The following is a 138,473-nucleotide window of genomic DNA, read 5'->3' as shown; positions in this document are numbered from 1 at the left end:
AATTAGGACAAGGTGTTTAGTAATAATTTTTTTCTGGTCCTGGCCAAAAAAAATTATTTTTAAGCATCTAATACTTTCTTATTATATCATTAACAGGTTATAGAATGTTTAGGATATAGAGGATGATAGATTAGATAGACAGATAGATAGATAGATGATTGAAGATGGATAGATAGGTAGATAATACATATGTAGTCAGATAACGTGTTACAAACTCAGATAGATTGAGCCTGACATGCCCGCATAACAGCATCTAGTGCAAAATACTCTGGATTTAATAATAATTAGCTAAACTTCTTGGAACTTGCTTAGGAAGCTTAAACCATTCTTTAAATGAATAGTGTTTATCAGTCCCATACACTTACTGTTTAGGTTCTAATGATGTTTTTGCTGCTACTTCCATATGAAAATAAAGTTGTACTTTGCTGGATAGGAGAATAACCCATCCCCTTGCCATGTTCAGGTTAAAAATAACTTTATTCAAACCTACAAATTCAATTAGAAAAGATGCATTGTACACTCTTCCTTCCCAACTGAACTCTAGTGATTATTCTAAACAGTGTCCAACTGTTCTGCTTCTAAGTAGTCATCAGCTGATCTTTGTGACTTTATTCAGATTCTGTATTTCCTGTTTAAAATTATTCATTAAGGAATCATTCAATGATGAATGAATATCACTGAAAGATTTTTGCTAGTACCAAGGTTACATCTCTGAAAATATGTACCAAAACTCAAGGAGCTATTGACATAGACAGACAGTTTGGAAGGTGATTTCAAGATAATACTGTAACATAATACAGGTAAACACAAAGCATATCGGGAGTGCATGTGAGGCTCCATTCCTGACGAGAACAAATCTTAAGAAGGAGAGGGAGTTTCTCAACCATGTAGAAATTGATCATCTTTCTATGGTAGCTCTGAACTGTTCCACATTATCAGACCTCTTCTACATCCCTTCTCAGAAAGGTGGTTCCAAGTTCTAAGTCTGTACATACAAAATGACTTGCCACTGGTCTGTATCAATCCATTCCCACATGGCTATAAAAGAAAATGATAGAAAAAATAAGTAAAATTTAAACATAGATTTTAATAAACTGAAAAAATGTTGATATGAAAATTTGGAGAGATTGTTAGGGTTAAAGAGCAAAAGCAGAAAAGAAAGTGAGCCACATGGATATCAGGGAAGTGCATTCCAGCAGAGGAAACAGCAGGTACATGACCCATGGAAGATGAATGGCAAGAAGAAGGAAGGGAGGGAGGAAGGAAGGAAGGAAAGAAGGAAAGAAGGAGGGAGGGAGAAAAGGAAAGAGGATGTTGAATTTTGTCAATGTCTTTTTCTTCGTCCATTGATATGATAGTGGTTTTTGTCCTATATTCTGTTAAGTATTATGTTTATTGATTTGCATATGTTGTACCATCCTTGCATCCCTAGATGAAACCTACTTGGTCATAGTGTATGATCTTTTTAATGTGGTGTTTGATTCTGTTATCAAGTTTTGGATCTTGCTTTTTGATCCAATCAGACAATCTGTGTCTTTTGATTGGAGAGGTAAGTTTGTTTAAATTTAGGCTTATGTTTAAGAGGTGTTTACTGATTCCTGTGTTTCTATTTCTTTTTTTTCCAGATTGAGTCTCGTGTTGATCTTTACTTTTGACTTTGTTCGATTTGGGGTTTTGCGAGTTTACTGAGTTGATCATGCCTACTACTTTCTAGCTTTCATGGGTTCATTGGTTCCCATTTTGTGTTTTATTCATTCCTGACCTTGTGCTTGTCATTGTCTTTTGTCCTCTTCCATGTGAATTTTTTCCTTTGTAATGCAGATGTGGTGGACATGAACTGCTTTAACTTATCCTTACCTTGGCAGACCCTTAATTCTTCATCTAGATAAAGGACAGCTTTGCCTGGTATAGAAGTCTTGGTTTTCGTTATTCTGCTTCTGAGCTTGAATTATATTGCTCAATTCTTTCCTGCCTTTTAGGGTTTGTGCTGAGAGCTCAGAGGTAATTCTTACATATTTAAATTTGTATGTAAGCTGGCATTTTTTTTCTTGCAGATGTCAGTATCCTATCTTTGTTCTCCAGTTTGTGCATTTTAATTATGATATGACATGGGGTTGTTCTTTTCTAGTCATGTCTATTTGGAGTTCTAAAAGCTTCCTGTACATGGGTGTCTATATCATTACATAGAGTTGGGAAATTATCTGTTATGATTTTATTGAATAGGCTTCCTGTGCCTTTAGTTTGTATTTCAGCTCCTTCTACTACCTTGTGAATTCTTATGTTTGATCTTTTGATCCTGTCCCAGAGTTTTGATATGTTATAATAATTCTTACTTTTTTCTTTGTGTTTGTATGCAAATATCTTTTCAATCTTGTCTTTTACCTCTCATATTCTTTCTTCTATTCAGTCTTGCCTGCTGATATTAGCCACTGTGGATTTATGTGATTTACTGGGGTTTTCATTTGAAATATTTCTTCTTGGTTATTTTTCATAATTTCCATTTCTTTGCTGAATTTCTCTTTCCTGTTGTTGACTTTCTTGTCTAGAACTTGGATTGATTTCCTAACTTTATTTATTTGTTTATTTGCATGCTATTTGTGGTCACTGATCATTTTTAACAGTAGGCTTCTGATATCTCTCTCAAACATTTCAGCCAATTCATTATCTTTGGGTTTAGGTGTTGAGTTGTGTGGGATTTTTGCTTTCATTTTTCATATTTAAATTTCTATGCTGATTTCTGTGTTTGTTGGTCAATGTTTCTCTAACTTCCTTATGTAAGTGGAGACCTACTGCAATAAGAAGATTAACAATTCAGCAATAAATCATATACTTGAATGAGTAAGAAACAATTGGAACCCTTATCTATCACCCCACTAAGTTTGTAAGATTCTGATTCCTAGGGGAATGATCTGAAAGCTTAACACTGATTGCAAGGTAAAAGGATTGGAAATTGACTATTATGGGAGTTCGAGGTAAGGAAGGGAAAGGGGACTGAGAAGACAGAAAGAAATATAGGGAGGTGTAGGAAACAATAGTATGAGAGAACACTATATATTTGTAACAGAGAAATAGAGAATGGTTTCAGTGTGTAAGGAAAAAAGAGAAAAAAAGATTTCCACAATTAGAAACCAGATTTTTAAAAACAATGAAAAAGAGAGGAAGAAGGAAAAAGATAAATAGGCAAAACCAAATTGGATGAAGAAGAGGAAAAAGAAAGAGAAATGGACAAATGAAAATAAATTGAGTGAAGGGTAAAAAACAAACAAACAAAACTTGTATTTCTTGCTGGAGAGAAGTGTTGCCATATTCCTTGTGTTTTATCCATGTTAATCCTTGCCCTGGCTGATACGGAAACTGTTTCAGGAGGGCATAATTGCACAGGGTATGGGTGGGGCTCTCAGGGGAGGGCAACTGGACTGGGGCAAGGTGGTTGACAGTCTGAAGGGCAATGCTCTTAATGAGCTTTGCCTTCTGAATTGTTTTGGGTCTTCCTGGCCTCCATAGATGGGGAGGTAAGACAGCCTGTTGAACTTTAGAGAGATCTGAGTAGGTGGGTCAACTTGTTCTGAGTAGGGTGCATGTGACTTGAAAGGGTAAGGCCAGCAACCACTCAACCTTTTTGCTACTTTTCAGATTGTCCCAGTCAAAGGGAGAGATTGTCCCTCTCCCTTTCTACATCTTCCTCTGGTGGCAGTCTCCCATGCAGACACGGTGGTTCTGAGACCTGGAACTTCCAAGCTGTTACCTTTCAAATTCCCAGAGTTGCCCAGTTTTAAAGCTCACTGCTTGTCACTGTTTGTAGGCAAGCAGCTGGTCTAACTTGTCAGTCAATGGGGTCTCAGTGCTTTGGGGTTTTTTTGTTGTTGTTTTAATTGTCCTAATTCAGTGGAGCTGAGCTGCTGTAGCAGGATTGGACTGGCCTGCAGACTCCTGAGTGTTTTGCTGTTTTCCTTGCTCCTTCCAGGATTCCCCAGATTTCCCTGTCCCTGTCAGATTTCCCATCCACTTCCTCTTTACATTTGCCTCTGTCAGCAGATTGCAAGAGGACACTGTAGCTGAGAGTCCCTGAACTTTCAGGGTTATGATTTTTTAAATCCCCTGAATTGTTCAGTTTCAAAACTTACCTGCCCTCAAGGAGCTTCAGACTTCTGAGCTCTCTGCCAGTGAAGGCTAGGTGCTTTGTTTTAGAAAATTTGTGCAGGCAGTTAGGTGGGGTTGCCAATTTTCTGCCCCACCTCGCTTTAATTTACTAGCTTTCAGCAAGTCAAAGTCTCTTCCTTTCCATGATCATCTTGTGGACATCCCTTCTTATACACTGTGGTCAGGTATCTCAAGACACTTGAGTAGTGATGGCTTCTTGGAAAGCTATTTTTTTAAAAAGTCCAATGCACATCTCCTATTTGCAGAAGTCTGAAATTTTATAAAGGATGGGTAATGTTTCTAGCTGTTTGGATACATTTGCTTGACATATATTTCTAGAGTTCTCTATTCCTAAAGTTTTGCACTCCATTGCTTCTAGGTATTGGGACTGAAAGGAGATGACAAATTTGAATGAGTAGCCCAGAGTATTTTCCACCAAGTAACATAAGTAACTAAGTTCCTTGATCTGATTCAATTCACAAAGGAATGCAAAAATGAAGAAAAATCTCAGTTACTTTCTTTACCAATGTTTTGGCATCAGCATGTCTAGTTAAATACCTTCATTCTGCTCACCCAGCAATCCTTACACTGGAGGTAAATTCAAAAATTTCATTTGGATTACTTCAAAGAGCTGTGTGGGTCTTGGAGAATTTCATGGGGTATGATGCCTACCCCAAGAAATTCGACAAATAATGCATTGGAAAATAATTTTGTCATAAATGTTGTGAATTCCAGAACAGAATCAATTATCTTTAAGTTCCCCAACCATCTCCCATTTGCACAAATGTCCCATTAGATGGAAGATCAGTACAAGCAAAAGATCAAAGGATAGTGAGCTAAGGTAAGTCCATTTGTTCCAATGTATAATACATCTAATAATTATTTGGCATTCTTTTATAGCCATTTGTCATTGTCAGGTTGTGGGTCATTTGCTTGATCATTGAAAATATCGGAGATAAAGGCAGAATTATTTTCAACTTCATATTTAGCAGTTTTGTCAGCCCTATTTTTTTCTAGAGATATTGTGTGAGGTCCCTTGGTGTATGCTGCACAAGGAAGAACAGAAATTTCAGCAAGAAGAAGAACATATAGTAGGTTAGCAAATACGTATTTGTTGACAATAGGCATATTGTAGAGAATTAAGAATCTGTAAGACTTCTGGGCTAGAACAAGATGGCTTATCAGAGACATCAACCACATTCTTATAGCTCTACACATCTGGTGGAATAGCCTATTACACACGTAGGCTATAAGGAATAGGCTGTGGCTCCTACAATACAATCAAAATATGGTATAAAAGATAAGAAATGGAATGGTTTCATGAATAAGATGATCAACATGAATGAAGTTTATAGAACTGGAAGCTGCTCCAGGTGATCAGTCCTCAGTGACTAGTAAGTGAAAGTGAAACAGTAGGGGCTCACTTCTCTCTGGGGCTCTGATAGGGCAATTAAGCATGGTTAGAGCACTGAAAAAAACTGTTAGAGCACTGTTACTGATAAGCCTTTGTTGTAAGCACCATTCTGAAAACTTTTTTTCCTTTGAATGTTGGGGTAATTTAATCCCCTAAGTGGCATCTGCTAGACCCTTCTCTGAGCTCCAGCTGCCTTTCGCAAAGGACTGCCAGTCAGACAACAAGACTGCCTTCATGCCAACACCGAAAGCCCAGCTCCCCCTCCAGAAGGCAATGCTCCAGCAAGTAGCTTACACTAGACTTTTGCCACCACAACAGCCTTCTCTACCCAGTCCAGAGGGGGATCACTTTGGCCCAATAGAAGATGTGTGATTGGTGTAAACAGTCCTTCATTTGCATAAAGGACTGCCATTACTGGAGTAAACACAATCCTTCATTTGCATGAGAGGCCAGCCATGATTGGTGAAGACAAACTTCACAGTCCCCCTTCTGGTTATATAAGCAGGCTACTTAACTCACCTTATGAGCAGCTAGAAGACACCCTTCTGTGCTGATCCCCTGTATTAAAACATCAGGTCCCAATAAAGGCTTTCTCTCAAATGATCTTGCCTACCTTTTCTGAGCTGGTAATGTGAAGAAAAAGAAGCAGCAGGGGCAAGAGAAGCAGCAGCACTGGCAACAGTCAGGGAGAAAGCAGCAGGGCAACAGTGAGACCGGCAAGTGATTCCCTTGGCAGTGGGAGCAAAGCTGCCCCAGGCAAGAGCAGCCTCAGTTTGGTCAAACTGACAGGAGCAACTAGGAAAAGCAATGGCCACCAGCAGAGAATATTGGCAGGCAACAGAGAAAGTGAAAATGACAGCGGCCACTCAGGATCACCAACCTGGAGAGACTCCTCCAGCAACAGTTCCCTATCTCAGGGCCTCAACCTGAAAACCCGGGTCCCAGACCTCTATGATACTGCCCACACTGTCAGGAGACTTGGGCCAAAACCCCTAGGCATTTCTGCTGACCCAGCTGTCAAAAGCCCAGGGAGACTGCCTCTGCCCACTGTGATAAACTCTTGCCTCCAAATGCCTGCCAAGGGCTGAGAATAATTGGTGGAGCTTCTCCAGTTATGTCTGCCTGGATAGAGCAGAAGGACCGTAACCAACTGGTTTGTAACATAAGGATACCATGGTACACTATCATAGACTATAAAAACTGTACTTTCATACTAGAGTAAATTTATTTGATTTTTTCTTTAACAAATTAACCTTAGATTGCAACTTTTTCACATGTAAAATTGTAAAAAACGTTTTAAACTTTTTGACTCTTGAAATAACAGTTTAAAACACAAAGTCATTAGATGGTCATATAAAAATACCTTTTCTTCATAACTTTATAAGCTTTTGACAATTTTTAATTTTTAGATTTCTTGTCTTTTTATACTTTTTCCTGAAAACTAAGAGAAGTAAACTTAGCATACAAAAGTTCAGGTTCATTAATATCATGGCCTTCCACCTCCACATCTTGTCTCAGTGTATGATCATTAGAGACAAGAAGTCCCTCCTATGATGCAATGCTTTCTTCTGGGATATCTTCTGAAGGACCTGACTGAGGCTATTTTATGTTTACCTGTTTTTGTTTTTAATAAGTAGAGAGAGTATTCTTGAAAATAATGACAAAATTATAGTACAGTCAATACTTCAAACAATAACATAGGCACTTATTATCAATGCATATTATGTATAATACATAATAGATGTGCTATTTTTATAGAACTGGATGCACTTAGGTTTGTTTACACTAATAAAGTTATATCTACTCTATGATGTCACAATGGCCATGACATCATTAGATAATGGGAATTTTTCAGCTCCATTATAATACTATGGAACCACTGTCATATATGTGGTCCCAGCATTAAGGGTCAGTCTTGTTCAACAGGAAACTCCCTCAGAGGGCAATTTATTGCAGGTGCATTTGTGGGAGGCTTTACTTCAGTCAGTTGACATGAGGTTTCTTTCCATAGCTGCTGATTATTCAGGTATTTTCAGTTTATCATGACCCTTTTACTATTCTGGAATGCTGTTGGGCCCTTTAATATCAAATATACTTGATAGATTACATTTTTTATAAAGAATCTGGACCTACATTTTGAAAAGAAGTTTTTATTAATGGGTAAACATTTAGTAAGGCTTAAATTACATTTATTATATGCTAAGAAATTTCGGATCAACTAACATTTTTCTCTGGGTCCATGTCCACATAAATATTGTACTTATAAAAAACTGTTCTAATGCCTATATGATACTTTGTCCTAAAAAGTCAGTGTACACTACAGATTCATATGATAGCAATTCCATAATTTATGAATTCAAGTCTCTTCAGGTTAAAAACCTATTCCTATATGGTGGCAACTTTAAGAGCCATGTCACAAGATTTTGAACACAAATCAGGCCAGGCATTTGCTTCAACTCCCATCCTCAAAATGTATACACACAAGTAAAATAAAATTATAATAAATATCCTATTCAAAAAATAAAAATATAAAAAGCTCCATAAGGGGGTATATCTCCAAAGGGAATGTAAAGATTATGTTGGAGATACTGCACTCCCGTATTTATAAACAATAGCAAAGATATGGAGTCTACCAAGGTATTCATCAGTGATGACTGGATAAAGAAAACGTGGTAGGTATATACAATGGAATGTTATTTAGCCATAAAAAAGAATAAAATCTTATTATTTGTACCAAACATAGCTGGAACTGGAAGTTATTATGTTAAGTGAAATAAGCCAGACACAGAAAGACAAATATACATATCCTTGCTCATTTAGGGAAACTACAGTCGATCTCATAGAATAATAGAGTCACAGAGACTGGAAGGGAGGATAGAGATGGAAAGAGACTGAATAAAGGGCACCAAAACACAGTCAGACAGGAGGAATTAGCTCTGGTTTTCTATAGCACTGTAGGGTAACTTGATTATAATACACTGTGATATGCTTCATAGTAACAAGAATTCCCCAGCATAAAAAGGATGAATGTTTGAGGAGATAGAAGTACTTATTACTCTGATTTGATCACTATGCACTGTATACATTCATCATATTATCTTACTGTACCCTATAAAGATTTACAAATATTTTGTTTCAACAGAAAATAGATTTTTCATGTGTACTGGGCTTTGAACTCAGGGCTTGGCACCTACTATGCAGGTGTTCTTCTATTTGAACCACACCTCCAGTCCTTTAGGCTTTAGGTTTTGTTTTCTTGCATTTTGCCTAGGCTTGGCCTCAGACCTCTATCCTCTTACCTAAGGTCTTCCACATAGCTAGAATGATAGGTGCACACCACAATGCCCAGTGTATTGGTTGAGGTGGGGGCTCTGGAGTCTCACTAACTTTTTGCCAGGCTACTCTCAAAATGCCATCTTCCCAATTTCTGCCTCCTTAATACAAGTGCAAATGACCACACCTGGCTAAAAATGGATTTTTTAAAGAAAGTAAGAAATTCAAAGTATCAGCCTGTCAATGGCACATGAAAAATGGAAGGGAGGCATTTATATGTCATTACATTGGTGAAAATCTCAGGTCTGTATTTCTGTTGGACTGATACCGCCTCCCCCGTCTACCCATAGACTATCCAGCCTGGATACCAATTTCTTCTCCCTCTCATATCCGACCAAAATAGAACATGGACAATCATTCTGATCCATTGTACCTCAGGAGTAATTGGTAACCATATAAGAGAATTTGGGCAGGATACCATAATATACTTTTGTGAAGAACACTGGAGATAAATTCTCTAGACTGCTCCAAGAATTAAAGTGTTAAGCAATAGAAGCAAAACTACTTCCTTTATTTACTGCTAGAGATGCTCATTATTAGATTAAATGAATAGATGAATAAATGAATAGAGGAATAAATGTATGAGTGATGGAATATGGGAATCTTGAAGAGATTAATAATCACAAAACTAATATCTATTCAGACTATTACATGGTACACATTAGTCCTGAGAATAACCAAAACAAACATCTTTGTCCAGCAAAAGAAAACTGGAATATATATCGAGTGGACCTTGTTCCTGGGTCATTAATATGAAACCACACTAAGGTATAAAAACAAACAGTACTTTTGAATGGACATTTTCTTGATGCATATAATGATTACATATCATTAGAATTGTCTTCCTCCTAGGTATGAATCTGACAGTAACAAGGTGTGTGAGAATAGCACTATATACAAATAACGTTGCCTTAACTTAGTACAAAATTCAAATTTATTGAACTTAAATAAGTTAAATGGAGGTTTTCCTACAACATTCTGGGCAAGAGAACCATTTTCTTATAAAAATGCTTTTTTATTCTTTGAGAAAGTTATCGGTTTCATATTTTAGGAAGTTTCAGTGGTCTTTTCTCCATACAATATGCACTATTTAGAAAGCATAAACAGCACATTTTAAAAGAATTAATATTGTGTGTATGTTATTTAAGAAGGCAAGTATGGACCAGTCACAGAAAACAAAAAATGAACAGAATTTAAGTGAATTTTTAAATTTAAGAAACTGCATCTTTCAAAGATAAATGACAATGAAGTGGCACCTCCTTAACTATGTTTTAATAATGCACTTTTGTTTCTGCTTGATTAAATTTTTATTCTCTTACTAAAGAAATCTGAAATTAAGGCCTGTCTTTATTAAAACTGGAAAGATACAATGTAAGTCAGTGTAACTGCCAAGAAAGCCTGGGCAGCAGTATGACAAGAGGCTTTACATCATACAGTTGTTGAACTCAGCATGTATACTCAGTTTTGAAGTTCATAAACCAGATGATATCTGCTCTCCTATTACAGATAGGCTCACATCTAATAACCTCATTTAAAAACCAATCCCCTTCTCACCATGATCCACACTATCACAATCATTTCAATAAAAAGGCACACATTTCTTAGTCTTCCTTGTCATCTTCTTTTGACCCAAAGTGACAGACTTGGTATTCAATCCAAGTTGGGCCAACAGTACTTAATCCTGCTGGAAAATATAAAAAAAGGAAAGAGAATGAGTGGCTATATTCAGAACATGCAGATTCAGGAGCTCTCTTAGCTATATTTTTCATCTTGTGGATAAGCAAAACAGATGAAGTCCTTTTCAGAATAGATTACTGCAGATAAGCAGAGAAAGCAGAAACAAAAGAAAGTAATAAGACATTTGAGACCCTGCTTCAAGAATCTGCTTAAGATTCAGCAGTTTTACAATAAGTTATTTTTTGCTTAGGTTTTGATTTAGATTTTAATACATTCCTCAAATTGAAATTTTTAATAAAGATCGTAGGATTTACCTGGTAATAATCTCTGTGGTAAGCACTGAGTTCTGTCACATCTGCTATGTTACTTAGGATAGTTGCTTCTCATTCCTTGCCTCCTGTTTATCAGAAGGATAATGCTAGTTTACCTTTTTGCCAGCTTTATCAGAGGCAGCTCATTTTCCAGTAATCTCATCCTGACTAGATATTTAAATTCTTTAATATTTGCTGCTCACTAATCTAATAAATTAAGTATGTTCTCTAGTTAGGTATAAACTTTTTTATACTTTATTATAAATTTATTTTATAAGAAAATCATTAAATATATCTTCCCTAATTTATTGATCTCTCCTGGTTCATGTAAATTAAGTTTTGTCTATTTTTTTCTATTTGGAGCTCATAATTCCTTTTTTTAAATTCATTTATTCACATGTGCATACATTGTTTATTGTTTGGGTCATTTCTCACCCCTGCTCCCTGCTCCCACTATCTCTCCCCCTTTCCCCTTCGCTTCTAGGCAGAACATATTCTGTGCTTTTCTCCAGTTCCTTTAAAGAGTAGAAATAAGCAATAATAAGAAAGACATAGCATTTTTGCTAGTTGAGATAAGGACAACTATACAGAGAGATTCCTAGCATTGCTTCCATGTACAAATATGTTGCAACCCAGGTTGATTCATCTCTAACTGATCTTTACACTGGTTCCTGATCCCCTTCTCATGTTGACCTCTGTTGCTTTAAGGTTTCTGTATTAGTTCCTTGGGAGTGGGGACATGAAACGCTTTCATGTTTTGAGTTTTCTACCTATTCTTATATCTCCCATATGTGCTCTCCCCTTGTCATGTGATCCAAGTCCAATCACATTGCTGCATTTGTCCTAGATCTATAGTCCGCATATGAGGGAGAACATATGATTTTTTGTCTTGTGAGCCTGGCTGACCTCAATCAGAATGATGTTCTCCAGTTCTATCCATTTACCTGAAAATGATAAAATTTCATTCTTCTTCATGGCTGAGTAAAATTCCATTGTGTACAAGTACCACATTTTCTTGATCCATTCATCAATAGTGGGGCATCTTGGTTGTTTCCATAACTTGGCTATTGTGAATATCACTGCAATAAACATGAGTATGCAGGTGCCTCTGGAGTAACCTGTGTTGCATTCCTTTGGGTATATCTCCAAGAGTGGGATTACTGGATCATATGGCAGATCTATATTTAGATTTTTAAGAAGCTCCAATTTTTTTTCCAGAATGGTTGCACCAGCTTGCATTCCCACCAGCAGTGTATGAGGGTTCCTTTTTCCCCACATCCTCGCCAACACATGTTGTTAGTGGTGTTTTTGATGATTGTTATTCTAACTGGGGTGAGGTGGAATCTTAGTGTGGTTTTGATTTGCATTTCCTTTATGGCCAGAGATAGGAAGCACTTTTTCATGTGTTTTTTGGCCATTTGAATTTCTTCTTTAGAGAAAATTCTGTTTAGTTCAGTTGCCCATTTCTTAATTTGTTCATTGATTTTAGGAGAGTTTAGTTTCTTAAGTTCCCTGCATATTCTGGTTATCAGTCCTTTGTCTGATGTATAGCTAGCAAATATTTTCTCCCACTCTGTGGGTGTTCTCTTCAGTTTAGAGACCATTTCTTTTGTTGTGCAGAAGCTTTTTAATTTTATGAAGTCCCATTTGTACATTCTTTTTCTTAGTTGCTGGGCTGCTGGGGTTCTATTGAGAAAGTCCTTGCCTATACCTATTAGTTCCAGAGTTTTCCTGCTCCTTCCTTTAGTAACTTCAGAGTGTCTGGTCTGATATTAAGGTTCTTGATCCATTTTGAGTTGATACTAGTACAGGATGATAGACATGGATCTAGTTTCAGTTTCTTGCAGATGGATAACCACTTTTCCTGGCAACATATGTTAAAGAGGCTATTTTCCATTGTATATTTTTGGCCCCTTTGTCAAAAATGAGGTGGGTATAGTTGTGTAGATTCATATCTGGGTCCTCTGTTCTGTTCCACTGGTCTTCATGTCTGTTTTTGTGCCAGTACCATGCTGTCATAATTCCTTTAATTATTTTAAGTGAAATTTATATCAAATAATATTTATAGTTGCATTTATAATTGTTGCAAATGAACTTGCTCCATTTATCATTTGCTTGATGTTTTGCATAAATATCTGTGAACTAGAGAATTTACAGTTTGTACTGCTCAACATTTCTCCATTTTGATGCCTGCATTGTGTGAAATTCTTGGAATTTCTTTTCATTGTTAAATTATGTGACTGTTTTTAGTTTGTAATCATTTAGATCTACCTAGAATTAATGATATTCTGTGGTATAAATTTAGGATCTATCCTGACTTATTCCCCAAATGGTTAGTTAAAACGACTCATATCATAAATTCTTGCTTGTTTGTTTCTCTACTTTTTATTCTGTTCCATTGAACTATCTGACTTTACAATACTACATTGTTTTAATTATTCTGGCTTCACAATATAAGATACTATTTCTATAGGCATCTTCATAAAACATCTTCATTAACTAATAAAATCTTATTGTAACTAAAATGTGATTTTCTACTTGTTTTACTTTATTGACATAAACTATTTAAAATTCAAGTTCCACTTACCAATAATTTTTAAAAATTAGCCTGTCAAAATAATGACTTTGAATAGTCAATTTTGCTTTTGCCTCTCTTTTTAATGTAAGCTAAAATATCTACAAAATTGTTTGAGGTACTGGTAATTTAAGTTTTTAAATTTTAAATTTTAATTTTTAAAATTGCATAAAAAGTCTGTTGTCTTGTGACATTGTAATTTACATGTTTACCAATCAAACTACTTTTAAGTACATTTTATTCTGGATAAGATGAATAAGTCAAAATCAGTACCTTTGAAAATTCATTAACATACATTATAAAAAGTAAATAGTAAAGGAATGTAAAAAAATTGATATTTTTTTCTTCACTCTTTCTTATTTTTATTTAAAAACACATTATTCCTATTTTTAGCAGTATTAACACAGTATTCGAAAAGGAACTAAACATCTCATAGTCTTAAATATCTATATTTTGGAGAAGTGTTTCACCATGAAAACAATGTCATTAGTGTGTCCCTGTGATGTCCAGAAACCATGACCATGCTACTCAGGAATTCATATGATATGAACTCTGGTTCAAGGGTAGAAATACAAAGAGTTACTAGAGAGTCAAGGTGGTATAGCTATTGCATGTGGATGAACAAATTGCTATTGTGTCTTTGCGATTACCTGAGGGAAGATAACTTGAAAACAGTATTAACTAGCTCATAGGTCTATAGTTCAAAAGCATGGTGCTAGCTATCTGCTCAGCTCTGGAAGATGGCATCACAATGACAGGTGTGAGAGAGTGGTAAGCAGTGCATATGAAGAGTGATTCAGGGAGTTTCCAGGCTCACTTATTCTCTTGGGAGCTAATCCAGTCCTAAAAGACCTAACCTACTCCTAAAAGACAGCATTAATCTATTCATGAGGGTCAGAGCCCCTTGAACTCCTGTTAGGTCCCACCTCTTAATGGCTCTATCACCCAACACCGTCACAAAAGGGACCAACCTTTCAGTCCATGAACCATTTGTCCAACCGTATCCAAACCATAGCATATCTCCTCCCCTTGCCTCTGAATTCGCTCTTTGAGTGCTTTGGCAAATAGTATATGGCCAAAATGATATTATGTTAGTCTTTGGTCTCAGGTCTTAAGTGACTATTGTTAGAATTTTCTGTATCTTATAATATTTACCTTTAGAATCTTGAATCTCCATGCAAGAATTCCAATTCTTTTGCTGTAGTGACCATTAGGAGAGATCATTAGACTACACAGAGAGGGAGAAGAGCCCAGCTGAAAATAGCCTTCCAACAATCCCTGCCAAATACATGAGTGAATCAGTTTTGAACTTCATTAATCAGCCCATCAGCTGAATATCATAACATGACCTCAATCAATACCATAGGGTTGAATCATGAGAGATGATGGAATATTTTGTTTCTAGCCACTAATCATTGGAACACACTGCAATAGAAAACTGAAATCACATTTTAATGTAAAACGATCCACACTCCAGCTGCTAGGATATGGAAAAAGACAACATTATCATTTTACTATGGAAAAGCAGAAGCACTTCTCTTTCCCTTGGACTTCCTGAAGATGAGTTGGCTTCAACACAGATCTTCTCTGTTCCTCACATCGTAAAATCATACGAGCACTTTTCCTACAGGCATAATAAGCTTTTTAAACTTTGGAGTCCAAGAATTAGAAGTCATTTGGACCATAAACTCAACAGCATCCTCCTCCCAGATTTTATAATACCTGTTATGTTTGACCTCTGTCTACCACTTTATTTCTCATATGGCTAGAACTCAGAGGTGAGGAAGGAGTGAGTACTTCTTCATCTCCTTCTATACCTCATTAATGCATTATATTTCTGCCAAGCCCAACTTTCAAAATTTTCACACAATCAGATTGGTTTTGTTTGGTTTTATGTCAGTGAGATGGAAAAGAAAAGGAGCCAATTTATTTGTCATGTTCCATTAACTAGCTCAAACAACTTTCAATGTGCTCCTTCAACAATTTAATTTCTGCAGATTCCAACCTGCCTTTAATCTTTTTGAAACAGATCTGTTCACTGAAAGGTTTACATCTACATGGGCACCTGCTTCTCTTTTTAGTTAGAGAGTGAATAAAATAACAGTGCTTTAATTTCTAGAGTTTATCTGTAAAATTTTTACCTCATTCAATTTTAAATATAAAAAATTCCCTTTTGATCATATGCCATATTCATAAACATATGTTTAAAACCTGGTATAAAACAGTCAGAGGAAATAATTTACATTAAAGCTGCTCTAAGAATTTGCATATTCTGCCTTTATTTGGCTTATGATTTCTTCTCTGAATTGGCCATCTTTGTAGCTATGTTCTTCTGTCACACCAATAATCTAGATGCCTTCAACCCTCCTTTATCTGTCACACCAATAATCTAGATGCCTTCAACCCTCCTTTACTCTTCACAGGTCAAGTAAGATTCTAAAACCATTATTTATCTCACTAAACAGTGAAATGCCCTTCATTTCTTTGTATTTTATCCAAGCAGCCATATTAGTCTTTTCACATCTTCCTTCTAAATGTTCCCTATTTTTTCACAGTAACTATCACACAGATTTAGCCTGGCTTTCTCTAGCTTTCTAATTCTAAAGATGTCAGTTGTATTAGGTTCTCCAGTATTTTCTAAAACTATTAAAGTAGAATCTAGGTTGGTCCAAAGGTCCTTTCATACTGTTATATCAGAGTTCTAAATCCCTCAGTAGACCAGGTTATCTGGGGTTTTAACTCAAAGGGATAGCTCTAGGTATAAGATTTCCCTTCCTCTGAACCTTCCTGCTGTGCTTTTAGAAATCAGTCATTCAACAATAAAATCCCTTATATCTTAAGTCTATTCCTTTACCTTCCTATTCTAACTGAAACTAGATTGTCTCCTGAGAATCTGATTCCTTTGTAGCCCTGTCAAGTGATGGTAGTTTTCTCCTGTCAAGTGATGTAACCCATCAGCCTGAAAGGAGGATAGTTGACTCTGCTCAATGATAGAACTTCCTTTCTTTCTGTCATTGTAATGTATCATGTGCCATGTCTTCTGTTGCATCATTTACAGTATTCTCTTTCTTGCATTTAATCCTTGACACACTGCCAGTCTCTTTAACACTGTTCTTTCCAAAATTCTCAGTGATTTCAGTGTATAACTGAAATCCCTAAATCCTTATCCCTTAGCTCCCCCAACTCTCTTTAATAAGGAGCCAACCTCTTGCCTCTTCTCATACCCTCATTTCCATGATCATATTGCAGACCTGCACCCTGACCAATGAGTACAAGTCTTCAAATGTTGATTTCAAGAATCCCAGTCTTCACACATGAACTCCTGTTTTTCCGTTGACAGTGTGGACAAAAACAAATTAGAGATTTTTAGAGCTGATATGGTCATGTTTTAAAATTTGAACTAATGCAGGTTAAAGAAACAATTACATAATACTGCTTCATAACTTTATTGTCAGGCATTTAAGCATTTTTACTATTGTAGATAACACTGTAGATACAAATTCCCAATTGCACGAATTATTGAATAATATGTTTTTCAATGAGTTAATGAATTCAAAAGGATGAGCTCTCAGAAAATTGAAAGTTGTTACCTTTGATCAAAGGAGTTATGGTGAGGATTGTGCAATATGAAATGTTATTTTTTTCTTCCATACTTTGGTAATGTTATAATTTTAAAATAAGGAACTAACATTTGTGACTTGGCTATGTAACTAAAAGCTTTTAATTTTAAAAGTAGCAAATAACATTTACCAGTGACTCACTTAAAGAAAATAAATTGTCAATAAATATGTGGGACAAAATTTTTGAAGCTGACATGAATATTCTTTTATTCCCTTAATTACGTGACTTTTATATTTTTAGGAGTTTTCTTTTTATTCTAATTTTAAAAACCTGAAAGTATATTCAAGATGTTAATTTTCAGAATACTTAAGGTGTGAATTTCTCATCGGTTTTATCTGAAATATTCTTCACTGTTCCTCTAAGTTTTTGCTTATGGAATATTAAATCACCCTTTCTTATCTATCTCCCTTTTATCACATCTTACTTTCATCCTAACCTGCCATTCCCTTCTGTTCTGCCCAAATTTAATGAATGTTGAAACAACTTTTGTCCTAAGGACAATTATAAACATGCTCATCATTATATTTCTTAAGCCTGGAATCTGAACGTCTCTGAAACTTCATGATGTTTTCTCTTCTGTTGTTTTATCAGACATTTCAATATTCTCTCTATTAAAAGTGTACTCATTCTTAAATAAGGAGAACTGCCCCAGACTCATAGCCCGTTTCATGGAATGAGGAATGCTTTATATCTATTGCATGTCAACTTGGGTGCAAGTCTATTGTTTTTGTGAATCTGAATGCTATGTCAGGAGCCCTTGTTAAGTTCATATGCTTTTTCATTGCCTAAAAGTCTTTCTTCTCTTTGTATCCTACAGAAATGAGATGTGCTCTTTCTACATTTACCACCTAAATTTTTCACATTCTGAGAAGATTAATGCACATGGGTCTATATAACCCTCATTGTGTACCATAAGGGAAGATCTTCCTGCCCCTCCCATTTCTAGTACTATACTTGTAGCTATCACCTCTTACAGAAAATAGTAAGCTACCACCACAATTTTCTTCCAAGAGGGCTCTGGCTCTATGTCACTTGTATGTTGGGAATTTGAATGCTAGAACCAAATTCCCACCAAATATGTCTCCAGTTGGCACTATTGGGATGTAAGGGAAGTGGTGGGAAGTTTAAAAGCTATGACATAGTGAGAAGTCTTCAGCTATTGAGGACTTCCATCAAAAGGGGAAGTAAAACCCTTTCCTCTTCCTCTTTTTTTTACTTCTCAACCATGAGTGAGCAGCTTTTCTCTGCCACATTCTTCTGCCATCATGTGCTGCCTCACCACAGATATGAAAGCAATGGAACCAACAGATCACATACAAAAACTCTACAATTGTGAGCCAAAATAAACATTTTGTCTTTATAAGTTGATTAATACAGGTATTTGTTACAGTAATGGAAAGCTGGCTAATTCATGTGATCTCTAATTCAATGTAGAAAAAGTTGAGATGAAGTATATATGTTCACAGGACAAAGTTGCATCTATAAAATAAAGGAATGACTGTCAAATTTTCTATTTAATAAAGATTTTTAAGCTGTGAGACAGAAAGAAATAACAAAGGACTGGGAGAGGATGACTTATTGTTTTCCACAGTTAAGCCCATTGGCTTCTCACTTCCATCAGCCTGGAAGTCTATAAACACTTCCCTAGATTTGGTTGTATTTATTACCATGGCTGTTCCAAGTTTATATTCCGCTATCTCTACCAGGGATTATCTGAGAAGGCAAGTGGGGCAAATTAACTTCAGACATTTTCATAAAAGAACAAGAAGTCTTTAAACACTATTTATTCATGAATATGTAAAGAAGAAAATCAAAGAAAGCAAATGGAGGAAAATATTATATAAAAAGATAGATTTTATTTTCAAATCATTCCCCCCCAAAATTTGGACCACTGATATTTTCTATCATTTATGTTGTTTACTCAGAAAAAACAACTAATTACATGCCAGGGCACAGTTGATTAAAACAGAAAGAATGAATCTCTTGTGAACGTCACATTAGTTAGTGCTAGTGATTTCTGTTACTGGGAGCTTTGTATCCCAAAGGAAGTTCATCTGTTTTGTCACTGTAGTTTCTGAGAAAGGTCTAATACATTTGAATCAATTATACTGAGTATTGATTCTTCTTAGTACTCATCAGAAGGTATTATTGGGTTTTGTTTGGTTGATTGCTTGGCTTTTGTGAGACAGAGTCTCTATATGTGTCCAGGCTAAGACTTGAATTTGCATTGTAGTCCAGGCTGGCTTTGAACTCGTGATCCTCCCACCTCTGCCTCTTAAGTGCTGGCATTTCAGGTATGTTACTACCATGACCAGCTGGACATTATTGTTTGTTAATACTGATACATAAATCAAGTGTGCGATAATAAATAACTTGATTATGAGAGCATAGCATTTAATTGAATTTTAATTTTACTTACAATATTATCAGAAAGTAACATATACTATTTGTTCTAAATTCCCTATATAACAGATCCCTTGACATTTCTTTGATAAATGAACTTCTGAAATCTATATCTAATCCACATTTAATAAAGAATCATGGACCAATAAGCTTATATTTGAGATACACAGAAAATGATTTGTTTTACATATTAAGGATAAAGCTAATAAGATTGTAAATGATTAGTAAATATTATTTTCCATGTGAACCATAATATAATTACAACATGCCACATTTATTTCAACAGTACTACTTGCAATCATGAGAGGCCAATATTTTGTTAGTATAAACACTTAAAAGCTGCTCCCCAAGAATGAGAAAACACTCCATACAAAGGCACAGTTTAATAGTTTTCAATATTAACACAGGCTATGTTACAGTTATGCTCAATTTTTCATATCTCAGTGCCTTTGTTTACCCATTGAGTCAGATAACTTATGTAATTCTCCAGTTCAAAGTACCTGTGCAAGATGAATTTTAACGTTGTCCATCCTATAAAAAATGTGGTTACAGAGAAATACACTTCATTTACTCAAATTGTTTGCCCATGATCTAACTAGCATATTTAGATAGTAAGGGACAAATTACTGTAATGTGATATAGCAGGGACAGTGGCTAAAATTCTTAGCAAACCCTAAACAACTATGTAGTGAGTAGGTAGGAACGTGACAAGATGATTCAAGTGTTTACAGACCATGTTGATTTATCCTGCTCTCCTCTCCATACAAAGCCAATATTAATGTCTTGACTCATCATCCTCTTTGCTACCATGCCTAACAGACAAAATATTTTTCCATATCTCTGAGAATTGTAATGTTGTAATTCTGCAGCTTTTTGAGAAAACAAATGGCAGCAATTAATATAGAATCATTACTCAGAATCATTAATCACTCTTAGCAAATATCAAAGGAAAACTAAGAACATCATTCTAATCCCAAACACCATAAAGGAAAACTAAACACTTCTTTCAAAGAACAGCACTTCTCATCTTGAGTTCAAACCTAGGTGCTTCTTTTGGGATTTTGTAAATAAGCTTAACAACAGAGTTTGACCACTAGTCTCAGTAATTCTTGTGTAGAAGATTTGTTTTGTGGGAATTGTCAACTCTAGTAGAGAATAATTTCCTGTTAATTATGCATTAATCAAAAACAGACTTCACTCTAGCAACCTTAATTCAAGAAGCTATAGACATTGAGCTTCTAGGAATTCACACAGCATCAAAGCTGTATAGGACGGATCTATAACTCCCCTTGACCCTTTGCTCTTCCCTCACTTTGTTCTTTGTCAAAACACCTCACCTATTGTCTCTGTGAATCATACCCATTTCACATTTCATTCCTGAGTTTGCTGTGAATAGTGGTTCCTAGAATCATTATGCCCTAACAGCACATATGTCATGTTGTTGCTTATTTTAGAGAATAGAAAAGGAAAAGCCAGTTTTATGTGCTTCAAAAAATCAGAAGTACTTCCAACATTCTGCCTCTGGCAAGGAACCCCTTCTGAGATGCTTCATAGGGACGACATTGGATAGCATTTGGTTTTTCTTAAGTGTGTTTTAATCATATACTTGTGTATGTAGAGATATTTGGTTGAAATTTGATCATTGGGAATAAAAAAGACTATTTTGGCTCACAGAATTTACAAATGGGAAATAAAATCAGTTGTCAGTACTATTAAACATTAAACGAAAGCAAACAAAACAAAAAACTCAGTATGGTTTCTTTAAACTTTGTAATTTTAATTATTTCTTGTTGCTCAAAACATGATGAACTACTATGAGACTTCACAGTCGGCTAATCTGTTGGAAGATACTTTTATTTGATATTGTCCATTCATAATTTCTTTTAAGAAAGAAATATATTTTTGCAAAATATGTGGAAAAATATTTAGCATTTTCCTCAAGGATTTAAATAAAATTATCTAACATTGTCCTTAAAACTACTTTAGTCTATTGCTAGTGAATTGCTTTAAAGAGTTTTTATTATGTAGGGAAGTCTTTGTTTAGGAAAATTTCTTGAGAACCACTAGAGGGCAATGGTTAGCAGAAAAAAAAATCAGGAAAATTAAAATGCATTATAACTTAATAGAAATAGGACTGGGTGCCAGAGAACAAAGAAAAATGGAAAGGGAATTGAGAGAGAAGACAACTGATCATCCTGGTGCAAAACTGGGTCCTTTGCTGCCAAAGAGCACCACATGAAGGAGTTTAATAATTCAAATATTTATTTTGTAGCAATATCAACCTAAGTCATCTGTCCAGAATAAGGATAAAGTCAGCTGTGTCAGCAAAGTCTTCTGTGTGTGATGTGTGTGTGTGTGTGTGTGTGTGTGTGTGTGTGTGTGTGTGTGTATGTGGAAAATAAGGAAATAATTGGGCTCAATGTTTGTGCTCCACATAAAGTTTGGAACAGTGCTGATATACTATTTGTACTAATTCAAGGGGAGCAAAGTTTGAAAGTAAAATGGCTGTGGCAATGGCTATTTTAAGTATTCCCAGACATCTTGGGGAAGCCCTCAAACTTTTCATAAGACATAGATTTATGGTTTGAGCCAAGCTTACAATCTGAAGTGGAAAGGGGATAAAGGAAATGATGGAGGGCATAAATTCAACTATGATATTGTAGGAGCTTCTGTAAATGTCCCAGTGTATCCCTAGTACAACAATAATTTTTTTAATGGAAGTAAAAAACCAATACGAAGTGGCAGGAAGAGTTTAGTTATCATAGAAGATTTTTAGAATACACACACATACTTCTGTTATCAAGAAAAAAATTAACTCAGGATTTTTAAGGGGTTACTAGTTCACAGTAGTAGATAAAACAGACTTAGCAATCAAGTAGACTCCTTTTTGTCTAGAAATACATACACCCTAACACTGTAAGTTTCCAGACACAATAAAAGTGATTGAAGAGCATTACCTTCAAAGAGTTTATTATGGCAATATGTTTTATCAAATCTGGAAGGAAATGTTTATCTATGCATCCCATTTCATTTCCCAGAGAAATTTAGCAATCACTGCCTACTCGTAAAACAGTAAATTCCTTGTATGATAGCCCCAGCTCCCAAGTTTGTTTCAATGTCCTCTTTCTACCCTGCTTTTTCATCCTCTCGGCCTGAGTGGAGGGGAAACTCCCTCTAGATAGACATTTTCCTGTTTGTTCTTGCTTTTTGGACACAGTGATTCTTTCTGTTGTCTTTTTTGTAGGAAAATGTTTAGGCTCCTGAAACTTTGCATAGAGAAGATCCCGTCATTCATAACAGATTTCAGAATTGACACTGTTGTTAAGATTCTTGTGGCTGTAGAGGGTAGAGGCCTAGTGAAGACCAATACCTGCACTGAGCCCTTCTTGGGGTAGAATCTCTTCTTTGGTGGTTTACTGGCATTGGAAGCTCCAACTGCACAGAAATAGGTTCAATTTCTAGTTTAATGGGAACAAATGACTGAGTCTCTTGTAGACATAGTCTTCCCTTGGGAACAAAGATCACTAAACTAGAAGAACTCCAAATTCTATAGAACATGAGGTCTCTGACAAAAACTACTCAACTCTGCCATTGAAAGCACTCATAGACAATAGTAAAGGAGGGAGTGTGGCTGTGTTATTATAGAAAAATTTATCTAAAAATGGCCTGTGGTTTGTGTTTTATCCACCCCTGATAAGCATGATATATATAAATATATATGCACATATATATGATATATATGCTTATGTGTATATATGATTTATAACTTTACAATTTTCATGACTTGTTTTATGATCTGGTACAAATTTAGCTTGTTGATTGCTCAGAGTTCTTTTTATTGTGTGATGGTAAATAGGTAGAGATATGCATATATATATACATATAGATAGATAGAAATAGTATGATTAGATAATTATGTTGTGCAGTTTGCCCAAATTCTTTTTTGAACTGTGTATCTGCTTATTCTTTCAATTATGTATAAGGATGAATAAAATCCTTCACTGTACTTGTGGATATATCTGTTTCTCTTTGTATCCTTGGTAGTATTTTGCCTTAAAGTGTTTTGATGCTATGACATTCATTACCTACATCAAATATACATCAAACTACAGAACTGAATCTTTTATTATTTTTAAGTTCTCTGTTTATCATTTGTAATAATGTTTGCTTTAAATTAATCATTTCTTGATATTAAGAAAGCTCCACCAGCTTTCATTTGTGTTTTGGTTGGTTTATAATATATAGTATAGAAATTGCTATTTTATTTCTTTCAGCATTTCATTAGTTTATTTACTATAAATATCATGTAATTGGAGATTTTGAAAATCCAGTGTGAAATGTAAACTATCTATAATGTTTATATTTCATGTTACTTTTGATGTATTTGGATTAAATGTGCCATCTTTTTTTGTGCTTTTACTTCTTTTATTTTGTGTCTGTTTCTTTCTCCTTTCTTGCCTTTTTCTAGATTGCCCTGAAAAATTTTGACATCTATTTTCCCACCTTTCCTCATTTGGAAGTTATAAACCATTTCTATTTTCTTAGTATTTACCTTAGAAATTACAACATATACATATAACTAATCAAAGTCCAAAGTTAATTTAAACTTTTATTTGCTTCTTGGATAATACAAGCAAACTTTAAACATTATTTTGTCTCCTGAATTATATGTTATCACATATAAATTAGATCTTTTTCTACATAACAAAGCATATTTATTATTGTTAAATATGGTCAGTGTTTGCATAATTACCTCTTTATTAACCACCTCTTACCTCTTCATTTTTACTTGAATTTGAAAATTCAAATTCACATGTTGAATCAATAACTAAGAGAATGTAATAAACAGGATAATAAAACTAAAACAAGCATTTTTATCATTTCTCAACTTTGATTTGAGAGAAACTTTAGGAATTTGAAGAAAGTTCTTCTAGTTTAGTGATCTTGGTACCCAAAGGAAGACTGTGTCTACCAGGGGCTCAGTCATTTGTTTCCATTGAACTAGAAATTGAACACATTTCTGTGCAGTTGGAGCTTCCAATGCCAGTAAACTGCCAGACAAAAAGGGAGGCGAGTGCTCTCGGACAATTCTGACTCTCTAGAGATTTCTCCTGCACAGAGGTTTACCTCCTAAAAAGTAGATCTGGGATAGAGGAGATTCCCAAAGTATCTCTTAGGTATTTCCAAGTTCAGAGAATGGCGTTTACTTAAAATTCCATTAGATGGTGCCCAAGTAACATGCGAAGTTGACAAGGATTCATTCAAGCTGGAGGAACCTGAAAGCTTGTCTCCTTGGAAATTTTCTCTGTTTCTAATTGTTAGTTGTAGATGGACAGCCCTCTGTCTATGAAATGAAACTGAATATTATTGCTTGTTTTACTTTTGGTGTTAAAAGACTAAAGTTCAAACTAATATAGCTTTTATAGACCTCTATTGATACATTTTTTATGAAATCATAAAACCTTTGAAATTAGGTCCGAAAGTGTGAACATAAGTACAATAATTTATAATCATATGTCATAATTTTAATTCAGAATTAATATTTGAAAATCTGTCTTTATTGTACTCTATTTTTATTAAGCATAATGTTTTGTCTTAAGATTAGACTTTAAACCTAGACGACTAGTGTACAGTATTTTAACAGGATCCTAAGGAATTTAAGTGCAAAATATACTAGTTAATATTTATGGAGCACTTATTATATGTGACATGGTATTGTAAGCTATTAGCAAATTAACACAGCTATGGAAACATTGAGCCAACTAAAGCAATGGTTGTTAGCACAGAAAAAGATTCAGAGAGAAATGCATGTTCTCAGTGTGAATACCTGGTCTTTCAAAGGAAGAGAGGCTTCTGTGAACTTGGAATACTTTTCTGAATTTTCCATACTTTAGATGAATAGTCATTTATTTATTCATCGGTATTTATGAGTGCCTAATATGAGGTAGGCACTTTGCAAGGTGGTAGGGGAATAAGGAAGAAAAATCCTGACCACCTAAAACTTAACAGTCTTGTGTACAGATAATGTGTACATAAATAAGGAAATATTTTGATGTCCTATGGTAATAAGTGCTATCAAGGAAAATGAGGGGAAGATGGGTGGGAATGTGGTGAAAATGGGAATATTGCTATTATATATGATGATCAGGGAAGGAAAGACATTCCCATTACTGTCCTAGATTCTATGGCTGGTTCTATGAAATAAGCAGAGACAAATTAACAAATTTATTAATATTTGATGTTATGTGCTTGGGAGAAAGGAAGGGAGAATGTAGCAACTTAGAGGAGACCAAGTGACGTAGGAAAGATGAGTGGGCCCTTAGAAAAATAGGTAATTGGAAATATGATAAGTTTGTGACTACTACTTGAATCCTTTCTTATTTTGCAATGAATCAATTTTTTGTGGTTGATGGAATTCCTAAAGAGGGGACTATGAAAATGAGTTCTTTATGGAGGTTCTGTTTTTAATCATGTAAAAGGAGTGAAGGAAAATACTTGGATATTTGCTGTTTTTTAAGAGCTTTCAGCTAAAAATAATCAATATACCAAACTGTATTTGGGGGTGGCTTATCCTGAATTCCTTAAGATTCTTTAAGCAAATAGCTGAGAGACAAGAGAAGCAAGAAATATCATTATCTGATAGTATTCAAGGAAATCCTGGCGTCAAAACTTGCAGAGCAGGTGTCAATAATTTGGAAGAATACTGGGCCACTTCTGGTTTACCTTATTAGGCTCTTCAGAGCACAGAGGGTGATTTTATGAGGACAGAGATAACTTCAATAAAGACAACTTCTAATTAAATAAATTCATAAAGTTGGCCTGAGTGTAGAGAAGTTTTAGAAATTGATTGATTTTGCTTATAATTATTTATTAGGCACAACAGTGATATAATAAAACTTCTGTTTATAGTCTAACAGGTGCCTTAAGTAAGTAAAAAATAACATATTTCATAGATAAGAAAAAGACTGCTTCATAGTTTAATTTGTGGCACTCTTTTTACTGATCCATGAACTATCCATAGAGCATATAATCATTGACCTTTTAGGTCCAATGAGTGGAATCCTGTCAATGATAAAGTTTTACAAAAGAGTCTTTTCAATTAAAAAGACATTTCTAAATAAGGTTAATACATTTTAAGTTCCTAGAATTATATACCATAAAATATGTGTATTTTATACCTTTGAGCACAGATCACAACAGGTCAAAACACAATTTCTATTTCCCTCTCTGCCCCCTCCTTGGCCAGTATTCTCACATAGAATCACAATCGCTCTTACAGTACTAAGCAAAAGGTGGTGACTATTACACAATAATGTAGTTACCACATTTCCATTAACTCTAACCAAGTTGAATTTATGGGATAAAGTTAAGCAATGGGAGGAAGAGTTTTATTAATTTATTGCTTAAATGGGACATTAACAAACAGAAATCAGAAAAGGCTTTAGATTCTTCAAGGACTAGCAAAGTGATCACCCAACTTTAATTATTCAAATATTATTCAGAGGGGGGAGAAATGACCCAAACATTGTATGTACAAATGAATAAAAACAACAACAACAAAAAAACAAATATTATTCAATATGTTAAAGTGTTCTTTTTATAATAGCTAAAATGACCTAATTAAGTTCACAATGTTTTGATTTCAAACATTTAAATATACTTATGTTCATATTTAGAAACAATAGTTATATTCATAGATACTTAAGCAAATCACATAAATCTATTATCTCCAAATTTTATCATAGAAAATCATTTTAATGTCAAAATGTGCACATGTAATCTTTTTCTATATTGTTCATTTATCACAGCATTACTTATAAAAATTATTCTCTTCACCAATATTTAGCAATATTTACTTTTCTTTTGCTAATTTAAATTTTATTAATTGTATATAATATGGGTTTCATTATGATATTCTCAACATGCAAACTGTGTACTTTGATCATATTCAACTTCAAATCATGCTGTCTTTACCTCCCACAGTTTCTTCCTCTCCTCAATAGGTCTCCTTCTAATTTTAACATCTTTTTTTAAAAAATCTAGATTCTGAGTATGATAGAAAACAAGTGGCATTTGTCTTTCTGAGTCCAGTTTATTTTGCCTAACATGATGAGCTCAAGTTCCATGTATTTTTCCTGCAAATGACAGGATTTTTTTCTCCCTTACAGCTGAGTATTACTCCATTGTATAAATATGCCACGTTTTCTTTATCCATTCATCTGTTGTTGATCTTCTTCCGGAACTTGTCTATTGTGAATACTGCTACCGTAAACACGGTATGCAGGTATTTCTCTTGTATGTGGAATTTGAATCATTTGGGTGTTTACCCAGTAGTGTTATAGCAGGATCATATGGTAGTTGTATTTTCACTATTTTGTGGAACTTTAATACTAGTTTCTATAATGGGTGGACTAATTTGCATTTCAACTAACAGTGTATAAATTTTCCTTTTACCTATATCCTTTGTGTTTATTCTCCTGATGATAGCCATTCTGACGGAGATGACATGGAATATCAATGTAGTTTTGATTTGCATTTCCTTTATTACTAAGGGTGCTGGCATTTTTTCATGTATTTATTGGTTATTTTAATTCTTCCTTTGAGAAAAGCTTTTTCAATTAACTCATTTATTGATTGGATTATTTGCTCTTTTGTGTTTTATTTTTGAATTACTTATATATTCTGGAAATTAATCCCTTGTCAGATAAATAGGTGAAAAGACTTTTCTCCTGTTCTGTATGTTGTCAATTCACTCTGGTAATTGTTTCCTTTGTTGTGCAAAAGCTTTTTTAACTTGATGTAATCCCAATTGTCAATTCTTGACAATCCTGAGCTATTGGAATCCTATTCAGAAAGTCATTGTCTATGCCTAGTTCTTGAAATGCTTTCCTGATGCTTTCCTGTAGGAGTTTCATAGTTTCGAGTTTTACATTAAGGTCTTTAAAATATTTTGAATTTTTTTTGTACTGATGAAGGTTAGAGATCTAGTTTCAGTCTTATATATGTGAATATCCAGTCTTCCTAGCATCATTTGTTGTATAGGCTATCTTTGCTCCAACATATGTTTTTGGCACATTTTTTGAGAGAGTAAGTAATAGAGAGGGTTAATATGAGCAAAGTATGATATATACGTGTGTGAAATACCAAGGTAAAACTCCCTTGAACAATCAATATATATTTTTAAAAAATGAAGGACAAGAAGGTAAAACAGGACCTGTCTGGGGGAAGGTATATAAGTTTAGTTACTCATGCTTGCTTTTGACTTCCACTTACTTGGTATATCAGTTTTCATTATTTCACATTCAGTCTCTGTGCGTCTTTTCAGTGAAATGTATTTCTTGAAGGCAGGAAAATATTTTGATCTTGGTTCTTGCTTATTTGTCTTTAATCTAATCAGTCAGTCTATGTCTTTTAATTGGAGAGTTAAGGGCATTTGCATTTAGGGTTATTGTTGAAACATTTTTTTGCTGATTCCCCTCATTTTATTGGTTCTTTCTTATTGAGTCATGTACTATACATTCTTTTCTTTCTTCCTTGTTCATCTTAGGAGTTTTCTGGCTTACTGAATTGAAAATGTTTGGTTCCTTCCAAATTTTCATGTGTTCATCTATTCCTTATATGAAATTTGTTCTTTCCTGAGGTCTCATGTTTGTGACTGTCTTTTCCTAATCTGTGTGTAGGAATCCTGTATCTTCTGCAAATGCTGGCTTAGTGGTCATGAATTGCTTTAATTTTGCTTACCTTAGAAGGTCTTTATTTCTCAATTTATTTTAAAAGATAGCTTTTAGTTCTCTTTTCTAGTAGTCTGCATTTTTGTCTTTCAGGTTTTCTGCTGAGAGGTTTGATACAATTTTTATGAGTTTGCCTTAGTAATTATATCGTGTGTTTCTCTTGTACCTTACCACATTCCTTTTTGTTCTGTAGTCTTGGCATTTAACTATAATGTGACATGGGGAGGTTTAATTATGGTCATTTCTGTTTATCATTCTAAGTACCTCCTAAACTTGCATGCCCATATCTTTCATTAGATTGGGAAAATTTGGGGCTACAATTTTATTGAATAGGTTTTCCATGCCTTTAGTTTATATCTCATGTCTTTCTTCTACCCCCTGGAATATTAGGTTTGGTCTCCTGATCATGTCCCAGAGTTCTTCAAAGTTGTGGTCATGACCGTTTATTGTGGTCTGAATATAACATTTCCTTTATCTTGGTTTTTGCCTAATATTCTTTCTTCTTCTTGGTCTAGTTAATGGATGATGCTTTACACTATGTTTTCACTTGATTTATGATGGTTTTTATTTCTAACTTTTTAGTAACTTAATGTCTTTGCTGTATTTCCATCCATGTTGCCGATTTTCTTATCCAGGTCTTAAATTGACTTCCTTACAACATCAATCTGTTTATTTGAATCCTCTTTGAACATTCATCTATTTATGTGAATCATCTTTTGAAGTTACCTATCACTTTTAATATTAGACTTTTGAATTTTTCTTCTGGTATTTCAACCATTTCAGTATCTTTGTATTTAGTTATTGAGGCATTATGAGATTTTAGAAGACTCACATTGCCTTGCCTTTTCATATTCTTTGTGTTTCTTCTATGTTGCAATGTATGTATCTGTTGGCTTTGATATCTCTACCAGGTTTTTTATGGGTGTCTTCTTACTGAGCAGCCTTCTCTTGGAGTTATGATCCATACTACCACTCAGAGGAGAGAAAGCTAACAATTATAACTAAAACAATAACTTAAAAACAGACCAGATACTTAAATGTACTAAATAACTATTGGAAATATCAACTTTACTCTCAATAAGACTAGAAAATGAAGGAAAGAGGAACTAAGTAATACAAAGAATGGGAAATGAGGAAAGGAAAAAAGAGAGAAGAAGCAAGATAGGAAAGAGAGGAAAAGTATATTAGATAGGAGTATTAGAAATAATAGTGAGGGAGAACACCATTAAATAAGTACAGAGTAGGATATAGCAGTCAAGAAGTACCAAAAGGTTTGATCAAAAATATTAGAAATCATTATAGACAGAAAGGACATGCGGATTTATGAGCCATGACTCAATAAATATTCATTGACATAGGATAAATGTGGACTTTACCTCATGTATGTTATATATTTTTTGAAGCCAATTAATGATTCACAAGGTGGTGGAGAATAGGTGGAAAAATAAAGAATATAGTCCTGCTGCAGAATTAGCAATATTTAATCAAGGACAAGTTATACATGGTCAATTGACTCGTATCATAGAAAGAACAAAAAACAAACATAAAGAGAAGTGTCTAGGCTTTGGCCTATATTGTCGCTGTGCCTAAAATGATAGGATTTGCCTCCTTGTAGCTGGCCATAGTGTATTCATCAATCATACCATAACCTGTTCAGTGGACATTCCTTAACTACCATGGAAGGTGGCACCTGTCCTGGTAGATTATTATTCTCTAATACTGCATCCTGATCATTTCTTTTAGAGAGTCATACATTCTGTATTGTTTTACTTTACCTTATTTCTTATTCTCCTATGTGTACTTTTTCCTTCTTGAGTTCTCAAGTAATTGAGTAGGAATATTTCTGGCACCTACCAGAAGGCCTGACACACAAAAGGTTATCAACTAATACTTGTTGAACACATTAGTTAAAGAGCAACATACAGAAACTAGGGGCATGACTCAAGGGGTAGAAAGAACTTGCCTAACAAGCTCAAGGCCCTAAATGCAAATTTCAATACTGTCAGAAAAAGAGCAGCATCCAGAAAATTGCAGTGGAGATTTGAATAAATTCTTTAAAAATTTCTTTTTACTAAATCATGTGCATACAATTGGAGATCACAACAAAATGATCTCAAATAAATTGTGTTATACTTTGTTAACATAAAAATTAGCGTATTTGCAAACAAATAGTTATTTGAGACACAAATAAAGAATTTGGAATTGATATCATGTGAAAACAAGCACAGACTTCTGGATTCAAGGATATCTGATGTTTTGTCCTGGTTTTTCTTTTAGCTGTAATGATAGAAGTGGCACTGAACTCTTTCCTTGAGAACCCTATGATCTTTTCTACCATTGCTTTGCTTTCAATTCTCCCAGGGCCAATTTTTTACTTCTGTCACAGAGTCTAAAGCATCGTCTCTTATATTTGTTTCTCGTAATGGAAGTAACAAGTGACTTCCTCTTGTGTTATGTGTTCTTTTTTTTTTTTGGGTGGGGGAATTTATTTTTGTTTTGTTGAAATAAACTTAAACTCTTGGTTTACCAACATTCCAGTTAGATAAATGAGTCAAAATAAAGACTTCTGTTCCCTGTTTTAGAATCCAGTCCTCTTGATATTGTCCTCAATGACCTCATTTGTCTCTTTTTCTTTTTTTTTTTCATTTATTCATATGTGCATACAATGTTTGGGTCATTTCTCCCCCCTTCCCCCCACCCCCTGTGTTATGTGTTCTAACTGCATTTTTCTCTCAGCTCCTGTTATAAGGATAAGGCATAAAAGGCTTTGTGATTTTCCAAAGGCAGCCAGATCCAGAGGTCTGAACTTCATAGAGAGAAGCCTGTGCATACTTTATAGAAATAACCCAGGACGTTTTAACTTTAAAAGCATTTGATTCTCTCTGTTGAAATCAACACCTGCCCTTTTGATCAGTGTGCAGGTTCTAAAGAGATTCAGCTACAGTGAAAACAAGTTGTTACCTGTGTTCAATAGAGAGTAAAATTGTAAGCCCCAAATTATAGACCTACAAGTGGTCTTCCAACAAGACTGTTTTTATGCCCAGAAAGTGAAGGGGTTTTTTTGTTTTGTTTTGTTTGGGTGGTACTGGGGTGTTTTTTGAGCTCAGAGCTTCATGTTTGCTAGGCAGGCGATCTACCACTTAAGCCACACCTCCAGCCCTTTTGCTCTGGTTATTTTGGAGATAGGGTCTCACTTTTCACACCTGGGATCCTGATCCATGATCTGATCCTCCTACTTACACAGGCATGCACCACCATCCCTAGTTATTTCTCTTGAGATGGGGTCTTGTAAATGTTTTTGCCAGGGCTAATTTCAGCCTTCTAAGTAGCTAGAGTTGTAGGTGTGATCCATTGTGCCTGGCTCCATGTTGATTTTTAACAGGTGGCATTCTGTTGGCAGGGACCACAGAGCATTGCTCACAGGGCATATTTGGAATTACTGTCTGGTTACTGGTTTCTTAAATATAACTTGGAAAGGTTTATCTTCCTTGAGCTATTCAGTACTTTAATCCTCTGGTTTCCAGTTCCCCAAACTGTTCCCAGCTTCCCCCTTTTCTCCACTCAAACTAATTGCCTTCAGTGACACCCTTACAAGCAATCTTTTTTGTTTGCTTAGGGTTTTGTGTGTGTGTGTGTGTGTGTGTGTGTGTGTGTGTGTGTGTGTTGTGTGTGTGTGTGGCAGGGTCTCACTATGTACCCCAGGCTGGCCTTGAACCTGCCATTCTCTTCCCTCAGCCTCCCTAGTGCTGAAATTGCAGATGTACACCACCATGCCTAGCTACTCTTTATTCTTGTGTCTTTTTTTGACATGTTGAATAAACCCAATCATTCCTTTTGTTCCTCTATTCCCAGGTTTGTAAACAGATTAGGGAAGACAACCTCATACTTTAGCTCACTGGCTATGCTACATATTTATGGTTTCCAGCCTCCACTGGACCTTAACCTTTAGACTTTTTCAGATATGACTGCCAGTGTGAATGAGTGAATGAGTGCAGTATTTACTGAGTACCTATAGCATGACAGGTTCTGGGCCGAGCATTTTATGTTCAATATCTAAGTTAGTACTTGTAATGCCTCCTGAGATAGAAATAAGGCTGAGGAAACTGAGGCCAAGAAATAAGAAGTATAGCAACTTGTATGAATTCACAGAGCTAGCAGAAATACCAGCTGAGCCTCAACCTCTGATCTCTCCCACGCCCAAAGACTCACTTTCAACCAAGTCTTCAATCAGCTCCTCCCTCTATACAAATAAAACACTGCAAAGTGTAGGGCATGCAGAGGCTGGCAAAGGACTCTTAAAGCATATATTGAAAAGTAGGTATTTATTTAAATTATGTCCACCTAACAGAGAAACTGTATTTAACAAAATCATTTCTGACTTTTGAAGCTAATACATATTTGCCTTAGAACATTTTGAAAAATACATAAATGTAAAGAAAATAAAAATCATTCATAATTTCACTGCTCAACTACTAGGGAAGTAGGGATTGGGAGGACTGGGGTTTGAGGTCAGCAGGCAAAAAGTTAGTGAGGCCTCATCTCAACCAACAATCTTGGTATGATGCATATTTGTAACCCCAGCTACATGGGAGGCATAGTTAAGAGAATTAGTGGCTGGCCCAGTATCATGAGGCTGGTCCTGGGCTAAAACTAGAGACCTTTTCTGAAAAAATAACTAAAGCAAAAGGGGCTCAGGACATGGCTTAAGTAGTAGAGAGGTTGCCTAGCAAACTCAAAACCCTAAGTTCAAAAGCCAATACTTTCCCACAAAAATAAAAAGAAGGATAATATCTTTCAAAGCACTAACAGTAGAGCTAGCCTACATGTTGCTCACAAGGCAGATTGGAGGGGATAATCATAATGAAATCTTTATGCAGTATTTACTCATGTCCTTGTTGCTTTAGTTACCTTACTTATTACATGAGTAAGTCATATGATCTTCACAGTAGCCTTAGAAGACAGCAATGTTATTAATTCTGTTTTATAATTGAGAAAGTGAGCTCCAAGTCGTTATCTGCTGGTGAAGAATGGAGTCAGAACTTAAGCCCACAGTCTTTCTTAGCTTATCTTAATCACTCTGTAGGAGTTCTTGTCCAATGCAGTATTCACATAGAAACAAGCACAATGAAACACTCAGGAAACATGGGTGAGACTGTAGAGCTTCATGTTGGTATCTTACAAATATAGTTGAATTCAAAAACATAGGCAGAAATCCTTATACACTGTTGGTGAGAATGCAAATTAGTACAACCACTAATGGAAGGCAATTTGGAGATTCCTCAAAATGCTAAAGATAGACCTGTCATATGATACAGTGATACTGATCCAGTGATACTGCTCTTTGACATATACCCAAAGGAACATAAGACAGGATACAATAGAGATACCTGTATACTGATGTTCATTGCAGCGCTATTCACAATAACCAAGCTTTGGAAACAAGCCAGATGGCCTACAACTGACAAATGGATCAAGAAAATGTGGCATATAAACAATGGAGTTTTACTTAGCCATAAGGAATAATGACATGTGATTTGAAGACAAATGGATATAATTGGAAAGCATCATGTTAAGTGAAGTAAGCCAGGCTCAGAAAGACAAAGGACACATGTTTTCTCTCACGCATGAAAGATAGATTCAAAAGATAAACATATACACAAAAACAAGCATGATCTTATACAAACTCAGATGTAGAACATGTTTGTAATAGTGGAACTACTCTATGGAACTTGGGGAAAGAGGGAAATGAAAAGAGGATTATAGAGCATCAGTGATATCATAAATCATAAGAGCTGTGAAGGTAGAGGATATAAGGATACATATTGAAAGCGTTGGAAAATGGGGGGTGGGAGGTAAAAGGGTAATTGAGAGTAATGGAAGGGGTTAGATGGACCAAAATGAAGTGTATCCACAGTGGGCATACATTGAGAAATCCCTTTGAACCTCAATTTAACTATTAATAATGAAAGGACTGTGAAATAGATACAGTGTGTGGGGGGGGATCCTAGTGGGAGGGAGAGGGTGAATGAAGGAGATTAAGGTGAGGGTATGGTTGATGGACTTCATATACTTACATGAAATAGAACAAAGAAACCTGTTGAAATTTCTTTAAGTGGGGCAGGGAGGGAGTTGAGGGGGAGAGACGATGAGGGTGATCCAACCAATGTACAATATGGGTGTAATCAGAAATGTCATTATGTATCCCCTACCCCTGTATAATGAATATATTGCAATAAAAGAAACAAAAATAGGGGGAAGGAGTTTTATATGACTGAAATAAGGAGATGATTGAAGTCTGATTCCATGAATCACATAGTTTATTGCAAAAGAGATTTTCCCCAGTTAGTTTCACAGAGCTTAACCGGGGAAGTGACAAAGAGAAGGAACTTCACAGGGAATAAATTTAATAGATGAGGTACACTAAGCACAGAGTGATTGTTTGAGTTCCAATATTATCAGTCTAGTTGCTCCACTGAGATGGAAGCAGGCCTCCGTGGAAAGTAAGACCCAATTTAAGTTGCAGGCATATCTTTATGTAAGCAATTCTCACATGCAGCAGAGGTCTTTGATGATATGAGATGATACACAGGCATCTGAAAGTCCCTGTCAGTGTTGGCCAGTCAGGCTTCAGAGGTTTGTGAAAGGTGTGCTGGGTGTGGCCCTGCCATGGCCTGAGCTCTCAGTCCTTAGAGAAAATGCTGACAGTGCAGCCTTGGCACAGACATTTGGAGAAGCAGCTGACAGAATGCAGCCTGCCATGGCCCAAGCTCTCAGGTTGTCTGTCAGGCTCTTGAGTCTGTATATATTTTGAAGTCCAGTAGTTGAGGTAATTCACAAAGAGAGCTGATGAACATGATGCCCTATTCCTGAACAGAGAAGGGATACACTCCTGAGTTCTTAGCATAGCAAAGCTATATCATATGACTAGGTAGAAAACTGTGTAAATATCTGGAATCATTTCAAACCTACGTGACAGGAGAGAATCATATCACAATGATGCTATAGCAAAGTATCATTTGCATAAATTGTACAAACACATAAAGTATCACTAGATTTCTTTTCAAGGAGAGACTGTCAATAAATGTACAGGAATTGGATTGTAAAGTTATTAATTAGTTGACTTACACTGAGATAAAATGGATTAGACAATAAAAAGGTGGGAAAAAATAAACAAAATAAAAATTAAAATGCCTTTCACAAAATGATAATTATGGGATCCCATGGACTGAATAGTATTATTAACTCAAATTTGTGTATCAGAATCAGTGAGAACAATGAAAATAGCATAGACTCAATGTCCTGCCCTCTATGAAAACACAACCTACAATCATCTTAGAGAATGAATTCTGGGGCTGAGTGTGGAAGTGCATGCCTACCACCCCAGACACCCAGGAGATGGAGATAGGAAGGTCATGACCATCACTTTTCCAAATTTCTACTTAATTAACTTTGGAATCTGTGCCACCCCCCCACTCATCAAGGAGCACATACTTCTGCAGAACTGAGTAGCTAAAGGAATCTTTCTGCTTCCCTTTGCAGGAAGAAGCCTTTCCTGAGGGGACTGGTTCCCAGAGGAGGAAGACAAATATTGTTTTTGGAAATTGAACTATTTTTAGGTTTTCTTTTTTGTTACACAAGTTCAACATTTCTTCTTTCCTTGTAATTGTATTTGAAAAAGCAAGGGCCACCTCTACAAGAAGATCTTGTCTTTCTCAAGTGGATTTCAAACAGTGCATAGTTTGACAGTACAGACCAAGAGAGGGATGCTCAGGGTTAGCCTGCTCAGCGAGAATGAGATGTTCCCACATAGGATGTGGGTTTCTGAAAAGTTTTGGAAAGAAATCGAACAAAGGTTCTCAGCCCTGAACTGCGTTCTTGATTCCTCACAAGCATATTTATTTCAAGTTAAATCTACAGCTTAATCTTTGCATAAGGCCAGACAAACATGGTCTGAAGAAAAAAACAGCATCTTATGTTGGATTCCATTGGGTATCATTAATTCTCACGTACAAGTTGTCAGTTCTCACAGGCATCCTCTCTGGACTCCTTTCTCCAGGAAATGGATGTTCTCTTAATGTCTTAGTATTCACTAAAAATCAAAAACCATCCCTTAATCATCACATTCCTTTTTATATATCCTGTGTCACCTTTATTTTCTTGCTAATTCTGGTTACTATGAAGTTGTCATTTATTATCTTGTTTTATAATTATATGAAGATTATCTTTATTTAATGCTATGGTTTTCTAATACTCAGGGTAGTATATATTTCATAAATATTTAGCATTAAGACCATTGCAATAAATTTGCTTCCTCAAAATTCTACTGATACTTGTCTTTAACAATTGTCTGTGGCAGACATTATAGCATTCTGTTTGAAAACATATACATGGCATCCCAGGGAAGAGTGAACTTTGTTCCTGTGTCTTAAAAGGACCAGGGATTTTCTAACAGAACAACCTAGGACATGGAAAAATTGAGAACTATGGAGTTCGGTGCAAACTCCTGCCTGGCAAGGCGAGGATTCTACATCTGCTTTAGTTAACAGTACTACAGAACTAGTATAAAAGGGCTATTTTGAACCAGTGTCTTGTACAGAAATGACAAATGAAACAAATGATATTTTTGTTAGTCAAATGGCTCCTAACACAACCGAAAGGTGCTTTTCTCTGGCTGCTGCCTTAGCCCAGATTCCTGGCCACGTCCCTCTCCTTCCCCACCTCCCTGGCGTTTTTCTCTCCCCACCTCTCCCTCCCAGGGCACCACGGGCTCCACCCTCGCCCCGCCCCGGCCAGCGGACCAGGAAGGGCCAAGCTGAGGGCCGCTAGCTACAGCTGCCTCCGGCCCCCACCTTTCCGAGGGTCCCCTGCAGAGAGGCGGCAGCCACAGCCGCTGTCCCCGGGCCGCCCGGCGCCGCTCACGCCATGCCCCCCGGCCTGCCCAGGAGGGGCGCCAGCAGCCACTACGACCCGGTCCCGGGGGTGCCTGAGCCACAGGTAACGCTGACCATCCCGGGGAGAGGAGGGACGGGGAAGGGGGACGACAAGGAGAGCCCCTCCTGGGAGCCTGGATTGGGCGATGTCACACGGGCCACACAGAAACGGACACGAACAATCACCAAACCCTGCAATCACGGCCAGTGTCCGATGGCGGCGGGAGGGAGAAAGAGGCATCTTTGAAGCCAGAAGCAACTCCCCCATAAATAGAAGCAAGCATTTGAGAGAATGGATGCACTTGTCTTTGCTCAAGGGATAGAAGTTGGGGTGGGGTCCTACAGCCAGTGGGATCCCAAGAGGATTAGGGATCAATATTGTGTTAACTCAGATGCGCATTGGGACGCTGAGGTCAGGAACAATGAAGAAACTGCAGAGCTTTGCTCTGCTCCATAGTGACGGATTCTTTTTTTTTTTTTTTCACAATAGTAGTCATGTGCTAAAAAAGAACCCTTCTGTGGTTGTGAGTTAGGAGCCATTCCTCTAATAAAAATAGCATTTGTTTCACTTATCATCACTAGGCAGGACATGGATATACAAATAGCCTTTTACAGAAGTAGTTCTGTAGTCCTAACAAAGAAACAAAAGGAAACAAAGGGAAGAGAATGGAAAGAAAAGAATATAAAAGGAAAAGAAGAGATTTCAGTTTGGGGGGACCTTGGTCTAATCCTGGCCTTTGTTAGTAACTCCAAGTGCCAAATAAATATGGCAGCTATTCTAACAGCATATAAAATGAAAATGATTTTAAAAGCAACCTAAATTAAATGTGAAGTACTTTTTTAAAGTTTGTGAGACAGAGGGGTTTAGAATAGGTGCCTTTAAAGTGTGAAGAAGCTCTGTCAGGACAATACATCTTTTTTACTGTGCAGTAGCCATGACAGGCTCAGTCAGTCAAGCTGCTTTAATGTATGTCATTAGCAGAACCTTAAAGGTAACCAAAGACAGTATATTGCATATTTGGATAATGGGAAATTGTAAAACTCAAACAATTTCCTCACTGAAAATTCCAGTGGACTCTCCCTCCAGGATTAGAATAATGTTTATTTCCTTGACTGTTACCCAATTTTGATAGTGTTTATAGATCAAAAATTCACTTGGACAAGATTCAAATATTTATTTTCCATGTATTCTCTATTTGTTATTTCTATGATGCTAAATTTTAAAAACCTGATGGCTTCAAAGTATATTGAAAACCTTGTATGATTATATTTCATGGTTGAGACTTTATTTTTGTTAGAATAGATCTCAGGTTACATATCTACCCAACCTATAAGAACATGTCTTTCTGACTGGGTTTCTAGGGCTGGCATGATGACCTATGTATAAAATGATGTTAAATATTTTTATTGGTAGTGATTAGCATCTATCCATTCATTTATTCATCCAAAGCATATTATTATGATATATCTCTGTATCTCAGATAAAACAGGAAATACAGCAATGAATTCAATATAGATTCTAAACTTCAGAGACACAAAGTGTAACAGGAAAGAAGCACCTGTCAGGAAATGATGAAATAGTTGGGTAAGGTGAAGGTACATTCAGTAAGTTCAGATCTCAGTGAGCACACAGATCCCCCAAGATCAGTAAGTATGCTGAGATCTGTTTGGTAGCACAGAACCATTGTCTGAGCTTTGGAGGCTATAGTGGGAGGAGAATAATATCCAAAACAGTAAATAGATGGTGAATAGAATTAAGACACAGAGCTAGGAGAGGTGAGCCAGAAGAAAGTGGGAAGAGAAAAGGCCTCTCTTAAGTAGTAGAAAATAGCGAGTGACAGGGAGAGAGGGTTGAGGACGTGGAGTAATGACTGGAAGATTGAGTGAACTAACTTAATTAGATCTAGTCTCTTATACTCCTTAGACTTTGAACAGATTTCTTAAAGTTTGTGCCGTAGTTTCCTGGTCCGCAAAGTAGGGAGGACAAAAATGATTCTACTTAATGTTATATTTAATGAGATAAGGTATTTCGTATGGGATCTGGAATAGAGTAAGTGATTAAAAGCATCAGCTGTTTGGATTTCTGTGTTTTTCTTTCCCTATGCCATATGTCTACTTTCTTGCAACTTTCTCCACTCTTTCCAGAATTCTCTACAACACCTTCAAAAGAAATTGTGGTGATCAGATATTAAAGTAATCAGTTACAAAAGCCATGTCTCCGTGGAGCCACATCTGGAGTTTGAACCCAAGGAAGATTAAAACCAACATATTTCATTAAGTCCTAGAATCCTGACAGTCTCAGTACTTTGTGTTAGGCAGCTTTCTGTGACTATAACAAATACTTGAGAGAAATCAACTTAAAGGAGGAAAGTTTTATTTTGGCTACAGTTTTGTAGTTTTAAACTATAAATAATTAGCCCTGTTGCTTTGAGTCTGTGGTGACACAGTGAATCATGGAAGGAGGATGTGAAGGAGAAACATATTTACTTCATGACTAGCTGTTAAGAAAGAAAGAAGGAGAAGCTGGGGTCTGATTATCACCTTCAGCAGTATAGAAAATACTTTGGTAAGGTGAGTCATTAGAGTATCCCATAAGATGTCCCATTAAGCCCTAATTACTAAAGGTTTCCACTACCTCACAATAGCACCAAGCTGGGGACTAAGTTTGTTACATTGGTGGTAGAAGCATATTCAAGAACCAAGCTATAGCATACTTCTTGCTCCTCTACCAAGTTCCATTCAAGTGAAAATTACCCTTAAGTCAACAATTTTTTAATAAGTTAAGTCATGCTTGTGGGATACCTACTACAAACACCATAGTAGGTAAGTACAATAAACAAAAAAATGACTTTGAAGATAAAAGCCCGTAGCCAGCTTAGGGAGACAAAGGAAATGTGGCACTCATTTCTTCAATTAGATCTTCAGATTGATGTGCTGTCAGAGAGAGAAGAGATAGATTAGAAGGAATGAGAAGTATTTAATGGACAAGATAAAAGATGCTCTGCAAATTGTCATATTCTACTTTTTCTGTATAGAAGTTGCTATGCAGTAATATATAAAGAATAAACTCAATGACCCTAATATAAAGTCATTAATTAGTTTTTAAACTGAGAAGTTATTTATACATTCTTGGTGTTTGATAAGGATTCATTACCTTCACCAGATATTTTACTTGTTGGCTATTCCTTCTGGGAGGTAAAATACACTTAGACTTTATTGTCATAAATTCAATATAAGATGTCTAATGAACATCTAATGGGGATATATTTACAAGAGGAGTCAAAGGGCTACCTAGAAGATACTTCTACCTGGAAGACTGTCAGGAAATGTTAAATCATATGCTGAGTACTTAGTCCACTAAAGAAACCATCTGTGGTACCTTCACAAGACTCAGATGCTTAAAACATTAGCAAGTTTATTTAGCTGGTGATTTTCTGGGACAGTGAGGTTGGGTCATGGTTTGCATCAATGTGGTTAATATCTGCTGTGCTTTGTTTGCAACTGTAATCAGCTGGCAAGTTGTCCAGTTACTGGATGATTTAGGACCACCTTGCTTATATACCTAAAAGTTTCCAAGCTACTGCACAGGTGGCCAACTGTGAGTGCTGAGTTTCTCCTACACATGGTTTCTCATCATCCAGCAGGCTAGCTTGGGCTTGGTCACCTGGTGCACTCATGGTCCCAAGCAGAGCAAAAGTAGGAGTGGTAAGATTTTGGAGACTTAGAACTAGAGCACTTTAAATGTTACTCCATTGGCTTTTCATGCCCAAGACATGACCCAATGCCTGAAAAATTCAAGGAAAGGGAAACAGTTTCTACTTCTTGATGAAAAAGGCTACAAAGAGCCATTTTGCAATCTGCCACAGTAGTGTCATGTTTTGGATAGAAATAATATGCTTTCATAGATGACAAATGATAATACTGGCAACTCCTTATTAAGCTAGAATGTATGTCATACAATATGTACTCTAGGTTAACTAGAAAATTTTCAGAACATTTCCCAATAATTTGTGCACTGTTTTCCAAATAATATGTTTGTTGATGATGATGACAATATCAAACCAAGTTCAGATAGTTGAGTGACTGACTGCCCCCAATGCTGTAATAAACATTTTATATTCATCATTGTATTTTTTACTTGCAAAACTTCGAGACGCTTATCACTTTGATAAATTATATATAAGTGAAATGATTTATAATTTGCTTTAATAGAAAAGATTTAAAGTTGAATATCATGCTTTCTCTTCTACATTCAGAAAACTGTGCTGCATAGGATTGGACTTTTGTTTCACTCATTTCTTCTTGCTTCAGAATTTTAAAAATATGGTAAATACTTTATAAATTGAAGTATGAAGTCAGAACTGGGTTAGAGAGGAACAATGCAACAGTTGTTACATGTGGGACAATTTCTTAGATTCAAAAACAACATGGTGATTGATCAGTTTTATTTCTTAAAATACAGATTGATGCTAACTCTAAGAATGTAAAATGATATTGTTACTTTCTAAATATCTATTCTTTTAGTTGAAATTACCAAATGACTAGGAAGAATTTTATAGAAATATTATAGCCCTTCAAAATAATATATAATTGTGATAATTATATAACTATACTGGTAATTTCAAACCTATGTGATTAAACACTATATAGAAGTTGAGCAAATACCTCTTATAGTCTTTTTCCACTCTTCAGAAAAATGACAAAACTATCTTTAACAATTAAAATTATATATATGTATGTATGTATAAGGTAAATTATGTAGTGTAATTTATGATTATTGTATATATATATATATATATGTATATATATACCATGTATATAATACCTATTGTGTACATGTATGTATATACATGTTCATATACACACATACATATGATATATATACATATATATGGAGAGAGAGGGAAACAGGTATCTTAGAAATGATCTTCCTTTCCACCATGATTTATTGCTAAGTAAATGGTCATAATGTTGGGAGAAATCTTACAATACTTCTAATTCAAACATCTAATGATATCTTTACTTAAATCTTTTCCTTAAGTATATGGAATAAATATATCTTTAACTTGAACATAAATTACATTTTCATCTACTGACAAAGATACAGGTGAAGCATCCCTAATACAAAAATCTGAAATCAGAAGTCTATGAAATTCAAAATATTTGTGCAGAAAATTGACCCCACAAGTGGAAAACTTTGCACTTGATCTTATGTAATGTGTTACACTCAAAATGCAGACATGCAAGTGATATGGTATAAAATTATGCGTATGACCACTAACAACATGTGTTGGCAAGGATGTGGGGAAAAAGGAACCCTAATCCACTGCTGGTGGGAATGCAAACTGGTGCAACCACTCTGGAAAAACTTTTGGAGACTCCTTAAAGATCTAAACATAGACCTGCCATATGATCCACCAATCCCACTCCTGGGGATATACCCAAAGGAATGCAACACAGGTTACTCCAGAGGCATCTGCACACCCATGTTTATTGCAGCATTATTCACAATAGAAAAGTTATGGAAACAACCAAGATGCCCCACTACTGATGAATAGATCAAGAAAATGTGGTACTTGTGCACAATGGAATTTTACTCAGCCATGAAGAAGAATGAAATTTTATCATTTGCAGGTAAATGGATAGAACTGGAGAGCATCATTTTGAGTGAGGTCAGCCAGGCTCAGAAGACCAAAAATCATATGTTCTCCCTCATATGCGGACTGTAGATCTAGGACTAATGCAGCAATGTGGTTGGACTTGGATCACATGACAAGGGGAGAGCACATATGGGAGATATAAGAATAGGTAGAAAACTCAAAACATGAAAGCGTTTCATGTCCCCACTCCAGAGGAACTAATACAGAAACCTTAAAACGACAGAAGTTATCATGAGCAGGGGATCAGGAACCAAAACTCCCTGTATAGCTATCCTTATCTCAACTTGGTCTTTCCTGTTGTTGCATGTACTCTCTCTTCAACAAAATTAGAGATAAGGGCAAAATAATTTCTTCCTGGTAGTGAGGGGGTGGGGGGGGAAAGGGAGGGAGAGGGGGAAAGGGAGGGGACGGGGGAAGGGGGGGAGAAATGACCCAAACATTGTATGCACAGATGAATAAAAGAAAATTTAAAAAAAGATCCGTTAGCATTGAATCAGCATGGGTCGTAACACATGGGTACATGAAAGCAATAGTAGGAATCTCTCTGTATAGCTATCCTTAACTCAACTAGCAAAAATGCTTTGTCTTTCTTATTATGCTTATGTCATTTCTTCAACAAAGTTAGTGATAAGGGCAGAATAGGACATGCCTGGAACTGAGGAGGAGAGGGGGGAAGGGGGGGAGAAATGACCCAATCAATGTATGCACATGTGAATAAATGAAAAAAAATTTTAATTATGTGTATGAAGTACATATGAAACATAAATAGATTTCATGTTTAAACATGGGTCCCATCCCCAAGATACTTCATTATGACTGTGTAAATATATAAAGTCCAAAAAATCTGAAGAAACACAAATCCTCTGCTCCCAGGCATTTCAAATAAGGATATCCAACCTGTATTTCAAATGTAAATTTAAAGGCATTATTAATTGCATTCATTACTTGTTATGTTTTTCTTTTTAGAAATGCAGCCCAGAGAAAAGTGCTTCATTCTTCAGTAAAGTGACATATTCCTGGTTTAACAGGTAGGAATCAGTAATTTTTTATAGCATACTGCGCTGAAAAAGAGTCCAAGGGAAATGGCACCTGTTATTCCTTTAATCAAATATGAGTGATTTTAGAAAGTGACATTGTAAAGATACTTCTCATATCACTTGTTACTCAGAAATCACAGATAATAACATAATAAGTCATCCCATAGATAATAATAATAATACTTCCAGTATGACCATCTGGTGATAGGATTTATAGTCCATTAGCACTTGGAAAGGATGAGAAAAGGAACTTCTCCTTTATATTAAATATGTACCACTCATTTTATGCATGCTATCTCATGTAATCTCTCACAAATACCTAAAAGGCAGGCGTTTATAGTTGAAAAAATCTGATGCTCAAGAAGAAGAAGAACTTAGGAGCAAATATGTATCACAGGCCAGTTTCTTTTGAGTCCATGTTTAATACATTTTTTGGAGGGGGTATGTATCGTGCTCTTCACTAGAATGCTGTCATTCATATCATTTATACTTACATATGATACTATTAAAACTCATACACATAAATGCACAGAGAAATCTCCTTTTAAGACATATATTCTACTCATGGAATCATTCATCTGCAATGTCTGAGGGTTCAGAAATCCTTTAGGAGACACCAGTGTAATCTCTAACTTAACACAGGAACTAAATCATATTAAATGAGAAGAACTGACTTTTTCTTAATTTATAAATTGAGAAACTTGCTTTATAACAGAAAATTCTTGATAATTAAGTTTGTCTTCTTAGGTTTATGACCCTTGTTCTATAATCAGTAGAAACAAAATTGCTCCATTTGTTCTACATATATGTCCTTGATATTAAATAAATCCTTTATTTATTTAAACTAATGACTTAGTTTCTGCCTTATAAGAATTCCTAGTAAGGTTGAAAAGATTAAACCCCAGAATGGTAGCACACCCTTGCAATCCAAGCACTGATTAGGCTGAGGCAGGACCATTAGTCCTAGGTCAGCTGGTGCTGCATTTTTATTTTCTCAAAGAAAATGAAAAGAATTAGGAAGATTAAAAAGTAGACCATCAATTATCAAAAAAGACAAAGGGCAATGTAAACATGATTGAAAAACACAAATTTTTAGGATTATCTTCTAACCAAGTTTGCATAACTAGAGAATATTTCACAAGTACTAATGGCTTAACTTAAGATTTAAAGATGTGTAGGAGTGAATCAAGTGGAAGTTCAAGTTGAGCAAATGCCATGTACAAACCACAGAAATGAGAAAGCACTGACCTTGCTTACTGAAAGACAGTGTAGGACTGGCTAGAGATTAACTTGGAGGAAGAGAAAATAAAGATTTCTTTAAGAAGTTCTGAAGGCACAAAAGGGCACTGAATAATTATGATTTATAATTATAAACAGAAGAGCGATTTGATCATACCTGCATTCCAGATTATCACTTTCGCAACTGTGTAGACATGGTAAATAGGAGATGGAAATGGATATCAGAAGAATTATTCCAGTCTCTTTCAAAGCCTAAGGATTTATGGCTCATGAGAACTGTGATGACAAAGGTACTGAAGAGGAAGGTACTATTTAGAAGAGCTATTTAGGAAAGCAATGACTCAATGAAGAAATTGAGGAGCTGGAAAAAAATGTAGGTTGCATGTCAGTTTCTAGTTCAGATAGCTGTGAGGTTCAGGCCTGGTGAAAAATTATAGGTTCTGTTAGGGAAAGTTTCAATCTGAGATGCCTGTAAAGCACCACAGGAATAGGTATTTGACTATGTGGTTCTCAGGCATGGGGATAAACTCTTGCCCTACAGGTAAAGTTTTTGAGTATGGATTTGAGAGTCATTGATTATAGGTCAGTAGTTGACCTAAGTGTGAATGGGATTGTCCAGAAAGCAAGGCCATTGAGTAAGAGGAACAAATGGAACAATAGGAATGCTCAGTGTTTAAATGACAGAGGCAAGGATAGTCTGTAAAGGAAACAAAATAAAGGTGTTCAAAATGAAAGACAAATATCCAAGGAAAGAGTGACTGACAACTAAGGAGAGTGAAACTATCAACAAACAAGGCAACTAAGGACTCAGAGTATAGTTCAGTGATAAGGCACATACTTGGAAGGAAGGAAGGAAGAAAGGAAGGCAAGGAGAGAGAGAAAAAAGTAGAAAGAGGAAGGGAGGGAGGGAAGGAGGGAAAGAGGAAGGGAAGAAAGGGAAGAACAAACAAACAAAAAACCCTGAGAGAAATAAAGTAATCAACAGAGTTAAATATTGAAAAAGAGATAAAATAAAATAAGTACTGTATATTCATTGTTAAATACTTAAAACTATTTTTAAATTTTTTACTAAAGCAGTTTAAGTATAAGATGTATATATTTGTGAGCAAATTCTTGGGAAATTGAATTATAAGAATTCCAAATTAGACAAATCTATTAATCACTTAAAGGGAATGACAGACATTTAACACCAATGCACAACACTAAAGTACAGACTAGAAAAAAGGAAAGGTAAAACAGAAATTATATAAATGTGTGTTATTTATAGTTAATTATTTTTCATTTTTCAAATTTATATACACATGTAATGTTCTCCAAACCTGCATTCTATTTCATCTGTGAATTGAAAGAGTATTTACTGTAGCTTTAGAAAATTTCAGTGTCATTTTAATATCATAGAATTTAACACAAATTAATTTTAAGTAAATGTAATTTATAAATGTTGATCATCAAATTGTAAAATTTTATACATACATATTTTATATTGTAAATACCATTTTAGGAGTTCTAAAAGTAAGAAGCTGAAATTAAATTTAATAAGCAACAGAAAATATAACAAATTAAAATATATAACTTAATATCTTGAAATCCATGTGTTAAGTCAAGCAAGCAACCAATAAACTTTAATTGTTGATTCTCATATTTGTTTCCTGTTTTTAAGTTTAATATCTCAGAACTAATTGGAAATATTTTCATTGCATGATGCTATCTGGAACTGTCATTGGCATGAGTCTAATTTGATTGCTCATCTGTGGTTAAACAATTGCAACTTTTAAAAAACTGTTGTTTAGGAGAATGTCCCTTTGAAAACAATGATTAGTTATATTCAAAGGTCTATTTTTGTAGTTACAGAATAAAGTAAGAAATTATTAGGTCAACTTCACCTGCTCATTATTATATGACTAACTCAGTTAAAATATGCTCAGATGATATACGAGTTAGGAAGTGATAGGCTTGTGACGTTTAATTCCTTAGGCAGTAGCTTTCTAGACCATTTTGATGATCAAATAATTACTAAGCCTTTATTAGAAAATATAATCCATCATCAGTGTTTAATGTTCATGGACAGAGAATAATCCTCTTGATACACATGGAAAAATCTAGTCAGTGTTTTCTGTGGATCACAATTGGGTCATTACTTTTATACACTAGCAAATATATCTTACTGTTTTCTCACATATTAATAAAATGTGTGCATTAACTGCCTTTGTCCCTTTCTGATTTTTGGGCAGATTGACTTCATTCCTTTCTGCATTTCAAGAAATATTTTGAAAGATAATTAAGATCAATATGATTAATAATGCTACTATATAATCACACTTTTCAAGTACTCAACTATTATTCATCTACAAAAGTTGCAGTTACCTCATCTCTCCAGCTAAATGCAACCTTTTATTATTAAATATGCTCAAAATTCTCTCTAAAATGACAAAATTAAAAATGGAGCACAGGTATTACATTTCAAGATACTGTGTGCCTTTTTCTTAAGTTAACATTGCTTTATTTTACATAGGAAAAACTGTGACCTGTCTCTGGAATTCTTTCACAGGTGTTTAACCACCTATAAAAATGAGAAATTAATTCTGCCTGCTTTAGAGAATTGTGTAATGGAAGTGTCTGTTGAAAAGAAACATTATTTTAAAAAATTGAGGTGTGGGTAGGAAGCTCAGTACTTTAACAATAGAATCTACAAGCTGATGGGAACGGGTGCATACTGCATGTCCCTCGTTGAGAATGTCAGTCATTGGTCCCAGTTTCTTCCGTAAAACTAGTGCAACATCCAAAGTAAAGAAATACCAATTCTTCACTTCTTATTTCCCCAACTGCTAGGTGGGCAGGTTGGACAGCCCATGTGATTAATTAGAGTATTTAAGTGTCCCAGAGAGAGAGCAAAAGATGTGGAAGGAGCAGACACCTGGGAAAGGGAAGTTAAGGTAGTTAAATAACAGAGTCCTAAGAATCACATCATTTCAGCTGAAGTGTCACTTCTAGATGTTGCATTATTTGGAGAGTCAGCATGAAAGCCAGAGGCCACTTATCCCTGAACCAAATCCGCTGAGTTTTGTACAGTTCTGTCTCAAAATCCTGAGGCAGTAATCTTATTAAAAATTCTTTTGTGAAAAATCAATTCAATCATATTTTGAAAATGAGTATTTATTTTATACAATGGAATAGAATGGCTTCATATGACATGAAAGGAGTTTATTGCTTAATATGCTTTTAAAAGTGCACTGCAGGAAAATGTCCAGCATATTTGAGCCAACAGAAACAGGATGACTAAAGGTCCATTGTTGTTACAGTTACGCCTTTTTGTTAAATATGAATAAATATGAATGTTATTATGTAATATAATAGAAGTAAAATTGAATCCACTAGGGACTCTGGTTGTCACAGGGTTTACATCCATCCCAGGTTCAATTAGTTCAGATTATTGAGTAACAATGACAATGAGACATTCCCAGTTTGGTGTAATAGAGTACTTTGTTATGGTCTCTTGGGCTAATGTGCTTTACAGTGGTTAGAGAGTCAGAAGGCCTGGGCTTAAATAATTTAATTTAGTTAATTAAATTTAATTTCTTATTGAACAAGTCCTGTCACCAAGCTAGAGTATACCTGACCTCTGTATTTTAGGAATGTGTTTGGGTTTATCTAACAGAATAACCAAATAACAACAGCTAAAACCAATAGGATGTCAAGCCTATCTATGTGTAAACATAATGAAATTTTGGTCTTAATGAGTTAACATATTGCACCTCATTTGTGGTGGTGCTGGTGTAAATGACATAAAAGTAGAGCTCTTATGATATGCACAACACCTCATACTTGTTAATGAAAATCTAACAGTTACTGCTTTTGTATTTACTGGGCTATACTTTTCATCACTATATTAGAATGTGTTCCTTCTCTTTATAAAAAAGTTTACCATAAAAACAGAATGCTGTGACAAGCCACATATGTGTCATGTTTACCATATATCTTGATTGTATTAAGAGGCCATGTCAAGTGATTGACTTGCAGCACCTAGGTTCATGTAATTATACTCTCTGATGTTTGCACAAAAACAAAAGTGCCTAATAATGCCTCTGTGTTTCTCAGAACATGTTCCTATCATTAACAATACTCAGTTGTATTTATTTCCTTATATCATGGGGGAAGGGGTTTAAATTAGACTACTTCAGAAATGTGCTAAGAGGCCAAGATTTTTTTCTATTTTCTGTTCTTTTCATTTGGCATTTCACACATGTGGCAAAGATAGCAAGATGCCTCAAACCCAGAAAATTATAAAGAAAGGGCATTTACTTCCTATAGCTCTGGAATCTGAGAAGTTCAAAAGCATGGTCCTTGCTCTAGTGAAATCTTTCATGCTGAACTGTTCATGGCTAAGGCAAATGAACACACACGAGACAACCAGAGGAAATTGGTGAATTTATCCTTTTTATCATAATCCCACTCAACATATAACTTACCAACTCCTACATAATGGCATTAATCCATTCAAGAGGGCAGAGCCCTCATCATCTAACCACTTTTTAAAGGCCACATCTCTTAATACTGTTACAATGGCAATGAATTTTAACATGAGGTTGGAAGTGACATTTAAACCATAATAATGGCTTCAATATCTCAGTGCATCATGTCTTCAGAAAGATGTACAAGGAGGAAGGGAAAGGAAAGTGAGGCAAGATATTTCTCCTCTTAACGTATTATTATACTTTCTTTTGAAATATAAGTTTTCACAGCATTTTTTGTTTACATATCATTAGTCATAGCTGAATCTTATTATTAATCTGAAGAAATGGTAATGAGATTACTATGACTGGTTCAGCCCAATCATGATTCATAACTCAGCTGCTTAAATATAAGCTTATTAAATATCAAATTCCTACTAGCAGGAGGATGATAGTGTGGAGGGATGGCTATGGGTAAGTGCAATTCTTTGTTTTCCACAAAACCTTTTGTGGCATAACTGGAGCATATGTCTTAATTTGTCTCCTAATTTAAATCCATTGTTCTTGCACAAGTATTTACAGTGCACCCCGGAATGGAGGAGGAGGAAACACTAATATGCTGGCAAAAGTTAGCATCTTTCTTAAAGCATCCAAAATAGCACTGTTACAAGTGGTTAATATTTTATTGTTCAGATTAAGTCACGTGGACAAGGTCAAAGATTATGGGGGGAGAGTTAAAAACAAATACTCCACATGTATTTTGTCTATCTATAAAGTCAAATGGCCAAAGGTATTTAAAGTCTCAATTGAACAGTAGAAACTTGCATGTACAAGAGTAGATTCATTTTTCCTCTGATACAAGTAAATGTGGGTGCTTGGGTGGCTGTATGAATAACTTACTGTAAAAGTTTGTTATGTAAGTTTTGGTAAGGGAGGTAGGGTTTGTCAGTAGTGCATTTCCTAAGTGTGAGATGAGTAAATGAAGTCAATGTCTCACTGAGTAATTGACTATCTGAACAGCCTTTTAAAAAACTACAAATGAGTATTGCACATTATTGAACTCTGGGATAAAGTAATAGGATTTTTCAAACACAACATAGTCATTGTATCCTGATCGATAAAATAATTTATGAAGTAATGAAATAAAATAAAATAAATTTTAAAATTTGATATTGATTTTGCTGAAATGTTTACCTTACTCTTTTATTTTTAGAGTAATTGTTTTAGGTTATAAGAAACCTTTGGAAAGAGAAGATCTTTTTGAGCTAAATGAAAGTGATTCCCCCTACATTGTGTGTCCCATCTTTGAAAAACAGTGGAGGAAGGAGATTTTAAGGAATCAAGAGAGGCAAAAAATGCAGGTAATTATTAAATTATATTAAATCTTAAAATCATCAACTACTACTTAAAGCATTTTCCAGGTATGAAGTATTGTCACTAGTAATAAAGGAAATCTCTATATATTATTTGAAATGATGCCATTTGCATGAGCATAATTTTTTGTTATCACAACCTATTTCTATGCTCAAATTATCCAGAATCTCTTCTCCTTAACATTTAGATTTCGTGGATAAAATCTTTGGCTTCTCTGTCATTATTGCAAAGATGGCTTCTGTATTTCAGAGCATATGGCAACCAAAGCCAAAGTTTATGGTAGCAAATATAATATATGATCCTTGTTGTGATACACACACACACACACATTTACACACCAATCCTTTTCAGAGGTCTCAAAAACAAAATACAATTTTTGAATATATAGAGTATTTATATTAATGAAATAATCTTAGCATTCACAAAAGTGACAAAACATAACTACTGCTGTTACTCTTTGAGTCATGTGATATTGTCTAAGTAACACAAAGTAGCCTGGATACAGATCATGTCGTATTTTTAAGTTTAACTGAATTTACTTTTTTCTTGTTGCTTTATAATATTTGGAGAATATTGCTAATTTTCTGGTGAGCTTATAGCTATATTTCATTTTTACTCGTTTTAGTGTTGCCCAATTTTCTCATAATTTTGATTTTCTTTAAATATGCAGGCATCTTCCCATCAAGGGGCTCACACCAGGAAGCCATCTCTACTGTATGCCTTGTGGAACACTTTTAAATCTGTCCTGATTCAAGTTGCTGTATTCAAAGTGTTTGCTGATGTTTTGTCCTTCACTAGCCCACTCATAATGAAGTAAGTTGAGAGCTTATCATTTTTCTTCATCACAGGCAAATAATAAACAAATATTACACTATAAAAGTTCTCAAAAAGAGTAGGAAAGTTTCTTTTGGAAAGTTTTATTTGAGATATGGACATTCTATTCTGTGATTTGAGTGTGGGTTATGATATTATAATCAGTGGTTATGGAAGTCAATCATGTACTAAATCCTGAATTCTAAAATTCTTTGTGTTAATTGTCTTAAATGAAGGTTATGCAGAGAACAGAAATAACAGTATATTTATAGATTCATAGGAGAGGAACTTATTATAAGAATTGGTTCATGTATTTATGAAGACCCAGAAGTCCTACAATTTTCCATCTATGAGCTGGAGACCCAGGAAATCCAGGGAGATAATAATTTAGTCCAAGTCCAAAGACCTGAGAATCTGGAGCTATGTAATATCCAAGGGCAGGAGATGGAGGTCTCAGTTCCTGAAAAGCCCTTTCTTCCTCTTTTGTCCTATTTGGGTCCTCAACTGATTGGATGACACAAAATGTCTTCCAACCCTTATTCTGCCTTCTAATTAAGATGCTAGTCTCTTCTAGGAGCTCTCACAGAAATGTTTGAACCACCACCTGGATATCCCTTTACCTAACCAAGTTGATACATAAAAGTTGCCATAACATTATCTCATTTAATCTTTACAGCAATCAGAAAAGAAGTAGAAAGTATTACTGCATCCATAATTGCAATGTAGAAACAGGAAGAGATTTAACTAATTTGCCAAGTCCACAAAGCTAAAAAGTACCAGAATAATGGTTGAAATCCTGGAAAATTTGCTTGAATGTGTGTTTATAAAATGAAGTGATGGGTGTTTTCACTGTTTCTTAGCTGTGTTTACTTGGGAATTGAATTTTATCAGCCAAGGTAATTTTATATATATATATATATATATATATAAATATATATATATATTTATATATGTATATATATGTATATATATATATTTATATATGTATATATATATACATATAGCTATGGAATAATTATAGATATAGCTATAGAATAATATATATATGCGTGTGTGTGTATTCATGTGTGTGCATGTGTGTATGACTTGAAACATTTCTATATCTATCTGCAAGGATTTAAAAGCAATGAAACTTGAGCCCTTGACTGTGTGCTGCCTTTTCTTTACTTTTTTTCCATAATGAGGTTTGAACTAACGGTCTTGTGCTTGGTAGGCAAATCCTCACTACTTAAGCCATGCCCCAGCCCTTTTTGCTATAGTTATTTTCAAAATATGTTCTCACATTTTTTCCCAGGCAGGTCTGGACTCCAATCCTCCTATTTATGCCTTCTGTGTAGCTGGGATGATAGGTGACTGACACTATGCCTGATTTACTGTTTGAGATTGGGTCTCACCAATTTTTGCCTGGGCTAGCCTTGAACTCTGATCCTCCCAATTTTTACTTTTCCTAAATAGCTTAGATTAAAAGTGTGAGCCACCATGCCAGATCCTTTGTGTTCTTCCTTTTTTGAAGGAGCCTTTCTTCTGATCATGGTATAAAGAAAACACACACAAAAAAACCATTTTTATTAACCTGTCGTTATATTCTTAGTTTTAAAGTGTTTAATGTTTCCAAGTCATTAGAGATTACATTAGAAATCTCTTCTCATCTAACTTACGAAAATATAAATCATGTGTAACCTGAACCCTAAATAATATCTAAAAATATATTCATCCAACATTTATTGAGCACTGCTACTGTAGAGATCAAGCAAAAATTAAAACAAAGTCCTGCTCTAACATTTAAGGGGAGGGTTAAGTAATAAACAATATTCAGAGTTAATCAGTTCTTACTTAGGAAAAAAGTAACAAAGTAAAGCAAGGTTAAAAAGTAACAAAGTAAAGCAGGATTAGAAACTGCTATGTTATGAAAGGTGATTAGAGACGACGTCCGTGATAAGAAGACATATAAATAAAATCCAAAAGGAACTTAAAAAGATAGCCAAGATGATATCTTTTGCAATTCCAGGGAACAGGAAGGGCAGAAGTCATGAGCATACTTGATATTTTTTAGGCCCTAACAGAGGCAAGTAAGATTAGAGCAGAGAGGTTCAGAGGAAATATGGAAGATTAGAACCAGAAAGGTCTATGAATGAAAGAGATTTTGAAGGGCATTATGGTGTATAATGGAGGTATAGGCTGTCATTCCAAGTTAAAAGGAGGTTTTGGAAGATTTTGAGGGGAGAACAATATGACTAAACTTATTTTATAGGGCTTATCCTGCTTGATCTGTGTAGAATAAAGTGTAAAAGTGTAAGAAGGATCACCACTGGGATGTCTGTTGAGATAACCCAAGCAAAAGTCAATGATGGCTTCAACTAGGTTGTGGTGATGAAGGTGATAAAACTGGCCAGATTCTGGTTTTGGTTCAAAGATGGATTGAACAGAATATACTGATGGATATCAGAATATACTCTGTCTGTCTGTCTTGTGTGTGTGTGTGTGTGTGTGTGTGTGTGTGTACATCTCTATGTCAGTCTGTTTCCCTCTCTTTTTTTCATGGTCTCTCTGATTGGTTAGCATAAACATAGCTTTCTCAGGGTAGTTGATTTCTTCCATGGCAGTGGTATTTCTCCAATGTGAATATTCTAAGAAGCTCAGACATGTCTTTTTTATTGCATAAGGTCACTCTTATCATATTATTTTGTTCATGCAAATGCTTAGGTCAATTCAGATCCAAATGGAAAGAAATAAGGGGAATGAAATTCAGTTCATCAATGTGAGGGAAGGATTGCCCAGCCACTCTTGGTCATGCTGTTTCCCATTTGTCAGTGAATAAGGCTCAACAAACTCATTAGAGAATCACACTGTTGTCATCGTCTTCCCTAAAAAAGATAATTCAGTGTGTCTATGATTTCTACCTTCCCTGAATGTTTGTACTATTTAAGAGACCAAGAATGTCTGTAGGATAAAGAATGGCCTCCCTAATTTTGTGTCCACACCAGCATCACGTACTTGCTAAACAAGAATTTCATTATTGTACTAAAATGCTTCATCTGAATAGTTGGAGATAGGTACAGCAGTTCAAATGGAGATATATGTCTCCCTACCTAGACAACAGCTCCCCCAGGTAAAGGATCCTATGTTACTCAGTTCTTAGCTTCTTTTACAAAGCCTGACATATGGAACTCTAACACTTTTCCTTAATACAATACTGCATACAAAAGGTTCACACTTTTCCAAGAAACCATTATTCCCTGAGTAATTTAATATCTATAAAATTTCTACACTGAGAAACAATTGAGTGATCTGAAAGAATTTCATGAGTTTGTATAATCATAATTTAGGTCCAGTAGAGCTAAATTTATAAGAATATAAACATATTTTTTCTTTTGACGGGAAAAATTGCTAGAAGAAACTAACTTTAAGGATAAGCGCATCTTGTCATATTATGACTCATTTGTTTAATCATGCATATAAAATAATGCTGTCATTAATTTACTAATACAAGAGATACGATTCTTGTTGATTATTGTGCTTCACCTTTTCCCCACTTTATGTATTTTATTCAAATATCAAACAAAAAAAAGAATGTTCATTTTTGATGTAAATATAGTATTTTGGTCCTTATCATGCCTGGAATATAGATTGTTTTTAATATTTCCTAACTAATGCATGCAGAATTGCTGTGGCACCTGGTGATAGGGCTTTAGTTGTTTGATTTTTATGAGGAAGTACAAAGGTTAATGATGGATATATCCACAATAGAGAGACTTGTGCACATGTTTAGGAAATTTGACTCAGAGCCCAAGAAGGCCTTTTGTAAGCTACCTTTGCAAAAGTAGTTTAGTATTTCCAAAGGATGGCATCTGATAGAGATCAATTAAGAAATATAGAACTTGCTGTTGTTACTATGTTCACGCGAGATATGGAATAATATAATAGTATCATTGAAAATATATAATGCTCAGATAATTTTAGTAACTGGGTGTCTTAATAATAGTTTTACAGAAACTGATACATGTGTGTGTGTGTGTGTGTGTGTGTGTGTGTGTGATTCTGAAGTGTGGTTTTAAAATCATTTGGAGTACTTGGCATATAAAACAATTTGAGAAACACATCCACTAGCTGCCCGGGTTATTGATAAAATACATCAAAAAGCTTAGAAATATATTTTTATTTACCACTTTAAAGGCTTTCATAACTTCTAAATTATTTAGAGAGTGAGCTTTTAAATGTGGTATTTTTAAGAAAAATGAGATATAGTCTTACATACCACATGGTTTCCTCTGGTTATAATAACTTACACATTCACTCAAAGTGACCATTTACAATGACAGACCATTTTTACAACTCCAGAGTTCACAATGAGAAAGGTACAGTCATAGTATTTAATATATAAATATTGAATATATTAATATGTTACCTATAAAATATGAGCTACTTAAGCAAAACAAGAATTGTGAGCCTGAAAAATAAATGACAGACTAATTTATCATATTCCAGAGTGTATGCTCAAATTGTTTTCACCATTATGAACCATTTAAGTTGTTTTCAGTAACGTAGATGCAGTTTTAAAAAAGGTGGAACCATGTGAAAATGTTATTAACAATAAACATCAGGTACTCTGAATTTTACCTAAGTTTATAGGAGAGGGACAAACTATGACTATCCCCGTCTTTCTATACCTGAACTTTGATGCCAGTCATCACAACCATCCCGTCACCAAACCTGAGGAAATGAGAAGAGGTAAAGTGAGAGAGAATTATATACAGATAAGTCTAACAATAAAATATGTGATATAAATCAAGACTTTCCCAAAGCACCTGTGTGTTGTACCAAGAGACACCCCATTTATACTCTGATTTTCTTGTTTCCCTACTTTTTTGCAAAATGTACCATTTTTATTTATTTTTTTATTTTTTATTATTTTATTATTCATATGTGCATACAAGGCTTAGGTCATTTCTCCCCCCTACCCCTACCCCCTCCCTTACCACCCACTCCTCCCCCTCCCTCTCCCCCCACCCCCTCAATACCCAGCAGAGACTATTTTGCCCTTATTTCTAATTTGCAAAATGTATCATTTTGAAAAAAATGTTTTAAATGGCTCTCACTTTTCTGATAAAATCAGATCACAAGAGCTAATTATTTCATGAGACCAATACATGAAAACCAGAAAATAACCTCTCGACCACAAGCCTGAAGAAGTTTTTGTTGATTTAATTTATCACATAATGCTTGAGTTAATGAAAAAAAGAAAAGAAAGGAAGGGGGGATACCAAGTTGACCAAGTAGAGTGTGTGTGTGTGTGTGTGATACTTTAATAATACTTAACTCTTATACACTTTTAACTACTGCAGTGTTTCACGTTTCTTCCCTTGTCTCAATTTTTATGACATCCAGGCAAATGATCATCTTCTGTGAACACAGCTCAGATTTTGGTTGGCGCAGCTTTACTTATGCAGTGGTACTTTTTGTCGTAGTCATTTCCCAAACCCTAATCCTTCAACAATACCAACGTTTTAACACACTTACTTCAGCAAAAATTAAAACAGCTGTGGTTGGACTGATCTACAAAAAGGTAAAAAAAAAATCAAGGAATTTCCAATTTCTACATGGATTACTGTCATATATGCTTTAAAATAAGGGAACTGGAAAAATAGTGAACTATGTTGAAAATTTCTTAATGTGTCCTTGCTTATACATTTGTTTTTCTTTAAAAGAACATTGACTCAATTTTTGGATTTCCCTATAGGATCCTCTGCCTCTCCTTATAGTCCCTACAATTTCTACTCAACTCTAATCCATGAAATTAAATGATTTTTGTCGATTGTTAAGACACTCCTCAGAAAGTGAATGGAATTGAATGTTTTAGTGATTGTCTATATTTGTGTATGCATAAAATTTCTTTTTTTATACAGTCATTCTCATCCTACATAGCACCTTTTTCTTATTCCTCTACTCACCTTATTTTTTCATATAGCAAACTCATCTTACTCTGTATGGTAATTGTCTTCTTTCTATCATCCAAAGCCCTACTCTTCCCAAACTTGGCTGGTTCTTATTCCTGGTATAACTGTAAAGTTTAATTTTTGAAAGTTAATGTTTAAAAACACAAGTTTAATCACCACCTCTTTACTATAAAGAGCATTTTATTTACATCATAATTATAAACAGCTCAATTGTCAGCCAGTTATTCAGTCAGGTATGTTTTCTTCTTACTTTGTGTTCCCCGTAAATTGTGGGCTCTTCAAGTTTTGGAATAGAATGTACTTGCCAGTTGTATCCTTATCATCTAAGATACTGACCTTTACACATTTTTTGTAAATGTTGGAGATGATTCAGTAAATAAATTAATGAATCAGTCTCTGCCTTCAAAAAAATTGGAAGTGTTAGCATAAATAATAAATGTGTGAAATTATATGCAGCTTTTATAGATCAGACAAGCAGCAAGTCTACAAGGGTTCTAATTATAGTTAAGGAAGTTTTCAGATAAAGTCATGAAAGAGTTTTGAGGTAACTATAAATTTTGTGTAAATAGAGAGAAATATTATAATTTGCACTGAGCTGGGTATGAGGCATTATAGGCCAAATGGGGATATGGATTAATTTGGGGGACCCTGGAATGGTCTAGGATCAATTGGGTCAGTAAATGGTAATTGAACTTGTACAACTATGGAGCTCAGTACCAAATCAAGTTTAGAAAGACTGTCCCAGTCATGATTCTAGGGGCAGTATATGTTGAGGAATCCAAATATGAAGAAAAGATACAAAAAAGTCTAGGAATTATGGAATAGTATTTCATTCAGTGATTAAAACGTTAGAGTCTGGACATGGGTGTGGATGGAGCAAAAAAGGCTGAGTACAAAGGATTTTTAGAGCAATAGAAAAATTCTGTGTGATAGTATAGTGGTGAATATGTGTCATTATACATAATAACCAAGCCTAAGTCCATAGCAGGTGCATTACAAGATAGGCTTGGGGTGGTAATGACATGTCAAAATTCATCAGTTCTAGCAAGAACACCATTGTGTAGGGGTTGTAGATAATGGAGGAGGCTATGCATGTGTGGGGAACTGCCTTCCTCTAAGCTTTGCTGTGGACCTAAAACTGCTCTAAAGGATAGTCTTCAAATTAAAAACAACAGTTGGTTACAATAGAAATTAGAGCAAGCTGCCTGAAGCAAAAAGGAAATCAAGAATCCTGGGTAAGTCCATTGCAAGGACAAGGGGTTTCTAGACGTAAGTGGGAATAGTGATTCCCTAGAGATTGCTTAAAAACAAAGGGACTGAAGGAACAAAGGAGTCCAACCACCAAGTCTCTTCAGTGGATTCTGCTTTCCTGATTACTGTTGAGTAGGAAACATAAGTCTCTATTTATGAAGCTCATTTTTTGGGCTATTCAACTTACAGTTTTAGGATTCTTATTTGTATAATATTTAGATACCTTCAAGATCCTAACATAACCCATATTGATCTGAAATCGGTTCTTCTCCATCAGGGACTTGTTACTAAAGCTGGTCTTGGATCCTTTTCTTGGCAAGAAGTGGACTTGCTTATTTGATATTATTCACATGATTCCTATTAGTTTTGAACAAAGTTTAGAGAATATCATTTGTAAGTTTGCGGGGAAGAACATGGAACTTCTTCTACTTGGTGACCTTAAGAGTCTATGAGTTGTATGGGCTGGAGGCATGCCTCAAGTGGTAGAGCACCTGCCTCAAAAGCAGGGGATCCTGAGTTCAAATCGCAGTATCACAGACATACACACACACACAAATAGTTTTGGAGTCTCAAAATTAGATTTTGTTATGCTCTGTTTCAGGGCACCAGGCTCCAGTAGTATTTCTGAAGATTCAGTAGAAAAAGGCATGACTGAAAAGCAGCATCAATTAACTCTGGACTTAAAATGGGTGGTCTGGGGGCATTTCTTCATTAAACATCATCCAGTAGGAATATTTATGTTTTGAAAAATGTTCTATATCAACACTGTGCAGCATGGTAGCCACTAGTCACATCTGGCTGCTGAACAGTGAAATGTAACTAGTAGGACTAAGGAAATGAATTTTTAATTTTTATCAATTTAAACTTAAATTGATTAGTAACTTAATCAATTAGCCAGGCTAGTGACTACCATTTTGGACAGTGTGTCACATTTAGGTAAAATCATCACTTGTCTTTCTATGCCTGACTTATTTCGCTTCCCATAATGTCCTCAAGATCCATCTATGTGTACTTCCTTATTTTTTAAGGCTGAATAATCATTTTTCCAAAGCAGACATCAAAATGAGCAACATGTTTATGATAAAAGTGTCAATCATCACTAATCATCAGGAAATACATGTCAAAACAATGATGAGATATCACTATTTATCTCCCAGGATGACTATTGCCACAAAAATTTTAAAAAAGACAAGGGTTTGGAGAAAACAGAACTCTTGCACAATATTGGTAGGAATGCAAAGTGACAAAGTCACTATGGAAAACAATAGGGAAGTTATTAAAAAAAATTTAAAAGAGGATCTTATGATCTAGGAACATGGATATATGCCCAAAGAATTGAAATCAAGATCTCAAATAGACATCTACACTCCTATGCTCATGCCTCACTGTTCACAATACCTAAGATGCAGAAGCAGTCTAAATATTGAGCAGCTGATAACTGATAAACATACAACGGAGTACTATTCAGCAATTAATTTTAAAGATTATGTTCTCTTGTTCATTGAAGAGAAATGTGCACAAAGCATAAAATATAAAAGAAGAATAACAACTACCTACAATTCTAGACTCCAAAAATAATCACTGGTATATTTTCTTTGAATATATATTTTTCTTACAATATGCATATTAGGAATAGATTTTTTTATGATCTATTATTTACTTAGTAGTGCTTCATGAACAAAAAGTACTGAGAAGATATTGTGTGAACATAATTTCCTTGTGACTCATTTTTATGTTTCATCTTTTTAAATTTTAGATATTTTATTCTTATATACAAATATGTTTAAATAAATACATAGATGGGTTACTTTATATGTGCTGTAGTTTTTCCCTACTTCTGGCATTTTCCTCTTCTTTAATCCATTTTTTTCCTTTAATTTACATCTTCACCCAAAGTACATATGGTGTCTTCTTTTTCTTTTATTTAGGAAGGTTTTATTATTTTCCAAAATTTGGGTAATATTTTGAACACATTTTTAATTTTTTCATTTTAACTTTTGTGTTTAAGAACTATATATCTTTTCTGTATAACTCTAGTCATTTTTAATGGTTATGTAATAATATGTCTTCTATAATCATGTTTTTTGACCACTAAGCAATACTGCCAAAACCATCCTTGCCACACAAGGGTATCTGTGTTTTTGTTCTTGAAGTAAAATTTCTATTTTTAAAGATAGGTGGACATAATTTTACTTTTAGTGAGGATTCTGAGTATTATTCACATGGTCTGCAGGAATTTATATTTCTGATGAAAAGATATCAAAGTAGCTTCTCCATATACCCTGATCACTTCTGCAACACTGCCTTTGATAATAAGATGACAGAGAGAGCTGATGCCAATCCCTGCCCACCCCAACCCCCCACACACCATTTTAGGATTACCTGTTTTGTCCTGGTGTTTCCCTGCCTAGGTATTTATGAGGATTTTCTTTTCTCTGGAGAATTCTCAAATTTTCCAACATAAGAGAACATGCTGCTTTCTAATTTATTTGGCTATACTTTCTGGCTGTTTTTTGTTTGAAGTTTTTGTTTTCATTACAGAATATATTTTCTGTTTTTCTCTTTAATGTTTCCTTCTTGCTCTTTACTTATAAAATAATAATGGTTTGGGTCGTGTTTTAAACATTATTTAGTGCATAGATAGCTATTACACCTACGTATGTATCATAAGGAAACTTAAATACAGATCTTCTGGGTAACTTACCTATAATCAAAAAGCTATTAAAATGGAGAAATTGGCCTGGAATTTAATGAAAATGAAAACACAACCTATTAGAAACTATGGGACACAGCAAAGGCAGTCCTAAGAGGAAAGTTTATAGCCATGAGTGCATATATTAAGAACACAGAAAGATCTCAAATAAATGACCTAATGCTACATCTCAGTCTCCTAGAAAAACAAAAACAAGCTAAATCCAAAGTAAGCAGAAGGAAGTAAATAATAAAAAATGAGGGCAAAAATCAATGAAATAGAGACCAGAAAAAACATACAAATAATTAATGAAACAAAAAGCTGGTTATTTGGGGTTTTTTTTTTTGAAAAAAATAAACAAGATAGACAAGCCCCTGGTAAATCTGACTAAAATGAGGAGGAAAAAGACCCAAATTAGTAAAATCAGAAATGAAAAAGGGGAGATAGCAACAAACACCAGGGAATCATCAGGGACTACTCTGAGAACCCATTTTTCAAATAAATTGGAAAATCTAGAAGAAATGTACAAATTTCTAGATATTTATGACCACCCAAAATTGAACAAAGAGGATATTAATAACCTAAACAGATCTATAACATGTGGTGAAATTGAAGCAACAATAAAGAGTCTCCCAAAAAAAGAAAAGTTCAGGACATGACAGATTCTCCACTGAATTCTACCAGATCTTTAAAGAAGAACTAATATCAATACTCCTTAAAGTTTTCCACAAAGTAGAAAGGGAAGAAACACTGCCTCACTCATTTTATGAAGCTAGTATTACACTTATCCCCAAACTGGACAAGGACACATCCAAAAAGGAGAACTATAGGCCAATCTCCTGAAAGAATATTGATGCAAAATTCCTCAGTAAAATAATGGCAAACCGAATCCAACAACATATGTGAAAGATAATTCACATGACTAAGTCAGCTTCATTCCAGGGACACAGGGATGGTTCAACATATGCAAATCATTAAATGTAATACAGCATTTTAGCAGAAGCAAAGATAAAAACTCAATCATCTCAATAGATACAGAACAAGCCTTTGATAAGATTCAACATTTCATGATAAAATCTCTGAGGAAACTAGGAATAGAGGGAATGTACCTCAACATTATAAAGGCTGTATATGACAAACCTATAACCAATATCATACTTAATTGGGAAAAACTGACACCATTCTCCCTAAATTCAAGAACAAGATAAAGGTGACCACTCTCCCACTCCTAGTAGACATAGTCCTAGAATTCCTAGCCAGAGCAAAATGGCAAGAAGAAGAAATAAAAGGAATACAAATATGTATAAGAATAGTCAAACTGTTGCTATTTGCAGATGACATAATCCTATACCTCAAAGACCCAAAAAAACTCCACCCCAAAACTCTTAGACACCACAAACAGCTTCAGCAAAGTAGCAGGATACAAAATCAACTTACAAAGATCAGTAGCCATTCTGTACACCAACAATGAGCAGATTTAGAAAGAATATAGGAAAATAATTCCATTTACAATACCCCCCCAAAAAAATAAAATCCATGGGAATAAACTTAACAAAGGATGTAAATGACCTCTATGGGGATAACTGCAAACCACTGAAGAAAGGGATCAAGGAAGAGTACAGAACTTGGAAAGATCTCCCATGCTAATGGATTGACAGAATCAACATAGTAAAAATGGCTATACTACCAAAATCAATCTACATGTTCAATGCAATTCCCAACAAAATCCTAATTCATCACAGAGATTGAAAAATCTACCTTCAAATTCATTTGGAAACACAAAAGAGAGCAAATAGCCAAGGTAATACTGACCAAAAAGAGCAGTGCTGGAGGTATCACAATACCTGACTTCAAACTATATGACAGAGCCATAACAATAAAAACAACATGGTACTGGCACAAAAACAGAAATTAAGACTAGTGAAACAGAATAGAGAACCTGGATATGAATCCACACAGCTATGCTCACCTAATTTTCAACAAAGGTGCTAAAAACATGTGATGGAGAAAAGACAGCCTCTTAAAAAAATGTTGGTGGGAAAACTGTATTTTTGTATGCAGAAAACTGAAGCTAGATCGATGCCTGCCACCTTGTACTAATATCAACTCAAAGTGGATTAAGGACCTTAATATTAGACCTGAAACCTTGAAGCTAGTACAGGAAAGAGCAGGGAATATACTTGAATTAATAGGAATAGGCAAGGACTTTCTGATAGAACTCAGCAACTAAGAGAGAGGATTGACAAATGGGATCACATGAAATTAAAAAGCTGCAGCACAACAAAAGAAATGGTCTCTAAATTGAAGAGGCCACCCACAGAATGGGAGAAAAATATTTGCTAGCTATACATCAGACAAGAGACTGATAAGCAGAATATAAAGGGAGCTCAAAAAACTAAACTCACAAAAAAACAATTACCCAATAAAGAGATGGGAAACTGAACAGCACCAAACTTTTTCAAAGTAAGAAGTCCAAATGACTAAAACACACATAAAAAAAATGCTCACCATCCCTGGCCATAAAGGAAATGCAAATCAAAACCACACTAAGATTTCACCTCACTCCTATTAGAACAGCTACCATCAAGTACACCAACAACAACAAATGTTGCCAAAGACGCAGGGAAAAACAACCCTCATACACTGCTGGTGGGAATGTGAGCTAGTACAACTATTATGAAAAACAATATGAAGCCTTCTTTAAAAACTAAAAATTGAAAAAAAAAAACAACTAAAAATTGATCTGCCATATGACCCAGCAATTCCACTCCTAAGGGTATTCCTGAAGCAATGTGAGTCACGTTATTACAAAGGCACCTGCACACCCATGTTTATTGCAGCACTATTCACAATAGCCAAGTTATGGAAACAGCCAAGATGCCCACTACTGATAAATGAATCAAGAGAATGTGGTATTTATACACAATTTTATTCAGCCACAAAGAATGCAATTTTGTCATTCACAGGTAAATGGATGCCACCGGAGAACATCATTTTAAGTGAAATTAGTCAGGCTCAGAAAGTCAAAAATATCGTGTTTTCCCTCACATGTGGATTATAGACCTAAAACAAATGCAGTAATATTATTGGACATGGGTCATACACTAAGGGGAAGCCGTGCTTGGGAGGGATGGGGAAAGGGAAGAAAACCAAAAATTTGAATGTTATTGATATGCTCACTGTACAGAAGCAAATATTGTAATCCTGAACTGGCTGAGGCCACTATGGGAAAGGGACTAGGGAGAGATGAACCAATTTGGGTTGTAATACACATGTACATGGAAACAACATAAGGACTCTCCCTATATAGCTATCTTTATCTCAAACTAACAAAACTGCATGTTTTTCTTACTACCTTTTCTGTCTTTTATGGTTTTTCTTCTATAAAATTGGAGGGAAAAAAGGGGAGAACAGGTTCTGCCTGGAGGTGGGGGGAGTCCAAAATGATACTTGTGACTGTTCCGGGAATTGGGGGAGAGGGGATGAAAGAGAGCAGTGGAGGCGGATAATTTAAATATGACATATTTGATACATTGTAAGAACTTTTGCAGATACTCCAATATACCCCCACCCAACAAAAAAATAACTAAAATAAAATAAAATGGAAAAGTTGGGCTTGAAACCCCAACATTCTGCTCTAGAAATTGAATTCTTCATGACTCTACATATTAAAAAAATGTAAATATATACATACCTGTGCGTTTAGAGATGGAGGGTCTTATGAACTATTTGCCTCTGAACTTGCCTTGAACTGTGACCCTCCCGATCTCAGCCTGCCAAGTAGCTAGGATTATGGGCGTGAGCCACCAGTGCCCAGCTCACTTCATTTTCTAAAATGTTTTGGCTAATTTCAGGGGAATGTTTTTTAAGATTTTTTTACCAGTTTATAAATTGTATTTTATCATAGCATCCATTTGAACTTTAGATGCTTCCCTTAAGTTTTTTAAGTTTTGGATTTTTTAAATTCATTGTTGATGGGCATCCTGTCCTTTTCCTATAAAGATTATGAGGAGATTCTCAAATACTTCTCATGTTTCTTATAATTCTTCCTTACAATTGGAAGATATTTATTTGTTTCCTTGGATAACTCAGTTATTTTGAACTACCCAAGTTTTAGTGTTTTTGTAAATAATAGCTATAGAAGGGTAGGGAAAGAGAACCTATATATGTTCACAATTATAAGTTGGGAGGATTCTAGTAAAGATTAGTAGATTGCTCTCAAAATTATTATGGACTTATTAAAATGTGAAAGGAAGTACTTGCACTTCCATTGTTGTTTTTGTCATTATAGTTGGTTAGAGGTTAAAAAGCTATATTTGGAAGAGATATGATTTGAAGTTTAACTGTAAAATAGCTACTCTTTTTCCCTTTTTCGTATGGCAGTAGTCATTCTATTCTGTTTTAGCTCCAATGCAGCTATCCTCTTTTTACTAGTCAGTAGCAGAAATGTCTCCAGTTTGCTTTGCAGAAATGTAAGTGAATATTGAACCTTGCAGTAGAGATAGAGCCCCATCCTGTGGGGTGACCAGTGCCTTATCAACTTCCCAGGATTATGCAGCCCTTCTGTTTGTCCCCATACCCCACCTGCCATGTGTTTAAGCCCCTCTGCTTGAAGGTAGGCATAGCTCCATGAGTCCACTGTGGCTTTTCCTTTGTATTTTTAACTTGGTGAATAAATTATTTGTAGTGTCTCCTTTATCCCATTTCCTCTTGGTAGCCCCAACTCTCATTTCTGTCTCTGTTTATATCAGTAGAGTTGAAATTCCATAAATATTTGTTATATGAATGGATCATTGCCTGGTTTCCTGTGCACCTAAGAGCCATCACTTTTAGATATTTACATGTTTCATTGGGGATTTTAAAGGAGTAGGGAATTAAATAAATGGATTTCTGCTAGCATCCTTAGTGAGAAGTTACCAACTATTTGTCTTGAAATTATTATATTAAATAAATAAATATTAAATAACATGCATAGATGGGAAGTGAGAATCTGACCTTGGAAGAAAAGATGAATATTCATCTGCTCCATGAAGCCTTTCCAATAATTATATCTCTCTACATTCCTATGGACCTCATTAGCTGTTTGTATACTTGGAATGTGCCTATGTGAATGTATGTGTGTGCAGTGTGTGTGTGTGTGTGTGTGTGTGTGTGTGTGTGTGTGTGTGTAACCCATAGCTAGATTATAATCATCATGAGAAGTCGGACTATTTCCTTTTATAATTTCCCATCATTTCATGCACAATACTCCTTACCAGTATTTATTTGATATTTGTTGGTTTGGTTTGTATTTTTACATTTTATTAATAACATTTATCATTATGAGGGTGCTTCCAAGTGGAGAAGATCCTCAAAATATCCAGAATAAATTTCTCTTGCAGTTTTGTAAATTCAAATATTATGCAGTTTTCTTATTTGCTTGGGCATCAGTTGTTGCTGTCATTATGCATTGAATTAAAAAATTTTGCACTAGAGGAGCTAATACAGAAACCTTAAAGAGACAGAGGTCAATATGGGAAGGTGATCAGGAACTAGTGAAAAGATAAGGTAGAGATGAATCAATTTGGGTTGTAACACACTTGTGCATGGAAGCAATGCTAGGAATCTCTCTATATAGCTATCCTTATTTCAACTAGCAAAAACACTGTGTCTTTCTTATTATTGCTTATGTCTACTCTTGAACAAAATTGGAGACAAGGGCAGAACAGGTTCTGCCAGGAAATGAGGGGAGTTGGGGGGAGAGGGAGGAGACAGGGAGCAGAGGGGAGAAATGGCCCAAACAATGTATGCAGATATGAATAAATGAATAAAAAATCATTTCTTGTCCCAAAAAAATAAAATAAAAAACTTTGCACTTTGATCAATAATTATATTTCCTTACTTAAAAATTAGGTCTCAAAATTATACAGTCTCATTGTATGAATACATTAACAACTGAATAGAAAAGTCCCCATTGCTTAACAGGCTGTATAAACAGAATTCTGAAATAATTTGCTTCTCTTTTTACAGGCCTTACACTTATCAAATGTTTCTCAAAAAAGATTTTCCACTGGAGAAATCATTAACTTGATGTCAACAGATGCCCAACAGCTCATGGACTTGACTGCAAACCTCAATCTCCTCTGGTCAGCCCCTTTCCAAATCCTGATGGCCATCTCACTTCTTTGGCAAGAGCTGGGTGCAGCAGTGTTAGCAGGGGTGGCAGTGCTTGTGTTGGTTATACCAATAAATGCTTTAGTTGCAATGAGAGTGAAAAGACTCAAGGTAAGAAAATCACTGGTTCATGTTGCATGTACCTAAGAGAAGCCAAGTTTTCTGACTTCAGCTGACAATACCATCTTGTTAATTCTATACAGATGGAAAATAGATGTATTGTATAGATTGTGTAGATGGAAACCATTCAAATATGTCATTCACTCATTCATTTAACCAATATTGATTAGGCATCTTTCTTGTCCTAGTCACTGCTCTGAGCCCACCAGAGACAGCAGTGAGAACTGACAAGTTCTTGCCCTCATGAGGGTAGTGGGGCAGACAACCATCAAGCAAGTGAATAAATGAATAGAATGCATAATGCCTCACACTAGTTTGTATATATAAAAAAGCAAGTAAGGATAAGGTGATAGAGGAGCAGAGGGTGATCCTTTATATGCTGAGGCAGGAAAATCCTCAGTAATCCATGTGGATGTCTGAGGCAAAGATAAATGAAGCAATGAGAACAATGTACACAGCCTGCAGGCTGGAGTATGCTTAGTTGTCTGAAGAATGGAAAGAGTCCATGTGCTAGAATGAGCAAGGAGCGAATAGACAGTGAATTCTTCTCAGAACTCATTTTGACATTCTTCTCTGACATTCAGTCAATTACTCATCATACTATCAATATATGTTTTGATATCCCACCATGTGTCAGTACTACAAGAATGAACACATGGGATAGCCCAGCACACTGAAGGAAGTCACATTGCCATGAGAGAGACAGATGACTTCATGTGTTAACTAAACAGATACAGATATAGATGCAGATGTATTGCTTATGAAAACATATTTTATTAATGTAAATGGATCAGCGATTCATAATATCAATGTACTGCATGGACATGTGTCAGTCATAAAGGAAAAAGCAAATTAAGGAAATACATATGCATGTATATATGTATGTGGTATGACCCACTTTATTTGAAGTGAATATGTTTCAAAATCCCCAGTGTATGTGTGAAACCTCAGCAATACCAAACCCTATATACAATGTTTTTTTTCAAATACAGTACATAAATATCTATGATAAAATGTAATTTATAAATTAGGCACAGTAAGAGATTAACAACAACTATAATAAAATGGAATAATTATTACTATATATTGTAATAAAATTGCCAGCATCACTATTGGAGCCATTGTTATGTAAAATAAGGGATGCATAAGCACAAGCACTGCTGTGTTGTGGCAGTCAGTCTGAGAAGCAAGATAGGTATTAAGTGATTAGCAGGTATATAGCATCCACATGTGTAGGCTAGACCAAGGGGTGACTGACATCCCAGGAAGGATGAGTGGATTGATTATGCTACTCAGAACATCCCACAATTTAAGATTTATGATATGTTTATTTCTGGAATTTTCCCTTAATATTTTCAGACCACTCTTGACTATAGGTAACTAAAACCATGGAGAGTGAAGCCATGAATAAGGGGAGGGGATAGCTCATATAAGAAAATACATATTTCAATTACTCAGATTTCCCAAAACTATTAAAACTGATAAAAATTTTTAAAGTTTCTTTTATTCCTGTGACACTTCTGAGATATATATATATATATATATATATATAAGATTGTATATTATATATATATATATATAAAATTGTATGTTATATATATAAGATTTTATATGTATATTCACATATATGTATATACATATATATATATATGAGATTTGGAAATGTGGAATGTTATTTTATTATTTAATATTAACCAAATCACATTAAGTAAATATATATTTTCTACAGTTGTTATTCTGCTTTGAGTGTCTATGTGGGTGCATACATTGTATCTACATATGTACTATCAATACAGCCTTTAAAATATGAATGCATTTGTGCACATGTGTATGATGGAGACAGGTAAAGGAAGATATAGAACTGTCAATTTATTTTTATGAGTGTGAATATACAGTATCCATCTTTTGTTACCTATGAAGTTGAATTAGATGGGTAGAAAGGAGATACTGATTTATTAATTCATTATATTTAAGTGATTAAAATTTAAATTTTCATATTTATTTAATGTTTTAAAAGAAAAGCTGACTAATCATAAAGGTGATCATGTAATTATGAAGCAAAGTATTAAAAATGCTAGTGTTTAGAATAATAGGTTTGTTTATAATAATAAATTAATTTTAAACTATTATGATTTTAAAGAATGCTACTTAAAGCCGAGCTATTAGAAATAGAAACACCCTGTATAGCTATCATAAAAAAACAAAATATCAATTTTTTTTTTACAAAAATGGAGATCAGGAAGGCCAACTAGGTCCTGTCTGGGGAGTTGGTACCACTGTGAGGGAAGGATATAAGGAAAAAGTCTAAGAGTATGTCTGTTATAGAAATATGTACACGTTTGTAAAAGGAACAATAAGACCTGTTGAAACTATTCTAGGAGTGTAGGGGAGTGGAATAAAGGAGAATGATGGAGGGCGTGAATTCAAATATGATATATTGCAACATGTAAATGTCATGTTGTACCCTCAGCACAGTAATAATAAAAACTAAAATAAATAAAATTTGGAGACTTTGATCTAGAGTCCTAAAATCTTCAAAATATTATGCACAAGTATGATAAACAGAAGTATGATTTTGAATTACCAAAAATAGTATGGGTATTAACTTGTAAATATTTTCCATACAAGATGTACAAATGCTTATTATTCCATATGACATAGTGACAATGTTAGTGGAACCCTTAAGAAACTACATCCAAACAATAATAAGTATAAAATATTGCAATTTTAAATATTAAAAAATAAACATAAAATAATTCATAGTATTTTGAAAAGAAAATAGCTCATATAGTGAATATATTTTATTTATTCAGATTCTCCAGAACTACTAAAACTAGATAAAACTTACAAAAATTTTATTTTATTCCTGTGACACTTCTGAGATTTTATATATATGATATATATCTGAATATTATAAATGTGAATGTTATTTTATTATTCAATCTTAAACAAATCACAGTAAGTAAATATATATCTTCTACTATTTTTATACTCTTTTCATTGTTCCTCATAAGTTACCTATATGTACATATATTATTATACTATTAGTGTAATAATATTTTGTAAATATTCTAAGATGTTTTTTCTCAAGAAAGTTTTCATAAAATAGAGAAAATAGACTACATGTAAAAGATAGATGTTGCCATATCAGCAAAAGTTTGTGACAGCTTTTGTAAATATGATTTTATTTCTTTTCTATTAAATAGAAAAGCCAAACAAAGAACAAAGATAAACAGATAAAACTACTGAAAGAAATCCTACATGGAATAAAGGTAACATAAAAGGACATGTCTTTGGTTTGACTATTTAGAGTACAGCAACATGTGGGTCCATCAGTAAGTTTGTAGTGTTCTCAGTGTCTCAAAGTGATCATATATATGATATGTAACTGTTGGGGCTGGATTTCAGATTTGAGATGCTTATGAATTCATTTTGCTAAAATAGCATTAAAATGCAAAACCAAATAAAATGCAAGCATTTTCTTTTGTTTCTCAGCCAATAACTAAGTATAATATTTTTAAAGACACAAATATTACCTATTTTGAGGAATTATGTGGAAAGAATTGGATTAGGCAAATGAGAAAGATGAGATGACATCATCAGTGTAAAAGCAGTTTTCCATGGGGAAGTGATGAACTATCATCCATATTCTTGTATGTGGGATAGAAATGTTTCTATAAATGTTAATCTTATAAAGATATGGTATAAATTGTTTTTCTCTAGAAAACAAATTTTCATCTATGCCACTAATGTTTTCTCTGCAGTAAAATAAATAAAGCTTTATAAACTTACATATATATGTATATATATGTGTGTGTATATATATATATATGATTTCAAATCTAATTTCTTCTAGATTATGCCATAATAGAATTTTCTGAGGGGCAATATTTGCAAAGTCCTCCTGGAATTTCTTTCTGACCTTCACAAATAAAATTCTCTGTTTGATGCACCCATTTTAAATTTAATTTTTTTGTTTTGTCAGTGCAGGGGTTAAACTTGGGGCTTCAAGCTTGCTAAGTGGACATTCAACTGCTTGTCCTTAAATTTATTTTTAGTGATACATGAGCACATAAAATTATACATACTAATGTAGCTGCATGTGATGTTTTGATAACTATATATTGCATATTGTTTAAATCAGGTATAAACATTGATCATTTCTCTATGATGAAACTTTCAAAATACTTTTTTCTAACTTTTTGAAATATGAAGTACCTTTTTGTTGGCTATTGTTATCTACCATGCTGCGTAACACACCAGTACTTCTTTCTCTTATGTAGCTGTGACTTAGTACCTTTTGATCAAACTTTCCCCATTCCTCTCCAGCCCCTATCCTCCCCTGCATCTCATAACCATCATTCTGTTTTTTACCTTCTCTGAGGTAATTTTTTAGATTCCCATATGAGTGAGAACATTCAGTGCTTGTCTTTTTGTTTCTGGCTTGTTTCACTTAACAAAATGATCTTCAGTTCCATACATGTTTTTACTACTGATAGGATTTAAATCTTTTTGTTGTTAAATAATATTCCACAGTGTATGTGTGCCACATTTTTTTGTTCAATTATCAGTAGATGTACATGAATTGTTTTCCATTTCTTGACAATTGTGAATAGTCCTGCAATGAACAAAGGCAGTGCAGATATGTATTTGGCCCACTGACTTTAATTCCTTTGAATAACTACCCAGAAATAGGTTAGCAGGATCTCATGGTAGTTCCATTTTTAATTTTTTGAGGAACCTCCATACTTCTGTCCATACTGGTTGTACTAATTTATATTACCACAGTGTGCAAGGTGTTCTTTTCTACATATACTCACCAGCAATAGCTGTCACAAGAATAACCTGTCTTCCTTTGTTATGCAGAAGGTTTTTGTAATCCTAATAGTCTCTTTTGGATTTGTGCTTCCTTGTGCTTGGGGTCTTGACCAAAAATCACTGGGACATTTATTATTACATATACAGCATATGTATTTGGAATGATATGTATATACTGATTCACCTTAGAACTAGGAAGTTCTGTGTCATGCTGTGTAGAATTTTCAATAAATGGTAGATTTCTGAGATGAAAGAAATTGCTAGATCAAATATACCTTGAAAAGGAACTGATATCCACTTAATTATCTAAGTTAAGAATATCCTTGGCTGGATGCAGTGGCTCATGCCTATAATCTCAGCTACTTGGGGTTAGAGATTGGGAGAATGGTAATTTGAGGCCAACCCAGTCAAAAAATTAGTGAGACTCATCTCAGTCAGTAAACTGGGTGTGGTGGCACATGCCTGTGATCCCAGCTATGCAGGATGCCATAGATAGGAGGATTGTGGTCTTTGAAAAAGAAATTTAGCCATGATTACTTAATAAGCTCACTCTAAAGTAACATGATTCAAATGTGTCTCTCATTGGTTGATTGAGAGCCTTTGCATAGAAAAGTAGAACAGTATATGTTTAAATGTTTTAAATATTGATATTCACAGAAGGAAATATGTGTTTTCCATAGGACAACTACAATGTAGAAAAAAATAGAAGAACATTTCCTCAAGATCTGAGTGACGTCCCAGAGTACAAAGCATTTTTCAGCAGGTTCTAGGCTCAAAAAGTGGTAGCAGTCAAAATGACAGTCAACTAGTGTAATTTAAAACTGTGAGCAGTCAGCACCCTTGGGGGTTGATAAAAAGTGCCATAATTCCTCTCACTGATAATACTGATGATAATTACTGTCTACTAACCATTATTTATGTGCCAAGTGCCATACTTATCAATTTGTATCTGCTTCCCCATGTGATTCTTGTAAACCTCAAGAAAACATTTCTCATTCCCACGAATTTAGGAAACCAAGACTCTGAGCATTTAAGTGTAATATCTGAGTTTACAGAACCAAAGATGGTTCTCCAGACAAATAGATATATATGAGAATATATATACATATATGTCAATTATATGTACCATATATATGTATTACATATAGTACATGCCTATGTATGTTATATCTATGTTATATATCAATTCTCAGTTCTTCTATATAAAAAAGGAGAGAGAGCAAGAACTCATTATTTCATGAGTTAAGTCTGAAATCTGTGTAACAGGCAGGTAGATAAGAAATTCCATCAGGGATTGATGCTGCAGTATTGAGTTTAAAGGCAGTGTAGAAGCAGAATTCCTTCCTGCTTGGGCAACTTTGATCTTTTCTTTTAAGGTCTTCAACTAATTGGATGGGGCTCACCCAAAATATAGGAGGATAATTTGCTTTCTTCAAAGTTTACCAATTTAAATCTTAATCACATATTAAAAAATCTTTATAGCCAGGTGTAGACGAGTGTTGAACCAAATAGCTAGACACCATAGCCCAGTCATAGTACACACATAAAAGTAAGCACTTCAAAGAGAGCTAGAAATTGAATATAGGTTTCTCTCTCCCCCACCCTGTCTCCCTCTCTCAGATGTGTATAGGATCATACATTTTGCTTCTACATTTTCTGTCTCAGAAAATAGTTTATAATCTCAAAAGGCCAATCACATTTCAGAGAATGGTTTGAACTCCCAAGACGTTGAAGAAATGTAGAAGCCAATTTCTTCCCAAGGGAGAAAAGTCCAGCTGTGAAGAAATGGGGAGAAAGCAGATTTGAGAGTTGGACCAGCAGGAAGAGTGACAGAATTGCTCTACACAGAACCTGCTGTAGAGCACAAGCCTAGAGCTGGGAATTAGAGTCTGGCTCAGAAAAAAGTGTGATAGCTTAAAGAAATAAGGTTGGAGGATGGTGATTCTTTCCTCCTATCCCCCACCAAAAGCCCAGTAATTCCAGGAAACATTTTGACTTAGTCAAAAGTAGGAGCAATTTGCTTTTCTTTATCAGTGTACCATTTTTTTACCTTCATAGATTTTTTTGTGTGTGTAGTATGTATTTGTATGTGTGCATTTTTCCCTTCTAGTATATTGATTACCAAATAGCCACCATCTGACTCCTTTACAGATCCTCAAACTTTATGCATGGGAACCTGCCTATAGAAATAAGATTATTGAAATTCGAGATCAGGAGTTGGAATTTCAGAAATCATCTAGGTATCTTGCTGTATATTCTATGCTCACATTAACTTGCATTCCATTCTTGGTGAGTCTACCTAATATTTCATGTTTTATTTTTTAATTTCAATTTATAGATTCTCTAGGAATTAAGGTATATGAGATGAACTCTATGTCTGAATTAAGGTTTTCAAGAAATGCAGTCATTAGTTTTTGCAGATTTGAGGACAAATTCCTTTGTGTGTGTGTGTGTGTTTGTGGTATTGGGGCTTGAACACCAGTACCCTGAGCTACTCCACGAGCCATTTTTTATGATTGTCTTTTTTTAGATAGGGTCTCACAAACTATTTTCCCAGATGGCTTTGAACTGCAATCCTCCTTATCTCTGCCTCCTAAGTAGCTAGGATTACAGGCAAAAGCCACCAGCACCCAGCTACAAAATTCGTAAAGAAGGGGAAGTGTGTGTTCTCTTGGATCTGTATTTTTATATATGACTTTATTGCTTTCCAAATTTCTCAGTTATTAAACATATTCCTTCCTAATTCTTAAAATAAATTAATCTATATTTCAGAGGTAGTTTAAAATAATTGATTAATTTAAACAACCAGTGTATATTATGGAAGAGAAAGCAGTGTTTGCATCTGACTTATAAAAGAAGCATTTGCTTAAGCCAGGATTGTGCACATGACAGTATACACCACTTCATGTAAAAATGAACTTTTTTGCCTTTTCTAAGTGAAACTTATCAAATAGAAACTTATTAACTATGACTTATTCATGTTTTCCTTAATTTTATCATACAAGAAAAGCATTTTTTTTATGTCTTAATGTTTACACATACATCTGGAAAATAAGTTTACATAAAACTTCTGTGAAGAAAAGATAAACTAGTGTAAATTTTAAAGGAGAATATATAGCTTTAGTGAGAATATGATGTTTTAAGAAAAGAGCTGGACTGCATGTTCTTAAATTTGTCATGTAAGACACATGATCATGTCATCTGTATTAAATGCATATTTTGTATTCTTCAGAAACAGTACTGAATATCAGTAAAGAAATAAGTATTAAAATTTATTTCCCTCATTTTAAACACGCCAACTCATAGCGCTGTAAGCAATGAATTTTTTTGAAAGAACAAATCATATATCTATTTGTAGGTATCTCTGGCAACGTTTGGTGTCTATTTCTTACTGAATGAAGGAAACATTTTAACAGCTACTAAAGTGTTCACATCTATATCTTTGTTTAATATTTTGAGGATTCCTCTGTTTGATTTACCAACAGTGATCTCAGCTGTGGTCCAGGTAATCCCAAGTATCCTTAACCTACAAATCATTTCTCTACTGAATATATGCTTTTGTACTTTTTGTCTTTATTGTTTATTGCATTGCCCTTTGTGTAGTTTTTAACACTGTATCATTTATTAGTTGTGTAATAAAGAACATTGTATAAGTGGAGGCATCATGTCTTTAGTAGTTAACAAATGTGACATTTAAATATTTCAATATGTCCATTATTTCATTAATAAATGTTGACTTCTTTTACTTAGATTGGTGAAAGCTGGAGTTAGTCACTGTGCCATCACCAGGTTCACTTTCCATTTTCCACTGAAAATTTATATTTAGAAGCTTTATGTGAAACTGGATCCAAATGTTTTCCCAGAGTTCAGCACCATTTCAGCAGTACTGAATGAACAAGCAGTACAAGCAGAGAAACGTGCATGGCTAAGAGTCTAATGACAAACCTCACGTGAGATTTCTGGTTCAGCCTGCTTTTAGTTATAATCTCTAGCCCCTAGAATCTATTTAGACTGTACAATTAGTAAGAGGCTTTAAAGCCACAGAAAATCAAACATGTCAGTTCATTAGTCCTTTTGACCTCAGATTTTTAGTCTGTTAGAATTTTGGAATGCAGTGTTTGGTTCTCTGGCATCCTCCATTGAAACCTTTTCCTCAAGTCTAAGATCATAAACAAAGTTAATCTTTGACTATTGGAATCAGGTCTTTGATCCAAGATCTTTATGTCTTTGGATTTGAGAATTTGCCTTTTTCTTATTTTCTTATTATTTGAATAAAGAGCACCATAAATGGATAGTCAATACCACTTAAGTCATTTTCTGTTACATCTTTCCCTTTTCATAATATTTTACTGATGATAACCAACAGAGGGCATACAAGTACTATCTGTGTAATGCATTTACCACTTGTTTTCATAGCATACTTCTCTGAAATCAAATGTCAGTTCTTGGAGTAACAGTTTTGTTTTGCTTTCATGATTAGAATCTAGCTAAAGGTTTGATACCTCATAGTGTTCTCCATTACCTAGTGGTTTATTGCTGCTTTCACTTCATAAGTAAAGAAGACAACTGTTAGGCTAGGGCTATAGCTCAGTGGTAGAGCACTTGCCTAGTATGCCTAAGGGCTGAGTTTGATCCTTAACACCAGTACAAACACTGTCCAAAGGAGAAAAAAGAAAAGAAAAAGAAGCACCTGTATATACAAATATGAGGTGCTTGGTAAAGAAAATGACAGCTCATTTACAGCTGCTGTTAACAATAGAAGTCATCTAGCACAAAATAAAAGTGCACTAGAATTTCATATAAATTACTTTAGGAAAATGTGATTTTATTTATCCTAACATAAAAAGTAATACAGCTATTTTAATGAAATTGAATGCACATGATTCTGTTTAGTTTCAGAAGCAGGTTTTATTCACCAATCTTGAAGATGCTTTTAAAACCTAACCTTTCTAAACCACAATCATCTATTACCTCATGTATGTTAAGATGGCCATTACCAAAAAGACAGATGATATCAAGGTTTGACTCACATATAACAGAAAGAAAACTTTTTCATGTTGTTGTTATGAATTAAAAGAGTAGAACTATTATGGAAAATGCTATGGAAGTTCCTCAAAAATTAAAAATAGAACTATCATATGATCTAGTAATGTCTAGCAATATTAAATCACTATGTTGAGAAAATACCTGCACGTCCATGTTCATTCTAATATTATTCACAGTAGCCTTGACATTGAAACCACCTGAGTGTCCAATGACAGATGAACATATAAAGAAAATTAGTCTCCTCTTTCTCCCTTCTCAGTATCCCCCTTCTCTACAACGCCCCCCCCCAAAAGTGTATACTGCCATTTGCAACAGTATGGTAGAATATTATGCTAAGTGAAATAAACTGGACACAGAAAGACAAATACTGTAAAAACTTCCTTAAATGTGGTGTCTAAAAACTGTAGATGCAGAGAGTAGAAGGGTGGTTACAAGGAGCCAGGGGATGGGAGGGCAGAAATGGAGAGATAGTAACCAAAAGTACAAGCTTTCAATTATAAAATGAGTAAGTTCTGGAGAACTAGGGTATAGTTGCTATATTCAATAATAATGTATACTCAAAATTTAGTAAGAGGTAGATGTTAAATAATCTCACAATACATGAAAAATGTATGTGAGGTAGTGATTATATTACTTAGCTTGATAGTATTAATCATTTTAAAATATATATGTATATTAAAACATTATGCAAAACCAGGTGCTGGTGGCTCATCCTATAGTCCTGAAAGCTCACTAGACATCATCTTAATCAGTAGGTGGGTGTGGTGGCACACCCTATTATCTCAGTTACGTTGGAGGCTGAGATTAGAAAGACCATGGATTCAGACCAGTCTGGGCATATAATTTGTGAGACCCCATCTCAACAGAAAAAGTCTGGGTGTGGTCACTCACACCTGTCATCATCACAGCTACTGCAAGAAGCACAAAGTAGGGAGTTCACAATCCAGGATGGACAGGGCAAAAAAGTCCATCATCCCTGCAGGGCTACTGCAGGAAGTACAAAGTAGGAGGATCACAGTCCAGGATGGACTGGGGAAAAAGTCCCTATCTGCAAAATTACTAGAGCAACAAGAGCTGGAGGTATAGCTGAAGAGATACAGCGCCTATCTAGCAAGTGAGTATCCCTGAGTTCAAACCCCAGTACTGCCCTCCCCGAGTCATGCTGTATATCTTAAATATATGTAATTTTGTCTGGTACAGATTGAACTTTTTGTCAGAAAGTTCAATCTAAGAAAATTAAACTTTGTATAATTATCACTTAATAAATTATTTTACTTTCTAGAATTATGAGGATTTTTTGCTGTTTTTTCTTATGCCCTTTTGTACAGATGATACTTGTTTTGATCTCTGTTCCCTGAAACTGTTTTTTCTTTTTAAGGATGAACTCGTTTTCATTAAGCAGTTCAAGCTATGTTTTCTATATTTACATGTATATTTAAAATTTGCATCAAAACATTGAATCAGGATGTAAATCACAATAAATGTGTTCTAGTTTAAGTTCTATTTGAACCCTACATAAATTCTCTGTGTATTTATTTTAATAGACAAGGGTATCATTGGGTCGTTTGGAAGACTTTCTCAACTCTGAAGAGCTTCTATCTCAAAATATTGAAATGAACTATGTAGGAGGTCAGCACTAACTCATTGCATTTAATATTTATTGGGCTTCTGGGTAGAAGGTAATTAGTTATCGTCTAATCTGCATTGTTGAATTTTTTTTTCTAGATCATGCAATTGGGTTTACTAATGCTTCTTTCTCTTGGGATGAAACAGGAATTCCAATACTAAAAAAGTAAGTCATAATCTGAGGAAAAAGAATTTTAGTACTGAATTCTATAACTACAATATTATTATTTCTTAGAACTTTACAAGATAAATATGTTGAAATTAATAAGGCATTTTAAAATGTTTTTGTGCCTTTCACTCTTGCTGTATCACTTTATTATTCTTTTGTTCTTCACAGCTTAGAAAGCTAAGTGTAGAAAAATATAAAAGGAACAACTTTAATGATGTCTACAGTGACTTATCTATAAATAAGAATATACATTCTTAAGAATATATATTAAAGACACATTAAAAACTTTTCTTTATGACATTTAAAGCAACCCAAACAAATAGTTCCTATATCATTTCCTTTCCTTTTCTTGTGATGCAGCTTGAACGTGAAGATTCCAGAAGGAGCTTTGGTGGCTGTTGTAGGTCAAGTTGGGTCTGGAAAGTCATCTGTGCTGTCTGCTATTCTAGGGGAAATGGAGAAACTTACAGGAGTTGTTGAAAGAAAGGTAGCACCATTAATACATTTTTGTAACATATGTTACTGGAAGTGGCAATAGCCAACTTGTCACTAGGGTCAATAAGAATTCATTAAATTGAATTGAGGATCCAAGTATTTAATGGGCATTTCTAGTTTGTAACAAAATTTGAATATCCATAGAAATTGATTATCTATGGATGGGTTAGTAACAAGATTCTGTTCTCCAAATTCTTCAGCAAATCATTTATGAGTGCTTATGGTAATTATTTGATAATATTAACTGAATTGAAACCAATTATAGAGAAATGGATGTGATTTCTATTAAAATTTGATTAGTTTTATAATTATCATTCATTATAAGGTTCCCTAAGTAATTATGGCCATTCCATTTCTAAGGCATTTGTAACTGCTCATGGGTAGAATCTTTGACCTAAGAGAAACCTCACAAAAGTAATTATGTTAATAGCTTACATTTAACATTTGAATTATGGGAAGGTCTACTTTCAGCCTTTTTTTCCCTTCTCTTAAAGACTTTAGGATACTATGAAAATTATAAGATACTATAAGAATTGAACAAGTTCTTAATCAGCTGTTTTTCTTGCTTTTGTTTTGAAAAACTAGAATATTGAACTAGTTTTTCCTTAGATCTAATGGACTCTTAGCTAAAGTACTAGCCCAGTACCACCTTCTCCTCTCTGACAAGCTGGAGAAACTGTTTCTCCTCACACTCACTTTTTTCCCTCTCTGAGAAAAATCAACTCTAGCTCCTTCAACTCTCTTCACAATGTATCTTCATAGCCTTCTATCTTTCTTGATTCTAAACTTTTGTGATTCTAGTGACTAAATTTTATATTCCTTTTTCTTCCACCATTACTGTTACTAAGCCCTAGCATCATATATGATTCCCATGACTTTTCTAACAAGATAACATTTAAAGAAAGCCTTTTAAGTCTATTAATCTAATGAACACCTACTTTTTGCTCTTAAGCATACAGTTTTTATAGCCCTGTGTGCTTAATAGTGCTTGTAATTAGCACTTTCTCTATAGTTAAAGATGACTTTAACTTTTTCTAGACAAATACAATGAGCCTCATGTTAATTTTATTTTCATTTAGCTTTTTCAGCAGTATTCACTACACAGTTTTTGAGCATATACTGTGCATTTAGCACCTAGTACCAAGGAAACAAACATGAATAAGATATGTTTCTCTCCAATCAGACTTCATAGTCTAGTGAGGAGATACCAAGTCAATTATGACAAATGTTTAAGTAAACTGTAAAAACAATGAATAAAAGCATAAAAAACAACAAATTCTGCTTTGAAAAATAAGAAAAAAGAATTAGAGATGGTGTAGCCTTTTATTTGATTTTGAAATGTAATTAGGAATTGATGAATATAAACATAACAATTCTAGGTTTCACTTAGTGGATTAATAATGATAATGAGCTTAAAACCTGGGTTGGAATTAAATAAGATTATGTACAAAGACCTAGCTAGTTTCTGGCACAGTCAGCTAGCTCCTATGGATATTTATGACTGGCATTGTTTTCATTTTGATTGTTGAGGTTCTTATGGCAACATTAAAGGATTATTTCTTATATCTTTGAATCCTTTAAAGTATTCATGGTGATGAAGGAAATCATAACAGTTCCATTGCTAATGGTAAACTAGAGGGGACTCCCTTTATTTATATTGAAGTATAGATGTAAGTTAAAAGATGTTATCTGTCTATATAACTGGTTACTTGGGACTTCAGGACGCATTTCAACTGGACTGATGCCAAAAGTTGAAGTATCACACTCTGAATTGTTTCCCTAAATATTTCCTAACTTGAATTGGTTTCATCTTGATAAACTGTACTTCAGCAAAATGATCATTGTACTGGCATAACTGATCCAACATTTAGTTTTAAAAGTGATTTTGTGTGTGATTTTCTGTTTTTCAGTGCTTCAGATGATCACTTTTTTGAGCCATAGTTTATATCACAATATTCAAGTTCTGCAAGCATCCATTCTAAGATCCTCTGTTCCTCTCACTATCAAAAGTGCACTCTAAACACAGTTCTTGCAGAGTATTCAGTGTTCAGGGCTCATTGATGGGACATCGGAGATTTGGAGACTATTTTTGAATTAACAAAATTTTTATTTAAGTTTCATTATTGAAATGAAATGTATGAGTGAAATGAAAAATGTATTTTTCTTTGCAGGTGGGAGGTGAATAATAATTATAATAATATAAAAGGAAATATGTACATCTCTATGAACATTGATCAGCTATTTCTTAATTGTAATACTAATATAAGACCGTATCACTCAGTGTAGTGTTTAGTTTTTGTTTTATGTCATTTTCTCACTCTCAATCTTTTCTCCTGTGTTCTTGAATTTATTCTGTTCAACTTGTTTGATATGTCACAAATATGCAAAATATTTTTCACCTGCAGACTAATTTACGATGTTATTTAATCAAAGGTCAGATTTTTCATTTCACAAGGAAATTTAAGAGCAATTACTTTTGTGTCTAAGATCAGGTCAAATCAGAATTATATTGTTTTTGATAAAAAATCAGTCCCTGTCTTAACATCCTCAACAAAGCATTAAATGTTAATCTTTGATCTTTGAGGTAGTTGATAGAAATCAAGAGGCTAATAGTTGCATACATACCTACCTCATAAAGTACCTTAAATATCTCATTGCTACAGAGTGTACAGTAGTCACAATACACCAAAATCAATGTTTAGACAGAATCCAAGGGGCAGATTGAAAGGTAGGTCTCTAGTTGAAATACTGCAAGTTCATTTCAAAGAAAGAAGAGTTAGAGGACATTTCATGCAGCAGGTTGTGATTTATTTAGGAGTCATTTCAAGCCATTAATGAATATAAGAACAGTGATCAATGTGCTGCTCAGATTGCCCTTCTCAGAAATACTTGCTGCCTACTGTGAAGGAGCACAATGAGCAAATCAGCATCCTCAGGGTGGCCTTGGCTGCAGACAGCAGCCCAATCCCACTCTGGTTCTGCCTAACACAGGACGACTGATGGATGATACTCCTTTATGGCTCTAGAGCATTGGCCAAAGTCTGTCAGGCCTGCATTTCAATATGATGTTCCTTCTTCCTACTCTTCCTTTCTCCTTTCCTTCCACAGGGGTTCATTCCCAATATTCAATATGCACCCCAAACTCTGCCTTAATGTTATAAACTGAGTTGTGTTTCCTAAAAGTTCAAATGTGGAAGTTCTGACCTCCCCTCAGTAGCTAAAAGTATATTTGGCGATATGGTCTCTCAAGAGTTATTAAGTTAAAATAGTCTTATTAGGGTGGAGTATAATCCAACATGGCTGAGTATTGAGAAGAGAAGGTTAGAGCACAGGTACAAACTCAAAGTGGTTACCACATGAAGCATAGGGAGAAGGCAGTCATCTACAAACCAAAGAAGGAGGCCTCCAGAGGAACTAACCCTGCTGACACTTTTACTTGGACTTCCAGCCTCCAGAAGCATGAAGAGATAACTATCTGTTGTTTAAGCCATCCATCTATTGGACCTTGTTATTGCAACCCAAGAAAAGTAATGCATTCATAGTGTCTGCTTCTAGGAAATCCAACCAGAGATGGGTGCAGAAAGTACAATGAAAGCAAATAAGAAGTACAATGTGACTCACTTGAAGGGAATGTTAATAAACATGGATACTATTAAAGTAGCATACCATGAGATAATATATCCCCATAAGAAATAAGATAGATTTAAAATTATATGTACATCTATACCTGTGAATTACAGTATAATTGCACATATACATGTATATGTATTAATGAAAGAAAAACTACAGACTAAACACAGTTTTAATATTTTGCATGACATTTGTTCTCTTTCCTTGTTAAGAATACTGCTTTGCTTTCTTTCTTTAGGGTTCTGTGGCTTATGTTTCCCAGCAGGCCTGGATTCAGAATTGCATTTTGCAAGAAAACATTCTCTTTGGCTCCACCATGCAGAAGCAGTTTTATGAGCAAGTATTGGAAGCCTGTGCTCTCCTTCCAGACTTGGAGCAGTTACCAAATGGAGATCAAACTGAGATTGGAGAAAGAGTAAGGACAATAAAATTATAATTTATCATAATGCAGGAATAAAATAACATTCAGCTACTAAAATGTTAATAACCTTTTTACTGAAGTCTGAAGAGCTATATAATTTTTAAAACTTATTATGTATTTCTATGAAAAATGGAAGAATCTGTGGATAAATAATTATTTATAATGAGCTATCAAAAAAGCAGCTTAAAAATCAATTCTGTACATAGTATCCACAAAGAGTAATAAAAGCCTACAAATTATATTGTGAACATTTTTGTCTTAGTTGCTCGCACATTGCTTTCCAGTTTCTAAAGAATGAATAATAATTTCCCCCCTGCATATCTTTGCACAAAGTCAAGGACAAGACGGGAGTAGCAGAGCACCAAGTTTGGAAGCACTAAGAAGAACATGTTTCCCAATCATGGAACAGTTTGTTGTATTTTATTAATGAATAGTCATTACTTTACTCAGTGTTTTAGAGTTAAAAAAAAGAAGACAATATTGTGACTAGAGTATGAACCCCTGGAGATTATCCTTATCCCACAACTAAAATCTCCATTAACTAAACATGAATGTAAGAGTATCCTTGCCTTACAATTTATCCATGCTATAAAGATGAATGAATAACCTTTACTGAGTACATTGAATATCCAAAAAGATATTGGGCATAGGTCTTTTACATTGATAAATAAAATATGGTATTTAACAAAATTATAGGCAATAGAAATATATAAAATCTAGAATGATCCAAATTTTTTCTTGCAATTAGAATGACTTCACTCATAGTCTGTTACTTTGCAAGTGTAATTTTTCAATAATACTAAATAGATTTATTATTTTTCTACAGCTACATTTTTTCTATTATCTTCATTGTCCCTGAGAAAAATGATGCCATAGCTAAATGTGACTTCTTCAAACTTGTTAATACATATTGAACAATATGAAGATACATATAAACATATTATTCATAACTTCATTATCTATATATATAAAATACATATATATAAAGGAAAAAATCCAAGATAAGAATAGGAATAGTTCAATATAGGAACTAGATGGTATTGTTATTTGTAATTTCTACTTTCTACAAATAGATTTCTCCCAATATGTTGATGCACTTTAAAATAAACATGAAATTGAACATCTCAAAAGACAATCTGTTTACCGCTGTTTATAAATACGACAATGAATGTTGAGTTTCCCCTTACTTTGATTGATTATTTTCTTTGACATTCTTTAATGGCAACAAACATTTATTAATTTATTATATGCTCTTGTTCTGTTATGGAGTATATAATGGTGAGCAAGAGAACTATCACCATGCCTTCAAGGTATTTGCAGGCTAGTGGAACTCTGCCAATTTTTAATCAATTATCCCTAATGATATTTATTAATTATCCAGTGTCACACACTAAGTGTTGGGAATGCAAAGATAAACTTGATGGAACTCCTAAGCTAGTGAGCATGGCGGCAATTCTAGCAATACAATGATTAAACAAAGAGTTGCAAGACAGGAAAAGGGGTAATATATCACTTCACTTGGGACACCGGAAGAGAGGTTGATTTCAAAAAGGACATTTGATGTACTAAATATTCATTTATAATCATTGCCTTTTCTTTAATCCATGTCAATTAGGTACTCATTTCTAGGTGGTATTTGGCACTTGCATCTTTCACTGAACTTCACCCATGCTGTATTGTGGGTTAGTCATCTATCACATTTATTTCTGAACATATTCCACCATGTGGCTTTACGCCTTGTTTATTCACACAGCAGTGATGGACATGGGAATCGGTTTCAGTCTGGAATTGCTAAGAATAGTGCTGTGAACATCCATGAGCAAATATTTGTGTGTACATTTTTCATTTCTTTTGGGTAGATACGTAGGAGTGATGTTGTGGAGTCATGTGGCAAATTTGTGGTTTTTTTCAGTGCATCACCATGTTTGTTTTTTTGTTTTCTGTTTTATTTTTTATAAAATGGCTGAAAGAATTTTCACTTCCAGTTTCTTCACAACTTTGCCTGCACTTGTTATATGGAATAGCAATTTTAGTGTGTTTAAGCAGACTCCTTTTGACTTTAATTTACTTTACTTCCCTAATTCAGGAGCATCTTTTTATAAACTTATTACTCAGACCTTTTGTTTTGGTGAAGTGTTTATTCAAATATGTTCCAATTTTTAAATTGTGCTATTTGGCTTGCAACTGATTCATTGTAGCTCTAGAAAAACATTTTAAGTACAAATTTATGTTTGAAAACCAGAACTATGCAATTAAAAAACCAAGAAGTATATTTGAGAGTGGGTATCCTTTAAATCAAAAAGGGAAGATGTTGGCTCCCAGGCAGAATGAACAGCCTTTTGCTTAGTGTAAAAGGCCATGTTAGTCTGATTGACAAACCTGTCATTTGAGGCAACCTTGAAAGAATGGTTAAAGAGATGAACAAATCCAAGAATATAACCTCCTTACATTTATACTAAGAAAAACACTGTTGCTCATGAGTGATGGGAAGATGGAGATGTGGTTAGCCAAGGTTTCTTTCTTTCTTCCTTTTTTCTTCTTTCTTTCTTTCATTTTATCATTTTTACATTTGCTTACAAGTGTATACAAGGTTTTTAAGCAGAATGGTGGTATAATTACAGGATAAGAAATGACAAGGCAGAGGATAACTTGGAGAGAGTAGTGATTGGGTGAAATAGACAATGTTGATTGTGCCCACACTTAGTGTTGAATATGTCTAAATGTTTTTACACTCGTTCAATGTTCCCAACAAATCTATGATCTGGGGACTATCATAATAACACACAGATCACACATACATATGACACTGCTTTATTTATATCTTTCAGTCCTCTTTCCCTTTGCTAAGCTGTGTCCTCCTTATGAGGCTAGCATAGCACCCATAATATAGTCATATTGAGAAATTTGTTGAATAGTAGGAGGATGTGAAATGCAAAAAGCAATGCATTTTACAATTAGGTGTCATTGGCTAAGTTCTGTGTTGCACTGAGAGCTTTAAAACACGATCTGTAAACACTAAACATAAAATGAATCAAGAAAATTGGTCCTGACCCCATAATTCTCCATGGCTGTACATGTCAACTTTAATTCTCACATAGTGATGTATACTAGCTATTTTTTCTTCTTAGAGTTGTACTTTTGCCAACAAGACTTGTACCAAAAAAATAGGACACATTGATTGCTGCTTTGGTAATTTAGCTATTATTCTCAATTTCCTATGTGTCAACTGAAAAATGATCATTAGTGTCAGTATATGGTTGGCAACCAAAAATCTTGCTTAGCATTCCACAGGCATGACTTTCAGAGATCAAGGTTTTCTCCTTGTTAGCAACTCCTTGAGAGAGTAAGCAGTAAAGAGAAAGTAGATGTTTGTTAGTTTACACAGTCTGGTAGGACTAGGCAGTAAGAAGATATTAGAGAGAACTCTAAGTGTTCATCTTGGGCCATTAGCTGTTCATGATATAAAAGAGCCTAACTGCTGGGTGTGGTGGTTCACATCTGTAATCCCAGCTACACAAGAGATAGTGGTAAGGAGATCACAGGCTCAGGTGTACACAGGCAAAAGCAAGAGAACCTAGCTGAAAACCAAAATAAAAGTAAAAATATTGAGTGTGTAGCTGTAGTAGCATTTTTCTCATAACTGATAGGTCTTGAATTCAATCTCAAATACCACACACACACAGTATAAAAGAAAAATGTAAATGCATGTGTTTGAAATTAGCAAACTTTTCATCTGGTCTTGTTTTTCTCTTGGTCCTTATTCAGGGTGTGAATATAAGTGGGGGCCAGAAGCAGCGAGTGAGCCTGGCCAGAGCTGTCTATAGTAGAGCTGACATCTTCCTCCTGGATGACCCCTTGTCTGCTGTGGATGTTCATGTTGGGAAGCAGCTTTTTGAAAATGTGATTGGGACTTCTGGACTTTTGAAAAACAAGGTAGTGACAGTATTACTTATGCTTCTGAGTGAGGGGGTGAGGGGAAGCTACTTGGTCTAGCATTGCGCCTGAAATTCCAATTATTTTGTTTATTTGTTTAAGTAAAGTTTTGAAATTTCACATGAAAAAACAAGATGCTTATATTTCTGTTTTAGAGATAAACTTCAATAAGTGTTTTAGAAGTTTTTCTTGTAAGTCTACATTAGTAACAAGCATGTGTATGTGATTGTTATACAATCGATTAGTACCACTTATAGGTCCTAAAGAGCTCTTTCTTGTTTGGTGTCTTTTAGTTTTCCTTTTTTGAAAAATGGTATATTGGTACATAATACTTTATCTAAAAATAGAATGATTTCATTGTCTCTTTTGTAATTTAAAATTTAGTATTGCTAGCATATAAGTAAAAATGATCCATCTGTTTCATGAAGCGCCAAGAAGATAGGACTTAGTATTTAGTGAGTGCTTGCCATGTTCACCCCTTCCCTATCACTTTTCTTCCTTGTTCTTGAAGTAAATTTCTGAAATAAGCATTATCATAATGCCTATTTCACATGTGAAGGAGCTCTGGGTTCCAAATGACCCAGTAGAAGTTTCTCTACAGAACAACATAGATTTTTTAAAAATTTATCTGACTTCAAAACCATACTCTTTTCTTTGTAATATGTGTTTATAGATTGGTAGTATAGAGGAGATATTGAAGTATAAAATAGAAAAATACACAACAAAGAAAATGATACACAAATGTCCTTAGTTATTTGGATGAATACCAGATAAAGACACCTTATTAACTTGCATATATATGTATAAAATAATATGAAAAAATAAAAAATAAAGACTTACGTATAACTTGGGCCAAACACAACTGTTGGTAACGGTACCCTGCGTTTCAAAAAGGTAAACAAGAATGAAAAATATGAAACTGCTTTGAATTTACTATGAAATTGTTTCATTTCTAATAGAATGAAAAATATCTGTACTAAAGAGTTAAAATCATGTTTGCAAGCAGCTATTTGCTGTCTAGCAGCATGCCATCAGTCATTATGAAACATATAGATGCTGATTTGAACTATCACCTACCAAAATTATACTCTAAAGAATGTAGAACTTTTAAACCTGTTGAAATCACCATAAGGGGACTAAGGTACAAAGCAGAAAAAATAAAGGGATGAATCAATTCAAGTTACAACACATATATTCATGGAACTGTCACAAGGAAACTCCCTGTATAGCTGTCTTAAACAAGCAAAATATGTCTTTTATTTCAAAAGCACAGAACAGAAAGGTAAAACAGGTCTCATCTGGGGTTTGGTACCAGTGGGAGGGGTAGGATATAAGGAAAGAGTGTAGGAAAGTGACTATGGTAAAAATGTCATGCTCTCATGTATGCAAATGGAAAAATGAGACTTGTTGAAACTATTCCAGGAATGGGGTAGGGCAAATAAAGGAGAGTGATGGAGAGAGTGAATTCAGCTACTACATATCGTAAGAACTTTTGTAAATGTCAGAATGTACCCCTAGTACAATAATAATATGATACTAAAATTTTAAATGAAAAATAATTAAAAACCTTTAGTCAGAAAAAAAATAGTAAAGACAAAATAAATTGCAGCTTTTTAAAAGCACCATGTGCCATTTCTTTATAATCTATAGAATAAACAATTTGCCTTTCAGACTCGTATTTTAGTGACACACAACCTCACAATTTTGCCACAGACGGATCTCATTGTTATGATGGAAAGTGGCAGGATAGCACAAATGGGAACCTACCAGGAGCTGATGTCTAAAACTAAAAACCTCAGTAATTTGCTTCAAGTCTTCAAAGAACAAGAAGAAGGTGAGGACACAACAGATAACAAACATAAGGAACAGCCTGCCTGCCCATTTTGAAAGTCCATTAAGTACCTGATTTCTTGCTATCTGTTTTTCTTCATTTCTCCTGTGCAAGTCAAGGTCTGAGAACCTTTCTATAGGAAAGAAACGAATATCATGAAACCATTGGTTAAAAAATCAAACTTATTTATGATTTTTAATAACCAATTTAAATACCTCATGATATTCTTCATTTATGAAATAAGAGATCCGATGATTTATAAATTCTCTTCCAGATCTAAAATATAATGGATCTAATCATTGTACCTACTTTTAAATTAGTAGTAAAAAGCACAAATCCCTATGGAATAAATAATAAGTATTTTAAACATCTGAGGTATAATATTGCACTTTGGGGAAGAAAAAGAATCTGAAGAAAGGAAAAAGAGAAATATATTTGTTTAACTTTTAAGAATTAACAACTTGGATTTATTTATTAATTTTTATATTTATTTACAAGGCTAGAATTTGAAATTCAGGTTTATAGATTTTTTTAAATAAATTAAATGGACACAAAGATGCTTGAAATTTAGCATCATTTTAATGATCCACAAAAATAAGTCTTTGCCTACTGTGAAAGTTGGGTGTGACATCATCTGTTTTCACAGCTGTACATGGTTTCTCATGCAAATCATCATATCATTATGCCTTTCCTATACCTTTCCAGAGCACCACTGTAAAATCATCTAAAAATTGTTAACTATTTCATAATTTCATAGGTCACAGAGCTATATTAGTATTTCCAGTATTTTCTTTGTGAATTGATATATATTCACTGACTTTATACTTTACTTACATACAAAGGTCATAAAACAATGAAACCAGCTTATCACAATGATCAGTTGGATTTATTTTGTATTATTGCCATGAAGTGAAAAAAAAAGGTCATTTTTAACATTTCTCTTTTGGATGTACACATTTATTATGTGAGTTGCTTTTAATTCCATGGCTTTACTGCTTTCTCATATTACAAATATTCAAAAATACTTAATGCATCATCAAAAGCAAGCACTCCATCTTTTGTTTCTATCCTCATGCTAAGCAAATGTCAGGTGCTCAGTAGATGTGTAAACAGTGGCTTCCAGAAGTGTGTCGCCTCGGTGTTAAATCCAGGGGGATTTGAATTTGGAATGTTATGAATGTTGTTGGTTCTCTCTCTCTCTCTCTCTCTCTCTTCCCACCCCCTTTATGGCCATTTATTTTAAAGGCCACATAAAACATAGGTTGTATTACTTTGAAAAATACATCTCTAAAAGCAGGCAGTGTGAGGGTTTTAACTTACATATTTAATTTACCGTGAAATGTGAGCAGTGTATCCTTTGAAAGTTATGGAATTTGTTACTGTTTAAACCCCCTGGCAAACAAGTATCATGCCTTGTCTGCATTTGTAGATTTTTTATGTTTGTGTCCTCTACTGTAGCAGATTAAAAACAATATTATTCTTGACCTTAGGTTAATAGGTGTTGCCACTTTACCACCAGAAATATACCAGTTAGAAAAATGTAATTTGAACTTTTTGCCTAATTACCTCAATATGTCTGTGTCTTCTATTAGAAATTAGAGAGGTAAAAAGTAGAGAATTTTTATAATAAAAAATATAATGAGTTTTTGAAAATTTGTATTTCTGGGATTTTGACTTTTTTTAATGCTTGATAAGAAAATAAGGCTTGTGAAAAACAACCATAAGACCAGGAGTGGCGGCTTGAGTATATAATCCAGGCTACTTGGAGAATAGAGATCGGGAGGATTGATTTGAGGCCTGGGAAAAAATTTAGTGAGATCCCATCTAAACAGCAGCAATAAAGAAAGGCAGGTGGATCAGGGTCTGAGACCTTCCCAGGCACAAACATGAGACCTATCTAAGAAATAACTAAAGCTAAAAATAGCTGGGGCTATGGCTTAAGTGGCATAGTGCCTGCCTAGCAAGTGTGAGGCTCTGAGTTCAATCCCTAGTACTACCATCAAAAAACCCCAGCAACAGCATACTTTACTCACAACAAATGATAGATTTAGCTAGCCAGCTAGCTAGCTATAGATAGATACATAGATAGATAGATAACTTGCAAAAGCATGTGTAGTGTAGTTTTGTTAGTCATCTTATATGTAAGGCAAAAATAGATTTCAATACTATTAAAAAACCCCATTAAAAAAAATAGCTTCAAACTCAGTTACATTCAGTGTGATATCCTAACAGTACTGCCCTTGTCTGTACTCCATGCTTTAGAGAGTCCCTGCTCTGGGCCTCTCTACCTGATGCTCAGGAGACCAAGGGATTATGCCCAACAGCAATGCCCTCCTCGCCTCCCATTTCTTGACCACTCTATATCTGTATGTTCCAGAATTCCTTGCCCAAATGATGTAAACTTGCTTCTGGGACCTGGCTCTTATTTCTTAGGTCTGCCCTCCTAAGATCCAACTGCTGTGCTAGTACACAGTACTCTTTGGACTGAGGATGTTTTTATTTTGAGGATGGCGAGGGGAGCAGAGTCTGTACATGTGGGCTGAAATATCAAAAGATGTGTTCCAAGGTGGAGCTGGGGTGGGAGAGAGAGAGAAGAAAGGCCTTGATTGAGAATGCTGCACCAAAGACTCCCATGTTCTCAGGAGGTCAGAGGCATTCAATCATCTCTCCTGAACATTGTCTTCTAGGTGACTGGTAGGATGTATTTGTTAGAGTAAGCAATAGAACTTACATAAGAGTTTGACAGTTTCATCTATAACTTTAAAATAAATAGAAGGTGTGTAAATATTCATTTGTACTCTTGCCCTGATTCATACAAATATTATTTGTGGGCCTATTCCTGTGGGATTTTGTATTTCTTATTTGTACAAGTGGCAAGGAAAAATCAAATACTATATGAGGACATTTTTGAGATATGACATAACAGTATTACCTGTTAGAGAGTGCAATCTGAGAGGTGTGGCCCCAGATTTGTAATTACCCTATGGCCTGCCATTCACTTATTATAATTCATTTTTTGTCTTGAGTCTGTTCAAGAATTCCTTAAAGGGTACAGGGTTTTTCTATTTTAAAATTCTATACCTTTGTGATACTACAAGAGGGGTAATAAGTCAGAACAACATTGTGAAAAAAACAATGGACCAGTTGTCAAGAGCTGTAAGATCTAGTCCTCATGCTGAAAATCTCTGGCCATCTTCATAGCAATGACTTAACTATTCTGGTTCCTCCTATTTATGAAATAGTAGGCTTGAACCACCTCCATCTTTTCCTAGTGGCTGTCATGGAACTGAATAATGTACATAAATACCACTCTCCTGTCTTCAAAACTGCTTGTGACTCAGCCATGCTTCCTTCTTTCCTGATTATTCTCAGATATGGAAAGATTTGGCAAAGTTGGAAGACCTACCATTGTGTTTTCTTACTAATCTTCACAATTATCACATTCATATATAAGCTTGCTGAAATTATATTGTCCTTTTAAAGACTAGAGTTGTATTATTCTTGGTAAATACTTACTTCTTTTATGGAAGATGTAAAATAAGTTAGCAACACTCTCTAATGTATAAATAAGAATTTCTCAGTAAGGTTTTCCATCCTGAAATCTTAGATCATTAAAACACTACATTTTAGGTGAAGTGGAATCAGTGGAGAAAATGAATAGGCTCTCAGTATACTTTTGGATCCAGAACTTAAAAAAAAAACTCTCCAATTTGTATAATCTTTCATCATTCTTCTCTGTTTTGTGAATTGCTTGCTCATAAAAGCACTCACCATCTTCCTCTCCAGCTCATGTTTTAAAGCAAGTCAGTGTAATCAACTCCAGAACTATACTGAAAGACCAAATCCTGGAGCAAAAAGATAGGTGAGTACTAGGATAATACCATGCTCTATGGATTATGGAGCAACTAATTAATTTTTTAGCTTTAAAATTCATCCTATAGGGCTGCATAGCATGTGTGAGGCTTGGGGTTCAATCCCCAGTATTGCAAAAAATCCTATACAAGGAATCTATATTCTAAAATGGATATAAAATGTACTTAGTGTCTTCTAATTCTAAACGATTTGCTAAATCAGTGTGCTTATTTTTTTTGAATCAGATAGATATGAATTAGCTTTGGAAATCTATGCTTATGAGACTCATCCATTTCTAGCTAAATTCTGGTAGTAGAAACTAATCTAACTAGATGTGTGACCAAAATAACCCTATTTTATGCATATATATGCTATTCAGATGTGAATTTGTAAATAGTCTTTGGACATTTACATTTGGTCTGGGATGATTACCAGTCAGGGTATGTGACTTAGAAATATAACCATGGACTTGGGGTAGGAATTGAAGAAGCCCTTTAAGAAAGACAAGAGGAAGGAAGGGAAGAAAGGAGGAAGAAAAGAAGGAAGGAAGGAAGGAAGGAAGGAAAGAAGGAAGGAAGGAAGGAAGGACAGTGATGAGAAGGAGAGAGAAATAAAAATAGCAAACACTGGCCTTGATTATTGGATTTCATTGTATTTATTGTGATCCTTGGTTGTTTTGGTGTGTGTGTGTGTGTGTGGTTGATAATTAAAATGAGCAATAAGCAGTGATATTGAGCAATGAAGCCCAATATTCTGACAGATTCTTCCTCACAAGGATTCCTCCAGTAGTTGCCTAAACAGGAAGCAGAATGAGAAAAGGAAAGAAAAATAGGAACAAAGGGATTGAAAAGAAAGTGGCTAGAGTTATAGGAAGCAGTCACTGGTCAAAATTGGTAAAATGAAAGGAAGTAAACACTTACAAGATCCAACATCTCAGAACTTGATAGACTTGAATTTAAATAAATTAGTTCCTTTAGTTCATTATTTTTAAAGGATTGGATATGAGTAAGAGGTATTTTTTGTTGTTTAAGGATTGGATATGATTATGGATGTGTGAATAATGTAGATGTGGCAGGTCAGAGCTCTATGTACAGACCAGACTTATCTGACTTAATAGGTCAACTGAATCATTCATTGTTGATCATGAAGACCTTAGACTGGTTCATTTTATCTGTTCTCTTGGTGTAGTCTGTCCGTCTTCAGGGTCCAGTCTCATGTCTTTAAATATTTTCTACACACTAATACTTCCAATTTTATATCTCTAGCTTATTTTCTTCTCTGAGCCCCAAGATTGTATGGCCAACTGACTTTCTCAGCTTCTTCCCTTTAATAAATCCTAACTGACATGTTCAATTTATATGTCTAAAACAGAACTACTGATATATAAGCACCCTCTCTTTCTCAACTAGGCAACACTATTCTTCCAGTTGCTTCTTGGACCTCTTTTGTTCTGCATTATTTTAATGGCCTTCTTACAGGATTTTCTTCTGCGATCTTTGCCCAATACAGACTGTAAGCAATGACACAACCAATGATTCTTCTACAAATATAAGTCAGATTACACCACTCTTCTACCTCAGACTCCCAATGGGTTAGTTTTTTAGCTAATGGCCCATAAAGGCCCACAGGACCTGGGTCTGTTTACCTTTCTGATCAAATCTCCTTAAGCTCACATCTCACTATTCCTCTCCAGCAGACTTTTTGCTGTTTCTGGAAGAACCAACCGTGTCCCCACCTCTGGACTTTTGCATTTTCTGATACTTTGCCCAGATAACTCTATGGCTTCCTCATCTACTTTGGTTGGTATTTACTCCAGTGTCGCTTCATCAATGAAAATTTTCTTATCTACCTTATGTCACATAACAATACTCCTCAGCTTTATTTTTTCTCAAGACTTAACAATTTTCATCACAATGAAAATTTTATTTATTTTCTTTTATTTTTTTCTTTCTCCCACCTCTAGGCTATAACCTTTATAATGGTGCAAATTTTTGTGTCTTTTTTCACAGTCTATTGCCAGAAACTAGAAGATTGAATGGTACATAAATCAATACTCAATAAACAGAGTCCAAAAGAATACTCACAGTTCTTATAACCCATTATTTGTTTCATTTTTGGCCATCATAACTTAGTATCTTCCATTGAAATTAGTAGCGTTTTTAAAAGATCTCCAAGAAAAGCCAATCCAGAAGCTGACTTGGAAGGCATGTGTTGTGGGGTATACACATTTCTAGATCTTAGTCTTTACCTGCATATAGTCTCACCATGCATTCCATAAGTAGCAAAACAAGCCAATAAGTATTGTTGTATCCTTCCATATATAACAAATAAATTTTCCTTACTTATAAAGTCATTCTGAATCATAATATATACACTGAACCCTTTGAAGTTTCTGTGAACCATTTTTGGGAAAAATTCCCCATTTTTCTGTTTGAGAAAAGAAACCCAGTCCTATAAACATTTGTTACAGAATTTGTTTCCACATATTTCCAAGTTACAGAAGCTCAAGCTGGAATCACATTCAGAAACTGAATTCTTTTCAATGAAGAATATGTTGGGAAGACCCCTCCAGTGGTAGTATGTCATATTCTTATCAACATGACCCAGAGTCAAGCTTACTCTTTAAGGAGTATGAGAAAATCTAATTGGTTTCAAACCTAATGGGGAGTCCATGAAGACTCTTTGCTGATCTTTATTTTTCAAATAAGAAATTATATTATTTTTATCTTAGTTTAAGTGGCCTTTAATTTTTCCAATTACTTGCCTCCCTAGTTTATTACTTTCTATGTCATTTTTCTACTCTTTCATTTTTAATCTGCTTTACTATTTGGTAACATAAAATTCAGAGAGAGCATTTTCTTGACTTTTCAAGGCAATTCTCTATTTCCTAGAATACCCAAATTATTTTGAATTAGTGCACAATTAAGATGGACTAGGGATTGGCAAATAGAAGTAGGCAGGAACTTGTCAGCAGTTGGAGCTCTCCACAATGGGATGTATTGAGACAAAATACAAGGAGTCTTCCTTATGGAAAGAAAGGTTTATGGGAAACCTGACAACTGCTTGTTAGAAATGAGGAAAAGAAAGGGAGCTGGATGGGAAAAATGTCTGAAAATTTCTCCTATCAAAATTTGAGAATTCAGATTAGTTTAATGATGTTGGTTCAGTTTTCTAATAAGGGATAAAATATTTTTAACTTTTTATACTCATATTTCTTCTTTGTCTAAATTTATGTACTGAATATTAATTACCTCTTTACATCTCTAATACTATCTTTGAATAAAAAGAAGGGGAATGTCATTTCAGCACCTACACTGCCCCCTTCAGGCTTTCTTGCCAACCATTCCCAACCATTTTAATCTTCCCATACATACTTTACTTTGCAATTGTGTGCTCAGTTCAAGGATCATGGTTTCAAAATATTAATTTTACATATACTATACAAAAATATGTAGATGGGTATTGTGTCAGTTTTCCTGATAGTTTCTGAAGGTCAGAACAATATTCATTTTTAGAACTTCTCTACCTGCTTAAAATAATTTGCTCTTTTAAGGAACTCAAAGAAAACCTGTTATTTACAACAAAGTGACCAGAACCAAATGGGGTTTTTTTTGTTGGTAAAAAGAATAAACATATTAATTTTGAAAAGTAATACCTTTCTGTATAGTGTCCAATAAATTCTTGGCCTCTGTTAGTTAAATGTAATTAGAAGCCTTAAGTCCCCTTTAACAGTTGAATTTCATTGCATTTTATGTCCACCTACATTAAGAATTAATTCTTTGGCTTGACACCAATGCTAAACTTGCTTATCCAAACAAAAGCCAGGCCAAGGGTTTGAAGGATGATGATGGTAATTAACCCAAATCATACACCAGGAGCTATTCCAAAGAAAGTGTCTGTAAAACAGTATATCTTTCTATGAGGCTGAACCTGATCCTACAAAGAGTATGTACCACAACCTCCCACATTATGATTCTGTATTTTAGTGCCAGAGGCAGTTAGGGAAGAACTACCAGGCTAGTCAAATATTGCCTTTCTTATTCCAATAAATAAAACAGGAAACATGAAGAAATGGGAACTTCTCTTGATTTGCTATTGAGCACTATTTCTAAGGGTTAATTTGATAGTAGGTACATCAAATGACAGTGTTTGCATACCCATGCTCCTGTGTATTAGAATTTATTACAAGGAACAAAATTCCTCCCTTCACATTTTAAGAATTAAAGTTAATGACATTGGTTCAGTTTTACAGAGAGATCTGAAAAAATCATAAAAGCAATAATTAATGCAGGAAAAAACTGTAACCAATATAAGTACTAACTTTGTTAAACCATATTATGCTAATATAATAAATACTATGTTATATGGTATAATGCTGTCTTATAATAAAATATAACTGTTAAAGAAAAATATTTGATAGCATTACACATTGAATTGCAAAGAACATGCATAAAATTTTAAAAACATTAAAGACCAGCTATAGGACATTTTTACTATCATAACATACATAGAAAAAAGGCAATATTCACAAGCATGCTAGCACAGATTATCTTAAACATAAGAATATGAATAATTTTTCATTTTTTCCTCTGACATATGGATCTGGAACTCAGAGAAGAGTTATGGAGTAGAGATACCAACTTGAGAGTCTTCCACAGAGAAAGCAATTATTGAAACTGAGAGTGAACTGAGAGTGAACTAAGAGTGCTCAGGAAGTAGTGAAGCAACCAAAGGAAATGATGAATTTAGCTCTGGGAAGCATAAATGTTGAAAAGAAAAGAGAAAAGGGGCTTAATAGAAAACTAGTGAAGGACTAGAGCTGAGGGAGGGAAATATGGAAGTGTGGTAGTAAAAGGAAGAAAATGAAAAATCCCCTAAACAAGGGAGTGGTCAATAATATTCAATGTCATGGCAAGTTTAAGTGAAATTCTCGAAGTATCCAACGGACTCTTTAATTTTCAAAAGTATCCAATATCTGTAACAAAGTAGATTGTTGGCATCCTTGATGAAAATAATTTTAGCCAGATGCCAGTTTGTGGATGAAAAAGTGACTTAGCAGAAAAATTGTAACAAAAGGGAGGCAAGAAGTAGGATGGTAATCAAAAGAGGCAAAAAGTTGGGAGTGCATTATTTTTGTGATGATGGTATTGGTTTTAAAATGAGAAGAATTTGTTATCTGTGGGCTTATAGGAAATAATAAGTAGAAAGGAGTGTTAAGATTTTGAATAGAGAATATCCAGTGTTTTCCAACTTGCCTTGAGAATCTCTTTGATCACTTGATTAAATGATATATGTCTAGAGCAGAACTATTATAATGTGTGTTTTTAACAAGCACAATAAAGGAACTCATTCGCAAGAAATTATAAAAATACTAAAATGAACAAATGTTTTTTTAGAAAGGAAAACAGACCAGGATTCAGATCAAAGGGTTAGCCTTAGATCCAAGGAAGGAACAAAGTATGTTGTGGGAGAGGATTAGAAACGAACGATTGGTAATGCATGTAAATATAAAGGTTTGGCAATTGTAGTTTCCTATTTTCTTCATGAGGACGATGTGAGACCCATTTTGAAAGTGATGCAAAGATTTTCAAACACCATTAAAGCCCATATAGAAGAAGATATTATTTTTTTGCAGAACAAACTTGCAGGAGTGCATGATTTTTTTGGAGCAGCATTCTATGATAGTAATTGTGACCAAGATTGACATGAAAGTCCTAACAGGGAGTTTTACTGGAAGGAAAACAAGACCTGAAAGTATAGGATATTGCCACAGTCTGGATAAAATAATAAACGTGGATGATAGGCTGGATAATGAAGGGAATAGAGAGTGGTGCATAGGTTTTTCTTTGAGGAATATGAAAGAATCAATGCTAAAAGAATCAATGCTAAAATCGGGAAACTCTCAGGTAAGCTAGGGTCAATGATCATCCAAGGAGTCAAAGATGATACATAGTTGTATTGGGAACTAGGAAACTAGATGGAATAAAAACTAAATATAGTGGCAGTAGCTGAATTTGCTACTTAGAAATATAAGAGTTTGCAACCAGAGTTTGAAATACTTAGAGATGGGTTTGCAGAGATGAGTTAGTTCTAGGTAATAGGATTCATCATTTAAGGTCATGAAAGTTAATGGACAATGTAGAATGCAGGTAATAGATCTGAAACTACGAACGTCATGAAGTTAGGAAGAGCTTTAATTTAGTATAGTTGTCCATGGAAGCTACGACTTTAACCAGGATAGTGGTACAAGAATGAGGGAAGAATGTACTTGAAATTCCTGATATTCCAAGAAGTGAGTAGATGAAAGAGGTCGAGTGCAATATAGCCAGATGGCATTAGCTTAATGATCCAGGGACTTGGTTCAAATTTGAAAAATAATTATTTAGAAGCAGTGAAAATTTAGATGACATTTCCTGAACTTATATTTTTTGAGGTAGGAGAGAATAAACAGTTTCCCTTTAATAAGAATGAAGGAGAAATATCATCAGGAGAAGCCAAGTTGCTACCAAAGTTAAGAAGGAGAGAAACATGTTATAAATCTGCTGACAGTATATAACTAGTTTTTTACATGTTTGATTTACCTAAAACCTAAAAAGTAAACATTGTCTTTTTTATCAGGCCTTCATTTGATCAAAGAAATTATTTCTCAATGAAAAAAGAAAAGATCCCTGTTGGTGCGGTAAGGACCAAAAAGAATTGATATTTGCAATTAACTACCCAAATATAAAAGATTATACTGCATTATTAAGTAAATATCATAGTTTCTTGTTTAACTTGAGAAGGGTGCATGTAATAGTTGAAGAAATTAAATTAAATGGAATTGTATATTATACTGGTGTTTTGTCAGGATTACATTTTTTGTAGTAATGTATGTTCTGTTTTACTAATGACAGTAACTTCTACTAACTGACCACTTTTAAAGGCTAACTGCTATGCTTCAAACTTTACATGTATTTTAATATACTTTCTGTTCTTATTCCAATTTGTTAGTAATCTGATGGTGAATAACTTGGTTACAAAACTAATGAAATGTCAGTTAGCTTGTTTATACAGCTTTGAGGTTCTATGTCAGACTGTTTAATGAGTAATAATCACAAACAAGTAATGAAGTGACATTTGGAAGTGGCTAACGTTTTAGTATTCCTTGGTAATCTAATTTTAGACCAATTTTGCTTTCAGGTGAAGTTCTCAATAATTCTGAAGTACCTTCAAGCCTTTGGTTGGCCCTGGGTATGGCTAGTTGTGGCTACTTACCTAGGACAGAATTTGGTGAGCATTGGACAGAATCTGTGGCTTAGTGCCTGGGCAAGAGAAGCAAAACACTGGAATGAATTTACAGAATGGAAGCAAATAAGAAACAATAAACTTAATACCTATGGATTATTGGGATTAGTACAAGGTAAAAACATTGTTCATCTGCTTTTCTTTTTCTTTCATTCTGACCTAATTGATTTAAACATAAGAATATGAGTTTCTTCATGTTATTGGAACTAAAATCTGTGCCATAACTTCCAATATTGGGGAAGAATTCAAATGCATATTTTCACTTTACCATATTTGAGAGAGTAAATCAAAACTTGTACTTGTCCACTACATGGCCCACAATGAATAGTTTCATATTTGTTTCATTTAATATTGACCACAATTATTCAAAAACATACTGTTGCCACCATTTTACAGCTGAGAACACTGAGGCTTGTGCAACATTTGTGATACATAGCCACTCCATATTAGTGAAGACTGAGAGCGACATTGGATATCAGTAGATGAGTGTGAAGGAGTTTAAAGCCTAATGGTCTGGGTGCATGATCAAACTCCATGGCATCCATTCCAATACTAATCCATGGGTATGCAGCAAAAGGATTTGGGGGTAGGGGAGAGAAATGACCTAAACATTGTATGCACATATGAATAAGAGATATAAAAAAAAAAACACGATGAATGAGATAATGCACCAATGAATGAATGGATAGCAGTAACGAAGCTGAACAAAATGAATGGATAGGAAAGACATTGTAGTAGAAACATATCTAAGAATTGAGGGTAAGAAGAGGATGTCTGTCAGTCATGATTTTGAGGTTTAGATTAGATAACTGGAAGTACAATGATGACCAATGTAAGGAAATAGGGAGGAAGCCTTAAATGGTAGAGCAAATGACTAATTCAGTTTTGTCTACATTTAATGTGTTGATACATTTTCCCCTATTTTCATCCACTAGGCAATTTTTAAAGATTCATGTTTGAAAATTTTAAAAGTAGTTTTCTCCATCTGGATGATTTCTAAGTCCTCTAAGATCTAACACTCTTTAGTTCTGAAACTTGGAATCATTCTATAGAGACAAAAAATGAAGCCCCAAAGTAGATGTGACATGTGAGTGAGGGTTAAGAGTCATGAGGGTGAGAGATTCTTTAAGAATACACAAATAGAGCCAATTAAGGGAATGGCTTCATAGAAGCTGACTGGAGATAAATTTATAGATAAAGCAACCACAATAAGGTGAGTGCCTGCTCTATTTCTAGAAACCCACATGTTTTAGTTATATGTGAAATTGCCTGTTATTGACCATTTCTGATCTACAAAAGTCTAGATTCATGATTTAAACTGATTATTTTATTTAGCGTATATCTTAGTGTAAAATGTCTTACACTTGTCCAGCTTACTTAAATTTTCAGTTTTATCACTTGTAAAATTTAGGTATTGCCCACACAGATATTACTCCCATGAATAAATTATAAGTGTACAATATGTAAAAAGTGCTAGGCATAGAAGAGGAGTGTAATGTTAGCTATCATTTAACAGTGTAGAAAATAAGTAGTATTGGAAGTAAATTTTGGAGCTAGGATTTGAATCTATGCCTAACTCTCAAACCTATGTCCTTAACCAGTAAATTAGAATTTACTTAAAGCAGTAAAGATGCTTCATAAACACAAGGTTCTATATTTCAATAGGTTTGGGAAAGTGGGAACTGTGTTTTAATATGAGCCAGAAACCCTCTTTCATTAAAGGATTTTAGATATTCTACAATAGACTGACCTGTTTAATTCTGTTTAACCCAATAATTTCCAATCCATTTGACCATGGACATTTTTGTATTATCTTTCCCATCAACATATTGAGAAAATCTTGTTCTATATAATATACTTTGCAAAAACCTCATGCTATGATACATTGCCTTAAAAGTCAGGTAGAAAATTATTATATAACAAAAACAAAGATTAAACTAAATAAATGCTTCTGTTCCAAGAATATTCTCAATGGTTCTGAAAAACTTCACTTATGTTAGAAAATTGAGAAAAGGCCCATGATTATAATGAAGGAAACATCGTAAAGAATGAAAGGAGAAAAGAATACAACTCATAGGAAAGTGTGTAATGGCTTGAGAATCAAGGAGTTGATTTTATGTGTGTGTGTGTGTGTGTGTGTGTGTGTGTTACGTGTATGTGTATACAATCCTTCAAATGTCAGGAGAGTTGAAAAACAGAAAGGATACATAAAAGTATGTTGCAATTAAAGGGGAAAATTTTAAATATATATAATTTGTTGCATTTATAAGAAGAATGAAAGGCAATTTGAGGAAGAGTGATAGTGAATGCAATAAGAAAATAACAGCCATCTACGTGAATGTTGTGGTACTTAAGTATCAATGAGAAACAGAGCTATATGTGTAGTGTAGTGTAGTGAGGGAGAATTTTCTATCCTTTCTTTTAGGATTTCTTTTCAGTTAGTCATGAGAGTTAATTAATATACAACATATCAGCAGGGGAAAAAAGCGTATAAACTTATTTAATAGAAGTTTTGGTGGAATGGGAGCCTTAATAAAGAAATGAAGACTCAAAGAAGCAGTTAGAGTGAAGCACTTATACACTGAATTGGACAAAAATAGTGAAGGTTTTATGTGAGGAGACATAAAGACAACAGTTGTTTTAACAGGTCTGTATAGAATTCTCTTGGTGTTGCCTTCCTGTCTTTGAGGATAAGAAAAGATTTTTCCTTCTGGTGTGAGAAGGGCATTTTTCACATGGGAACTCATCTACTGCTTTTAAGAAACAGGACAGTAAGATGACCTTCTTGCACCTGCTGTTTTTCTCAAGTGCCTTTAACTCAAACATGACAGAATTGCATGTTTTTAACTTCTTGGCATGTCTTTGGTGACAGAATATTAAGATATATTAAGATATAATAAAAAATACAGAACCTAGTAGGAGCCTTGCTTCTCTTTTCTCCTCTTTCATTTTTATTGATTGTCCATAGTATCACTGATAAGTATCTCTATATGAACATTAACAAATATTGTAAGATATGTGTGTTTGTCCTATCATTCTTTTAGTATTCATTGGAGGAAAAGATGTTATGTTAATGATTAACATGAAATATAAGGATATCTATAGTATAAAAATTGGGTTACAGAGGTATTTGGTTTTGAGTCAGTAGTCAAGTTTATTCACTTGAAGTTTTGTAAGTCTATGAGGAAAAATGTAAATATAGTGGTCTAGAATGTTTAGCAGCGAAAGAAACACCCATCTGTGTATAGATCTCTATGTATGTGCCTGTCACATACACTTTTGATAATAAATTCATACCAATCCAGTTAATCATTTTATGGTTTGGGACAGAGTGGATGTCTTTTGAAGAACATTTTAAGTGAGTAGATTATATTTCCTATATAACACAAGGTATGCAAGTCTAGCTTTAGAATATTACTTATGTAAAACCTTATGAACTATCAGAAAATATAGGAATTATTTTGTGACAAAGGCAATATGTTATGACTTTAATCAGTTGAATATAAAGAATACCTCCTGATTGGCTGACTTTTCATTCAGATTTGTCTGTAGCCATTCAAACATAAATATTTTCTATTTTCTTTCTTATTTTTAATTTCTACATTTAAAAATATATTTTTTTCTCAAGGCTTATTATTAACTTATAAATTGTAGTGGCAAATGACAAATAAGTTAAGTGAGTTTATAAAATGAAAAACTTTAATTTCTCATGTTTTTCCAAGACTGCAACTCTTATGAGACTGTCCAATTAAAAGCAGGCTGTACTTATTAACATCATCTTTGGTTTCCCCCCTCATTTTTTGAACTTTAAAGCATAACTAGCACTCTCACATGTTAATACTAGAGGCCTGATATGAATAATAGAGAAGACTAGCATTCAAACAAAATTAGAATACTGAAGCAAAAAAATTTACATGTATATTTTACAACAATAAAGATCTTACCTTAGTTTCTAAATGAAGAGATAACCCTGGACATTTTTCCTTGGGTCTCAGCTACTTGATGTTGAGTCTCCAGAATACTACACAAGAAGCACTTTATGCTTCCCATTAGAAACTTTCCTTCTCCAACCCAATGTGTAAAATATAGCCACCTCATTTTTCAAGTGTAATGCTTAAAGAGTGTACTGCTGCTTTCAGCTTAAAATGACTGGATCATTTACTTTACTTACCACATGGAATTCCACTGAGACAACAGTGAATAAATATGAAAGGAAAGGCTTTAGAGGATTTCAGAGTAATAAATTTCTACATAAGCAATTATATAGCTAGAATATCAAGGGTAGAAGAATCTATAGCCAGTAACAAATACCGAAGAAGTTGTAACTTAAAAAGGAGATGCTTAGTCGAGCCATGGAAAAATGTTAAATTCATGGTCACAGTTACCGAGTGTGGAATTTAGTGGCATGGAAGTTATCCAAGTAATTCCCTAGAGCATTGTTCTGCTAGCCTGTTAGCCTCTCCTACAACTCCCACTACCACCAATGTATACAGCTCCTGGCATACCAGCAGTGCAGTGAAAACTAGAACAATGACATCCGAAGAGGAAATTAGAGTTTCCAGTGTGCATGACAACCAGCAGAAAGTCTTCTTAGTGTGGCTTTTGGAGAAGCATCAGCCTGCAAGTCTGATTACAGTAGGAAGAATTTCAGTGTCATATGTTCTTACTTAAGTGGAACTTGAAGCAATCCCTACCATTTAAGGGAGAGAAATGTGTGGAGAAATCAGTGAATGCAATGTCATAATATAGTCATACCAAATACAAAAACAGATCTTTTTTACAGTACTGGGGATTAATCTCAGGGCCTCAATTTTGCTAGCAAGTTCTCTACTACTTGAGCCATGCTCCCAATGCTTTTTATTTTAGTTTATTTATCAGATAGGATTTCAGGCTGACTTTGCCAGAGTTGGCCTTGGACCATGATCCTCCTACCTCTGCCTACTGAATAGCAGAGGTTACAAGCACGTTCCTCCATGCCTAGTTCAGATACCTATGTTAGTGAACTATGTGTCTCCCTCATATTTTTAAATTGATAATAGTGGGCAATTATATATTATAATCAAACCAACATTATAAATAAGAGCCAATAAACAGAGCGGCTGATCTTGGAAATAAGACAGTCACAATGGAATAGAAGGAAAACTTTTGAAAAGGTCTACTTAGGATTTTCAAATATTCAAATTATTACATCCATAAGGTGAGTGCAGAATGCTCAGAAATAAAGAACAGAGAGCTCTTAAACAGTTTCAAGAATTTGTAAATATTGTTTAAGAATAAGAAAATAACCTAGAAAATGTATACTATGTCCCAAATGTGCAGTATCAAAAAGAGATGGAAAATGATGGAACAAATTGGAATCTCAATACAGTAAATTCAAGATGTGTATAGAAAGAGTTTCAGTGAAACAGAAAATTATCAACTGCATAATATTCTAAAACACTTCCCATAACTGAAGAAAACAAATGCCAATTCCAGCAATCATTCTAGAGTAGAAAGACAAAGATTAGATTCCAAAATCATACTTTGCATTGCAGAAGATAAGGAGCTAAATAGAACGAATGAAATAATGCAGTATCTGACAATTTTGAATACATTTAAAAGAGATTTGCTGGCTATTGACGTGACTTGGAATAACTCAGTACTAGTTGCATAGACAACTAAGCATATAGAAAAATACTTGCACAAGTACTAGACATTTATTGAAGTGCATGAATAATATGTGTTTAATAGTTATGCAAACCCTGAATATTTACTTGAGAAAAGGGTAACAAGCTATTTTGGAAGGGAAAGAAGGAACTATGAAAGAGGAAGTTAGAAAAATTATACAAAATATTTGAAACAGAAATCAATGCTTGGAAGTATGTGATACTGTTTAAAATATAAAGAAACCAGCTAAAAGAATTTAAGGTACTGAGAGCCAAGTATTTTTATTTTATTTTGGTTTAAACATGACACTTATAAAAGATGGAGGATAATATTGGCAGTAAGTTTTAGGAGTGCAAAGGGGCAATTGTGTACCCATAAAGATTAAAGAGCAAACATGAAGATCTGTTCTCACTGAAAATGAAAAGCATAGATCTTCAAATACATTTCATCCAGAGACTCAAAAAAATGCCCATAACTCTCTTACTGTATCAGTGCCGTTTATTTTCCTCATTGGTTTCATACGGGTTTTACATGGTAATGGAAATCTGTCTTTGAAATAACTTCTTCCTTAGAAATCCAGGAAATTTCTCTGCTTGAAACAACTTGGGTCGTATATCCATTCTTGAATCAATCATTATACCAAAACATTTTTTTTCTAGACCTATTAGTTCCTCTCTTTGTGGACATTTTCCTTCTATTTCTTCTTATACCTTAGATAGCTCTTTTCTAAATTTGTCTTTTGCTGTATTTTATCAAATGCAACAGCAATGTGTGCTAATAAAATAACTGTTTTCTAATCTCTGCCGTTAAAACTACAAGTTTATTGTATATCTTATCTGACTTTTTAGTCTGTAAAAACAACCCTCCCACCAGCGAAATCTCAGTAACTTTCTATACTAAAAACTTTTTTTTCACTCATACCCTGTGTCCACTTATGGTCAGGAAAGGGACTTTTCTTATTTTAGGGATTCAAAATGAAGGAACAATTTAATCACCATTTAAATGTTGGCAAGCACACTGTAAAGTAAATAGGAGCTATAACAGATCTAGCATAAGCAATTACATTCTCTAACCTGGAAGAAGCCTGTTGTTTTTCTCTCAATTCCTTATTCAGAACTATGCATTTGTTCTCTTCAATCACAACCAAACCAGAGAGTATAACTGCATCATGCCCCTAGAAGCTGAAAGAAATTGGAAGTATTTAGCTAACAGCACTAGTGACTACCACACTGTCCCGAAGGACATTATAAAGTTAATATGCTTCAATTCTGAGAACCACATTGATTGCTTATCTTCTGTGCATTCCTATACAGAACTTATCACCTTGAATAAGGAGACTTCTACTTTGATGGCATGACAAACCATCAGAAAAGTCTGTCTCCAAAGCAACATAGACATACACGACATTTGTCCACAATTACACATTTTAACCAAACTTGGATTTTCAACTTTTAAAAATGCTACTACAAGCAGTATTTTGAGTTAAAACACAAAACTCCTTAAAAATGTGAACATGACCCTGATAACAATTTGTGTTTAGGTCTCTTTGTCTGCTGTGGAGCCTACCTGCTCACTAGAGGATCACTGGCTGCCTCCCGAACCTTGTATGCTCAGCTGTTGAATAGTGTTCTTCACCTTCCACTCCAGTATTTTGAAACAAATCCCATAGGACAGATCATCAATCGGTTCACCAAGGTAAGGGAAAACTAACCTTATTAAATAGCATACCTAAAATGGGTAATATATATGTAGCTCCTTGTATTCTCATTTATAAAAGTATCATTATTAAATTAATAAGTCAAGGGACATTTATATGTGATATATGAATGTCACATCTTAAGCATATAAACAAAAGAATATAAAAACTGCTTAAATAATTCAAGCACATATTCTTTGATAGCTCTACAACATGAAGTTAGTTTGAAAATCACTGATTTATGCTAATAAAGGGAAAGAAAACATAGGTCTGTTTGAATATATCTGGCCTTTATGACTTTTTGCTGGGCAGTACTGGGGTTTGAACTCAGGGTCTTGTACTTGCTAAGCAGGTACTCTACCACTTGAGCCATACCTCCAGCCTATTTTATCAGGACTTTAAAAAGTATTCTCCCTTTAAGAAAATTTAGTGAATCGCATATGGTGGATAGGAAATGGATTTTCAGTGTCACTGCTTGCCTAGAAGGGTTTCTTCCTTGTGTTTACTATTGTGGATACTATTACATATATTTGCACTATCCAACAGATAGAATTCAAAACAATAACATAATTTTAAGTTTTAAATGTTCTAGTAACCACAATAAAAAGCAAAAAGAAGCAGTCAGCATAATTAGTTATAATAATATATTTAATTTAACACAGTATATCCAAAATTATTCCCAACTATAATCATATAAAATTAAATAATTAAAAATGATTTACATTCTTCAAAATCTAGTTTATATTACACACTTGTAACCCATCTCAGTTTGCAGTAGCCACTGTTCAAGTCCTCAGTAGACAAATGTTGCCAATGGTTTCTGTATTAGTGCAGTCCTGTTACCTTGAAATACATTCATAGAGTTATATGTATTTAAAAAATAATTTGATGTGATTATGAGGGGAACAGGATACAAATCATGAAAACAGGTAGTATGATATATATTGATATAATTCAGTCTTGCTTAGTTATTCCAGTCTGCCTACTATTTGCAAACTTGTAGAATTTGACCCAAAGCATTCTGTCACTCCTAGGTGACATTTCCTACTTGACTTTACTGAATAATTGTCATTTTTGAATAGTAAAACTTCAAAAGATTAGGTCTTGTGCAGATGGGAGTATTGGAAGATTAATTCTAAAGGCAGGTAAGAAGTTGCATAGGAATACTGCTTGTTATAGGAAATAATCAGGAATATTCCAGAACAACAACAAATGAATAAAATTCCACCTCTAGTCTTGTACCTTATTCTTGTATCTCTTAGGTCAGACTTAGCACCACAAATATAAATTAAAGTATATGAAAATATGTGAATTTATATATGACTTTCCCATCTTCTTCTCATTTGTGTTGCCCACCTCCATGCTTTAGTTTCACATTTTGCAAAGGAAGGTTATTTTGTTTTCCTGCCTCTTCTGATATAGGTGGAATCTAGATACTCTAGAAGGCCACTGGGTATGTTGTTAGGGATAACAATGTCCCTTGAGTGTTTTACAATTTTTTGAGTAGCAGACAGCGGTAGCTCAATGCCACAAATACTGGATTTTGAAAAACCCAGCAATTAAAGTCCTAGGTTTTGCACTGTTTTGGTTTTTTTTTTTTAATGTCAGGACCTGACTTTAATGGTATAATTAATTGCTATGTCAATGTCACTTGTAATAAATTTCTTGATAGTAGGAATCTTTTTACTAGAATATCCTTTTAATTATTACAATTGACTACACAGTAACAATTTATGAGGTAGGCAAAGAGCATGCAGTTAATTATTTAATCTCGGATTGCCACATCTGGATAAATGCTTTTTCATTTTTCCATTAAGTGATATATTTCTTCTTCCTCTGATTCTAAACCATGAGAAGTTAACAATAAAGTGACCTAATATCAAATTTTCAGGATATGTTTATAGTTGATATCCGTTTTCATTATTATTTACGGACCTGGTTGAATTGTACATTGGAGGCTATCGGAACAGTTTTGGTCATTATGGGAGCTTTACCACTCTTCACTCTGGGGGTTCTTCCCTTGATTTTCTTCTATTTCACTATACAAGTAAGTACTTGAATTTTTATTTGCATAAATAATTTATAAGTCTACAGTCAAAAATAATTTATATCCATTTAAACTTTCTGTTATTCCAAGTTCTACAAGCAGCAGAGTCCAAGAAAGGGTGAGGCACACTAGAAATTTACCATAGGACATGCATGTGAAAGATGAAGGAGAAGCATCAGGAGAAAATTGGACAAGGAGCGCCCTCAGACAGTGATGCAGTCTGGGAGGGAGGGAGTCTGGGAGAGACTCTTTTCCTTGTTAGAGAGAAGAAGGAAGAAGGCTTGGGTAGGAAATACCAGAGACTGTAGAGCATATCCATAAAAGGTATGAGCAAATCAAAGGAAAGACCTCAACCATAGTTGCTCATTGGAAGGTCCCTTTATTTCCCTAGAATGGGTAGAGTAACCCATGTAAAAAGTGGCCTCCATTCTCACACTGTAACAGATCCTGAGGGACAACAGCTGACATTCAGTCACCTATGCCTCTGCAGCAAGAGAGCTGGGTCCTTCATTTTTGTGGCTGCCAAAAAGCCTGTATGCTGTCTATGTTTTAGCAGAAAATTAATTTGCCTACATATCCAATACGGAAACAGATATTACCTTTTTGACTCTTTATCCCTAATATCAGCAAACTTTTCCTGAAAGACCTAAATTCATTTCTCATGATACTTGATGTTGATATCTTTACTTTAAACTGTAGCCAATCAATTTGAACTCCAAAATTATGCTAAATGTAAGAATATTATAGAAAACAAAATTTCCTAATACATATTTTTAAATAAATATAAAAGTATTATGAATATATTTTCACAAAAGAGTATAGTCCTTGTAGCTGAATGTTTTCCAAAAACCAGTTTTTAAATTCATATTGAAATTTAGTCTGCTCAAGATAAATGTTAATCATTTTCTCATTTCTGTACATATGCTATTATTATTCCTCCTACTACATGTGTTTTTTCCATTCTCTCTGTCTGTCTAGATATCACTTATGCTTTTAGGCTTAGGCTATATTCCATTTTATGCATGAATCATTCTCTACCAAAATAGTGCAAAGAGATCTGATTCACCCATGGGTTATATGGGATGTATTATATTGCAAATGTTAAGATGAGATATTTTTAGAAGGATTTGAGGTGTCTCAAGAGATAGAGCACATGCTTTGCAAGCATGAAGCCCTGAGTTCAAACCCCAGTTCCACAAAAAAAGATATTTTTAGGAGACCATAAATTGTCTCTTAAATGAGATTGTATGATTTAGGGGCAGAGACCATGTCTCATATAAATCTAGAAACAGAAGAATAGTATTGAAAAATAATATTACAATTGAAATTTTATGCGTTAAAATCTCATGGTTGGTATTCTACAACAGAGTGACTACAAGTAAAAACATAGTCTAGAAACTATGACCTGTTAGGGAAGTTGAATAAGTAAGGCCTGAATTTGGATTCAGGAACCTTGAGTTCTTGTCACCTTCCTGATTCCTGTGCTAGGCACTTTTTTTTTTTCTGGTCTCAATTTCTTTCTCTTATGAAATAAAAGATTTAACTCAGACATATGTTATTCAAAGTGTGGTTATGGGCCATTCCACAGTCCTACTGAATCAGAGTACCTCAGTGTGGGGCCCAGAAGTCTGCATTTTAACAAACTCCAGTTTATTCCTATTACAGGAAACATTGATCTAGATTACAGGTTATCAAGCTAAGTTACATGGAGCATTTCATGGAAGGAGTCCATGGCTTCTACCTTTCACTGAAATTATATTAGAATGTATAGCATTCACACATACCTTTACCTGGGGAAAAATTTCTTGCCCTTAATCAGCTACTTAAAATATCACCCCTACCCTAGACAACCTGTTAAATCCCTTACAGCCCACCAAATGTGATAAGCTTTTATATTCTCCATAGCACTTAGCATGGAGCAGACCTTCGTAAACTACAAGTTAACAGGCTGTATATGGCTTCATACATGTTTGTTAGCTTGCTCATCATTTTTAACAAAATGATACCATTTCAAAATCAGTGACTTTACATAAATTTCCTGATCAGGAAATTCTCTTGAAAATTTTGCAATATCTAATGAACTTTGATATTCATTTCCAGTTGGTCACAATATTCCAGTGCTAATTAATGATGGTTCAATTAACTCAGGGCATACCTCTCCAGCTCTTCACAGTTTTGGCAATCCCAGTTATCCTTAAGCAGAGGCCAAGGGCAAGTAGCCAAATTGTAATTGTTGCTGCACTCATGTTTTTTGTGGAGAAAAACTCTATTTCTCTAATTACTCTTAGATTTAATGGGTTAACTGTACAGAGTTTTTTTGATAGTAGGTACTCAATAGTGGTCATTTGAAAGCACTATCAAAGTATAATTTTGTGAATTATGCTCTAGTCATACTGTCCAGAATTTGGACTTTTTACTATTACAGAAGAGCATTAGTTTCCTAAGGCTTCTGTAAAAAAGTACCACAGAAATGTATCCAGTCACAGTGCTACAGGCCAGGAGTCCAATATTGCCATGTCAGCAAGTTGGCTTCTTCTGGAAGCTTTTTATAAGAATCTGTCTCAGGTTCCTCCTAGCTTTTGTTGGCCATTGTCAATCTCTGACCTTTTCCTTGGCTTGTAGACAGATCACTCTGATCTTTGTCACCATCCTCATGTGATATTCTTTCTGTATTTGTGCCTATTTTACTATCTCCTAAAGACACTCAACATTCAACATTCAACATTCAACATCTGCAGAGATCCTTTTCCAAATAAACTCGCATTCATGGGTGCCAGAAGTTAGAAAGAACTTGTACCTAACTTGTTGTTGGTGTTGGGGGGGAGGGGTCACTCTTTTTCTCTCCCTCATTTTATACTAGCATATATTAATTGCACAAAGGGATTTTGTGATATTTCCATACATGCATATAATGTACTTTGATCAAATTCACCCTCTCTATTGCTCTTCCTTATTATCCCTCAGAGGGGGGTCACTTTTTAATTCATTATACAAAGATCTTGCCTTTATTCAGCCATTGAGGATATTTCTGATACATCTTTCCAATTACCTCTTTCTGTCTTCTAATTAGCGATATTACATGGCAAGCTCTCGACAGATCCGGAGGTTGTCAGGAGCGTCCCGTTCTCCTGTCATTTCCCACTTTAGTGAGACTTTATCAGGAGTGTCCACTATTAGAGCATTTGGACATGAACAGAGGTTCATTCAGCAAAATAAAGAAGTGGTGAATGAGAATTTGGTCTGCTTCTATAATAATATAATTTCAAACAGGTAAGTCATAGCAATACGCAAAGCTTAGGGTTAGTTCCTTCTTAGATGTTTTGTTCAATTCTTTTAAACAAAAGAGGGCTTTGTAATGGCCTTTCATCAATTAAAACTACATAAAATATTAAAGTCTTGAATATTTTCTAGTATTTTATACAGATTTAAGTTAAATGAACACAAAAACACACACTATATAAAAATAAGATACCAAGTTTACTGAAGGATGTATAGAATGCTATTAGAACTACTAGTTACATGACTCTGTAGCATCTTATATTTGTAGAATGTATTTTGATTACATACACTTTTTGTAACACTTCATTTGAAGTTATAATCTCATGTAAAGGAGGAAAATGTAAAATATTAAATAGTAGTTGGGCACAATTTAGTTTTTAGAAAGTCATTTCATCACTAATATGCAATGTATCTAATCTTATAGCATAGATAACTGAAGAAGTAATGTTTTTCCAATAGGATTTTTAAATGCAATATATAATTATATTAACTGTTCTTTAATTCTGATTTAATTTTAAAGCAAATTTCTGCAAAGACAAAGTGCATTTTTGTGTAGAGGTATCTTTTAAAGTTGTTACTGTGACAATCTTGTATTTGATTGAATTCCAAGTAATTGTGGGAAGGCGCATGAACAGAAAGAACCTCATGATGTTTACTTCTCAGTTTCTCAGGGGACAGTACTAAGTACGACAAAACTTTTGCGTCTAAGTTAGTCAGGAATATATTCTATTTATTACAGGTGGCTGTCTGTCAGACTGGAATTTCTTGGCAACTTAATGGTGTTCTTTGCTGCAATGCTTGCTGCGCTGGCTGGCAATTCCATAGATTCAGCAATAGTTGGTTTGTCTATATCTTATGCCCTAAATGTAAGTAATAGTTATATTACGGTACATGGTATGTTTATAACCCAGTTAATTAAGCACTGTACTCCTTTGTCCATCTGAATTATAGATTGTATTAAACTAAGTAATGAGATACAAATCTGGATTGATGGAGGCTTATTTCTTCCTGTTTTTTGGTAGGAGCAGGAAGCTTGCTCAGCAATTTTAAGGTAACTTGTAGAGAGAATAGACTGATGCCCAAGGCTGAGCCCCAGAGGACCAGGAATCTCCTGGTGTTCCATGTCTGCTGAGACGTTTCCTGCTCCCGTATCCTTCTAGATTTATAAAGTGCTCCAGGTAGGGCCTTTCTCCACCATGGAAATGCAAGCTCTGAGTGGAGTACACACTGGTGCACTCCACTTATAAATTTTTCCCTAAATAAGCTCTATTTTATATTATACTGCAAAGCACTAGTGGTATAAGCATATTTATAAATGAGGAAACAACTCAAACTGTTTTATATAATTCCATATTATTTAGGAAATAAGTCTAGAGATTTAGTTATATACCTTGTTCTTTTGTCCAAAACTCCCAAGGCTGGCTGCATTTCATAATTCAGAATTTAGGCTTCTAGAAAAGGACTATGGTATATGTACATATGGAAGGACTTGGGCAGAATCTCATAATCAAACATGACTATCTCTGAGGTAAAACATATGAGTATATACTTTAGTCCTTTAAATAAATAACTTAAAAAGCCCCACATCTATTTCAGGTGGGCTATCAAATGGGTTGGCATCAAACTTAAGAAAAATCTTAATTTTCAAAGTGTTTTGGCTAAAATTACATTTTAAGCTATAATCTTGAAGAACCTACATTGTGGGTAGGGTTAAAAGAAGCTAGTGTTTATTTCTAAAAAAGAGAAGTGAAGGAAGAAAGGAGGGAAGGAAGGAGAAAGGGAGGGAGGGAAGGAAGGAAGGAGGGAAGGAAAGAAGGAAGGAAGGAATTAAGGAAGAAAGGAAGAAAGGAAGGAAAGAGCTAAGAATAGTCAGAAAGTAAGGAGAATCTTTCTTTTCATGGAAGGTAAAGAAGAATGCCAAAGGGTTTTTGCAACTACTTTTTTTCTCATTTGGGGTATACATTTAGTGAGGCATAACCTTGCCATCTTGATATTCATCATTCCTTACAGAAATTATGACTTCCTTAATATCTATTGAACTATGGTAATTCTGTTTTCTAAGTATTTTCATTATATATTATACTGATAAGTCCAATATACATATGTGTATATATGTATAAATATGCATACTTCTAAAGTTGTTAAATAATCAAAAGAGATAAAGTGTTTGAAAACTGAAAATAAAAATGAAGTGTTATAATACATAAGTTGCAAAAGAGCATGAATTAAGTTTCTATTTCCATTTTCATTTTCTGCCTCCTCCCAGATTACTCAGTCTCTGAATTTTTGGGTAAGGAAAGCATGTGAAATTGAAACAAATGCAGTTTCTATTGAAAGAGTGTGTGAATATGAAGATATGGATAAAGAGGTAAGCAATCCTAAAAAACTAGTCAGTGGTTGGTCAATTAAAGTATTGTGATATATCTTCAACTGACATCTTAAAAAGTATATTTTAAACAAAATCTACATTTCTAAGTTCATGTCACAATATTTGACACTTCTAGAAATTAAAGTTATTATGAATGATCATTATTGTGTACATTACTGAAGAGTTAAAACTCTGGTAATTAAATTAGGATGCTCTGTAAATATATTTTAGTGAGTTAAAAAGTGACATATGATAACCTGTTTTTAAAAGACATAATGATTTGTCCTCTACTGATATAAAGTAAAATATAAAATTTGTAATTATAAGTTGGGGGTATTTTGCATTGAGAAAAATGTCTTCTATAGTCTCTACATAATTATTTTGAGTCTGCACAGTTATTACATTAATTATATTTGTATTGCTTATGCTTTCTGTTCTATTTACCCATCACTAACAACTCTGTGAATGAGGAGGAGGAGGAGAAACCAACCTATTTTGCTCATTTTTATCAACTATAATTTGAAAGGGTAAAAAATTAGAGTATTTACAGTGTGTAATGGTTATGTTATCTACATATCTTGCTCACATGAGCTACTTCTGCCTCCAAGTTTCATTAAACAACAGGACAGATAGTAAAGATGACTTGAATTTCTGTACCTTTTCAATCCACCAAAGTAGTTAACTTTCTTCATTTGTTCACAAATCTTTTCCTTTTGCTCAGAACTCTAAAGAAGATATCTCCCAAAAAATCTGATATTAACAGTTGTGTCATTGGTCATATCTCTTCTTGTCTTCTCCCAAATCTTGCTTCTCTCACCATCCCTTTTTACATATTGTAATTTAATCAAATTAACCTCCTTTACCTTTTCTCCCTAACCCTTATTAGGGGTTAGAGAAACAACAGCTCAGTGTGTTTCAATATGCCTTCCTCCTACAAATGCAATGTATTTCAATATTTGTCACTCCTTATCATCCTCTTTTCCTTTCTGTCCTCTCCCTAGCCCCCTCAAACTGTCCACTATTGCAGACACATTCTATAAATATATGTATATGTGATCATGTCTGTATATATGTTCACACTCATATTTTGGATCTCTCTTCCACATATAAAAGAAAACATGCAATATTTGTCCTTCTGAACCCAGCTTACTTCACTTAACATGATGATCTCCAGTCTCATCCATTTACATGGCATCTGGACAGTTTCTAAAGCTTAGTTATTGTGAACAGTGCTGCAGTAAAGATGAGTATGTAACTGTCTTTATTGTTTCCTTTCATTCCCTTGTATGTATGCCCAGGAGTGGTGTCACTGGATCATATGAGAGTTCTGTTTTTAGTTTTTGAGGAACTTCCATAATTTACATTCCCACCAACAGTATATATGGTTCCTTTTCCCATATCCTCACCAGCACTTGTTGTTTGTATGCTTAATGATCGTCATTCTGACTATTGTGATATGATATTGTAATATAGTTTTGATTTGCATTTCTTTATAGCCAGGAATGTTGAGCATTTCTTCATGTATTAATCGGCCATTTATACTTTTTCCTTTGCAAAATTTTTGTTCAGTTCATTTGCCAATTTCTTCACTGGATCATTGATTTTTTGGGAGTTTAGTTTTTGAGCTCCCTATAAATTCTGGTTATTAATCACTGGTCAGATGTATAGCTGGCAGAGATTTTATGTCATTTTTGGGCTGTTTCTTCAGTATAATGACTGTTTCCTTTGCTATAGAGAAGCTTTTTAGTTTCATATGGTCCCGTTTGTCAATCCTTTTTCTTAGTTGCTGAGCTATTGGAGTTATATTCAGGAAGATATTGCATATGACTACACGTTTCAGTGTTTTCTCTATTCATTCCTGTAGTAGTTTCAAAGTTTTAAGTCTTATGTTAAGATCTTTGATCCATTGCTGGTTAGCACAAAGTGAAGAATTGCTGTTAGTACAAGGTGAAAGACAGGGACCTAGTTTCAGTCTTCTACATGCTGATACTCGGTTTTGTTAAAAACCAGATGGCTGTAGGTAAAAGTAATACAGAGCATAAAGAGAAACACTAGAGGTATCATAATATCTGACTTTAAGCTATACTATGCTTTTATTGCCATAGCAATAAAAGTAGCATAGTAAGGCACAAAAACAGACATGAAGATCAATGTACCAGAGTAGAAGACTCAGATATAATCACCTCTCTTTTTTTTGTTTGAAGTGTTACTAAACTTATTTTCTTTCTTCCCTCCTTCCTTCCTTCCTTCCTTTCTTTCTTCTTTCTTTTATTGTTGTTCTGGGGGTACATTGTGACATTTACAAAAGCTCTTACAATATATCAAATGTATCATAGTTCAATTCATCCCCTCCACCACTCTCTTTTATCTTCCCCTCCCCCTCCATTCCCAGAATAGTTTCAACAGGTCTCATTTTTCCACTTACATATATGTGTACACCTCTTTTAATTCTTACATGATAGCATCCCTACCCCTTTGCTTTTCACAACGTATAAATGTGCTAAATTATTTTCTAGATCCTCCAGCTCCTAAAAGAACTTTGAATCTTCCTCTAGCTTATTTCCTAAGTCTTGCTTTTCCTTTTCCTACAAATTACATGACAGATTAGTCTACCTTCATATTCTCCTCTCTCCAGTATTCACTTTGCTTATTCTGTCATCTGATAAATAATATAAATTTTTATTTTATTTTCAAAGTTTTTCTATTAACATATATTTCTTACATATAGGAAAAATACAAACAAAAACACTTATATGTAATTTGATATAATTTGTGACAAATACTGCTGCCAATACTCTTGATGTAGAAGATGTAAATTTATTCAGAAACTGTAGATCCCTATTTAAAAAAGAATTCTTTGGAAAGTTGCCAGCACTTGTCTCTAGTTCCTCTCATCTCACTCTTTTTTGGACCTTCTCCAAACAGGCCTTTGTTCCCACTACTCCTTTGATCCTGCCTTAACCTAGATCACACATGGTCCATATTCAGCCCTCACTTTACTTGAGGTACCATTTGACATTGGAATTGTTCTCTCCTATGAAACACTTCAGTTTGCTGACCAAGCACCACACTCTGCTGTGTGCTCTCCAGTATTCCAGGCTGGCCCCTGTCTGGTGTTACTGACACAAGTGGTTAATTTTTTTTCCCAGAATGCTCTTCTGCTAATATCTAAGAGACTTTTTCCTCCACCATGCTCAACAAAGTCTTTCCTAATGACACTGCTGAAAAAGACCCACTCCTCCACCAGCCTTGCCTATTTCTTGTTTTCTAAAGTTTTATCATCATCAAACATTCTACCTGTGTTGTGTTTCCTTCTGTCTCTCCCTGTTAGCATGTATACTCCACAAAGGGAAGATTGTAAGATCTGTTTTCCTCACTGATGAATTTCTAGCAGCTAAAACAGTGACTGGCATTGTAAATACTCAGTGTTTGGGGAAAGAATGAGTAACAAATTGTCCTCATTTCAGCTTCAATTTCAAGTTATTCGTGGCCCCTTTACAGAATTGTAGAGTTTTTCTTAGTTATTTGATAATAAATGGGTAGCTTTGTTATATCTAAAAATTTATTTCTAGGATTTTCTTGTAAGTAGATGGGAAGTTTTAGTTGGTATTATTTTAAAGTATTCTCAGAAAATCATAATATTACATATTTCTTTTGTCATTTTTATTTACTTTTGTTTATATGCATGAGAATTATTTGGAGGGAACACATGAAATTTTTATTGTAATTGGTGCATAAAAAATTTTTGTTTTGTTTTGAGGCACCTTGGATAATGTCTAGAAGGCCTCCATTACAATGGCCCAATAAAGGGATAGTGGAATTTATAAATTATCGGGCTCGATATCGAAATGATCTTCACTTTGCATTACAAGATATCACTTTCAAGACTCAAGGTGAAGAGAAGGTACAATATATACTTCATATGTTTTATTTCCCTTTTGTCTAAATGCATTCATTATTAAGTATAATATATAAGATGGTCTTTTTAAATTTTCACATAAAAGTAATAAAAGTGTGGTCAATATGTAAAGAATATATTCCTTCTATAAAGAAAATATATTTTCAAATTGCTTATACACTATTGTGAAACATAATTTTATCATAATTTATTTTTGTTTCCTCTATAAAGCAAATTGAAACAGTAAGTGGCTACCAAAAAAATGGTAAGCCCATAATATGCAATATTTACATAACCAATAACATAATGTTTTCTCATGCCTGAGATGTAATTTTGTTTTTTAAAGAAGCTATATACAAAACTTTTGACATTATGATTTCAGTTAATGCAAATGAAGTAACACATTAACAAAAATACTAGGATAAGACTGGGTGAGGTGGAATACACTTAAAATCCCAACTACTTAGGAGACAGAGGTCGGAAGATTGCAGTCCAAGGCTACCCTAGATAGAAGCACAGCCCTACCTGAAAAAAATAAAGCAAAAAAATGGTTGGGGCTGTAGCTCAAGTGGTAGAGTGCTTATTTAGCAAACACAAAACTGAGTTCAAACCCTACTACCACCAAAAAATAATCAAAAACAGAAAACAGACTCAAACAAAAACACTAGGATAGTTATCAATAACAATTCTCTTTTGGTGGTGAGATTTCAGATGATTTTTTTTACTTCTTTATTTTTCCTTCACATTTCAAAAATTTTTATGGAAACATTATTTTCATAATAAAAGGCATTTTACCAATAAATAAAATAAAATAATAGCAGAGCCTCACTTTTGCAGAACTCATGTCTTATAACCCCAATCATCTGTTGTTCTAACCATTTAAATCATGTGCTCACTGCCGTTGCATGGAAGACAAATATTTTTGAAATAAATAAAAGCATTCTTTAATATTTGAACATCCCAATTAATTGCAGAGATTCCTGGTTTTTCCATGCATTTTTATCAGATTTCAGATTTAAAATCTTTTATTCAGGCAAAACAACTACATCAACTACTGTCTCTCCCTAATGTTCTTATTAACGCTAAGACATGAATCAGCAAACAAAATAGATTGCTTTTGTTTGTATGGACAAAGGAACTTGTCCAATCACTGGAATATTCATATGACAAGCTGACTGCACATGAAATACAAAAATTCTTAAACATTATTTGCAGCCCCTTTGCAAAATTTTAATGTGCAGTTATTTTGACACACCAGGGAAAGTTGCAGAGAACAGTTTGATTTTCTAGCCTATCTGGCAGAAGTTTCCATCCCCTTCATTTGTTTTCTTGCTTGTTGGGAGAAGGGAGGGGAGCAAAGATCTCACAAAAAGTTCCAGTAAAACCACCTCTTTCTCAGTGCTGTGTTGACTACACCTTTAATATTCAGGGATATTCAGGGGTAACCTACTCTTCCTGGGGCTCTCTACTTTGGTGGTTACTATATTACTCAGGTTTATAAGAGAAACATATTAATCAGAATGTTTCCAGTGAGTAAAGGGTATTCTGGATAAGAACTGATCTTTAGAAGACACATTGTATCTTCCATAACAGTCAAGGTTTGTCTCATTGGCAAAATTATATCCCATGGACCAGATGTATTTCTTGTCAGAGGAAAGGCTCTGTTCCCTTACAAAATGTACAGTGCAAAATGTTTGTGATCATTTCCTTACAGATTGGCATTGTGGGAAGGACTGGAGCAGGTAAATCAACACTATCAAATTGTTTATTTAGAATTGTGGAGAGGTCAGCAGGCAAAATTATTATTGATGGAGTTGACATATCCACTATTGGACTTCATGACCTTCGTGGCAAACTTAATATAATTCCACAGGTAGGACCTGTTCCCCAGTAGACTTTCCTAACTCACTGCAAGTGAATTTTTCTCTTTCTTCCTTCTTTCATTTTATGCATTCCTTCCAAGTGCATACATTCACTTTTGGAAGCTACATCATTTTACAATATATTATGAAAATTTTCTATGTAATTAAATCCTATTAAAGTCTTACTGTAAAGAATTCTTCTAAGAACATTTATCTATTTGAAAAATCAGTATATTGGTTTGAAGATTTCCTTCATAATATTACAAATGGAATTTGAGTGAACAGATAAGACCAAACAAACATCATAGGTATATTGTGGAAGAAAAAAAATATTGATGCCATTGTCTAGGTGATAGTCTGTATAGAATTTTGACTTTTTTGACATGAAATTCAGAAATGTTAAAAGTAAACATTTTTTATGAATAAAAGACATTTTAAAAAATTTCTTTTTAAAAGTAAACAGGAGATTCCATTATGGTGACTAGAGGGAGGAAGCAGAAAGCATGCTTCCTAAAGTAAACTCTTTGAGAGATGCTGGAGATACACCTGGCAAGAAAAACCACCAAGAAGAGGCAAAACTCCAACACCTCCACACCCCTAGCCCACACATAGCATCCCCACACCACATTAAACGGAGAAACCAGGAAGGCTCCTGTGCCGCCAGACTCCAGGTCCTAACCTGCTTGGGAGATGCAGACCACCAGATATCATCATTGTTACTGTTACAAGCTAGACAATACTGAATTACACACAGTCCAGGGACAGTAACAGTAGCAAGGGGAATGATGGCAAGATGGAAAAAAGAGGGAACCATTTTCCCCCCAATAATAAATTAGTACAGGAACCAGAGGGAAATGAAGAAAACAGATGCCCAGATCCAGACTTCAACAAAACGAAGATAAACTATGCCAAAGAACCCAATGAAGCCCACAAGAACAACCTGAAAGAAGAAATCCTGCAAGTAATCAATGAGAATTTTATGGAGATGATACTGGATATGGTCAACCAAAATGTACAGGAGACACTCAAGAAATTCCAAGACAACAAAAATAGAGAATTTGAGAAAGCACAAAACAAATACAAGAAACTATAAAAGCACTGTATAAACACCCAAAGGGAAACAAAGAACACAATAAATAAAGAGATAAGTGAACTCAGGATGAAAATAGACAATATTAAACTCCTAGAAAAACAAGAACAAGCAATTCCCAAATAAGAAGAAGGAGAGAAATAATAAAAATAAGGGCTGAAATCAATGAAATAGAAACCAAATAAAATAAAATAAAGAATCAATGAAACAAAAAGTTGGTTCTTTGAAAAAATAAGTAAGATTGACAGACTCCTGGCAAACCTGACTAAAATGAGGAGAAAAGAACCCAAATCAGTAAAATCAGAAATGCAAAAGGGGAGATAACAACAAATGCCCCAGAAATCCAGGAAATCATCAGAGACTACTTTGAGAACCTATATTCTAATAAATTTGAAAATCTTGAAGAAATGGACAGATTTCTAGACACTTATGATCATCCAAAACTGATCCAAGAGGATATTAATCACCTGAATAGATCTATAACATGAAATGAAATTGAAGCAGCAATCAAGAGTCTCCCAAAAAAGAAAAGTCCAGGACCTCATGGATTCTCTGCTGAATTCTATCAGACCTTTAAAGAAGAACTTATACCCAACCCTTCTTAAACTGTTCCATGAAATAGAAAGGGAAGGAAAGCTGCCAAACACATTTTATGAAGCCAGTATTACAATTATCCCAAAACCAGGAAAAGACACCTACAAAAAAGAGAACTATAGGACAATCTCCTTAATGAACATTGATGCAAAAATCCTCAACAAAATAATGGCAAACCAAATTCAACAACACATCAAAAAGATTATTCACCATGACCAAGTAGGCTTCATCCCAGGGATGCAGGGGTGGTTCAACATCTGTAAATCAATAAATGTAATAAACCACATTAACAGAAGCAAAGACAAAAACCACTTGATCATCTCAATAGATGCAGAAGAACCCTTTGATAAGATCCAACACCATTTCATGATAAAAGCTCTAAGAAAACTAGAAATAGAAGGAAAGTATCTCAATATTATAAAAGGTATATATGACAAACCTACAGCCAGTATTATACTTAACAGAGAAACACTGAAACCACTCCCTCTAAAATCAGGAACCAGGCAAGGATGCCCACTATCTCCAATCCTATTCAACATAGTACTGGAATTCCTAGCCAGAGCAATTAGGCAAGAAGAAGGAATAAAAGGAATATGAATAGGTAAAGAAACTGTCAAAATGTCCCTATTTGCAGACAATATGATACTATACCTTAAAGACCCAAAAAACTCTACTCAAAAGCTCCTAGACACCATCAACAGCTATAGCAATATAGCAGGATATAAAATCAACATAGAAAAATCATTAGCATTTCTGTACACTAACAATGAGCAAACTGAAAAAGAATGTGTGAAAACAATTCCGTTTACAATAGCCTCAAAAAAAATCAAATACCTAGGTGTAAACCTAACAAAAGATGTGAATGACCTCTACAAGGAAAACTATAAACTCCTGAAGAAAGAGATTGAGGAAGACTAAAGAAAGTGGAGAGATCTCCCGTGTTCATGGATTGGTAGAATCAACATAGTAAATATGGCTATACTCCCAAAAGCAATCTACATGTTTAATGCAATTCCCATTAAAATCCCAATAACATTCATCAAAGAGATTGAAAAATCTACCATTAAATTCATTTGGAAACACAAGAGACCACGAATAGCCAAGGCAATACTCAGCAAAAAGAACAACGCTGGAGGTATCACAATACCCGACGTCAAACTATATTACAAAGCAATAACAATAAAGACAGCATGGTACTGGCACAAAAACAGACATGAAGGCCAGTGGAACAGAATAGAGGACCTGATATGAATCCACACAACTATAACCAACTTATCTTTGACAAAGGCGCTAAAAATATACGATGGAGAAATAGCAGCCTCTTCAACAAAAACTGCTGGTAAATCTAGTTAGCAGTCTGCAAAAAACTGAAACTAGATCCATGTTTATCACCTTATAAGATTATTAACTCAAAATGGATCAAGGACCTTAATATCAGACCACAAACTCTAAAGTTGGTACAGGAAAGAGTAGGAAATACTTTGGAACTAATAGTTATAGCAAGGACTTTCTCAGTGGAACCCCAGCAGCACAGCAACTAAGAGATAGCATAGACAAATGGGACCTCATAAAACTAAGAAGCTTCTGCTCAACAAAAGAAATGGTCTCCAAACTGAAGAGACCACCCACAGAGTGGGACAAAATATTTGTCAGCTACACATCAAAAAAAGAACTGATAACCAGAATATATAGGGAATACAAAACACTAAACTCTCCTGAAATTAATGAACCAATAAAAAAAAATGGGCAACTGAACTAAACAGAAGTTTCTCAAAAGAAGAAATTCAAATGGCCAAAAAACACATGAAAAAATGCTTATCATCTCTAGCCATTAAGGAAATGCAAATCAAAACCACGCTAAGATTCCACCTCACCCCTGTTAGAATAGCCATCATTAGAAATACCACCCACAACAGGTGTTGGTGAGGATGCGGGGAAAAAGGAACCCTCTTACACTGCTGGTGGGAATGTAAACTAGTACAATCACTCTGGAAAAAAATATGGAGATTTCTTAAAAATCTAAACATAGATCTGGCATATGATCCAGCAACACCACTCTTGGGGATATACCCAAAGGAATGTGGCACAGGTTACTCCAAAAACACTTGCACACCCATGCTTATTGCAGCACTATTCACAATAGCCAAGTTATGAAAACAGCCAAGATGCCCCACTATTGATGAATGGATTAAGAAAATGTGGTATTTATACACAATGGAATTTTACTCAGCCATGAAGAAGAATGAAATCTTATCATTTGCAGGTAAATGGATGGAACTGGAGACCATCATCCTGAGCAAGGTTAGCCAGGCCCAGAAGACCAAAAATCATATGTTCTCCCTCATATGCAGACTTTAGATCTAGGGCAAACACAACAAGGGGATTGGACTTTGATCACATGATGAAGCGAGAGCACTAAGGTAGGTATAAGGACAGGCAAGAAACCCAAAAGAAACAAAATAGCATTTGATGTCCTCAATGCAAAGGAACTAATGCAGAAACTTTAAAGCAACAGAGGCCAGTTGGAGAAGGGGACCAGGAACTAGAGAAAAGGTTAGTCCAAGAAGAATTACTTTAGAATGTAATACATATGACAGGAAAGCAATGCGAGTAAACTCCATGTATAGCTATCCTTATCTCAACTGGCAAAAACCCTTGGTCCTTCCTATTATTGCTTATACTCTCTCTTCAATGAAATTAGAGATAAGGGCAAAATAGTTTCTGCCTGGTAGTGAAGGGGTTGGGGGAAGAGGGAGGGGTTGTGGGGGTAGGGGAGGTAGTGTGGGGAAGGGACGGGTCAGGGGGAGGGGGGGAAAAATGACCCAAACATTGTATACACATATGAATAAAAGAAAAATTTAAAAAGTAAACAGTAATTCAGATCGATTCAGTTAGATATCTTTTCTCAAGATTTTGATTTTCCCTTCAATGGAATCAAAGGAGCTGACCATTGACAAGTACATAAAATGACTCAAGAATATGCTCCAAAGTCAAGGGTTGGTGGAGTGGCTGAGTCAGCAGGGCGCCTGCCTAGCAAGCATGAGTCCCTGAGTTCAAACCCCAACTGTCAAGAAAAATTAAAAAATCACAACACACTATGAAATTTTGTTGTGGCTCAGGTGGTAGAGTGCCTGCTTTGTATGCACAGAGCTTTGATTTCAAACTGCTGTTACATAAAAAAAGAAAAAAAACTTAAAAAAAATCAAACTATACTACAGAGCCATACCAATAAAAATAGCATGGTATTGGCACACAAACAGATATGAACACCAGAGCAGAATAGAGGATCTGGATATGAATCCATGCAGCCATACTTGCCTATTTTTTGACAAAGGTGCCAACAACATGCAATGAAGAAAAGACAGCCTCTTCAATAAATATTGCTGGGAAAACTGGATATCTGCCTGCAGAAAGCTGAAACTAGATCCATGTTCATTACTCTGTACAAGTCTCAACTCAAAGTGGATTAAGAACCTTAATATCAGACTTGAAACCTTAAAGCTAGTGCAGGAAAGAACAGGGAATATACTCGAAGCAGTAGACATAGCAATGACTTCCTCAGTAGGACTCAAGCAGCTAAGCAACTAAGAGAGGATGGACAAATGGGACTACATGAAATTAAAAACTTCTGCACAACAAAAGAAATGGTCCCAAAATTGAAGAGACCACCCACAGAGTGAGAGAAAATCTTTGCTAGCTATACATCAGACAAGGAACTGATAACCAGATATACAGGGGGCTCAAAAAAGTCACCCAAAAAATCAATGACCCAATAAAAAAACAGGCAGTTGAACTGAATAGAACTTTTTCAAAGGAAGAAGTCTAAATGGCTACAAAACACATGAGAAAAATGCTTACCATCCCTGGTCATAAAGAAAATGTAAATCCAAACCGCACTAAGATTCCACCTTATTCCTGTTAGAATAGCTACCATCAAAAATATGAACAACAACAAATGTTGTTTGGATGTGGGAAAAGGAAACCTCATACACTGTGGGAATGTAAGCTAATACAACCACTATGGAAAACAGTATGGAGGCCTCTTAAAAAATTAAAAATAGATCTGCCATATGATCCAGCAATCCCACTCCTAGGGATATTGCCAAATGAATGTAAGTCAAGCTACTACAAAGAATGGATTAAGAAAATGTGGTGTTTATACACAATTGAATTTTACTAAGCCACAAAAAAGAATGAAATTTTGTCATTCACAGGTAAATGGATGGAACTGGAGAACATCATCTTAAGTGAAGTTAGTCAGGCTCAGAATGCCAAAAGCTGCATGTTCTCCCTCATATGTGGATTATAGACCTAAAACAAATGCAGCAATATTATGGGACACAGGTCACACTAAGGGGAGGCTGTGTATAGGAGGGATTGGACAAGGGAAGGCAACCAAAAACTTGGATGTGGTTGATATGCTCATGGTACAGGAATGAATATAGAAATAAAGAGTGCAAAGGACTGGTAGAGATGAACCAAGGAGGGTTGTAATACATATATGTATGGAAACAGAAAAAGGGATCTCCATATATAGCTAGCTTTATCTCAAAGTAGCATAAACACCATGAACTCTTTTTATCTTTATGTTTTTCTTCTACAAAATCAGAGAACAGGAGAGCAGAACAGAGTCTGCCCATGTTGGGGAGGGGAGGGTTGTCACAGATGGGAGGGAGGAGGTGGTGGGGAAAGGGGTAGGAGGATGAATATGGTGCAGATAATATGTACATATATATGTAAATTCAAGAATGATACCTGTTGAAACTGTTCCTTGAATCAGGGGAGAGAGAAGAAAGACAGAGCAGAGGGAGTAAATTCAAGTATGATATATTTGATACATTGTAAGAACCTTTGTATATGCTACAGTGTATACCCCCACCCAGCACAACAATAAAAAAAATGATTCCAAAGGCAAAGATCATTTGTGCAGTTGAATTTGAGACATTTAAGCTATTTTCTGAACATGTAGGTAATATTTTTGCATCATCAACTAAAAATATCTTAAAATGGTAGACTCTCTTTAACATTTTGTTATACATATATTTATATTAGTAGATTTACTTCAAAACAGATTTAAGTGAAATCTGGAATTCTAGCAGGGAAAAAATAGTGCAAAAAGGAAACATCCATTTTTTTCTGTCTTATAAATAAACACAGGTATAGTGAAAGATAGTTTCCCTAGGCATTTGGTATAGTAGAAAGAAGATGGACTTACTCCATTTTACATTCTACTTAACCACTTTCCTCTTTGTGGTCTTGCACAAGAGCTCTTTGGAACCTCCACCTCACTGTCTCTAAGGATCTTAACTTCAGTCCTTCTGGGTTGGTATACTGATTGAAAATATATACTGTATTTTATGTTTATTATATTATGTATTATATCCCTCACTAAATGGTCATTATCACTATAATTATTATTATTATTTTGATGTTAATAATAGTAAAATGGGAAGGTATATTAGAAAGCTTATGGCCATTTAATAAGAATTATAGTAATCTCCCTTTTCTATGGGGGATACATTCTTCATTCTTACTGTAGATGTTAGCAATCTCAGTAGATAATTTTTTTTCCTTTCCTTAGTAATTTCAGAACTTCCACATTTTTTACTTTAAGGAAACACTTTATAGTTTTCCCTTGGTTGATCCAACTTTTCAGCATTATTATTATTATTATTACAATGCTGAACACAAGTTCCACAATACTGAGACAGTTGGTCTGATAACCAAGATAGCTAAAAGTCACTAACTGTACTGCCATACACAATGTGGCTATGCTGAGCAAAGGGATGATTTACATCTTAGGTGGCACAGACTGAGATGTTGGGGAACTTTATTTCAATACTCAGAATGGTGTGCAACTTAATACTTATATGAGTTTTTATTTCTAGAATTTCTATTTAATATTTTGTGCCATAGTTGACTTCAGGTAACTAATAAGGGAGGACTATTGTATAATTTATTCTCTCATTTTAATATAAAATGGATTTGATAACTTTGATAAGTTTAATCATTTTTCTTGAATCTAATTTTTTTTTAATGCAAGTTCATGCCTCATGTTACAGTCCGATTATGGTATTACTTTATTCTCTAGGACCCTGTTTTATTTTCTGGAACCCTTCAAATGAACCTGGATCCCCTAGACAAATATTCTGACAGTGAGTTGTGGGAGGTGCTAGAACTGTGTCATTTAAAAGAATTTGTGCAGTCCCTTCCCAAGAAGCTGCTGCATGAGATTTCAGAAGGGGGTGAAAATCTCAGGTAAGCTAGCCAAAGGTATTTATTCCAAGCTCTTTTGAAACTTGAATTGACCTCAAAGGGATTTAGCTCCTGCACCACCAGTGAGTTCTTTTTCTCTATTTAACACACATCATTCCTGATTACCTCTAGGGTGTGGGACAGGAATAGATTGGTACCATCAATCTCGGAAACCACTAGTGATGGAAGGAGAAGACAGTGAGATACGAAAAAGTCACTATTTAATTGAATAATCTTTTGTCAAGACTTCTTTTGTTATAGTCATCTCTGAAAAATGTGCTAAGTCACTACTGTTTCTTCATAGCTGTTTCTTCTTTTCTGTTATCTCAAGACAGGTCCCTTTGTGAGATCACTGACATAAGGAAAGTGAGTGGGAGCCCTGTAATGCTTGCAAATGACATCCACTTTGCCTTTGATTACCTTCCTGTCCCTCTCTCTGTTTCTGCCACATTGGCATGCTTCTTGTTTCATGAGTTTTTCAGATGAGATTCTGCTTGCTGTAGGAAATTTGTATTTGCTATTCTCCTTGCATTGAACAAATGTCCACCAAAAATCTGCTTGGCTCTCCCTCACCTCCTTCCCATTTTGGCCTACAGATGACTCTTCCATGAGAATTTCTTGCTGTGCTTATCTCCAATGTCTACTTCACACCCATATTTTATAATGCCCCCTTTATGCATGTTTGAATTCTTCTTAGCACATTTTATAAGCTGCAGTATATATACTTGAAGTATATTCATGCCCTTAACTGTTAAGCATTTTGTCAAACTTGTCATGCTTATTTTTTTTCTATGGGAATGTAAACTCTGCATAGAGATTTTTGTCCATTTTGTTCATTGTTATATTCCCAGAACCCAGGCAAGGTCCAGGCACAGAGTAATCACTTAATAAAGATATTTTGAACAAAAAGAATAAATCAATTAATGTGTAACCTGGAAGAAGAATGAATAACAGTATTAGAATTTTAGAATAGGAGATGTGTAAAAATAAAGTTCATTGGTGAAAATATTTTACACTATGTTTTTGTCACCAGAGAAAGTGTTGAGGAGGATTCCCCAGTAAGAGAGAATGGGAAAGAAATCCTTGAGTTCCCAGTTTCCATCTTAATCACAGTAACTTGAATCCACTATGTAAAGCATTTCAAGGGGTTTCACAGAAAGGATGGAGACTCTCAAAGTAGAAGTTTAGGAAATATTTAGTATGTAAACAAGGACAAGAAAGGGTGAAAGGCATACCCCCAACACACAAGAGGTCGGAGAAAGAGGCTTAAAAAGGTGGTCTTCATCCTGGGTATGTTTATTCCTTCTAGACCAAGCTGGAAAATCCAATGCAAACTTGTCTTAGATAAATCATCATGTCATCTACTACCTTTATTGATTTTTCTAACTTCTTGTTTTGATGTTAACCTCCAAACATGAAAACAATGGGTTTTGGGGTAGCCTCACTATTACTCAAAGGTGGAGACAATGCATTTAGTGACATTTGCATCTGCTTCTTGTGGTCTTGAGCATTCCTTTTTGATCAAAGAATTCACTTACCAGGCACACCTTCTATTCTGGTGCTGTACTACCCATGTAAGGCAATTATAACTCAATATCCAAGGGAAAAGGGTGTGATAATTGTATACTTTCTTTTGCTGCACTGAAAGAAATATTTAGCAGTCAATTTCTTTCATTCAGGTGTGGCTTCTTGGTTTCACTTTAGAATTTAGAATGCTGGGCAAAAGGAGTGGAAACAAAATCATTTAATCAAGGACAAATCCCCATGTAGTAACCACTGTTTGAGATTGTATTCAAATATAAAATATTTAAATATTTTAGTAATTTCTTTTAGTCTTAGTTTCTAACTCTGGCTTATTTTGAAAATGTTTTTGATTTCCTTGTAATCTTGTTCTATTTCTCCTGCCTCATTTTTACAGCGTTGGACAACGGCAACTTGTCTGTCTTGCTCGTGCTTTGCTTCGTAAAACAAAAATTCTCATCTTGGATGAGGCAACAGCGTCCATTGATTTTGAGACTGATAATTTGGTGCAGACCACAATCAGAAAGGAGTTTTCTGATTGCACCATCCTGACAATTGCTCACAGACTACATTCTATCATTGATTCAGACAGGTATGCTTCCTTTCTTCATAGAAATAAAACAATTTCTCCAAAGTAAAATAATGCTATTTACTTGTCAGAAATAAAGAGTTTTGCCTGTGTTCAGAAATGCATTGTTTTCCTTAATGGTATAGAAGATACTTTCAAAAATAGAAGAAATTTTTAAGGCTAAAAAAACACTAGAAAACCAGATTTATTTTCTGATTTAACTAATAGTACATATATTTTGTACTGAAATAACTCACATGGTAATCTAAATCTTACTTTGTAAGTCCAAAAGGTGTCATGTAAAATTTATTATAAGTTACTTAACTGTATTCTTTTCACATTGCAGGGTGCTTGTTCTAGACTCTGGAAAAATCGTAGAATTTGAGACTCCACAGAATTTGGTTCATCAGAAAGGACTTTTCTTTCAAATGACAGTGGAGGCTGGAATAACAGAAGACGGGAACAAAAAATAAATTATTTTAGTTGTATATTGAGTATACTGAATAAAACAGCTGCAGTGCATTAGCATTTAATGAATAACAGTGGGAGGGGATGCAGAAAGGCAAGCCCTTAACTATTGAGTTGGCAAACATAACAATAGACACCTTAGGTTCTAACCATCTTGGGCTGTACTCAGTCTTCTCACTTTTTTAATGGCTCAAAGTGTTAAATGTCACTGTTCTTTAAGTATCTCAGGAGTTACTTTCTCACTAAAGTGTCTCTTGTCTTCCCCCTCTGGTCTACATGCACCTTTTTTTTTTCCTCTTATTTGCCCATTGAGCACAAATGGTAGGGACTATATTCAATTTTAATTCTTTAAGTTTGTCTCCCTTTGTAGAAAATGCTACTCAAAGGCAAGTGCTTGGTTTTAATCAACTTTAATCAACTTTATGATAGGTTCTAACATAGAGACTTTAATATTGTTGGTACTCAACAAAAGTTTGTAGGATGGTGAACATGCATTTCAGAGTACTATATGTGTGTGTTGAGCTACTGTACAGTTTAAGAAATGATGGAAGAATTAGAAAAATAAATGCTTGAGCTGCTTTTTGGAAAGACAGCATTTGTTTGGTTATTCTATATTAACTGAATTTTGTGATCTGCTTCATTTAAAAATTATGTTTAGTATTTTTATTATTTGAGTATAAAAGCAATATTTTTATGGAATATAAATTTTTGACTGGACCAATCTCAGTGATATATGTATCAGATGTTACACATTCATGGAAAGAATGTTGATTTGTAGTACTAATCATATTTTGAAGGAATTTTTCATCATTTCATGGTTTTTCATTTCATTACTATGAAATAAGAGGCAATATTTATATATCTGAAACACCCTTCAAATTTGAAGTGTACAAATGCCAATGGTATTTTCCTTTCAAGATGATTTAAATAAAATATTTTAACATGTTCTTTTAGGTTCATCAGCCATTTTTGTCTTCCCTTCTATGCAACCTCGAACATAAAACTTTGCTTCATTTTCTAAGGGTATTTATGAAAAACACTGACTTGAACTATAAAACCATATATTATCTGAAGTCTCCTCCCACTATAATCCAGGCTACTTGAAATGTTCTTGTTTTAAAAGTCTTTGAAGTGCTTTATACACATTGAATAAATATTTTTTGAATCCATTAAGAAAGGGATCTACATGTGTCATAAATATCAATTAAAAGATGCTTTAGTTCTTGTTTTAGTCCATGTTGTGTCATTATAGTACAATAGCACAGACTGAGAAAGTATAATAAAAAGGAATTTATTTGGGCCACAGTTCAGAGGTTGGGAAATTCAGGACTGAGGGGTCATATCTTGTGTGGGCCTTCTTGCTGTATCTCCTTGTAGTAAAAGGCAAAAGGAAGAGAAAAGAGAATGAGAGAGAAAGAGTGAAAGAGAGAGAGAGGGAGAGGGAAAGAAGTAGGCTAAACTAATCTTTTTTTAAATCAGGAACCCACTCCTGAGATAATGACATTAATCTACTAGTGAGGCCAGGGTCTTCCATGCCCTCCCCAATCATCTTTTAAATATTCCATCCTTCAGCAATGTAGCATTTAGTTTCCTGTACATGACTTTGGGGGAATACATTCAAACCATGGTAGGTCTCTATTCCTCTAGTTTTAATAACTAGAGGGAGAGATAATAAGAGCTGAGGTGTACAAAATAGGCTTCTGGGATAACGGCTATCCTCTGTGTCTTACTGAGGTGAGTATTGGTTCAATTTGTGACAATTCATCAAGTTGCACGTTTAGGATCTGTGCAGTTTTCTGCATATGGGCATATACATACCATCCTTAAAATTATATATTACCATGTATAATACTTACAGAGTAAAAAGAAAGCAAATATAAAAATATTAAAATAATGAATAGTCAAAACTACTCAAAGGTAATTTCATTATGTGTTGAGAAATTAACATGTTATTCTCATTTTGATTAAGCACATAAGTACTGCTCAATCGTGGAAGTACCAGGTACTGAAAATGACTGGGTGATCAAGAGGTAGCACATTTATATTTTAAACAAAAAGATTAGTTCATGATTGGTTTGTTTAGCAATTGCAACTTCACAATAGAAAAAGAACATAATGACTATAATTTCAATATAGAAGATACTTATCTTGGCAGACAGATGAAAATCCTAAATAATATTAAATTGACTTCTTCAAAGACAATGAGAATGTTAACCAGGAAATGTGAAAGAATTTGGAACATTTGTCCCTTTTAATCCTCATTAAAGAATAATAACAAAAGAGTATCCACCTATTTTACCAAAAATACTAAGATTCCAAGAGGATATTGGTCAATAAGATTTAGAATCCAAGTCCATATAACTCCACTGATGATACTCTCCCCAGTTTCTACCAAGCTGTCTCATTGCTAGAAAAGCTACTTAGAAACTGAGAATGTAGTTCAAAAAGGATGGAGAGAAAATATAAAGCAATAACATTGTGGGTATAGTAAGTGAAATTAAGACTTGTGGTGAAGGTGCTATGCCTCTTTAAACCACACAAAATAGTGGCAATCCACATACTTCTGAATGCAGCTTTGATACTAAACAATATTAAGAGGATTAAATGTTTTATTTTAACATGTATACTAATAATAAATAGTTCTACCTAATCTAGAGGGCCTTTTTTTTTGAAAAAAGTAATCAAGAAAATTAGAATAAAAAACATTATAGTAATAGGTCAGGATCTTGAGACAGGGTATTTATGTTAAATTTTACTAAAGTTTTGTAAACTTGAACAAATTAATATCTCTGTGTTTATTTGGGAGTAATAATTATGCCCATTTTCTAAAGTTATTTGAAAAATTAAACCAGAGAATCCATAGAAAACATTCAATAACACAACAGCTACTATACAAATACCAATAATCATAATTTTTATAATTGTAGTGTCATATTTGCAAAATCACAGCACAGTACACACAGTTAAATAAATTAAAAGGGCAAGACTAAGCCAATGCTTATGGAAGTCTATTCTGTGCACCTAGATGTTGGGATAACTGGAGATTAAAATGAGATGCTGTCCTCGGGGATGCACAATTTGATCTCAGTGAGATCAAGCAAAAGTGAGGAGGATGCACGTAGGTGGGACAGTTCTTCTAGTTCCTTCTAGCTATCCTTTTTTAGTCCCACTTTTTTTCTGTATGTAATAACCCAGCGGTAATTCAAAACATGAAAAAGACTTAAACTCACTCTCTCTCTCAAGGGGTGCCACCATGATCACCCCCAAAACTGCAAAGGCAGTGATAAGATTTCATGGGTGGGATGGGGGAGTGTTCCATGGCTCACAGTGGCTGCCAAGGCCCCACGGGGATGAACAAGAAATCAAGGAAACCTCAGCACACAGGACACAGCTTCAAAGTCACGAGCACCTTGAAGTCTTCTTGATGGTGATGTGGTGTCCAAAGTACCTGCCTTGTCATCCGGGGAAAACCAGGCAGGGCGGGCTGAACAGGTCTGCTATCCCCTGGGGCTGAACTTCCTCAGCCTGTAGACTTGGATTCCTCCTCTCTGAGGCAACACTGAGGAAACACGATCACACTTTGACACAAGCACCAACTCCCTCTGCAGTTGCTCTAGCTAAGAGGACTGCTTGTAGGATACAAACAGTCAGGACTTTGCTGTGTTGTAAGCCACATTTCTCGAAATCTAATGACAAGGAAGACTGTGGTTGTTTCATGTGACTGCTATGAATTGGGTCAGTGGGACCAATATTGGCCCATTGACTATTTTTTTGTATATTTTGCCTAATTTTTTTAGTTGATACAGGCAGGAGGAAAAAATCAGTTCCTTAATCATTTCATTTTGATCAAAAGCAGAAGTCCAAGAAGGAGAACTTGATCAAATATTTAACCACATAATGGGGCTAACGGATATGAATCATGACATCTGATTGGCTTCCTTTGGATTACTAACTAGTTAACCAGTGCAGCTCAGTTGTTATTTGCAGACCTAGTTGGAACATAGATATCAGTGTTGCCTGAAAACAGTAAACTTTCATTTATTTCCTAAGTACAGCACAAAATAAAAGTGAATAGGCATACACATAAAATGTAAAATAGATCATGATTTTGAGGACATGAAAGTGGTGTGCGGTAGGAACTAGGCGTAGATATTACTATGACTTCAGTCATCACTAATTCCCTCTGAACATGACTTTGGACTTTCTACTCTGAGTGTTTGTACAATTTCCAGATAGTACAGAACATCTTACTGTGCAACCTGTATTGAATCATTTCCTTTTTTATTTCATTTTGACTAGAAGCAGAAATCCAAGAAAGTTCAACTTGACCAAATGTTTACCACATAGTGAAGGTCATAAGGTAGAAAGCAAGAGAAGAACAAAGAGCAAAGCATAAACAATGAAGGGACTATTGTTCTCAGGCAGGCAGAAGTCCCAAAGTAGCTAGGACAGAGTTAGTTAGGGGGCAGCTTCCTCTCTCAACCATCCAGGGCCTGTGTGTTGCTTGGCATCTGCAAACCTACTGCTTTATCTGCAGTTTTATGTCTGCATTCCAAGGAGGAAGTGAATGGAGAGAGGAGTATATATACAAACACATAAATTTTTTTTTTAAAGACTGTTTTTTTCTCCAACTGATTTATGCTTTTACTTCACTGGTCAGAACGTCACACACAGCCACCTGTAACTGCAAGGGAAGCTAGAAAGTATAGTTTTTGAAGTAGGTGGACACTGCTGCTCCAAATAACTGGGTTCTGGAAGTAAGGATAAATAGGATATTGTAATAAGATTTAGCAGGGGCTGCCACAGCTATGCAAAGTATTTTTTTAACCATGTTGAATTGGGAGACAGAAGGGTAATGTTTACAGTTAATAGTTTAGATCCAATTTCCAGTTTTCAATGGGCCACATTAGATAATTTAAGGTGAATGAATGAACTCTTGACAGGAGAAATGTGAATATCAAATATACTTTTCATATATATATATATATATACACACATATATAAGTTACAAGGTTACAAATGTTATGCCATTGAAATGTTTTTGGTGGTCTTTAAAGTAAGCAAAATACTTTATTTAATAAGGCATATGTTGCATTTACATCCAAATAGTTTAATACTAGGTCAACTGAGAATCCTTCTTTTCAAAATTACATATTTTACCAAGGTAATCTTACTTTTGACAAACTCTCAGTAACTTGCA

General features: G+C 34.6%; 1 protein-coding gene and 1 long non-coding RNA gene across 5 annotated transcripts; one reads left to right on the top strand and one right to left on the bottom strand.

Moving 5' to 3' along the window:
• Nucleotides 1-37,991: 37,991 nt before the first annotated feature.
• LOC109699252 (multidrug resistance-associated protein 1-like) lies at nucleotides 37,992-134,429 on the top strand. 4 transcript variants are annotated; one of them, XM_020183880.2, is made up of 28 exons: nucleotides 37,992-38,199; nucleotides 44,762-44,823; nucleotides 51,733-51,880; nucleotides 52,564-52,706; nucleotides 58,092-58,269; nucleotides 68,613-68,867; nucleotides 72,083-72,148; nucleotides 75,846-75,983; nucleotides 77,053-77,199; nucleotides 80,285-80,369; nucleotides 80,466-80,532; nucleotides 80,896-81,022; nucleotides 84,899-85,075; nucleotides 88,847-89,014; nucleotides 90,686-90,848; nucleotides 94,632-94,707; nucleotides 101,316-101,376; nucleotides 101,877-102,096; nucleotides 109,168-109,322; nucleotides 111,215-111,370; nucleotides 114,441-114,640; nucleotides 115,389-115,515; nucleotides 116,916-117,017; nucleotides 120,778-120,921; nucleotides 122,630-122,788; nucleotides 130,553-130,719; nucleotides 132,635-132,829; nucleotides 133,152-134,429. In XM_020183880.2, the coding sequence occupies exons 1-28, from the start codon at nucleotides 38,128-38,130 to the stop codon at nucleotides 133,276-133,278; spliced, it is 3,885 nt and encodes a 1,294-aa protein (XP_020039469.2). In that variant the 5' UTR covers nucleotides 37,992-38,127; the 3' UTR covers nucleotides 133,279-134,429. The 4 variants fall into 4 exon arrangements, 3 of the variants coding, with proteins under 3 accessions (XP_020039469.2, XP_073928987.1, XP_073928988.1); XM_074072886.1 differs by lacking the exon at nucleotides 77,053-77,199; XR_012447905.1 differs by lacking the exons at nucleotides 132,635-132,829; nucleotides 133,152-134,429 and having other exon boundaries at nucleotides 122,689-122,788; nucleotides 130,553-130,686.
• LOC141423215 (uncharacterized) lies at nucleotides 84,921-91,077 on the bottom strand. Its single transcript, XR_012447906.1, has 3 exons — nucleotides 90,917-91,077; nucleotides 89,855-89,893; nucleotides 84,921-85,058 (listed from the first exon to the last, which is right to left on the bottom strand). It is a non-coding gene; the product is annotated as an uncharacterized lncRNA (long non-coding RNA).
• Nucleotides 134,430-138,473: the final 4,044 nt, after the last annotated feature.

The sequence above is a fragment of the Castor canadensis genome, chromosome 5 (assembly GCF_047511655.1).
Source record: "Castor canadensis chromosome 5, mCasCan1.hap1v2, whole genome shotgun sequence".
NCBI lineage: Eukaryota > Metazoa > Chordata > Mammalia > Rodentia > Castoridae > Castor > Castor canadensis.
Note: the sequence above shows the minus strand (reverse complement) of the source record. Positions and strands in the feature narration are given on the sequence as shown.

What these genes read in the sequence shown, in the direction of transcription:
- LOC109699252 (XM_020183880.2), top strand. Translation starts at nt 38,128, where the DNA reads ATGCCCCCCGGCCTGCCCAGGAGGGGCGCCAGCAGCCACTACGACCCG. An exon ending in AAACTGAGATTGGAGAAAGA is followed by an intron (nt 85,076 to 88,846) that starts GTAAGGACAATA and finishes GTCCTTATTCAG; the next exon opens with GGTGTGAATATAAGTGGGGG. An exon ending in AATAATATAATTTCAAACAG is followed by an intron (nt 114,641 to 115,388) that starts GTAAGTCATAGC and finishes TATTTATTACAG; the next exon opens with GTGGCTGTCTGTCAGACTGG.